Source organism: Eumetopias jubatus, unplaced genomic scaffold (genome assembly GCF_037043125.1).
Source record: "Eumetopias jubatus isolate StellerSeaLion01/CBP00866 unplaced genomic scaffold, mEumJub1_p1.0 scaffold_10, whole genome shotgun sequence".
In the NCBI taxonomy this organism is placed as follows: Eukaryota; Metazoa; Chordata; class Mammalia; order Carnivora; family Otariidae; genus Eumetopias; species Eumetopias jubatus.
In genome coordinates, this window is record NW_028274816.1 from 60353181 (window position 1) to 60465427 (window position 112247).

General features: G+C 40.9%; 2 protein-coding genes and 1 pseudogene across 2 annotated transcripts; 1 reads left to right on the forward strand and 2 right to left on the reverse strand.

Annotated features, from left to right (window-relative positions):
• Positions 1 to 18158: 18158 nt before the first annotated feature.
• LOC148163278 (KRAB domain-containing protein 5-like) lies at positions 18159 to 25462 on the reverse strand (annotated as a pseudogene).
• Positions 25463 to 44325: 18863 nt separating this feature from the next.
• On the reverse strand, positions 44326 to 78387 carry LOC114202951 (uncharacterized). Its single transcript, XM_028096344.2, has 4 exons — positions 78306 to 78387; positions 76043 to 76169; positions 75169 to 75264; positions 44326 to 50350 (listed from the first exon to the last, which is right to left on the reverse strand). The coding sequence occupies exons 1-4, from the start codon at positions 78333 to 78335 to the stop codon at positions 48456 to 48458; spliced, it is 2148 nt and encodes a 715-aa protein (XP_027952145.1). The 5' UTR covers positions 78336 to 78387; the 3' UTR covers positions 44326 to 48455.
• On the forward strand, positions 64654 to 65542 carry LOC114202952 (L-lactate dehydrogenase B chain-like). The gene has a single exon (XM_028096345.2). The coding sequence runs from the start codon at positions 64665 to 64667 to the stop codon at positions 65490 to 65492; it is 828 nt and encodes a 275-aa protein (XP_027952146.1). The 5' UTR covers positions 64654 to 64664; the 3' UTR covers positions 65493 to 65542.
• Positions 78388 to 112247: the final 33860 nt, after the last annotated feature.

Genomic DNA, 112247 nt, shown 5'->3' on the forward strand with positions numbered 1-112247 from the left:
TCCGAAGACCTCCTTTTTCCCCCAAACCCAGTCAGGCACTCCTGCTCTCTGGTCTACGTCACTGGAGGTCCCCTCCCTCTCCCCCTTCGTACACGGTGGACGAGCCCAAGGGCCTGGGGCCGGGCCTCGGCTCTCCTTTCTCTTCCCCGCGGCAGCGCCAGGCCCGGTGGGGCCGGGAAGGGGCTCCGCGATCTCCCCAGTCGGGTCCGAGTGGGAGGGGCAGATTCATTCTCCTGGGGAGAACAGGGGGCCCCGAGACCAGGCCCTTTTTGCTCTTTGTATTTCATTTTGAAACATTATGTAATGCTTTTATATGAAAGGGGGAGGGGCGGAGGAGGGCGGTCCTAGTCACCCTTATGTGCAAATGTCTTATTATACGCCTCTCAGAGATAAGCTGTGACGCCTCTCAGAGATAAGCTGTGACGTGGTGGAAGAAGGACCTAAAGGAGGAAGGAGTGAGGGCAGAGGTGGGGATGGGGGGGGCGCCTGGGTGGCTCGGTGGGCTAAGCGACTGCCTTCGGCTCAGGTCATGATCCTGGAGTCCCGGGATCGAGCCCCGCATCGGGCTCCAGCCCCGCATCGGGCCCCAGCCCCGCATCGGGCCCCAGCCCCGCATCGGGCTCCCTGCTCCGCGGGAAGCCTGCCTCTCCCTCTGACCCTCCCCCTGCTTGTGTTCTCTCTCTCTCTCGCCGTCTCTGTCAAATAAATAAATAAAATCTTAAAAAAAAAAAAAATTGGAAAAGCCTTGGAGATCCGCCAGTCCCTGCCCCCTTCACCCCTTCCACAGACAGGTCGTGAGGTTCAGAAACTGAAAAGATCACACACAGCCAAGAACAGTACTTGGCTAGAATAAAAAGCTCAACTTCCGATTCAGTGTTGTTTGCAGCCCAGGCCATGGCCTCCCAATTGCTGGTCAATTATTAAAATTTCTGTTCCCATGGGGCCTGCCGAAGGATGGCCCGGGCCGGGTGCCCAAGGCCATTAGAGCGCATGACGACCTCCGGGGGGATGGCGAAGGCCTGCACGCCTCCCTGGGATCAGTGCCGTCCTGGGCAGCTCTGGCCACCGCGGGCTTCAGGTCCAGCGTTCGGGCAGCAGCCTCCTCCCTCAGGAAGTCCACGAGCAGGGCTGACGGTGACCCGTCCTTCGGCCTCTGCAGGAGGCCAAGGGCTCTGGCGTTATGTTTTCTGCTGCAAGGGCCACCAGAGACTCAGGAAAAAACTGCATGAGCTGTCAGGTGACTGAGAAGTGAATTCCCAGTGTTTGAACCTCCCGGGGTTTTGAATCAGTATTAAAAGCTTGAGAACGGGGATTATGGATGGCACCGGGCTGGGGGCTGCTATGCTTTTATTTTCCTTCATGCATGTTGTTTTCCGATCCAGAATGTGTATTTTACCACTTTGGCTATTATTCTGCCTGGTCAAAAACAGGACCCCCACTGCCAAAGTTCAGGTAAGCCAGGACAGAGAGCTGGTTAGGAATGGCTTTTACTCTTGACAGGCAGGGACGGAGGCCTTAGGAAGACAGGAATGAAGGTCTTCATTGAGAGGCAGCCCCAAGCACGGGGTTGGCGGGAGGGGTCTCAAACTGTGACCTTTGAGCCAGCAGCATCATATTAGGAACCTACTAGAAACGCAGATCGTTGGTCCCCATCTCCACGAATCAAACCCGGGCAGCACCCAGCCTTTCTGATAAGCCCTCCAATGATCACAAAGCTGAAGATCTGAGCAGGAGTGGGGATTCCTACTTTGGCTGCCCCTACGGCCTCTTGGGTTGGGGGGAGCGCTCAGGGGGGTAAGGTGGTCCCCCCCTCTCTCTGTGCCTCCTGCTTGCCTCGGGAGTCTGACATGAACAGGGGAGGAAGTTTCTTCATGAATTTGTTACTGGGATGATTGCTATTATGGCCAATATGTAAATGTGACTGAATTCATATTTATAGGCCACGTTAGTGACATTACTCAAACATCTGTGTTTTTGTGAAGTTGTTTGCTTCAGTTATTTTTTTTGAAAAATTTCAGCCTAGGGACGCCTGGGTGGCTCAGTCGGTTAAGCGTCTGCCTTCGGCTCAGGTCGTGATCTCGCGGTCCTTGGATCGAGCCCCGCATCAGGCTCCGTGCTCAGCGAGGAACCTGCTTCTCCCTCTCCCTCTGCTCCACGCCCTGCTCGTGCGCTATCTCCCTTGCTTGCTTTCTCTCTCAAATAAAATAAAATAAAATAAAATTTCCGCCTAAGTTTTCTAAGAGGTGTGTTGAATAAATTCTTAAAATCCAGAAAACAAACAAAATGTGACAACTGTTGATGGCCTATTGGAAGCCAGGTTGGAGAGAAGGGAGAGAAGGCTCTGGGAGATAGGGGGGAAGTGTTCTAAGACCTGACCTTGAGTATCATTTCTGAAAAGGTGTAAAAATTACCTGAAAACATAAAGCAGGAAACAACCGAAGTAAAGGAACCAACATTTGCAATTTCCAAAAGCAATGAATTTTAGGAGAAAAAGGTGACACGGCCTCTGGCCTCAGACACAAGGCTTACCTGACACCCAGCCATTTCTTCTTTCTCCTCTAGATTTCTTCCTCATGAGGTATTTGTGGAAAACTCACACATCGGCAACAGGATCATTTGCCTTTAAAGCCCCCAGCAGAGCCTCTTCACCTGTAAACTGCTCGCCTACAGGCACGACTTTGAAATGCAAAAAAGGCCCAAATTCCTAGTCCTTTATGTCAGGAGCTATTCAGAAACAGCTCCCATGTGGAAACCAATCCCTGACTTTTCCTTCCTTGCTTCCAGGGGGCCTCCCCTCCCACAGACGCCCACAAATTCAGCTACAGCCTAGGAACCCTGTGCTGCCCGGACCTGACCCTCCCAGACTCGCATCACAGAGACCGTGTTACCTCTAACGGAGTCAAAGTCAGCTCTCAATTCTCCCTTTTCTTTTTAAGATTTTCTTTATTTATTCATGAGGAACAGGAGAGAGAGGCAGAGGGAGAAGCAGGCTCTCCGTGGAGCAGGGGGAGCCCGAGGTGGGACTGGATCCCAGGACCCTGGGATCATGACCAGAGCTGAAGGCAGACGCTTAACCGACTGAACCACCTGGGCACCCCTGCCCTCAACTCTCATAAAATAACCTGAAGCCCGCGTGCTTAACCCTGGCCTCACTTAGAATCACCTGGAGCCCTTAATGAACACAACACTGTCCTTTCCACTCACACCAATGCACAGAATCTGAGCGGGAGGGCGCTGGTGAGGATCCTTTCTGAAACTCCACACGTGATCCTATTGGGGAGCGTTTGGGGAGGTGACCAGGCAAAGCACAGTAACCAGGGCTGTGGTTGTGAGCAGATTTAGATCCATGCCTTCTCCACTGATCAGAGTTTCTGGGATGACACATTCTCCCTCTTTCTGCTACACAGAGGGAGACACCCTTACAAATGGAGCTTTCCCTTATAAATGCAAATGTCTCTTATAAAAGTAAACATACTGGGCGCCTGGGTGGCTCAGTTGGTTAAGCGACTGCTTCCCGCTCCTGTCATGATCCGGGGTCGTGGGATCAGTCCCGCATTGGGCTCCCGGCTCGGCGGGGAGCCTGCTTCTCCCTCTGACCTTCTCCCCTCTCATGCTGTTTCTCTCTCTCTCTCTCAAATAAATACATAAAATCTTAAAAAAATAAATAAATAAAGATTTTAATAAATAAATAAATAAATAAAAGTAAACATGCTGGGTTTCAGATTTTTTCCTTCCTCTATTGCTTCTTTCAAGTTACAGCCTAGGGGGGCTCCTGGGTGGCTCAGTCGGTTAGGCGTCTGCCTTCGGCTCAGGTCATGATCCCGGGGTCCTGGGATCGAGCCCCGCATCGGGCTCCCTGCTCCGCGGGAAGCCTGCTTCTCCCTCTGCTTGTGTTCCCTCTCTTGCTGTGTCTCTCTCTGTCAAATAAACAAATAAAATCTTTAAAAAATAAAGTTACAGCCTAAAATAATCCTTAAGCCAAAGAGACATATTTTGGGGTGGCAGATGCTTCCCTTCCGTAGGCAAATGTTTATTTTCATACGTAACCTCCAGTTTTCCAAAGTGAATGTCCTTTTTACACTCCCGTCAGCAATATATGTGAATTCTAATTCCTCGACATTTTCACTGAATTTTGGTGTTATCCTTTTCCTTTATTTAAGCCATTCTAGAAAATACTGAGTGTTTTTTCACTGTCAAATACGAAACGGTCTTATTATATTTGTCCTGGTGACGAAAACTGAAACTGATTAAAAGCATGAAGTTGAACAAAAACTGTGGGGGCTGGTGGCTTCGTTGGTTAAGCGTCTACCTTTGGCTCAGGTCGTGATCCCGGGGTCCTGGGATCGAGCCCCCATCGGGCTCCCTGCTCAGGGGGGAGTCTGCTTCTCCCTCTGCCCCACCCCCGCTCGTGCTCTCTCAAATAAATAAAATCTTTTTTAAAAGTTTAACAAAAATCAAAATTGCGGCACCCAAACATCAAGGGCCGTGAGAACTTTTTTCTCTCTTCGCAAACCTCCCCGCTGATCTTCTCAGCCTTTTGTTTCAGGAATCTGGTTCCACTCTGATAACATGATGAACACAGCTGGAAGCCCAAACAGAATTCCTGCTGAAACTGAAACCGGCTAGATCCTGCATTTCCCCACAAAACCCCAGCCCCTGACTCTGGGTGGGCTTGCAGTTCTGAAGGGCCTGACCTGCTGCAGCCTCCTTTCCAAAGCAATAAAGCTGTTCCTCTTTCTCCCCAACTCTCTTCACCTTCTATTTTGGGTCTGAAGCACGGAGGTCAGTTTTCAGCAACAGAATGAGTGTGTAGGAGAGGAAAACGTTTTTCTTTGTCTCTTCTCAATTCTGTAGCTCATCTAAAAATTAAGCTGTCATAACACAGATTCACAAAGGAAAAAATAAGTTTGGGAATCTCAAAGATAGGTGATTGATGCCACCAAACCACTGTGACTTAAAGATAAGGGCACAGAGATTTAGAATTTCAAAACCGGGCAAGTCCTTCACAGGAAAAAGGAAAAGAGCACATGCTGTTGATGAGGGAAGCTGACACCCACAACCCCCCCGCCATGGGACATATGTGACATTCCTCATGCATTCCTGGCTGTCCTAAAACTAAGGAAAGGAAAAACAAATAGCTAACTTTGATCACAATCCTGCAAGACAGGAGTCTCCCTCAGTTTACGAATGTCTTAGCAATCTACAAGAACAAAGCATCTCTATCAATAACCTAGTTTCCAGAAGGAAACGTAGATAAATTAAATGTCCTTATAACCTACCGCCCATTGACAGATATTTGAGGCAGGCAAAATGTAATGCTCCTCCAGGAATCTCCCAACTATCTTCATGTTAGTACCTTGTTAGAGGGAAAACAACCTTGACAATAGCAAGGCCTCCAATATCCCGTGAATCTTCTTTAACACATGAAAATCCTTTTGAAACCTCCCTTTTCCTTACCTCCCCCAACCCCATAGTATATAATCAGCCACCCCTCACAACCTCGGGGCAGCAACTCTTTCTGCCCATGGGCCCTGTCCCCATGCCTTAATAAACCACTATTTTGCACCAAAGACTTCTCAAGAATTCTTTCTTGGTCGTCGGCTCCGGACTCTACACCACTGAACCTCGCCTATATTCCAGAACCCCATCATTGTCAAACAACTTTTTGCCACAAAAGGCAGGCAACTCTTTATGATAAAAAAAGTTAATCTTCAGGGCGCCTGGGTGGCTCAGTCGTTAAGCGTCTGCCTTCGGCTCAGGTCATGATCCCAGGGTCCTGGGAACGAGTCCCACATCCGGCTCCCCGCTCGGCGGGAAGCCTGCTTCTCCCTCTCACACTCCCGCTGCTTGTGTTTCCTGCTCCCGCTGTCTCTCTCTCTCCGTCAAATAAATAAATAAAATCTTAAAAAAAAAAAAGTTAATCTTCAGTATTCTCTGTCTTCTCATCTAATATCAGCTTCAGAAAAGAGGAAAAGCCTTCCGTTTGCAGCAACAGAATAAAAGTGGACGACATTTTGTTGAGTTAAATAAGCCACACATAGAAAAAAAGATAACGTTGTATGAAATCACATATATGCAGAATCTGAAGAAAGGCAAAATAGAAAAGATTAGCATTTTTGTTGCCAGGTGCTGTGGATGTTGATCAAATGGTAAATATTGAGATGTTGATCAAATGGTAAAAAGGTTAATTATGCAGGATGCATGAGCACTGAATGCTTAATGTACGGCCTGGTGACTAGTTAATAGAAGTGTATCGTACGCTTGAAATTTGCTAGGAGAGAGCATGCTAAGTGTTCTCACTGATGTGGAGGACAAAGGCAAAAGAAAAAAATTTTCTTACAAATTACAACTCTCTGCCAGTTCCTTGAGACAGGCAGAGTGACCTCCCTCAAGGAACTCAACTGCCTCGATGTTTAATACTTTGCTACGGGCAGAAGGCAACCGGAGCTTGATATTAGCCCAACCTCCAGGATCCTGTAATTCTCCTTTAACATATAAAAATTACTTTGGAAATTTCATCTCCCTTGGCTCCAAATGCCATTTCCACATCACACATGCACACACACAACTATGGCACGTGAAGGAATGTGTTTATTTGTTTTTTTTTAATAATTTCTCATTCTAATATTTTTTTAAAGATTTTATTTATTTGAGAGAGAGAATGAGAGAGAGAGCATGAGACGGGGGAGGGTCAGAGGGAGAAGCCGACTCTCCGCTGGGCAGGGAGGGGGATGCGGGACTCGATCCCGGGACTCCAGGATCATGACCTGAGCCCAAGGCAGTCGCTTAACCAACTGAGCCACCCAGGCGCCCGAGGAATGTGTTTGTTATAATGTAGGAAAGAACATTAGGATTCAAAGCCAATGGCCAAGAAAGAATTCTTGACCCATCTTTGGTGCAAAAAGGTGGTTTTATTAAAGCACAGAGACAGGACCTGTGGGCAGAAAGTGCTGCACCGGGGTCATGAGGAGTGGCCCATTATATACTTTCAAGTTGGGAAGGGGCTGGGGATAGTGTAAGTCTCTAAGGAATTTTGGAAGCAAGATTTTCAGGACTTTCAGGGGGCTAGCTATTGTTGGGAAAAGGTCACTTATTACCATCTAATAAAACCTTATCAGGAGGGCGCCTGGGTGGCTCAGATGGTTGGGCGTCTGCCTTCGGCTCAGGTCATGATCCCAGGGTCCTGGGATTGAGTCCCGCATCGGGCTCCCTGCTCCTTGGGAGCCTGCTTCTCCCTCTGCTTCTCTCTCTCTCTCTCTCTCTCTCCCTCTGTCTCTCATGAATAAATAAATAAAATATTAAAAAAAAAAACCTTATCAGGAGACGCCTCAGTATATCGGTGGATTATATGCTTGGGGGATGACTGCCAACATGTGTCTTGGGGGTTTAGAGATAAAGGAAGTCTCCAAAAGAATTTTTATATGTTAAAGTAGACTGAACAGAATCTGGGGTGGGGTTGGGCAAAGATTGCCTTTTGCCCTCAGCAAAGTGTCAACGTTGAGGCAGTTGAGTCCCTAGGGAAATGTCACTCTATTTCGTGGACTCGTCAGTGGGCTGTAGGTAGTAAGGAAATTTAGTAATTTTTCTTCTGCCTTTGTTTCCCACATCATATTCCATTGACTGCGGTAATTATTTTGTAACCAGGACCCAAGGGTGCAAGAACACCTGGCCCCAGGGGGCCCAGACCTAGATCGGCCACTCACGGCTGACAAAATCCAAAGGCAAGAAAGACGACTTTGGCCGCCTCAGTTTTGACCTCAGACTTTCTCGCTGGCTTCCTTCCAGCTTGTCTCTTGGCTCAGCAGGAAGACCCTGAGGGCAAAGCATCCCCTGAAGGGAACCGAAGCTACCGGGGACTGCCCTGAGTCAGAAAGACCCCACCCCTGATGGGCTCCCAGACAAGGACACATTTAACCTTGGCTGCCTGCCTGCAGGTACCCCCTCACTTTTGCCCCCCCCCCATTTTTCTCATATAAACCTGGAAGTATTTCCAGCACTTTGGAGACAGTCTTTGAGACATTACTCAGCTGTCTTCCCAGCGTGGGCCTCCCTGAAAGATCTTCCTCTCGTCTCCCCCCGCCCATGTGTCTTTCTGCCTTGGATTTCGTCAGCAGTGAGTGGCCAAACCTGGTCCGTTTGGGACCCCAGGAGCCACGTGCTCTTGCACCCCTCCCTGCGCCCTGGCCAAGAGCAAACAGATGAGTGGTGGTCAGTGGAGTAACATCTCAAAGATGGTCTCCAAATTGCTGGGATAATATTCAGCTTTGAAAAAAGAAACAGATCTTGTCACATGATACAACATGGTTAAAATGTGATGATATAGAAATGTGGAGGTTCAGAGCCGATGGACAAGAAAGAATTCTTGAGATGTCTTTGGTGCAAAAAAGGTGGTTTTATTAAAGCGCTGGGGCCAGGACCCGTGGGCAGATAGAGCTGCGCTGGGGTTGTGACAGGTGACAGATTCTATGCTTTCAAGGCGGGATGGGGTTTGGGACAGCACCAGCCCCCAAGGTATTATGGAAACAAGGTTTCTGGGACCTTCAGCGGTCTAGCTGTCCTTAGGAAAAGGTCATTTGTTACTGTCTAATAAAACCTTAGTAATGCAGCGCCTGGGTGGCTCAGTCAGATAAGCATCACACTCTTGATTTCAGGGTCCAGAGATCAAGTTCCAAGTCAGGCTCCACGCTGATTGTGGAGTCGGCTTGAGATTCTCTCTCTTCCTCTCCCTCTGCCCCTCACCCCCCTCCGCACACTCTCTAAAAAAAATAAATAATAAATAAGGCCTTCGTTATGAGACCCTTCAGGTGTATACTGGTGGGCCATATTCTTGGAGGATAATTGCTAACATATTTGGGGGGTAAAGATGACGAAAGTTTCAAAAGGAATTTTTATATGGTATCGTAGACTCACAGGATCCTGGGAGGTTGGGATAATGTTATTGTAAGATTGTCTTTGGCCCTTAGCAAAGTATTAACATTGAAGCAGCTGAGCTCCCAGAAGAAAGTCATGCTACCTGATGAAGTTTTAGAATGTTAAGTGCTGTTCAGTGGGGTGGAGTCCAGAGCTGACGATTAAGAAAGAATTCTTGAGACGTCTTGGGTGCACAATGGTGGTTTATTAAAGCACAGGGACGACCTGTGGGCAAAACGTTGCTGCCCGGGGTTGTGAGGGGTGGCTGATTATATACTGTGGGGTTGGGGGAGGTAAGGAAAATGAAGATTTCAAAAGGATTTTTGTATGTTAAAGAAGACATACAGGCAAGGAGGCCTTGCCATTGTCAAGTTAAGGTTGTTTCCCCCTCTAATAAGGCGTTAACATTAAGATAGTCGGGAACTTCCCGGAAGAATATCACACAGGTCCCACCCAGGAGTGGGGTGTGGGGGGAGGTTGCAGGGTGTCCGCTGATGCTTTGTCTTCAGCCAGCCTTCTGTTCCTTCATCATACCTGTTTCAAGGATTTGTCAATGGGCCGTAGGCGGTAAGGAAATGTAAAATTTTTTCCTTTTGCTGTTGTTTCCTGTGTCTATGACATTATGCTAAGTGAAGTAAATGAGTCACAGAGAAAGAAACACTGATTTCACTTATGTGACTAACCTAATGTAGTGAAAGAGAAGGAAGGAAAGGAGAGAGCGAGGAAAGTAGGAAGAAAAAAAGGAGGAAAGTATAGTTGCTGGAGCTTAGAATAGAGAAACACGCGGCAGTGGCTGTTTAACAGGTACTGAGTTTCTGCTTTGCAAGATGAGAAATTCCAGAGGTTGGTTTTACAACGACATAAATGTACTTCACACCACAGATTAAAATGGTTAAAATGGGGGCACCTGGGTGGCTCAGTCGGTTAAGCGTCTGCTTTTGGCTCAGATCATGATCCCGGGGTCCTGGGATAGAGCCCCACATCGGGCTCCTTGCTCAGCAGGGAGCCTGCTTCTCCCTCCGCCCCTCCCCCCCACTCGTGCTCTCTCGCAAAAATAAAATCTTAAAAAATAAATAAATAAATAAAACGGTTAAAATGGAAAATTTTATGGCATATGTTTACAACCGCAATTAAGAGTAAACTATAAGACCTAAAATTGATACATTATGAGTTTTAAAACATGACCTTCAATTCAGAGAGGCATTTCTCTCACCAAGGGAATATAAATTCATCCTTAAATAGATGATGACCTTAATTCTAACAATTCACCAAGGAAGTGATAAAACAGCCACTGACAACTAAACCAAGAAAAGAAACAAGATAATTCATGAACCAACAATGTATGGGTAATATTTATACAAAACAAATAACCCACATAATTTTATTGGCAATTGACAGATGGCTGATTCCTATTTGAAGTAAACCCTGCACAGCCTTAAAATGTACTAAGTTGAAAACTGTTATCCACAAACAAAACAGAGATAAAAAATAAAAGCACGATTAATTAAGGTTGTGGAAACTGTCATACAAAAGGAAGCATTGTTATGGAATCGTAAAATAAGAATGAGAGAGGGGCGCCTGGGTGGATCAGTCGTTCAGCGTCTGCCTTCGGCCCAGGTCATGATCCCGGGGACCTGGGATCGAGCCCCGCATCGGGCTCCCTTCTCCGCGGGAAGCCTGCTTCTCCGTCTCCCACTCCCCCTGCTTGTGTTCCCTCTCTCCCTGTCTCTCTCTGTCAAATAAATAAATAAAATCTTAAAAAAAAAAATGAGAGAGGGCGCCTGGGTGGCTCAGTTGGTTAAGCGACTGCCTTCGGCTCAGGTCATGATCCTGGAGTCCCAGGATCGAGTCCCACATCGGGCTTCCTGCTCAGCGGAGAGTCTGCTTCTCCCTCTGACTCTCTTCCCTCTCGTGCTTTCTATCTCTCATTCTCTCTCTCTCAAATAAATAAATAAATAATCTTAAAAAAAAATCCATGTAAAAAAAAATGAGAGAAATTTTAAGCCCCCAATTTTCTGAATAAACTATAGATTTTTTTAAAAAAGGATCCGTGTATATAACTGTAGTTTTATTTTATTATTATTTTTTTAAGATTTTATTTATTTATTTGAGAGTGAGAGATTGAGAGAGAGCACAAACAGGGGGAGCAGCAAGCAGAGGGAGAAGCAGGCTCCCTGCGGAGCAGGAAGCCTAATGTGGGACTTGATCCCAGGACCCTGGAATCATGACCTGAGCAGAAGGTGGCTGCTTCACCAAATGAACTACCCAGGCACCCCAAGAAAAAGGAAATTTTGAAGTGAAATACAGGATTAGATGTTCTCATTTTAGGGAGGTTCCTTGTACTCGGATGAAATTACTGGCTGGGATTTTGTAAGATGATGTTTGAGGCCTCCATAAGATTGGAAATCATAAAGTAGAAGATATGTGATATCTGTCTCCAGTGTTTACAACTTTTCTGAAGGTAATGTTCTGACCACTCCCCTCACATATTTCTGTCATGAGGCAAAATGAATTTTAAAAATGACTTCACACCAATTCAGAAACATGCGCAGATTTCTCCAGGTCCCCGAAAGCAATGGAAACACAGATGCATCACGCAGGCCCTCACAGGCAATGGAAAGTTCTTTGGCCCTTACTGTGAAGATGATGGAGGACCAAGGGAGCGGAAAGAGAATCCTTAAAGGATGTAAGAGAATGGGGAGTGTTGGATGGGACTGTCGCCGCGTGGTAGCCAGGGAAATGAGCTTAATCTCACAGAAAATTATTTTCTTTTTTTTTTTTAACTTTTTTTTTTTTAAGATTTTATTTATTTATTTGAGAGAGAGAATGAGAGATAGAGAGCACGAGAGGGAAGAGGGTCAGAGGGAGAAGCAGGCTTCCCGCTGAGCAGGGAGCCCGATGTGGGACTCGATCCCGGGACTCCAGGATCATGACCTGAGCCGAAGGCAGTCGCTTCACCAACTGAGCCACCCAGGCGCCCCACAGAAAATTATTTTCATTCAACAAAGTTTCCCAAACCACATTTTAAGGTCTGGCTTCCTCCTTGGCTTTTGGACCTAAGCTGTGTCATCTGCTTCATTCATTCCCGCCTACCTGGGTGTAAGGCTACTATCTCCTCTCTCTTAATATCTCAGCCTCCTTCTTCGACTCCAAAAAGGCAACCAGGTCTGGCTTAGGTATAGCAAGACTTACTTACTCACTTATTTATAAAGATTTTATTTATTCATTTGAGAGAGAGAGAGAGATAATGAGAGAGCGCACGAACAGGGGGGAAAGGGAGAAGCAGGCTCTCCGCTGAGCAGGGAGCCCCATGTGGGGCTTGAACCCCAGACCCCAGGATCACGACCCAAGCCAAATGCAGATGCATAATGGACTGAGCCACCCAGGTACCCAAAGACCCATTTATTTAAAAAAAAATGAATATGAACTTTGCTGGAGAGTCTCTAATTTTCAATCCAGTATTCTCCTCAGTAGAGAAGACATTGTAGAATTCTAGAAAATTATTTCCCAAAATACTGTTCTCTGACAGCCCCTTTTAGAATACACAGGAGGGATTTCCAAAATTCAGATCTTGAGCTCCACTTCCAAGTATAATAGAAACAAAAACAAAGGGTGGGAAATGGAGTTTAAGTTGGGAGCAGTGTCATTTTATACAACTGCATTTTTTTAAAGATTTTATTTACTTATTTGAGAGAGAGAATGAGAGAGAGAGAGCACATGAGAGGGGGGAGGGTCAGAGGGAGAAGCAGACTCCCCGCTGAGCATGGAGCCCGACGCGGGACTCGATGCAGGACTCGATGCGGGACTCGATCCAGGGACTCGATCCTCGGACTCCAGGATCATGACCTGAGCCAGAGGCAGACGTCTAACTGACTGAGCCACCCAGGGACCCCTATACAACTGCATTTTTAGAATTACCACTAATCTACAGTAAATGATGGTGTTACCTTAAGGAAGGAAGGGGAAGCTAACGATGAAACACCGTGAAGATTTTTTTCTCTGCACTTATAAACCCTTACTTATTTCCCTTACTGCAGGGATCTGAATTCCAGTCACAAAGAAGAATCTTTGAAGACATACTCTTTAAAGGAAGGAACAAAACCCTGAGTGTGGTTTGGGAAATCTGGAAGGAAGATATCCTCACCCACGAAGAGAAGGTGTCCGTAGTTCTCTAACATCACATCCTTAAAGGTCAGCAGCCCCAGAAATAAGTAACACATTGACCAAGTGGTGATGGGTAGGATTCAAATTTACTGAAGATGAAGTTAGGAGAACTGTTTCTGGCTTAGGTGTTTTCCCTACTTTATCCAATAAGATCATTTTCAGCACAGTAATATGCTATAATGTATTCTCTAGCTCTGAAGAGGATGGCATATGACTCCCCAAAACAATATAAATACTGTATGTTTCTCCTACATGTATTATAAAATAATGGTATCAACCCAAGCACGTACATTTTAGAGTCCAGTATTTCTGTCATAGAGTAAAAGTTGTATATATTTATTAGAAGGAAATGTTGATAGTTTAGAAGTGAACTTATAAAATTCTAATGTGAAATCCAATTTCACAACAGGGAATTGGAGACCTTATTAAAAATGTCAACTCTGAAAAAACAATCAATTCTGATTCAGGAGTTCTGGAGTGGGATCTGAGTCTGCATTTCTTTTCTTTCTTTTTTAAGATTTTATTTATCTATTTGACAGAGAGACACAGCCAGAGAGGGAACACAAGCAGGGGGAGTGGGAGAGGGAGAAGCAGGCTTCCCGCCGAGCAGGGAGCCCCATGCGGGGCTCGATCCCAGGACCCCGGGATCATGACCTGAGCCGAAGGCAGACGCCTAACGACTGAGCCACCCAGGAGCCCATGAGTCTACATTTCTAACAAGCCATGAGCCTATGGGCTAATAAGGATCTCTTCTCCTTGCAATGGATCATCATGGGAAATGTTGGTTATACTACCAAGGCTTTGATAGGAATGTCATATTTGAGAGCGTTATAGACTCAGATATGAACAGATAGCTTTAAGGAACTAAGGTCAACTTTATGAAACCAATAAAGCCCCTTGAAATAATCTGCATGGTACCTTGCTTTCAGTGTTTTCAAGAGCCTTACCAGGTGAGTAAATAAGTTCACTTTCTGGCAGGCATAAGAACCTGAAGATATTCTGGGGACTCAAGAAGAGAAGAAGTAACCCACATCTATAGATATTGCAGGTGAGCTTGATGGCAAGTATTTGGCCTGGCTTCTTAAGCTCACAAGGCTTTAAAAATTCATTCTGAGGGGCACCTGGGTGGCTCAGTTGGAAGAGCATCCGACTCTCGACCTTGGGGTCATAAGTTTGAACCCACAATGGGTGTAAAGATTACAAAAAACAAAACAAACACACAAATCAACCAAAGAACACTTAAAAAAAATAAAAGTTTAATCTGAAATTCCTTATAAAGAGTTCCAGCAAAGCAGATTTCAAAGAACCCATATAGCCAGTTACTACTCTTGCTTCACTTATATAAATAATTAGACCAAGCTTGTTAAAACTCGGCTTATTTTACAAACAAATAGTCTCGATTCACTATGTTTGTTAAAGAGGAGGTTAATTTTAGAGAGGAAAATTCTATTTTCATAACAAACTTTTATGGATGTTAGATTCCAATTATGATGTTGTTTGCCTATAAAACTGGCTAGATCCTGAATTCTTCTGTTTTCCTCTAGTATCTGGCTATGACTCTGCAAACTAAGTTCTCCAGTTTTATCTCATTCCCTTGACTTGGAGTCACTGAGGACCAAAACTTCCCTTTGTTCCTGCAAACTGAAGCTAGATGACTCCACGTAAACTTCAGAGAAACTGCCCAAACGGCCCATGTTTACACAATCTTCTTGCCTCTTGCTCTACGGACCGCTCAGGAAGCTCACAGAGATATTCCAATGGCAGACCAGGAAAATCTGTCAGATTGCCACTGCCTGTGCTCCATCTGAAGAGGCTTGAAGCCTGACATCTAGAAATCTTCCCACTGGCAGAATTCAGGATCCCGACATTGAGTTTATCATTCTTTCAACCATTTACCTGTGTTTTAATCATGCAATTTCTTTGATACACTCAGAAATCCCACAAGTGAGAAAAGCTTTTTTTTTTTTTTTTTTTTACAAAATAAGACGGCTTGGGGCGCCTGGGTGGCTCAGTCGGTTAAGCATCTGTCTGCCTTCGGCTCAGGTCATGATCTCAGGGTCCTGGGATCGAGTTCTGCACCAGGCTCCTTGCTCAGTGGGGAGCCTGCTTCTCCCTCTGCCACTCCCCCTGCTTGTGCTCTCTCTCTCTCTTTCCCTGGCAAATAAATAAGATCTTTAAAAAAAAAAATTAAAAAGTTAGAAAAGAATTCAATTAATATTTGCACATTCATTTATTTTTTTTAATAGGGTTGTTGGAGCTTAGTTGTTTTTTTTTTTAAGACTTTGTTTATTTATTTGCCAGAGAGAGAGCTGAGAGAGAGAGAGAGAGAGCATAAGCAGGGGGAGCGGCAGGCAGAGGGAGAGGGAGAAGCAGGTTCCCCGCTCAGCAGGAAGCCCGATGTGGGACTCGATCCCAGGACCCTGGGATCATGACCTGAGCCCAAGGCAGTCGCTTAACCAACTGAGCCACCCAGGCGCCCCAATATTTGCACATTTATATCCATTTCAGCTTTACACACAAGAGCCCAAAACAGGTACAGTCAACTTAAATACCTATGCATAGTTAAAGGGATAAAGAAAACAGGTAGCATATACATATCATGAAACATTTTTGAGCCTTGAGAAAGATACAGATATTGTGACATAATACAACTTGGATAAACCTTGAGGACATTATGTCAAGTGAAACAAATGAGTCACAAAGAGACAGATTCTGTAGGAATCCACTTGTGTGAGTAATCTAAGGTGCTGAAACTCATAAAAAATTAAAATGGTACCTGCCAGGGACTCAGGGTAGAGGGAAATGAGAAAGTGGTTGTTTAACAGGTATTAAGTTTTACTTTTGCAAGAAGAAAGTAACAGAACTTGTTTGCCCAGTAATGTGAAAGGTGAAGTAAATACTGTTCACACAATAATTCGAAATGTTCAGTCCACAATACTTTGATGGTAAATTTTATGCCTTTTTTTTTTTAAAGATTTTATTTATTTATTTGACAGAGAGAGACACAGAGAGAGAGAGGGAACACAAGCAGGGGGAGTGGGAGAGAGAGAAGCAGACTTCCTGCGGAGCAGGGAGCCCGATGCGGGGCTCGATGCCAGGACCCTGGGATCATGACCTGAGCTGAAGGCAGACGCTTAATGCCTGAGCCACCCAAGCGCCCCTTTTATGCCATTTTTTAAACCACAATTAGAATTTTAAAAAATATGGAAAGAGAATAAATAGATGATGGAATAGATTTAATTTTCATGACTATTCAGGATAAAGCAACCATTGACCATTAACATTCTTAAGAATAGAAATAAAGAAGTTACGGGGCGCCTGGGTGGTTCAGTTGGCTAAGCGACTGCCTTTGGCTCAGGTCATGATCCTGGAGTCCCGGGATCGAGTCCCTGGATGGAGTCCTGCATCGGGCTCCCTGCTCGGCAGGGAGTCTGCTTCTCCCTCTGACCCTCCCCCCTCTCATGTGCTCTCTCTCTCAAATAAATAAATAAAATCTTTTAGAAATAAAGAAGTTATGAGCAGAGTCGGAGTGATATAATGACACAGAGAATTTTGTTTGCAATAGACACATGGCTGGGATATACACTTAAATTAAACCCTAGATCTCTTTAAAAATAGTGAGTTGAAAATTTTGATCCAAAATCATAATATATTTGTAAAAATCTAAAACACAGTTGACTAATATCATGGATCCTACCAAAAATTGGAAACACAGAGTTGGAAATGGAAAAACAAGAGAAAATTCATCATCTAAATTCTGAATACAACATAGATGTACTATTAAAAAAGATTTCTTCCATATAACTAGAAGTCTTAACCATGACTGTGAAATCATAGAGAGCAAACATTTCAAATCATGAGTCTGTATTGTAGGGCAGGAACATTTCACAGTAAAGGCAACAGTTTGAAATAACAATTTTTGACTAAGCATTTAAAAGACGCTGGAGAAATTTATTATGGTATTAAATTAGTGTTCCCATTCTTAACACAATAATAAGGGCTTTAAGCCATCCTGTAGAAGGATAAAAAAAAACAACAAACCCACAAACAAACAAATAAACCTCTTCATTTGTAAGTAAAGGAAGAAATGAAAGTTGTAAAAATGCTGAGCATTAAATAAAATAAATATTTGGGATTAAGTTATACCAAGACTCAGTTACATGTTGAGGGACATGAATGAAAAACCTAGTAACTTTTTTACTAAAATAAATTTAAATTTGTGAGCTAAATATTTTAATAAATAGATACCCTACTATTACCTTTTTTTTTTTTAAGATTTTATTTATTTGACAGAGAGGGACACAGCGAGAGAGGGAACACAAGCAGGGGGAGTGGGAGAGGGAGAAGCAGGCTTCCCGCGGAGCAGGGAGCCCGATGCGGGGCTCGATCCCAGGACCCTGGGATCATGACCTGAGCCGAAGGCAGACACTTAACTGACTGAGCCACCCAGGTGCTCCAATAAAAAGGACATCTGGAAATGAAATGAAGCATTCGAATTTCTCATTTTAGGGAGGTGGTTTGTTTTTGGATGAAAACAATGTGTCTCAATTTTGTATGATTAAGCTTTAAGTCTCCCAAAGATTGGAAATCAAAAAGAGAAAACATGTGATGTCTATATCCGGTGTTCCTGGCATTTCTGCAAAAAACCCCAATATGCCTAGCATTCCCCTCACACAGTTTGGACATGAGGCATAAATAGAAACAGCTTCTCATACAGATCCTCAGAAATATGCACAGATTTCCCTGGGGCCCCGAGAACAAGGGAAAAGCACTGAGATCTCTGTGGCCCTCACAGACCAAGGGGAGGCCCTGGGCCCTCCCCGTGGATGTGACGGACCATCACTGGAGCTGAAGGAGGATCCTTAGAGAATGTAAGAGCCTGATAATGTTGGATAGCAGGTGTCCCTCTGTGACAGCAAAAGAAATACACCTAGGCTGTCAACGGCTACTTGGTCACTGTGGTATTAACTGCAATAAACCTAGGCTTCTCAAACTTATTTCCATTGAAAGAGAGCAAATCACACTTAAAGGTCTGTCTGGCTTTCTCCTTGAATGTTGGACCTCACCTCCATTATCTGCTTCATTCATTCCCACCTACCTGGGTGTGTGGCTACTGTCTCCTTTCTCTTCACATCCCGGAGCTCCTTCTTTTGCTCCAAAAGTGACCAGGTCTGGCTTTGACACAACAAGACCTGTTTATTAAAAAAAAAAAAAAAAAAAAGAATATGAGTATTGCTGGAGATTCTAATTTTCAATCCAGTTTTGCACTCAGTAAAGAGGATATTATAGTATTCTAGAAAACGATTTCCCAAACACTGCTGCACAACAGCTCCTTCAGAACACAAAGGAGAGATTTCCAACTTTCAGACCTTAAGCCAAGTATTACTGATACAGTAACAAGGGATTGAAATTAGAATTCAAGATGTGGGCAATACCATTTAATGTCACTCAATGTTTAGAATTGTCACGCATCTACAGTAAATGATGATGGTACCTTAAGGAAGGGGTAGCTAAAACTGAAGATGAAGCGTCATGAAGAGTTTTACCTCAACACCCACAAATCCCTACTTCTTTCTCTTACTGCAGGGATCTGAATTCTACTCACGCAAAAAAGAATCTTCTAAGAGACATTCTTCAAGAAAGGAACAAAACCCTGAGTGTGGATTTGGAACCATGCCCCATGAAGTTAATGAGGCTAAAACTGTCACCAGTAAGACCCCCAATGACCCTCCCTCTTCTTCAAGGAATGCTAATCTTATCTTCAGCACACAACAAAAGCTCTGGCCAACGGAGAGCAGTTTGAGCTTCCAGGATAGATTGACACCTAAGAGGTGGACCATGAAATGTCAGACACTTACCTGTACTTCATTATAATAAAATTTCCACCCAAGAAGGAGCACGGGGTTTCATTAATACAACACAGGATACATGTTTAGGCTTGGTTCCTAAGTACATATGTGCTTGTGTGCCTACCTTATACCCATCACTACATATGATGATAAAACTCCCCTTTCAGATATTCATCCTAACCCTAAATAAAAGGAAGCTACTCACCCCTGCTCTTGGAGTCACAGCTTTGGAAGTTATTCCCTTGATATCCTTATATGCTGCGAATACAGTTTCCATTGAGTGAGACCTCCACATTGTGTAGCCTCTACCTGTAACTCACCATAGAGTGAACTCATGTTAGTTCAGTTACAGACCTTATCCTCACCCAGGAAGAGGAGGTGTCCGTAGTTCTCTAACATCACATCCCTGTACAGTTCCCACCGAGTGTGGTTCAGGCATCCCCACTCCTCCTGAGAGAACTCTATGGCCACATCCCTGAATGTCAGCAGTGCCTGCAATAAATACCACAGTCACCAAGTAGCCATTGACTGGAGTTCATAATTTTACCTAAGGTGAAAAGAAGGAGTTAGGACAAATGGTTCTGGCTGAGTTTCCTGCTTTATCCAGTAAGATAATTTTTAACACAGTAATATACTTCTATTTATTCTCTAAATTTTAGGTAACAAGGTGGCATATGATCCACAGAACCACTATAAATCCTCTGTATTTCTCCAAGATAAATTGAAACTGAAGGTTTCAATAGAGGCATACACATGTTTGAGTACTGTATTTATATCATACAGTATAAGTTGTGTATATTTCTTAAGTGAAAAGTTTGAGTGGGTTGAAAATATATCTTATTCACATTAGAATTTCACAGCAGTGATTTGGAGACCTTGTTAAAATGCAGGCTCTGATTCAGGAGTTAGGATGGGAACTGAGTCTCATTTATAACAAGGTATTTGCCTAAGGATGAAAGGATACAGTTTTGAATAACGAAGAGGTAGGACTCCAAGGGAAAGAATTTTCAGAGTATGGGAAATCAATGGGTTTATTACAGCTTCTACTATAAAAGCAAGAAAGGCAACAATACTTTCTGATCATTAGTAGTTACTAGATTCTAACAGTTTTTACAGATTAACACACACACATAAAATAGAAAACAACACAGAAAATTAATCTAGAAAACCAAACATATTATTCTTCCACTTTTTTGAAAATATTTTGGGGTGCCTGGGTGGCTCAGATGGTTAAGCGTCTGCCTTTGGCTCAGGTCATGATCCCAAGGTCCTAGGATCGAGTCCTGCACTGGGCTCCCTGCTCGGCAGGAAGCCTGCTTCTCCCTCTCCCGCTCCCCCTGCTTGTGTTCCCTCTCTCACCGTGTCTCTCTCTGTCAAATAAATAAAAAATAAAAATCTTAAAAAAAAGAGAGAGAAAAGAAAAGATTTTGTTACACTTTCCAGTAAATGTAAGAAACTAGATTTTAACCGAGGATCTCCGACCTAGACTCATGTAGGGGAGACCCTGTTAGCTCCCCTTGGGCCACAGCCAGCACTCAACTCTAATAAGTTACTGAGGGGCCTTCATGCTTAACCATGGCCTCACTTAGAATCACCTGGAACACATAATTAAAAGAACACTGTTGTTCTCACTGAGAACAATTGACAAAATCTGTGGTGGAGGGCACCAGTATAATATTTGAAACTTCAGGGGCGCCTGGGTGGCTCAGGTGGTTAAGCGACTGCCTTCGGCTCAGGTCATGATCCTGGAGTCCCGGGATCGAGTCCCACATCGGGCTCCAGTCTCACATCGGGCTCCCTGCTCGGCGGTGAGTCTGCTTCTCCCTCTGACCCTCTTCCTTCTCGTGCTGTCTCTCACTCTCTCAAATAAATAAATAAAATCTTAAAAAAAAAATATTTGAAACTTCACATATTATTCTAATGGACAGCCTGGGCTTAGAGCCACTTAACCAAGGCTTCTCGAGCTTTAATGTGCTTGGAAATTATTATTACGTGTTCCAGACCCCCCCTGAAGAAGTTGTGATGCTTCAGGTTTGGAGTGGGACTTATGAATTGGCATCATTGAAGTTCCCAGCTAATCCTGATTTAGTACCACATGGACCCAGAATCAGTATCACTAAACTAGCAAAAACTGACACAGCCCACCTAAACTGTATATACCCACCATCTTGTCCCAACATAAATTCTCTTGGTTCCCAGTGAAGACCACCAATCGCCACTTGTGAAACATCACATTCTTTGCTGCTCCTTTGAAGTTTACAGAAGGGTAGAGAAGGTAGCAACGTCTTGTTACTCAAAGCCAAGTTCAGCTTCTCCACGCTTAAAAGCCAATACTTGAGAGACAAGTGTTGGTAATGCTAAGCTTAAAAATAGTGCTGGGGTGCCTGGGTGGCTCAGTCGTTAAGCGTCTGCCTTCGGCTCAGGTCCCTGGGTCCTGGGATCGAGCCCCACATTGGGCTCCCTGCTCCGCGGGAAGCCTGCTTCTCCCTCTCCCACTCCCCCTGCTTGTGTTCCCTCTCTCGCTGTGTCTCTCTCTGTCAAATACATAGATAGAATCTTAAAGAAAAAATAGAATCTTAAAGAAAAAAAGATTTTATTTTAAGCAATCTCTTCACCAAATGTGGAGTTCAAACCTACAACCCTGAGATGAAGAGTCACATGCCACACTGCCTGAGCCAGCCAGGAGCCCCAAGTCCATCTTTCATTAATGGGTCTGCAACAGACACTGACTGGGAGGGCATCAAAACCTCCTGACCCCATTTCAGGGAGGTTTCCCATTACTAAGTTTCACATCCCACCCTTTTGATCAAGATCTTTTGTCGAGAGCATCACTGATCAACACTCAAGTTCTTTATATTTAGTTTAGTGGTTTTGTCTTTCAATGCCAGGAGGGACCGTGCATGTTTGTCATGCCTCATGTCAGAGGGAAAGTGCATAGCAGTTCAGAGCCACCTAAGCTACATTTGAGTGACAGGGAGGGTTAGAAGGGAAAAACTCTCAGGTACTTCCTATCTGAAGTTTGTATCTTCTCAAGGTTGTGAATTTTGAGCCAGCCATCACCTTATTGGACACATCCTTCCTGCAAAAGATTGATAGAAAACAAGTACAAATGAAAAGTAACATGAGAACTCCAAACCGTATGTTGGTTCTAAACCAAGACCCTAAGTCTGAAAGTAGCTAACTGAAAATACTCACTGTCACTTATCTGGACTTAGGGAAGAAATGTTTCTCTCTGTGAAAACCAATATGCCTCCTGGAATTCACCTCTTAAATTGACTAGGAGGCAAACTTGTGTAATACTATGGGAGGGCACTGAATGAAGTAACCTAGCATATTTTGGAACATAGCATGCATGTGTAACATGAAGCAATAGTTAATGAAATTTTGCAGGAAGAGCACAATTTCAAAGATATTAAAAAATGTGATCTCAAAATAACCATTGAGAACCATGTGTGTTATCCATAATACTCTAAAAAGTATTAAATTCAGAAACCATGCATTTGGATAAAAACCCAGGGTTGGTAAGAGTTTGGTAAAGAAAAACTGTGTGAAGTCTGCAACTTCTAAACCTTCAGAAATGTGGACAGGATTTTAATGTGACTGTTTCTGAAAAGGTCATAACGAAAAGAGGTTTCAAGAGATTTTGCAAGAGATCGGGAAGGGCAGATAAAAGGCATTTTCTTTCCACAAAAGAGATAAAAGAAGCAACAGTGAGAAAAGGTATCCAGGCCTGGTCTGGAAATCTTGGGGAAGCTGTGTCCCCAGATGTTATCTGTTTCAATTCTGGGAAATCTTTGCCTTCACATCACCAGATGGTGTGCAGGTCCAGTCAAGATTTGGCCCATTTTTACATGTGTCACATAATCCGAGAGTCTATTTCCTGGAGTTTGACAGCATGACATTGTTAAAGGGGACCCCATGACTATTTCTTCAGTGGTCTTAACTAACGGGCAGTGGCAGGAATGGCCCTGAAGCCAGGGGAACATTGCCAAGCCACAGGGTCCAGTTGATGGCTATCACACCCTATGGGGAAATGGTCCCCATGTTTTTGGGTGAGCGCTCCAAGGGTATTCCTTTCCTTATCACATACAAAGAGGAAGAAGGGAAGTTGATTATTAGAGTGTCCGAGGGTAGGGGAATTTTTTAGACTTTTCTTTAAAGTCTCAAAGACTATGTCAACCTCTCCTTTTGAAACCCAGCCACGTGCCTCAGATAAAACACAGGAGTACCGCTCCATGCTGCCCTGCAGGCAGACAGCATGAACAGAGATGGGGTGAAGGCAGGGATCTGATGGAAGCCTTGGACACAGAGGGGAGACTGTTTGCTCCTTTATGTGGGCTTCCTAAACAGTGGCACATGCAAACTCCCCTCCTGGGGAAGAGAGTGGGCCAATGCCATTTTTCATTCCGCCCGTCAGCAGGGACAGACTTCAACAAGGGGCACGGTGCACACAGTGCAGTGCCCTCTGCAGGTACCTTTTTAAAATAGGGCCAGTGTGGGCGCCTGGGTGGCTCAGATGGTTAAGCGTCTGCCTTCAGCTCAGGTCATGATCCCAGACTCCTGGGATCGGGTCCCGCATCGGGCTCCCTGCTCCGCGGGAAGCCTGCTTCTCCCTCTGCCTCTCTCTCTGTCTCTCATGAATAAATAAATAAAATCTTTAAAATAAAATAAAATAAAATAAAATAGGGCCAGTGTGATAGGCCACCAGAGCAGCAACAGACCCCTCCCCTAGAATACCAGCACAAACCCCCACAAGCACCAGGTCTCCCGATCATGGAGTGCTGCAAAGCTTCAACTTCAGTGGAAATAGGACCAGGCACAGGCTTCTCTAACACACAAAAGACAGACCTAGACAAAATGCCAAGACAGAGGAATTCATCCCAAAAGAAACAACAAGAAGAGGTCACGGCCAGGTCGCTAATCAAAGTAGATATAAGTAATATGCCTGAACCAGATTATAAAACAACAACTGTGAAGATACTAGCTGGGCTTGAGAAAAGCACAGAAGAAACCAGAGAGACCCTTACGGCAGAGATAAACTACCTAGAAACTAGTCAGGCTGAAATAAAAAATACTATAACCAAGATGTAAAACCAAATGGATGTAATGCCCACAGGATGGAAGAAGCAGAGGAATGAATAAATGATATAGAAGATACAATTATGGAAATAATGAGGCTGAAAAGACAGGGAATGAAAAATATTAGATCATGAATATAGATTTAGGGAACTCAGCAACTCTATAAATCATAATAACATTTGTTCCAGAGTTCCAGGAATTCCAGAAGAGGAAGAGAGGGAAAAAGGGTCTGTCTTCAAAACCGCACAGTCAGGTAATAATAGGCAAATATAATTTCTCATATTGGAAGCTACACATTCAAAGATATTTTGAGTATCTCTGCATTCTTTCAGGAGAAACTGTTTTATTACTGATTGGATTTTGACCTTATCTACTGGGACCATTAATACAACATCATTTTATGGATAATTATATAATAATTATAAAAGTACTCATTGTATGGCTATAATTTATTATTTATTACTAGAATAGATTACCTAATTCACAATTTCACCTGCAATGTGATTGGCTTATAAATGTACATATCACCCTGTGAGGCATGAATATACAAATGACTGACATGAAGAAAAACAGACTACATTTTTCTCATAAGATGAGGAAGGTCTGTGATTCCTCCAGGATACAGAGAAGGACCTGGATACACAGTGGTCATCACTCAAGAGAATGAAGGGACTGGAAGTTGGAAAACATGCACTGATTAAGGCTGAGTTGTTCACTTCCCTCCCCATAGTCTAATGAAAAAGAAAAAAATTACTATGATGGCAGAGAATGTATAAAAAGATACAAGGGTGCTCTTGAGGACAAGAATGCTTGGGCTCGTAGCTGTTATCTCAGGGGAGGTTCTAGGTGTGATATTGTTCCTATGAAGGTGTTGGCTCCTAGGCTTGTGCTCGCACAGAATGACAACCATAATGAGTCCTAAACACACAACATCTGGGATACATCTGAATGCTGCTTAGAGTAAGTCTGTGTGTGCCTCACAAGGTATAGCAGAACAGGATCCAAAGCCTATGTTTGTGATGTATTTGTCATTTTTCTTGTCATACATACATACGAAGTGTAATATTTACAAGCTCACATAGGATCCAGCAGAGGACACTGGAGGGGCCAATGGAATGTGGGACTGTAACTTAACGCTTTGCCCACCTGGAGATCCTGGGACTGATGGTGATGGCCTGGAAGACAGTCAAGGGGCAAGAGTTGCCAATGGACACATCTCTGGACAATCTGTGAACCTAGAAAATAAGTCTCTATCCGAAATCATGGAGAGAATGTTTCAAACCAAAGGCTGCCAAGGTGTCTGAGATTCCACTAGAAGAAATGACCAATACTTGGCTACATTCAGATGACTGAGTAAAACCTCTCAAACTCACCCTGATTCCCCTGTAGAACAGGAAATGATGACATAAGAGGTAGAACTCCCGCAGGTTTCCAGGGAAAATCTGGACCAGGAAGATCATTCCCAGTGTCAAATTCTCAGCTACCTCTTTCCAGGGTTCAATATTTATGTTCAAAAAAGAGAAATCACACATTCTGCGTGGAGCACTGGGTGTTATGCACAAACAATGAATCATGGAACACTACATCAAAAACTAATAATGCATGGTGATTAACATAATAATAAAAAATGGAAAAAAAAAGAGAAATCAGCATGGAAACATGAGTTTTCGGCTACCTTTTCTACCAAAAATGAAATCTACAGTACTCACCAAAGTCTAAAGTCATTAAATAGTCTTTACAATGTATGGTCCACAGTTACTAATGCTTTATTCTAATGATTGTAACAGTCATGATTTTATGTTTTTGGACAAATACTCATTTTTTACTGATGTCAGATAATAGAATATATATATATATATATATATATTTGTTTCTGCCTCTGGTTTTGGCACAAAGCTCCTAAAACTATTGTAAGTTCCTAAGTGATAAGAGCACAAGGAACATCTCTTTTTCTAAGTGACTCTGAAGGGACTCTGGGATGGAGGCCGGCCACCAGAAAGCCCAAACCATGATCAGCAGCTTGGAATATTCAGCTTCATCTCCCCACCCTCCTTACTCCAGAGCAGGGAGAAGGGCTGTAAATGGACTTAATGACTGATTATGCCTACATGAAGAAGGCTTCATTAAATCCCAATGGTATGGAGTCTGGAGAGCTTCCAGGCTGGTGAAAACATCCACACAGAAAAGGTGACACACCATAATACCATGGGGACAAAAGCTCCTGAGTGTGGAATCCTCCCAGAACTCACTATGTACCTCTTCATCTGGCTGTTCATCTATATCCTTTATAAACTGGCAAACATAAGTGTTTTCCTGAGTTTTCTGAGATGGTCTATCATATTAATTGAACCCGAGGAGGAGATTATTGGAACCTCCAATCTATACCCTAAAAGTATGTGGGTGTGTGTTGTTTGTGTATGTGTGTGTGTGTGTGTGTGTGTGTGTGTGGGTGGGTGGGTGTGTGGTGGGGGGTAGTCTTGTGGGACTGAGCCCTTATCTGTGGGACCTGATAATACCTCTGGGTAGATAGTGTTCAAATTGAGTAAAACTGCAGGACATGATGGTGGTGTTGGAGACTTGCTAGTTGTTGTGGAAAAAGAACCCTCCCCCCCTTTTTGTGACCACAAGTGTGTTTTTTTTTTTTTTTTTTTTTGTGACCACAAGTGTAAGAAGTAAACTGCTTTGTGTATTTAGTAAGACGGACAAAGAGGGCATAAACACAGTAGGGAAGAATTGGGTTTTTCCCTTCATAGAAAAGAAATAATAGGTTTTTTTTCTTTATAACTGACCAAAATAGTTTAGTTAAAAAAAGGTTTAGGGACATCTGGGTGGCTCAGTTGGTTAAGCGTCTGCCTTCGGCTCAGGTCCTGATCTTGGGCTGCTGGGATCGAGCCCCATGTTGGGCTCCCTGCCCTGTGGGGAGTCTGGTTCTCCTTCTGCCCCTCACCCCACTCATTCTCTCTCTCTCAAATAAATAAATAAAATCTTAAAAAAAAAAACAGGTTTAGTGATCATCTAAATATCAGTTGAGTCACCATTTGAACCTGGGTACCTATAGCAACAGGAGGCATTCAAATGCCCTTCCAGAAAAAGACCTGTTCTCGGATTATCTCCTCTGACAATCAATGCTTCACCCAGAAATCATCACACAGAACAGCCTCCATGGTCTGAGACTTGAGAGTGTAAGTTCCAGCCCTGGACACATGCATATAGCCCAAATGGGTTTTTAACTGATCACTGAAGACCAGGTGCAGAGGTCCAGCTTCCAGGGTTTAAACACAGAAGTCCAGCCTACACATGACCCACTTTCACATCTGGAGAACCAAGACCATAGTCTACCTAAAACAATTCATGTTCATCTGTGTATCTGACTGCATTCTTCATGGGCTAATATTTTCATTGAAGATGACAACCATAAGCATACCCAGAGACATTCATTCTCAAAGCATTTTCCCAAGACAGGCCCCATTGACATCCCCTGAGAACTTGTGAGAACAGAAAACTGGGGGACTACAACCCAGAACTATTAAAAATGGGAAAAGGCCTGGAAGTCTGAGATTTTTTACAAGTGCATCAGGTGACTGATGCAAGATAAACGTGACAGCCTCTGCAATAACTAAGTCACAGATCATCCTTGAGTTATGCACAGATAGTCACTCTTAGATACTTTGTGGTGATGTTAGTGGTGTGATACACACACAAAACGTACACATTGTCTTTATTCATAAATAAATCTTACTGTAACATGATCTTTCTTTGGCTTTCTCGACTTCCATAGCCCACTTCCCTCAATGCCCTCCTCCAGCTTCCTGGGATCACCCACAAATATACTTGTCTTCACGTTCTTTCATCCAAATAATCTATCCTAGATTTATTCCTAGGTATTTTATGGTTTGGGGTGCAATTGCAAATGGGATCGACTCCTTGATTTCTCTTTCTTCTGTCTTGTTGTTGCTGTATAGAAATACAACTGATTTCTGTGTATTGATTTTATATCGAAATAATCCATCCTAAATGCATTGGAATTTATTTAAGTATTGCATGAAGTAAGATATGAAACACATATAGCCAAACATTAATAGATGTTATAATTTATAATGGATTTGAATATAGAATTCTCACAATGAATCTGCATTTGATGATTTTTACTATGAGATCATAAATAATTGCAGGTTTAAAGAGCTCTTCATGCTCACCTCTGAAGAATTAGCACTTTATTTCCATACATGATAACATGCTCGTGAATCTGAGTAGGCACACTCTAAATTTCAGGGCTTTTTCATAACATCTAATTCTAGTGCAAGGCATGATGTCCTCTGTGTCAGATGTCTTGAAACATTTCAGGTAATGTTGGCTATTCCCAACAAGCTCACATGTTCAGCGGCCTCATGACAGCGTTCTGGTCAGTGAGATGAAGAGAGAAGCACCTGAAAGAGGTTGGCCTGCTCTGAGTGAAAAAGGAGTGGTTCTAAAATAAATTCCCTGAGTCCTATCAGATTTACATTGCCTCCTTGATGCATGGAACATGGTTTGATGCCTGAAGGTGGGGCAAGCATCTTTGGCCATGAGAGCAAGTATTAGCACGATGTCTGCTGCTAGACAATACCAGAGAGAAGAAATGGAACTAGAGTGTACCATCGCGTGTATGAGCCATTTTATCAGACATGAGCATCTACCTACTCATTATATACATCAAACACAGTATCCATCTTCTTTTCTATCAGGACACATCTGCCTTTTCATGATATAGCTGAACACAAAATAACAGCTACCCAAAAAAGCATCATTATACTTCACTTGTACCAATGTCAAACATGAGCACAACCTACTACCCAACTTCATGGTATCAGTTTCCACAACCGTCAGAAATCCCTTCATGCTCCCCACAGGATGATGGGTAAAAATGCAGCATGGGGTGTGAATGAACATAGAAACATCTATCTTAAAAAGTAGGTATACTGTTTGAGGCAGAAACGCTCACTGCCTCTGACTGGTGAACTGCCCCTCAACGAATCAGTGCCTCACACAGAGCTCAAAGAATAACACTCACTATGGGGCTCAAGCAGAACCGAGTTTCCTACCAGCTGTGGATCAGCTTCACTGGAATATTATCTAATGTTGGGGTTATATACCTAAGATTCTAGTGCTTTGTGGATGCACAGCACACACTTTGCTGATCCTGCCAGTGTCCAGAAGGCTTCTTCATTTCTTACATCTACTCTGCCATGTGACATTTGAAAGCTATGTGCACAAAGTTTGCATCTTCCAGAAAACCCTCTCCATCCCTGCCATGGATCTTGGACTGAAAAGTACAGTAATCTTGGTCATCCAACAGGATCTGACCTCAGTACCACACAGGAATATGAAATCATGAAGATAGGATCTTACTTCTCTGAAACCCACCACATTTCCCAAGTATCCATCTCTGTCATATTTGTTCATCACAAGTAGCTTCTGAAGCCCTTGCAGTAACTAAAAGACACTCCCCGCCATTTCTTTCCCCACATTTCAAGAGTTTTTTGTATTTGCTTTCAGTAGGTCTTATCTTCCTCTCTAAGGATACCATAATCATTTTTTATCTGCCTTCATAACTCTCTCATTGTCAAGTACCTGAATTAAACCTGTGGTCCAGGGGCGCCAGGGTGGCTCAGTCGTTAAGTGTCTGCCTTCGACTCAGGTCATGATCCCAGGGTCCTGGGATCGAGCCCCGCATCGGGCTCCCTGCTCTGCGGGAAGCCTGCTTCTCCCTCTCCCACTCCCCCTGCTTGTGTTCCCTCTCTCGCTGTGTCTCTCTCTGTCAAATAAATAAATAAATAAATAAAAATCTTAAAAAAAAAATAAAAGAAATAAGCCTGTGGTCCATTGGCCCCTCATTCCTCTTATCTCAATGAAGTGATGACAATGTTGTATTTAAATCTTGAATATGGCCTCCAATGATCTGCTTAAAGATCATTTCTCATTGCTGAAAAGAATTCCAAATTTCCCATCATAACTACAAGGACCCAAGTGACTGATGTGTGAGTGGGGCAGCTCTGATACATATGTTACTGGCAATGCAAATGAGGAGACATACAAAAACCAGAGATAATTTGGAATGAAAACAAAGAGAATTTACCTTCCCAAGTTCAGACTCAGTAGTATAGCCTGGGACAGGTGTCCTGTCTCCACATGCAGAATTCATGCCAACACTTCAGTCTTGATTTCTTTCATCTCTTACTTGGGGCAGTAATTTTACTACTAATGGAATAGTATTATCTTCCTAAGTATAGAAAAGCTACTACACACCCATCATTGTCCCATGTTTGTTCACTTCAAAGAAATATCAAAACAACCCATGACTCATGAAGTCTCCACGCTTCCACCTAATTAAATTGTTACAGTAATGTGAACTTAGATGATATCATTTATCAAAAGTGAAGGAAAGAATAACTAAAGGAAGCAGACTTAATGTTCTTGTCAAACTGAGAAGGAAGAAATGAAATATATCAATTACACAACATGCAACTCAATATGCTCACAGAGGAATTACTCCCATTTGAATGAATTTCTGAATATCAACTAATTCAATGCAAACCATTCTTAAAATCCCTGAGCAAGTCATATAAGCAATGGTCCATGAACATTGGAACAAGGAAGAAAGAGTATATCCCCCACAAATAATAGACAGGTAGACAAGACAGGATTTGCATGAGCAGATTCTTACACCAAAGAGTCATGAGATTTGAAAGAAGTAAGTTCAATGCAATGTAGAGAAATTATTATGATTCTATAACATTTATGTTTGCTAGGAAATCATCAATTTTGAAATTTGGTATTACCTATATTGATCCAATTCCCTTTTCTTCTGAAGATATAGGTACACATAAACACAAAAACATTTCCTTCATTAGTTCTGTTACCCCTAAATTGAATCTTAAACTTAGTATATTTACATTTGTGTTCCATGCATATAGAAACCATGGAATCTTTTATGTTCAATACATTCAGAAAAAGGATATGAGCAAAGAATATTATAGAATAAGATTTTATAAATACTGATTTAGAATTCTGCAGGTATGGCTTATAATTATATTTGCATTGACTTCTTTAAATTAGCATTTGTTAAGTAGAGGCCCTGGGCATTGGATGGTGAGCCATCATTCAATAAAGAACACAGAAGAAATTTAAAAAGATAAGTCTATTACTCATAGATCCTAGAGGATGTATATAATATGCTTGGAAGGGCTACATGAGGGGGTCAATGAGGAGTGTAGGTAGAGAAAGTGGCAGGAATTGGGGCAGATGCCTTTATTAGGGTCCATGGTTGGACTGCCTTATAGTTCCAGGACAAAGTCTAGAAGGCACATTTCAAACCCAAATGAGTGGAATATGATATACTCTGTCGGAGTGCACAAGGGAAATATACTGGGAGTGGAGAGTGTTATTCACAAGGGCTGCTGGGGTTGTCGTATCAGGAACTTACACTAGCTTGTGAGTTTGAGGGCTGTTATCTAATTTTTTTTGCTACTAGGAGGAGCAAGTATCAGCTCACACCTCCTGCAGGCAGCCTGGAGTCTAAGGCAGCAATACCAAGAAGCAATTCTCTCAATTCTACTGCTATATCATCTATATTAGAACCATCATAATGTCTTAGTAGTTACAAAAAGGAGGAAAAGATACAGTACATAAATGTGGGAGAAGTAATTTCAAATTACTTGAGGTTTAAGGCTACTGGAAAAAGGGAATCCTTGTGATGTGTTCCCACTGCATTAACCGACTCTGGAACAATGCAGGGGCTGGGTTCTCAATGCCCCAGCTGCTGGAAATCCATGTATAACTTTTCACCCCCCCAAACATAGCTTCTAATAGCCTGTTGACCAGAAACCTCACTCAAAACATAAACAGTCAATTAACACATTATTTCCTATGTTATATGTATTATATGTGATCTTAAAATAAAATAAGGTAAAGGAAAGAAAATGTTATTAAGAAAGTCAGAGGGAAGAGGAAATACACTTACAGTAATGTATTGTAAAAAAATATGCATGTAAGTGGATATGCAGAGTCGAAAGCCATGTGTTAGAGGTTCAACAATACTTGGTTGTTACAGTCAGTTTACCTACAGCCTCGTTTAATGTGGAGCAGGTTAAGGTTGGTGCAAGGATAACACTTCCTTCATTACACATCGGTGTTAACACATGAAAAAACATTCAGCTCCATTAATTAAAATATATTAACTTCAAACACAGTCTAAAGAAACCACTGCGAAATCACTATATGATCTTGGTTAAAAGACAGATCACAAGCATTCAACACCCAGTCTTGTTTCTCTGATATAATGATCTGAGTTGTAGTTTTGATGGTTTTACTCATAACATTCAAAATATGGGTTGATCAAACTTTTTATGTTCTCAGTAAGATTTCTGGTCAACAGTAGTCTACGAATAGTTAAACTTGGGGGGAATCAAAAGTGATACCCTTATTTCAACTGCGCAGAGGTCAGAGCCCCTAACCCCGCATTTTGAAGACTCTACTCTAAATGAGCTGAGTGTTTTAACTTTGGCTTATTCTCCATAATAAATAATGTGATTTAGATTAAAGTCTGAAAGGTGCTATAGTCTTCATGATTTTTGCTGTGAATTCTCAGATGTTTATTTAGATTTGCTTTTTCAATACATACATTTGACCCTTGTTAATATTCTTACCAGATTCACTGCATTCATAAGTTTGTCTCCATTATAAATACCTTGGTAATTACTGAAGATCAAGTCCTCACAAAAGGCCAATTACATATAATGGACATACACAGAACACTACACCAAGCAAGAGCAGAATATACAATCTTCTCAATCACACATGGAACATTCTCTAGTGTAGGCAAACTGTCTACAAAAAAAGTCTTGAAAATTTAAGAAGATTAATATCAACAGTATCTTTTCTGACCACCATGGAATGAAACTAAGAATGAACAGCAGATGGGAAATTGGAAATGCCACAAATAGTTGGAAATTTAACAACACACTTTAGAACAATCAATGGGTTAAAATGAAATTAAAGAAAACAACCATTAAATACTTTGAGACTAATGAAAGAAACAGAATATATTCAAACATATGGGAATCAGAAAAAGTCATCTATTTTTTAAGATTTTATTTATTTATTTGAGAGAGGAGAGAGTGCACAAGCACATGAGCAGGGAAGGGGCAGAGGGAGAGGGAGAAGAGAGAGCAGAATCCCCGCTAAGGGCAGAGCTGGACTCCAGGCTCCATCCCAGGAGCCTGAGATCATGACCTGAGCCTAAATCAGACACTTAACTCACTGGGTCACCCAGGTGCCCCACCCCCAGAGAAAGTAATTCTAAGGAAACATTCAGTGGAATGAAAAGGCAACCTGAAAAATGCAGGGAAATTTTTTGCTGAGCTTCTCGAGCATAAGGATTTAACATCTAGAATAGAGAAAGAACTTTTGCAATGACAACCAAACAGCAACCAGCATGATTAAGAACTGGACAAAGTTTTTAATGGTCAGAATCCAAGAAAGATATAGAAATGGACAAGGCATACGAAAGATGTTCAAAACCACTATTCACTAGAGAAACACATATCAATGGTGAGCCATCACCTCACACCTGTTCAGATCCCACTATTAAAAAAACAAAAAACCTACATGTGTTGGAAAGGATGAAGAGAGATTGAAACCCTTATGCACTGCTAGAGGAAATGCAAATGGAGCAATGACAATGGAAAACGGAATGGACATTCCTCAAAACTTTTGAAATCATATTATTATATGATCAGCCATCCCACTTGACAGTATATAACCAAAAGAATTCAAAGCAGGATTTGCAAGAGGTATTTGCACAAGCAGATTCACAGCAGCATCATTCAGAAAAGCCAATAATAAATGAAAGCAACATAAATGTTCATGAATGGATAAAGAAAATGTAGCATAGGGTGCCTGGGTGGCTCAGTTGTTAAGCGTCTGCCTTTTTATTTAAAAAGAAAAAAAAAAAGAAATTTAAAAAAAGAAAATGTAGCATATACATTCACTAGAATAATATTCAGCTTTGAAAAAAGAAACACAACTTGTCATATTGTTTTTTATTTTATCTTTTATTATTTTATCTATTTATTTAAAACACTTTATTTATTTATTTGACAGAGAGTGACAGTGAGAGAGGGAACACAAGCAGGGGGAGTGGGAGAGGGAGAGGCAGGCTTCCCACCGAGCAGGGAGCCTGATGTGGGGCTCGATCCCGGGACCCTGGGATCATGACCTAAGCCCAAGGCAGATGCTTAACGACTGAGCCACCCAGGCGCCCCTTCTTGTCACATTATATAACATGGTTAAAACGTGATGGTGTTAAGTGAAATAAATGAGTCACAGAGAGAGATACACTATGATTTCACCTAAGTGACTCACCTAATGTCATGAACTGCACTAAGAAGGGAAGGAAGAAAGGAAGGGAGGGAAGGAGGGAGGAAAGAAAGAGAGAATGAGTGCCAGGGGCATAGAATAGAGACAAATGTAGAAGTGGCTGCTTAACAGGCATGAGTTACAGTTTTACAAGGTGAGAAAAACCCAAAGATTGGGGCACCTGGGTGGCTCAGTTGGTTAAGCATCTGCCTCCCAGGGTCCTGGGATCGAGCCCTGCATTGGGCTCCCTGCTCAGTGGGGACTCCGCTTCTCCCTCTCCCCCTTCCTGCCACTCCCCCTGCTTGTGCTCTCTTTCTGTCAAATAAATAAAATCTTAAAAAAAAAGAAAATCCCGGGGCGCCTGGGTGGCTCAGTTGGTTGGGTGACTGCCTTCGGCTCAGGTCATGATCCTGGAGTCCCGGGATCGAGTCCCGCATCGGGCTCCCTGCTCAGCAGGGAGTCTGCTTCTCCCTCTGACCCTCTTCCCTCTCGTACTCTCTATCTCTCATTCTCTCTCTCTCAAATAAATAAATAAAATCTTAAAAAAAAAAAAATCCCAAAGATTAGTTTTCCAATAATGTAAATGCACCTAACACTTTAGTTAAAAATACTGAATATAGTAAATTTCATGGCATATACTTTTGACCACAATTAAGAATAAATTATGACACATAAAAATGATAGATATATGAGTTTTTAAAAATTACATTCAATTCGAAAAGGCATTTCATTCTCAAAGGGAATATGAATTAATCCACAAATAGCTGATGACATTAATTCCATATCACAACTCACCCAGGATAAACACACAATATAAAACCACCACTGACAACTGACCAAGAAAAAAAACAAACAAGGTAAGTCAGGAACCAACAATGTACGGGTAACATTTATACAAACAAATACACACACAATTTTATTGGCTATTGACATATGGCTGATTTGTATTTCAATTAAGCCCTACACTGTCTTCTAAGTCCTGAGTTAAACATTGTTATTCAAAACTATAAAACAGGGGCGCCTGGGTGGCTCAGTCGTTGAGCGTCTGCCTTCGGCTCAGGTCATGATCCCAGGGTCCTGGGATCGAGCCCCACATCGGGCTCCCTGCTCCGCGGGAAGCCTGCTTCTCCCTCTCCCGCTCCCCCTGCTTGTGTTCCCTCTCTCGCTGTGTCTCTGTCAAGTAAATAAATAAAACCTTTAAAAAAAAAACAACTATAAAATATAGATTAAAAAAGAAAAGCACAATTCATTAATGCTGTAGAAGCTACTATTAAAAATGAAGCTTTCTTATTGAATTGCAAAAGAATAAGAGAAATTTCAACCACAATAATTCTGAATAAAACAAATATGCTGTTATAATAGGATCCTTCCATATAACAATAATTATAAACTGAGACCGTGCACTCAAGAAAAGCAAGCATTTGAAGCACTAGAATGTGTTATGTGTTACAAATAGCTCAGAAGATTCATTATAGTCAATCATAAAATGCTCCAATAAAAATTTCATGGGGGAGCATTTCAATGACCTCAGAGAATTTGTTATTAAGAGATATTCCAACTCTGACACAGAATGCCAGGGCTGTAATTCATCATTTAGAAGCAACAACCACAACAAACATTTCTGAATAAAGAAAGACCATGATTGTTTTAAAATTTGCTGAGTACTGCTATATAAAACATTTGAGTATTGGTCATACCACAATTCAGATACATTTTGAGAAAATTATTTTAAGTAGTGCTTCCCGAATCATATTTGAAGCTGTGGTCTCTTGCTCGACCTTTGCGATTCACCGGTGTCATCTGCTTTACTCATTCCCACCTACCTGAAGGTAAGGCTCCTTTCTCTTCACATCCTAGGGTTCCTTCTTGACTCCAAAGAGGTGAACAGGTCTGGCTTAGATTTTTTTAATTTTTATTTTATTATTTTCTAAAGATTTTATTTATTTATTTGACAGAGAGAGAGAGAGCACAAGAGTGGGAGAGGGAGAAGCGGGCTTCCCGCGGAGCAGGGAGCCGGATGCGGGGCTCGATCCCAGGACCCTGGGACCATGACCTGAGCCGAAGTCAGATGCTTAACCAACTGAGCCACCCTGGTGCCCCAAAACTCATTTATTTTAAAAATAGGAATATGAATTTTGTTGAATTCTTTAAATTTCAATCTAGTATCGTCCTCAGTAGAGAAGAGAGTACATCGTGGAATTCTAGAAAAATGGTTTCCCCAAATACCGTTATTGAGGAGTTCGAATGGAATGATTTTTTATTTATTTATTTACTTATTTACTTATTTATTTATTTATTTGACAGAGAGAGACACAGTGAGAGTAGGAACACAAGCAGGGGGAGTGGGAGAGGGAGAAGCAGGCTTCCCGCGGAGCAGGGAGCCCGATGTGGGACTCGATCATGACCTGAGCCGAAGGCAGACGCTTAACGACTGAGCCACCCAGGCGCCCTCGAATGGAATGATTTTATAGCAATTATAGGTTCTGCTAGACTATGAAGAATGGCAACAACAATCCTTTTCATTTATTTTTTCTTTAAAGATTTTATTTTTTTATTTGACAGAGAGAGAGAGAGAAAGCGCACAAGCAGGGGGAGTGGGAGAGGGAGAAGCAGGCTCCCAGGACCCTGGGACCATGACCTGAGCCTAAGGCAGACACTTAATGACTGAGCCACCCAGGCGCCCCAATAACAATCCTTTTTAAACATTTACTAGTCACTAGATAGCATCATAACAATTTGTACAAGTTAATTCAAACAAACAACAAAGAAAACACCAAGATAATTTATAAGACCAATTTGTTTCTCTTTTATGAGAGTATTTTGACAAACATAAATGGAAGAAACTAGGTTTCAACCAGGGTTATCTGACCGAGAGTTTATGTAATATAACACAGTCGTCTACATACAGAGACCACATTAAAGCAAAGTTTTGTAGGGACCAAGGGTACACTGCCCCAAGATAGGATACCTTGGCATGAACATTCTTTTGCAATAAAGGCAATTGATATCCTGGAGGCCCAAGAGAAATATACTCCCCTCTGTAACTATGTAGAGGAATCTAAATTGGGGGTCTTTCAAAGAATATGGGGTATTACCAGAGATAAATTTTATCTGGGTGACAGGGCAAGTATTTAATTAACAAACATCTTTTTTTTTTTAAGTGTTTGTTTGTTTATTTATTTATAGTGTGCACAAGCAGGGGGAAAGGGCAGGAGAGAGAGAGAGAAAATCCCAAGCAGACTCCTGCTGAGTGTGGAGCTGGACACGGGGCTCTATCTTACCACCCGAGATCATGACCTGAACCAAAATCAAGGGTCAGACACTCAAATGACTGAGACACCCAGGTACCCCTGCTCTTATTTCTCTGTGAAGTGCATTTCTCCACTTGAAAGTCCCAGACTCACCTCCATACTTCAGGATGTCATAAACACCTCATTTTGCCTGAATGTCTTTGGGATTTCCATGTCTATGAGGGTTCCTCATACTTAGGAAATTTAATATGATCTCCTGTTAATTGTCTCATTTCAACTGGATTCTTCGTTCATCTAGAAGGGCCTTGAAGGGGATGGAAATTAATGCTCCCTGATAGGATCAACACAAAAATGAAGCCAGCATGGATCTTGTCAATTCAGATGAAAGAATCCAAACTACAGGTCATATGGCTCCAGGCACAGCTGTACCAGCCAAGGAATATGTTGCCTACGCTCAAGACATAGGAATGTAAATCCGCTAACTTGTAAGTACTTAATCAGCACTACTCTACAGATATAACTACCAGATGCAACTAATAAAACCTCTAACATAAAGAAGAAAGGTATTTTTTCTCATTTGAAATCTTTTGAGATGGGATACAACTCTGGTGTATCAGGTGAAGGGGCACCAGAAGGTATCAACTAACATCTGCTAACATGACCTCGTGGGTTTACATACATTTTCATTTCTGTTTTTTCCAGTTTCACCTTAGACCACAAAATCACACCATTTCTATTCTGTGTGATGAGTTTATGACAATAGAATTGTTCAAATTCACTTTATTCTAACAATAAGGCAATGAAGGGCAATGGAAGGCTGAATCCTACCTGTAAATGTTTTTTTTTTTTGTAAAATAACATTTTTCTTTTTTTAAAAACATTTTTAATTTAAATTCAATTAATTAACATATAATATATTATTGGTTTCAGAGGTACAGGCCTATGATTTGTCAGTCTTGTATAATATTCAGTGCTCATCACATCACATGCCCTCCTTGAATCATACCCCATTCCCCTCCCCTCCAGCAATCCTGTTTAACATAACATTTTCAAATCTGCTTAAATCTAGAGAGATTTTTATGACACAATTTGATTTTCACATCAATAAAATATTAGATATATAACAATACAAATCAAGGAACAAGAATTTAATCTATAGTGAAACAAATATGACATGTACAAAGCACATATAGTGAAAACACGTCACAATAAATTGCAGACATCATTTTGCTCAGTCACTAAAGAAACCCCTTGACACTTCTAATTTCACACCATCAAATCTATTATTCTTACTGATTTAAGAACACAAAACAAATATGGATCCCAGGGCTTACTTTCAGAGATACCAGCATAGATAACTTACTACAGTGATCCAATTTGGAAGTCAGTAGGGGCCAGTAAATCACAGCATGAAAGAGTGAATGAGGTACTTTTTCCTTAGTGATAGCAGGCTAGGATTATTATGTTTCTTAGATTTTCTCAAAAGGTCTTCACATTTTCTCAAATACTCAGGAGAAACATATTTCCCTTCTGAGCCCTACACTAGCACTGATGTGCTTTGGGCTTGAATATAGAAGAACACTGAGGTTTAAAATTTACTTTATAAGTTTATCCAATCTGGACTGTATTGGTCTGAAGAGTATAATTGCCCAACCTGTACAATATTCGTTGTTAAAAATGGATTCAAGAGAAGTTCCTAGGAAATGTGGACATACTATATATACAAGTTGTTAGTTTAATATATCTCATTATATAGAGCACCAGAAGGAAAGCATTTATAAAGCAAAGAGCTTTTCAGGACTGTAATATTTGTGACCCCTTTACATTTATTCTGATACATCACAAATGTCGCCGGCCCAAGGCTTGGCCCATTTGGTCTCAACCTACAAATATATATGTAATCAAAAATTCGTGTCAAAAACCATTATTGTATTGTAACTTTTATTTTTTCTTAAAGTTATTTTTATTTATTTGAGGGAGAGAGAGAGCACAAGCTGGGGAGAGAAGCAGAGGGAGAGGGAGAAGCAGACTCCCCCACTGAGCAGGGAGCCCAACATGGGGCTCAATCCCAGGACCCTGGGATCACGACCTGAGCCGAAGGCAGACGCCCAACTGACCAAACCACCCAGGCATCCCAATTGCTCTATTTTAAATGAACAAAATAAAATTTAGAGTTAAACTGTTATGAAAAACAACAAAAAAGTTTAGTTTAAAAGGACTGTGCATATCAAAACTTTAGCTTTAAAAAGATTATGAAGGAGGGGTGCCTGGGTGGCTCAGTCGTTAAGTGTCTGCCTTTGGCTCAGGTCATGATCCCAGGGTCCTGGGATCGAGCCCCGCATCAGGCTCCCTGCTCAGCTGGAAGCCGGTTTCTCCCTCTCCCACTCCCCCTGCTTGGGCTCCCTCTCTCGCTGTGTCTCCCTCTGTCAAATAAGTGAATAAAATCTAAAAAAAAAAAAAAAAAAAAAGATTATGAAGGAAAAAGTGAAATGAGTCTTGACTACAGCACTTTGATTTTGCAATGAGAGAAACAAGGCATCTGGCTGGGAAGACCTCTCTTGGTAGAGGATCAGCAATAACAAATTTCTTATTACTTGGTTGGAGTTTCATGATAAACTGAATCCAGTGAGGACTAGTCCTCTATTGGTTATAATAGGTTACAGAATCTGAGAATTTTGTGGTTCTGGTTGTGTGCTTGTGTAGTTGAAGTTGTTTTTTGGCCAGCAATGGGAATCAGTGTGTCTGATCTAGCTCTCCACTTGCAGCCCATTAGGCTGCATGTTACAAAATAGGCTGTTCAGTTATGACTTCACTAAAAGGAAGATGACTTTCTTTTCTAATACTGCATGGCCCACCATATAGTTTTGTGTCAGGAGAAGCAGACTGCAGGTCTGTGGCACAGAAGCATCTCCTTAGAATTTTAAAGTTCTTCACAATGTGGCCAATCTAAATGCTTGTTGCATTCTGTAGATGAGTTTCTGAATGAATCCAAAGACAAAGGACATTAGCTTCTCTCAGTATGACAAGGTCAGCTTCAGCACCCAGCAGCCATCTCACAGGGATTCCCGTTCACAGTACAAATGATTTAGTTGCTCCATCGGGGGAAGCATAGAAGAATCAGCCACTTAGCATGCTGAGCACTTAAAATTTAGCCAGGCTAACTCCAGAAAAAACCAAGACACAAAATACAATCAATCATCTCTAGGGTGACACTGAGGGACCAATCACTCTAATTAGCACATTCATTCACAGCGAAATCCCCTTAGGAAGTGCTGAGCATTTCAGCCCGCTAGGATGGAAGAGAAACCATCACAATGGGAAAAAAGTGATGGAGAACCACCTTCCAGCAATCTGGTAGGATTCATGTTTTACACACAAGGATTAGATATTTGCAAGTATCTAAATAAATAGAAAACTATACTAATGATTAAATTAATGCTGAAGTGGCCTAAATGAAGACCCCCTTGAAATACTTAATTTGTGTACTTATGCATCCTCCTTGAGAGAGTGATCTACTAAACTATACAAGTTGAGTGGAATACCTATTTTGATTGCTACTAAGAAGATTTTAAAGGAAACACTGACAAGATAGTATCCATGAAGGAAACAAAAAAGGGACCTACTGAAACGGTGACAAAAATTGACCTCGAAAATGTCAACTCCTATAAAAGTACTTCATATTGCTCCACCATATTTTTATTTCATTAAGATGCCAGGAAGGGTGGGGTGGGGGGATGGGTTAGCCTGGTGATGGGTATTAAAGAGGGCACGTTCTGCGTGGAGCACTGGTGTTATGCACAAACAATGAATCATGGAACACTACATCAAAAGCTACTGATGTAATGTATGGTGATTAACATAACAATAAAAAACAAAAACAAAAGATGCCAGGAAGGGCGCCTGATTGGCTCAGCCAGTTAAGCATCTGCCTTAAGCTCAGGTCATGACCCTGGGGTCCTGGGATGGAGCACCTTACTCCTCATCCCTCTGCTCCTCCCCCCAGCTTGCGCGCTCTCTCTCTCAAATAAAGAAATAAATAGGATGCCAGGAAATGAGGAACTAAAATTAAATACTCTGTCAGAGAATAAGAATTCATGTCCCTTCAAACACCCTTCTACCTGGACGAAGAATCAAATTGACAGGAGACATTAACAGGAAACTACCAAATTAAATATGTGAAAACACAGGGAGTCCACAGAGACATGGAAATTCAAAAGACTGTCAGGGAAGATGAGGTAAAAATGTCATCTTGAACTAAGGAAAAGAGGGTCGGGACTTGGAGATTCACAGGAAAGACAAACCCTTCACAGGGCGGTAAGAAGAGCAACTGTTTGGTAATTAGATGTTTGTCCTACCTTATAGTTGGGTAACTAAGATAAACTTTGTCACTGAAAGACCCTCCCCCCCATTTAGATTCTTCTATGGGGTTAAGGCGGGAGCGGGGGATGTTCTCTGGAGTCTGCAGGTTCTCGGGTACCTTCGACTCAAAAGTCATCCACAGGCCAAAATGACACATTCTGGGGGTTGGGAGTTTCACATATTAAAAGTTGACCTGATCGATTATTTCATGTCACTGATCCAACATTTTACTCCTGACAATAGGTCAGTTCAGTTAACTTCATTTTAGGAGCCAGTGATAAAGATGTACTTTTCAAAGTTAGCCCTGTGACACAAGTAATGTGATTAAATGAGGCATTTATATGAAAACAAATGAACTATGCTTCATGATTAGATAGAATATTAAGCCAGGTTCTGACTTCTAAAGGTAGCCAGTTGAGCACACTTCTGGATGTCAGATTTGAAGCATCTTCAGACAGAGTGAGGGCAGGTAGGGGCAACCTGACAGATCTTCCTGGTTTATAGTTTGTTTTTTTTTTAAAAGATTTTATTTATTTATTTGAGAGAAAGAATGAGAGAGAGAAAGCACATGAGAGGGGGGAGGGTCAGAGGGAGAGGCAGACTCCCCGCTGAGCAGGGAGCCTGATGCGGGACTCGATCCCGGGACTCCAGGATCATGACCTGAGCCGAAGGCAGTGGCTTAACCAACTGAGCCACCCAGGCGCCCCCTGGTTTATAGTTTAAATACTACCTTGGTAGTATTTCAGTGGCCCATAGAGGGACAGCCTTTTTTTTTTTAGATTTTTTATTTATTTATTTGAGAGAGAGAGAGAGAATGAGAGACAGAGAGCATGAGAGGGAAGAGGGTCAGAAGGAGAAGCAGACTCCCCGCCGAGCAGGGAGCCCCATGCGGGACTTGATCCCGCGACTCCAGGATCATGACCTGAGCCGAAGGCAGTCGCTTAACCAACTGAGCCACCCAGGCGCCCGAGCGACAGCCTTAAGACTGTCTATACATGAGCTATTATGACAATTTCTTTCTATCAAGTCATTCATATTTTTTTAAAAGATTTTATTTATTTATTTGACAGAGACACAGCGAGAGAGGGAACACAAGCAGGGGTATTGGGAGAGGGAGAAGCAGGCTTCCTGCCGAGCAGGGAGCCCGATGGACTCGATCCCAGGACCCTGGGATCACGACCTGAGCCAAAGGCAGACGCTTAACAACTGAGCTACCCAGTTGCCCCTATCAAGTCATTCATATTAAATTTGCAGAGATTCAGGAAAAAAGGCAATTTTAGTTCTCAAATGATTCCAAGTCAGAAAGGTGGGAGAAAAATAAAAATGTTTAGGGACTTGTAGCCAGGCACCGGAGGACACTAGAAGTCAGGATGTAGTTTAGCTGATGAAGAATAGTATTAAAATCTAGTATCTATAAAGATGTGTTATTGAAATATAGTTTTTCTCTATACTGACCTGCATTTTTACCAAAGATAACCAAATTGACAGTAATTTGATTGCAAAACAAGTCTAAGTAAAAAAAAAAAAAAAATTGGCTTGATTATTCACATAAGTGCAGGAAGAATAGAGGTTGACCTATAGACTCCTTAAAAACAGCTTTCAGGGCTGTTTTCAGTCTGTTGGGCATCTGAGTCTTGGTTTCGGCTCAGGTCATGATCTCAGGGTCCTGGGACCAAGTCCCGCCTTGGGCTCCCTGCTCAGCGGGAGTCTGCTTGTCCCCCTCTCCCTCTCCCCTGATCCTCTCTCTTAAATGAATACATAAATGCTAAAAAACAAAACAAAACAAAACAGCTTTGTTGGAACTTTGCATAAGCAATCTCTAGATTGAACTTTCAATAGCTTCTCTAGGCCATAAGCCAAGCAAAATACTTGCCACCAGACTTTGCCTACAATAACTACAGATTTGAGTGAATTTCTGTCTTCATGAAGTCCCCTAAATATCCTGAGGTTCCTGCAGCTGTTGGGAAGTGATCTTCCTTGCTCACCTGGTAAACTGTGGGGAATTCTGTAAGCAAAGTATCAGGCTGATATTTCCAAGGAGGCTTTATTGACTCGATATAGTTCAATCTTAGTTCCTCACAGCTGTCTCATCATATCTGAGTCTATGCAGCTCTTTCTTAGCAAGAACATTCTAGTCAAAGCCTTGGCTATATAACCAGTGTTTCTGACTGTGTCTTACCACAATGAGAACAGATTTTTACTGAAATTATGCAAATACACATATTGGCATAAAAATAGAAGAGTTACTGAGATTTTTTTTAAAAGATTTTATTTGAGAGAGAGAGAATGAGAGAGAGAGAGCATGAGAGGGAAGAGGGTCAGAGGGAGAAGCAGACTCCCTGCTGAGCAGGGAGCCTGATGCGGGACTCGATCCCGGGACTCCAGGATCATGACCTGAGCCGAAGGTAGTGGCTTAACCAACTGAGCCACCCAGGCGCCCAAGAGTTACTGAGATTTTCTGAATTCTGGAGGAATCAGGAATGGAGGAAAGATAAATCTTTCATTTTTTTACAAAGGTATATTTTCTGCCAATGCTGCATGTCAGTTAACTTAAAAGTTTTCTTATATTTGTAAAAAGCAAAACATTTTTTAAAAGCTTTTATTTAAATTCCAGTTAGTTAACATACAATGTAATATTAGTTCCACATGTACAATAGTGATTGTACAATTCCATACAATACCCAGTTCTCAACAACAAAATGCATACCTTCATTCCCATCACTTATTTAACCCATTCTCCAATCCAGCTCCACACTGGTATCCATCAGTTTCTTCTCTATAGTTGAAAGAGTCTCTCATGATTTGCCGGTCTTCTTTTTTCCCCTTTGCTCGTTTGTTTCTTATATGCCACATGAGTGAAATCCTATGGTATCTGTCTTTCTCTGATTTCATTCACTTAGCATAATACACTCTAGCTCCCTCCATGTCATTGCAAATAGAAAGATTGAATTTCTTTTTATGGCCATGTAATATTTCATTATATATATCTCATATCTTCTTTAATCATTTCTCAGTCAATGAACACTTGGGCTAGACTGCTTGAAGTAGAAATGTCCACTGCCACCGACTATTGAACTGCTCCTTTAACAAATCCATGCAACAGCCAGAGCCAGAGCACGGGACTATACTCATCATGGCACTGACTAAAGGGAAGAAGGTCCCGCACAGCAGTACATCACCTTCCCTGAAATATCATCCACCTACAGTGGATCTAACCTGTGTTGGGGTTATATACCTGGGATACTAGCGCTTTCTGCAAACACAGCACACACCTTGCTGATCCCGTTTATTACAGTGTCCAGAAGTCTTCATCTTCGACAGCCACGCGCCATGTGACATTATTAAGCTATACCCGCAATGTCTGCATCATCCAACTGCCCCTATTCCCATCCTATGCCACTAATCTAGGCCTGAGCAATCAGTCATCATCGTTATCTAACAGCATCTGGTCCTCATTCACACAAAGGAATTCAATTAAATCATGAACACAAAGTAGAACTTCCCTAATCCTCAGGAACCCACATTTGCCAATTCCTTATGTCCATTATATTTATTCATTAGAAGACACCACCAAGAGCTGCCTGTGCCTTTGGAGTGGCTGGAGGGAACCACCTCTGCTTCCCTCCCCACATTAGAAGGAGTTCTTCACATTTTAATAGGTCTTGCTTTTCTAAGTTTGGTGCCATCATCATGTATTACTTATATTCACATCCCCCAACCCAGTGCTAAATGTCTCAATTTATACCCATTGGCCTTATGTCTTTCTCATCTCAATGAAGCATTTACTGAAGATACTCTAGCCACAACAGAGGCAAAGAAGAATGTCTGTGATGCCTATGTAGCTGGAAATAAAAATCAGGATAAATAGAACTGGAGATCTGGAGATAACTAGGAAATAAACAAGCAGATGTTATTTTTTCTAAATCCAGGGAGTCAGGTGTGCAACCTGGGACAGGTGTCCTCCTCCACGTGCAGAATTTATGCCAATTCTTCATCCTCTGTATTTTCTATCCCTTACTTGGGGCTACAGCATCACTCCTATTGGAATAGGTTTCTCCTACTTATGGGTATCTATTATACACCAAGCACTGTTGTAAGTGCGTCTTTACTTCATAGAAACATCAAAACAACACCCCCATGTCTGAAGTGGGGCACATACCTTTATTAGGGGCCATGGTGCAGTGCTTTAGAGTCCCAGGGCTATATCCAGATTGGGCCATTAAAACTAAAACAGGTTTAGGTAAGCTCTGTGAGAGTCTTCTCTAAGGGACACACGAGGGGAAAGTCATGGTAGATAGGGGACATGGTTGCTCACAAGGGTGGATTGGGAATGTCATGTCAGAGGTTACATTAACTGGCGACTCTGCAGGGTATTGTCTAGGGAATGCACTAGTGAGAGAGGCTGCTGTCAATTCAAGTCCCCTGCGAAAGTACTGTCAACACAAAATGGATGCCAAGTAGCAGTATCATGGAGTACTTGAGCTAATCACTCAGTAAGACCCCCACATAATCTGTAATATGTCTGTTATAATATCCTACTAGTCCCAAAGAGGAGAAAATGATACAGTAGATAAACAAGAGGGAAAGTAATCAGACATCATTTAAACTTTAAGGCCACCGAGGAAATGGACTACTAGGTATGTTATTCCACACGATTACTAAATAAGTGATAGATTTCATCAGTTGCCTACAACCTTATATAAAATGAGATAGGTTAACATTGATGGTGGGATAACACTTCATTTACTACTCATCCATGATAACATGTTAAAAATCATTATGTTTTATTAATTAAAATATATTACGTTCACACACAGACTAAGTTATACATTTCAAATCCACTGTATAATCCTTTTTGGAAATACGGAATACAAGCATTAAAAAGCATTTGTGTGCTGATATCATGATGTGGGAGTAGTGATTTCCATTGTTTTCAGGCATGAGATCATTCTTAAAAATTTTATATGTGTAATCCTATGCCGTTTTAGGAAAGAGTTCCCCTCTTTTGGTATCTTTGAGGATTTCTTCATTTCAAGCACATCACCTGACATCCTCTACTTCTAACTATAGCTAATTATGAAGATACATCAGTATTTTACTGGACTGGCACCTCTTTTTTCTCAAAGACCAGATGAGAAAATATTTTATTTATAATATCCAGGAAGTTCTTTAGTTTTAATAAATGGAGAATAATGATGTTCTGAACACTTCTTCCATCATAACTGACATTAATGTTATAGCCACAAACAGCATCTCCATTTAGATTTTCTTCATATATTATATATTATATTGTCTCTCTTCTTCCATGGACACTTAGATATGCATGAGTCCCACCTAACGAAGAAGGGCATCTCATATCTTTGATGCAACAACAATCAGCCACATACTTTCACAAACCCACTAGGAGTAAATGAATTTTCTGAAGTGATTTGAGAGTACAAATATGTTAATATTTGCTAGTCACAAATCCCAGATAGGGTCGATGAACCAAAACAAAAACAAAATAAAAAAAAACCCAAAAAACAACAACACAATCAAAAACAAAAACAAGGACATACTGAAATCAATGATATCTACGCAAAAATCCATCCACTTGTTCTTTTGAAGCATAATAGCATATACATTTTCTAAGTGTTTAACTTTGTATTAGTCCTTATAATGAGTATTTTGATGTAATGTCTGAGTAGACTGACTCATGTACTGCTTTCTACTTGATTTCTGTGATATTTATTGACATTTGATGTTTACTTACATACATTTCTAAATATTTACATCTTTCAAGTAACTTACCTTTATGCACTCTCTGGTGTTTGCTACAGTGAATATTTAAAATGAAGGTCTTTCCTCCTTGATTATGTTTATGTTTCTAGGGTTTGAATCTAGTGTGCATTTTGGGATACTGAGTATAGACTGAATTCCAGTTAAAGGCACTGCAACTTTCTCTACATTTTACATTTATCTATGCTGTATGATTGCTATGATGTTAAGTTGTGAGTTCCAGATAGAGGCTTGTGACACCCTTTAACTTTGTAACGTTTCTCCTCAGTATAAACTCTGAGATGCTGAAAAGGGTTGAGCAGTTCTAAAAGCTTTCCCATGTTCTTTACATTTATAAGTTCTTCCCCAGTATGAATTCTGTGATGTTGAATGAAACGTGACCTCTGAGTAAAGGGCTTGCAAAATTCTTCATATTTCAAAATCTTCTCCAATACACTTTCTCTGATCAGGAATTACCATTGCTTAAAAGCTTTTCCACATTCTTTACAATTTTATGGTTACTCTCCACTGTGAATTCTCTAATGTGGAGTACGGGGTGAGTAGTCCTTAAAAGTTTTCTCACACTCTTTAAAATTGTAAGGTTTGCTCCACTATGAATTCTGTGATAATGAGTAAAGGTTGAACAGTGATTAAAGGCCTTCCCACATTCTTTACTTTGGTAAGCTTTCCCTCAGGTATGAATTCTGTGATGCTGACTCAGGTGTGAGTGCTGGATAAAGGCATGGCCACATTCCTTACATATGTAAGGTTTCTGTCCAAAATGAATTCTGTGATGTCGAGTCAGGTGTGAGTGTCGGTTAAACGCCTTGCCACATTCTTTGCATATGTAAGGTTTTTCTCCAGTATGAATTCTGTGATGTTCAGTAAGCTTTGAGTGCTGGTTAAAGGCCTTGCCACATTCTTTACATTGGTAAGGTTTCTCTCCAGTATGAATTCTGTGATGTCGAGTCAGGTGTGAGTGCCGGTTAAAGGCTTGACCACATTCTGTACAAATGAACGGTTTCTCTCCAGTATGAATTCTGTGATGTTCGGTAAGCTTTGAGTGCTGGTTAAAGGCCTTGCCACATTCTTTACATTGGTAAGGTTTCTCTCCAGTATGAATTCTGTGATGTCGGGTAAGGTTTGAGTGCTGGTTAAAGGCTTGGCCACATTCTTTACATTGATAAGGTTTTTCTCCACTATGAATTCTGTGATGTTGAGTAAGGCTTGAGTGATGGTTAAAGACCTGGCCACATTCTTTACATTGATAAGGTTTCTCTCTAGTATGAATTCTGTGATGTTGAGTAAGGTTTGAGTGCTGGTTGAAGGCCTTGCCACATTCTTTACATTGGTAAGGTTTCTCTCCAGTATGAATTCTGTGATGTCGAGTAAGCACTGAGTGCTGGTTAAAGGCCATGCCACATTCTTTACATTGGTAAGGTTTCTCTCCAGTATGAATTCTGTAATGGCGACTAAGATTTGAATGATGGTTAAAGCACTTGCCACATTCTTTACATTGGTAGATTTTCTCTCCAGTACGAATTCTGTCATGTTGTGTAAAGTGTGAGTGGTGGATAAAAACCTTGCCACATTCCTCATATTTGTAAGGTTTTCCTCCAATATACATTGGCTGATGTTGACACAGCGTTGAGTGCCAGTCAAAGGCTTTGCCACATTCCTTACAAATGTAACTTTTTTGTTCAGTACCAATTGTGTTATGTATATTTAGTCTTGATGACTGACTGAACATATTCCCAGGTTTATAACATCTGTATGAGTCTTTTCCCACATGAATACTCTGATAATCACCAACACTGGAAGACTGGTTAAGAGCTTTCTCACATTCATTATATTCATAATGATTCTCTTCCATAGGGATGCTATTATGTATAATAAGGTTGGAGCTTTGATAAAAGACTTCCACACATTTATCATATTCATAATGGTTTTCTGGAAAATGAGTCCTCAGACATGTATTAACATTTGAACCTGGGTTAAATTTTTCCTCAGATTCACTGCATTGAGGAATTCTGTTTTCATTGAAAATGCCCTGGTAATTTTGTAGGGTTAACTCCTCGGTGAAGGACCTCTCAAATGAATCCCACTCAGCACTTTGTTCTTCATTTTTAAATCTCTGATTTTCAGAAATATTTGACTCAAAGGTCAATCCAATCCTACTTTCAAAATGGTTGAAATAATTATTTTCAGCATGAACTAGGCAACTTTCCAGATTTTCCAACTTTTCGTTCTGCAAATATGTATGTTTAATCATTTGATTTGAGCCCTTGTATATAGAAACACACTGCTTTGCAGAAGTAGCAGACTTAAGAAGGGATGTTTTCCAAAATGTTTTATATCCTTCACCATTTTGGGCAGTGAGATTCATATTATGCGCAGTTGTCTCAGTTTGGATATGTCCTTCATGATATATTTGATGCTCTTCACTCTCCCCATCATTGTTACAGTCTACCATGAAGTGTAAATTCTCAAGGGCACTATGTTTATATCTATGTACTGCCACATTTTGGAAAGAAGCTTCTATGCACAATGTTGGCAGGAAACTCTGGGTGCCATTTGAAGATACAGCTGAAAGATATTGAATAAGAGAAAAGTAAGATCATTCCACTTACTATTTTCAGATGAATATAATGCAAATGTCTAATATGCAAAAATAAAATCAATCAGAGAACTTCAGTAAGATGGCTGATGGAATCATTGGGGCTTTATTCCTCCAGGGAGACATAAACTTGCAGACAACATACTGACCACATAGCCTAACATATAGTTCTGAAGTCTTGTCATGCTGGAGCACCCATCACTTTCCTATACCTCAAAAAATCAGGAAAAGTACTATCTCAGCTCAAAACTAGAAGAAAGGAAGGAAACTTAAAAGAGAAATCAACAAAATAGGATATAGCAAAAACAGAAAAATATCTACAATAGGGAGAGGTGGTTTTCAGAAGAGATCCACAAAATTGACATACTTTTAAGTAAATCATGGAAGAATGACAGAGAGAAGACCAGTAAAATCAAAAGTGAAGAAGTGAAAGCAGAGTAACCGATAGCATGGAAATAAAGCCAATTAAAAGAAGCAGTGATGGATAATTATATGCCCACAAAGAGAGATAAAAAAAAAAGTGTAAATTTCCAAAAAGGTATAACCTACCTGACTCAATCACAGAGGGGGAAAAAAAAGTCTCCACTGATCTACCACTACTAAGTAGATTGAAAAAGTAATAAAAAAAAAAGCTCCTAACAAAGGAAAGTCCTATGCCAGATGAATAGTCTCGATTATTCAAACAAACAATGAGAAAGTACTTTAAATCTCCTATAACATTTCCAAGGAGTGAAGAGAAAGGAAATTGTAAAACACTCTCTGTGACACAATAATAAAGCCAAGAAAGACACTATAAGCAAAGAAGACTAAAAATTACTACTGAGACGAATAGTCATGTAAACTCCCCAATAAAAGGAAACAACATGAATCAAGAGCAAATTTTACAACATAATTAAGTGGGAACTCTTCCTGGAATTCAGGGTGTTTCAACAAAAAGAAATCTATAAATTTAGGACAGCACATGAAAACAATGAAGATCAAACATGACATGATCACATTTATTCATGCAGAAGGAGAAAGTGAGCATACTGGACACTGTTTCATGATTTAAAACACTCAGTAGTAGGAATAAAAGGAAATCAGCTCAGCCTAATAAAGGCCATGTATGTACTAAAAGCTGAAATCTAACATATCCAATAGTAAAAGAATGAAGCCTTCTGTATGATCAGAAACAAGGTACTGAAGTGACTTCACCACTTCGATTCAGCATAGTAGTGGATTTTATAGTCAGAACAATTAGGCAAGAAAAAAATATATAAAAGTAATCCAACTGAAAAAGGAAAAGAGAAACTACTTCTGTTCACAGACGACATGATGTATAGAAAACACTAAAGGATCCGTATTTTAATTTTTATGCTATTTTATTTATTGGACATCACTTTTATTGTTTATTTCTGTGAATTTTCCCTCCTAGACTTTCAATTTTCCATTATTTTATGATATAATGCTTGAGTTAAGAAAAAATTCAGGGGCGCCGGGGTGGCTCAGTAGGTCGGGCCCCTGCCTTTGGCTCAGGTCATGATCCCAGCGTCCTGGGTGAAGCTCTACATCAGGCTCCCTGATCAGCGGGGAGTCTGCTGCTCCCTTTCCCTCTGCCCCCTCCCTGCTCATTCTCTCTCTCAAATAAATAAATAAAATCTTTTTAAAAAAAGAGAAATTTGAAATAAAGTAAAACTAACATTACACTACAAGGAACTAGAAAAAGAAGAAACATAGCTGAAATTTAGTAAAGGAAGGAATTAAAAAAGAAAAAACAGAAATGAATAAAATGGAGATCAAACAATAACATAACCTTTAAAATAATCTTATCAAAATCCCAGTGCCAATTTTGGCAGAAAGATCAAAACCACCCTAACATTCATATGGATGTCACAGGATAACACGTGCCCAGAACAATCTTGAAACTGAATAGTGTGTTGGTGGTACCACACTTACTGATTTAAAGAATACTATAAAGCTACTGTTACCAAAATAATGTACTACAAACATAAAGACAGGGATAGAATAATGGAAAAGTAACGGTGAGCTAGAGGTCTACTTCTCCAGTGTTAATGTGTATGACAATGAAGTGAACCTCTTATTAAAATTCATATTCTGATTGGAATTTCTATGTGGGGTCTGAGTTTCTACATTTCTCATGAGCTTGCAAGTGATGCCAACATCTCAGTTCAAGAGCCACACTATTAAATTCCAAAAATTAAAAAAAAAAGAGGAAATCATGGATGACTTTGAAATTAAAGAATATTGTAGAAATTACAACTTCTAACACCATGAACAGAAACAATAATTCTTTTTGAACATTTACTACCCACTACATGCCATTCTAACTCTTTTTCATAAATTTATCCATGAATCCACAGTAAACTATGAAAACAGAATTGTTCTTCATCTTTCAATAAATATCTTGCCAAAACTTCAGTGATAGTGGAGCCTGAGTTTTACCCCAGATTGTGTGACATTGAATAGGTCTAAGAGGAACACACAGACCAGTAAACAGAGGCAACTATAAAAGAAGATTCACAGCAGGTTTCAAAGTGACAATGGGAATGCAAACGTGATTAAATCACAGAACATATCTAAAAGAGGTGAGTGAGGATAAAACATAACACAGAAAAAAATTACAAATTAAATTAAAAAGAATAAAAATGACAGACCAAAAATTCCTTACTGTCCTTGAATCTAAGAAATGTCTTCAGGGGCATAAAACATAAATCTATTTGTGGATGAAGGGTTTTGTGTCTTGCAAACAAAACACAGAGACAAACACACAATGATAAAAATGAAATACGTAGAGCCATGCAGGCCCCAGACGACGGCACGGGCAGTGCAGAGGGTGGTGCTGGAGCGCCCACTGGCCCTGGAAGCCCCGGAGAACCTGGAGGCTGGGGCAGCACCGCAGCCGAGCCCACAGTGGCTGGAAGAGCTCCCCAGGTCGAGGGGGCATCGTTTTCCCCAAGGCAGGGTGAAGAGGCTTCAGCCTTGGCTTTGGCCTCAGGCAAAGCCTCAGGAAACCAAGTGTTGGAGTTCACCCTTACAGTGCCTTTCCTGTGCTACATGGATGCGGAGGTGGCCTGCCAGTACCTGACCTCAGGTGCCGAACCCTTCCACGGGGCCGTTCAGACGGAGCTCACAGTGACTGGCAGTGACCTGCTGATCAAAGTAACTGCCGAAGACTCTGTCCTGCAAATTTCCACTGCCTCCTTGCTTAACCAGCTTTCCATGGTAGTGCAGACCATGCAGCACTTTGTGCCAGGGGCTGAGTCCAAAAGAGAGTCCCATTTTAGGCAGTGTGTCCTTCCCTAGGGGCATGATTTGGGCAGTAGTGGCTACTTTGTTTGGGGGGCATAATTGTTTGCCTGTACTGGCCCCGGGGTACTCGCTGCTCACCTGTTTTCATTGGTGCTTAAATACTGGTTACCACCGATAATAAAACTGAGCCAGTGTTAAAAAAAAAAAAAATGAGATACGTATTGTTTAAGTTTTTGCTCATTTACCTCTGTACTAAGTTATATTTTACAATTTTAGGGCAATGGGACATATATGATGCATACTTTCCTTCCACAGAGCAACAGAGAAATGCTAAGGAAGAGTTGGTCTGTGACATGAGTGTGTAATAGAATGGAAACTTGGAGGACCTATGCTGACTGACTTACAATCTCTGCTATTGCCAGTAAACACAGGCGAGAGCCTTCATTTTCAAAGCTGACTACAAAGTGAAACAGAGAAGGGAGTTTCCAGATTAAATGAGATGATTAATGCACATCTTTCAGTAAATCCTCCCAAGGTACATGATAATAAATGAGAAAAATTATTCATCTTTTTTAAAAAGATTTTATTTATTTGACAGAGAGAGACAAAGCGAGAGAGGGAACACAAGCAGGGGGAGTGGGAGAGGGAGAAGCAGGCTTCCCGCGGAGCAGGGAGCCTGATGTGGGGCTCGATCCCAGGACCCTGGGATCATGACCTGAGCCGAAGGCAGACTCTTAACGACTGAGCCACCCAGGCGCCCCGAGAAAAATTATTAATCTTGTAGTGGAGGAATCTGACATACAGGACAGAGGAAATGAAGTACATGAACCTGTAATGGGTCACATTGGTGTCAGGTACGAAACGTTCCCCAAAGGAAGCATAATAAGTGCTGTAAAATAAATGTCCAGAACAACAGCTAAGTAAATCATAATCTAAATGTAAACATGAAAACATCCATTTTATTCAAATATCAAGCCACATATTGGACCCATACACTGTAATTTATAGTAGAGTATTAAGTATTTAAGCTTTGTTTTGTGGGTAATCACAGGCTTTCACAGGGTCCTCTTTGCATTCTGATCAGCTCAAACACACAGGCTTGGTCCAGAGACCCTAACATGGGAGGTTAACTGATGTATAAGACTTGTGGAATGAGGGCGCCTGGGTGGCAGAGTTGGTTGAGTGTCTAACTCTTGGGTTTGGCTCAGGTTGTGATCTCGGGGTCATGAGACTGAGCCCTAAATGGGGCTCTGCACTCATTGCGGAGTCTGCTTGAGATTATATATCCACCCCCCCATCCTGCCCCACCACTGCTTATGCTATCTCTCTCTCTCCCAAATAAATCTTAAAAAAAAAAATAAAAGAATTCTGGAACTCTCATCTCCTGCAGGTACCCTGCCCTCACTTAGTAACATCCTCCAGGGTTCCTGAAACACTGTGGGATTTCTCCACTGCGACAGTGACGGACTGGGAGTTGTCACAGAAGTCCTAGTCATTACACTGACCTATGTCATTTTTTTTCTCTCAAGGATGATGTTCTATTCTTTCCTGAGAGTGCCCATAGCAAAGAAACTCTCTGTACAAAGGTACTGATCTAGTCAAGTGGAGGAAGAATAGGCAAAGTTCATTTAACACCAGAGCTGAATCCATGGCTCCCTTACCTCATTTATCTCTCAGGTTTAACCAAAGAATGATAAAAATGATTCCTTTCTAGGTGGTGGAGAAAAACAAGGAGGCGGCACACCTCACATGGGAACCAAGAGACTGAATCAAGGCTGCATGGAATCCAGCTTCAGTTCAATGAAGAGCACTAAGTATACTTAAAACAAAAACAAAAAATACTTCTGTAATCTGAAGCACACTACCAGTTCCGGGCAGTCAAACCTTGAGAATGTACGCTCCACACAAAATTCCAGGTCTGCATCAGAGAAGATGAACAGTTTCAAAGAGTCTCTCAACTTAGGGAAGAGGACCAAACAGGTGGGCCTGGAGTCCTTCCCTCCCTTCACTTTTCATTCAACCTAATGTCACTCCTGCAGGGTGAACAGGATCCGCCACTCCTCTCTGGGGCTCCTTTTATTTCTCCTTCTTCCTGTCACCATGCCAAACATATTCTCGGAAACAGTCCCCACTTTGACAAGTAATGCAGGAACAGTATGGTCCTGGTTCATTGCTGGATTTCTTAGCTTGGACCTCACAGATTACACAGCTTTGTAAAAATACCAAGTTTTCCCTATACTTTTACTAATGCCCACTTCTTCAGGGTACAGGATCTCTTCAGTTTGCATCTCTGGCTTCCTTCTAAAAACCGACCTTGCCTAAAATGAACATGGGCAGAAAAATCAGTTGCATTTTCCAGTGTCCCCACAAGACAGCACTTAAACAGAGAAGGCTTCATGAGATATGTGGCCATTATAATATACACTTTAATGGTGAGAGATAAGAGAGAGCACATTGCAGGGAAAACAACTGAAGAAACTCTCATAGAAATTACTGTTCTTGGGCGCCTGGGTGGCTCAGTCATTAGGCGTCTGCCTTCGGCTCAGGTCATGATCCCAGGGTCCTGGGATCAAGCCCCAGGTCGGGCTCCCTGATCGGCGGGAAGCCTGCTTCTCCCTGCCCCACTCCCCCTGCTTGTGTTCCCTTTCTTGCTGTCTCTGTCAAATAAATATATAAAATCTTAAAAAAAAAAAAATTATTGCTCTTCCTTTTATCTCCTTGGGCTGCTCAGCCTTTGAGGACTCCAGGCTCTTCTATGTCCTATTCACTTCTGCACCCTGCTGGCCACATTCTCTTCTCTCCTGTATACTCTCGTTTCTCCATAATTTACGTTTTCTCCATTGTGGCACCTAGAAATTTGCCATCCTAACTCTATATCCTACTATGAATACCTAGGATTCGCTGCATTTGGAGAGTAGGTTAGCTTTCTTTACATGCAACTTTTTTTTCTTTTTAAAGATTTTATTTATTTATTTGACAGAGAGAGAGAGAGCGAGAGCACAAGCAGGGGGAGTGGCAGACAGAGGCAGAGGGAGAAGCAGGCTCCCCTCAGAGCAGGGGGAGCCTGATGTGGGACTCGATCCCAGGACCCTGGGATCACGACCTGAGAGGAAGGCAGATGCTTAACCAACTGAGCCACCCAGGCGCCCTACATGCAACTTCTTAACAAAGTAGCTCAACCTATCTGTGTCTATTTTCTTTTCTTTTTTTATTTATTTGTCAGAGAGACAGAGAGAGCAAGTGAGCACACAAGCAGGGGGGAGCGGCAGGCAGAGGGAGAAGCAGCCTCCCTGTGGAGCAGGGAGCCCGATGTGGGACTCAATCCCAGGACCCTGGGATCATGACCTGAGCTGAAGGCAGACGCTTAACGACTGAGCCACCCAGGCGTCCCTCTGTTTTGTTTTCTATTAAGGTATAACTGACAAAAAAAATCATAACTGACATACAATATTACATCAGTTGAGGTGTACAACAGTGATTTCACAACTCTATAGGTTCTATAATGCTCACAACAAGTAAGCTACTGTCTGTCACTACACAATGTTATTATAATAGCATTGAATGTATTCCCTATGCTATATCTTTTATCCCCATGACTCATTAATTCCATGACTAAAACTCTGTACTTCCCATTACCCTTTACCTATTTTGCTCATCCTACCACTGGGGTATACTCTGGTAACCAGCAGGTTGTTCATTGTATTTATGGGTCTGTTTCTGCTTTTTTTGTTGTTTCTAGCTATTTGTTACAACCTGGACAGACCTAGAAGGTATCATGCTACATGAAATACGTCAGAGACAAATACCATAGGATTTCACTAATATGTACAACGAAAAACAAAACAAATGAACAAACAAAAGCAACAACACACCCATGAATGTCTATTTTGTTTTGAATAAAGTCCATGGATAATCTTAAGACCTATAAAAAGTCCAAGATTACACACATTCTATAAATGTAATAAGTTGGCCTCTAACAATTTTCCACTGCTGGCAGAAGACAGAAGACTCCTAGACTGAAGACCAAAGGCCATTGCTCATGACACAGCAAACATCATCAACATCTTGATCACGCTAATTTCACTTGCCAGCCTCCCACCCACAATTCCTACAGGTAGCTGCTGGACATGGAGTGGGTTTGTGCCACATCTGTGAGACTCTGAGCACAGGAAACCACAATATCTTAACGGAACATCTAGCCTATCTGCCCAGACTTTTGTCATGGAAGGAGACATACATTTTCCTGTACAATAAACACACCTGTCTTCTACCCAAGGGCAAGATACTATCACTATATCCCCAAGTGTTTTAATACACAAACATAAATGGAAAGACAATTAGAATAAAAACGTTCAAATCATCTATCCATAACACATGGAGAAAATGTAACTCATAGAGAGTCATCTCCCAACAATATCCACCAGTCAGTATGATACCAGCTGGGCTCCAGTCTAATTTTTCCATATGTACACCACCCCATTAAACATTCATAACCTGACACGGGATCTGGGATAAAATCTATTCAATTTACTTCAGGAAATATTTTGCAAGGTTGTGAAAGGCAGGATACAATACAGAAGAATTGAGTGAGCTGTAACTTTCACTTCTGTAATGTCTCCGTGGGTCTTGCATTCAACTAGGTAAAAAAAAAATCCCAATACCCATGAGGGTTTACTTTAAATTTATATAGTGAGCTTTCTAAAGGACATGGTAAAAAACAAAAAACAAAAAACTAAACTGTGCAAAAGCATAGAATTTACATGTTATCTGAAAAGATGAGAGTATTTTGTACTCCTTATCTGGGCAAAGCGCATCCTGGATATAGTGGAATCATGGCTCATTACAAAAAAAGGGCAGAGAATTGGGAAACACATAGGAATTAGGGCAGAGGTATTCACCAACCATCAATGGAAAATATTAAAAAGAGCAACACAGACTTAAAAGCTGGACAAGACTGTGTAAAATGAAACAGTGTTGGTCACAAGGATAAAAATACTTTGGATTGTGCTGAATTTAGGTGAAGATCTGGAGGAAATGTTGAGCCTAGGAATGCACACGACTTACTCTGTGTGCCTGTACCTGAGGAAAATCAAGGAAACACTGCTCCAAGTCATGAGTTCACAGCATGATTTCAAGGAATAATAACAATGCTGTACACAGCAAATGTATGATTTTCTTCTGATATTCATGACAGTATCCAAAATTCATTTTCCTTTTTGCTGCTCTGCTGCTCATTTGGCAGTGATATACAGAGGAAAATTAAAAACTCAATGTACCAGGGCGCCTGGGTGGCTCAGTTGGTTGAGCGACTGCCTTCGGCTCAGGTCATGATCCTGGAGCCCCGGGATCGAGTCCCACATCGGGCTCCCTGCTCGGCGGGGAGTCTGCTTCTCCCTCTGACCTTCTTCCCTCTCGTGCTCTCTCTACCATTCTTTCTCTCTCTCTCTCAATAAATGAATAAAAATCTTAAAAAAAAAACAAAAAACTCAACGTACCTGGAAGCTTTGACTTTAAGCTCCTTCCAACCAGTGGTCCATACAGCTAATCTGAATGGTCTGCAAGACACCAAAGACCCACAGTGTACCACAGTGGACACACCCCTGGCTACTCTGTAAACATATGAAAGAGGTGTGCATCCAGAATCACGGCAGAAATCTTTTCACCCAAAAGCTGTCACTATGGGTGGGACTTATTTAGAGACAATGACCAGTGAGTTGACTATACTCATATTTGGTGATAAAACTGATAGAACTTATCTCCAGTGACCTAAAGAGAGCGATAATGATAAAACAGCTACCAGACTGCCACAATTCCAGCTACAGTGTATAACAAGAAGAAGACTTCTATTGCCAAGCCCCTGAAAGCCATTCTGCTATGGGAATATTGAAATGATCATTCACCAGAGCAAAGATGCCCATGGAAGGTCTTTGACATCAAAACTGACATTGAGTGTGTGGTCCTGTGAGATGGCTAAACATCACTAGAGGCAGGAAAAGATGGAGAGAAATCACAGGAGAAGCCTGATCCAAGATTGTGATGGTGTTAATGCATATGAAGACTTGTACAAACAAATGAAAAGAGCACAATACAATATTTTCAGAATACATTTCAATTTGTTAGCTAATCTGATAGGAAAAAAAGAAAAACAGAAAGCCTCCGTCAATACACAAAACACGCAACACACTGATTTTTAATAGGTTTCAGAACAGAATTGTAAACGTAATGATGTCTTTAGAAAAACACAAAGGATTCTGTCTCTGAGGTCTTGGTATAAGGGAAGATTTCTACAAATGATAAAAACAGAACCATAAAGGGTGAACTGACAAACTGGATTACACTGCAGTTAAGAACTACTCTGCATTACAAGCTCAAGACATAGAAATAGAGGTAGGGTGAGAGAGGAGACAAAGGACTCGTTCTTAGGATATAGACAAAACTACAAAGCCAGAAGAGAAAGCTATCACAACAGAAAAAAAATGGGCACAATAACCCACTAGACACTTTGAAAAAGAGATTATCCAAAGGTTAACCAAACTCCATACGAACAGGAAGTAACAAACAACAAAAAAGCAAATAAAACCACGACTTGGTAACATCACACACCAACCAGAAGACTACCGTAAAAGAACTGCATAAAAAACCAAGTTTTGGTAAAGTATGTGGACAAGTCAGAAATCCGGTACACTGCTGGTGGTGGGAAAACTGGTACAAAGATTTTGGCAAAGTGTTTGCTAGTATCTATTAAAGCTGAAAATATCTAAACATATTTACCAACAATTCAGTCCCACATAAATTGCCAGCACACATTTGTGCATATCACTAAAAGACAAATTATACATTTTACATGCCAGGACTATTCATGACAGTTCCATACTGAGAACCATCCACCTACTCAGTAACAGTAGAATGATGCAGTCGGGTGATATTCACAATGGAATTGGACCCATCCATTCTAATGAATGAGGCATAATAACCTGTGGTAAATACAGATAAATTCACAAATGATGGAAAGAAAAGAAGCCAAATACAAAAGAGCTCCCACTGCCTGATTACTTTTACATAAAGTTCAAAAGTGAGGACAGCAATCTCTTGCCTTATATATTAAAGGACTGCCTAGCTTTGGGGAAAGTTACTGAGGAGCTCAACACGACAAACAACATCCTGTTTCGTGATCTCAGTGGCTTAGAGATGGGATCAGTTTGTGAAATTCTCTTGAGCTCCTTACTTATGATTTCAACATATTACATTATTTTTTTAAAAAATCCTTATCATTAAAAATAGATGTAAATAAATATCATAATGTGCATATATCGACAACTTGAAATTAAGGCAGGACGTAATTTCACACTGTGACTAGGTTTAAAAAGCATGTTTCTTTTTAAAAAAAACTTTAATTTTTCGCTAAAGCAATATGATACTGAGTATACAAAATTTACAGAAAAAGAATGAAATGTAGAATTATTTTCTTAAAATGTAAACAGGAAGACATAAGAAACAAGTAATAAAAAAAATGATTGGGTGTAAGGAAAAGCATAAAAGTTGGTAAATTCAAATACCAATATCACCATTAGAATATTAAATATAAATAAACCAAATATTCCTAGTAACACTAACTGTTGCTTGAATATATTGCACTGGAGTTTTTGTAGAGCTATAACTAAAACAGAAGGAAATAACTGGAAGAAAAAAAAGAAAACACCCCATGTAGTGATGACCAATCAAACAACCAGCATGGCAATATAAACATTATATAGAAAAATCTTTAACACTAGAGGAGTTTGGGGGACTGAGTCCAAGATGGTGGAAGAGTAAGAGACCTTAGTTTTGTCTGGTCCTGGGAATTCAGCTAGAAAGCTATCAAATCATTCTGAACACCTGTGAACTCAACCAGAGATCTAAGAAAAGAATAGCTGCAACTATACAAATAGAAAAGCGACCACTTTCTGCAAGAATGACAAGGCAGAAAAATTCACTGCAAAAAAGAGAATAAAAGGCAGTACTGACTGCCAGGGACCTAATCAGTATGAACATAAGTAAGATGCCAGAACTAGAGTTCAGAATAACGATTATAAAGATACTAGCTGGGCTTGAAAAGAGCATAGAAAACACTAGAGAATGCCTTTCTGGAGAAATAAAAGAATTAAAATATAAACAAGTAGAAATTAGTTTTTTTTTTTTTTAAGATTTTTATTTCATTCTCAATGGGGAAAAACTGAGAGCTTTTCCTCTAAGATCAGGAACACGGCAGGGATGTCCACTCTCACCACTGATGTTCAACATATTACTAAAAGTCTTAGCCTCAGCAACCAGACAACAAAAAGAAATAAAAGGCATCAGAATTGGCAAAAAAGAATTCAAACTCTCACTCTTTGCAGATGACATTTATACTCTGTGCGGAAAACCCAAGACACCACGGCAAAATTGCTGGAACTCATACAGGAATTCACCAAAGTGGCAGGATATAAAATCAATGTATAGAAATCCGTTGCATTTCTATACAGTAACAATGAGACAGAAGAAAGACAAATTAAGTTGTCTTTGAGTTGATCCCATTTACAACTGCACCCAAAACTGTAAGATACTGAGGAATAAATCCAACCAAAGAGGCAAAGGATCTGGAACACTACATCAAAAACTAAGGATGTAATGTATGGTGATTAACATAACAATAAAAAATTTTAAAGAAAAAAAAAAGAGGCAAAGGATCTGTACTTAGAAAACTATAGAACACTCATGAAAGAAATTGAGGAAGACACAAAGAAATGGAAAAATGTTCTATGCTCATGTTTTGGAAGAACAAATTTTGTTAAAATATCTTTTTTTTTTTGATTATTTTATTTATTTATCTGAGAGAGTGAGAATGAGAGAGAGAGAGAGCACATGAGAGGGGGGAGGGCCAGAGGGAGAAGCAGACTCCCTGCTGAGCAGCAGGGAGCCTGATGCGGGACTCGATCCCGGGACTCCAGGATCATGACCTGAGCCACCCAGGCGCCCCAAATTTTGTTAAAATATCTATGCTACTTAGAGCAATCTACATATTCAATGCAATCCCTATCAAAATACCATCCACTTTTTTCAGAGTTGGAGCAAATAATCCTAAAAAGACCCCGAATAGCCAAAGGAATGTTGAAAAAGAAAACAAAAACTGGCGGCATCACAATTCCAGATTTCAAGCTTTATTACAAAGCTGTCATCATCAAGACAGTATGGTACTGGCACAAAAACAGACACACAGATCAATGGAACAGAATAGAGAACTCAGAAATGGACTCTCGACTCTATGGTCAACTAATCTTCGACAAAGCAGGAAAGAATTATCCGATGGAAAAAAGACAGTCTCGTCAACAAATGGTGTTGGGAAAATTAGACAGTCACATGCAGAAGAATGAAACTGGACCATTTCCTTACACTGTACACAAAAGTAGACTCAAAAAGGGTGAAAGACCTAAATGTAAGTCATGAATCCACCAAAATCATAGAACACAGGCAGCAACCTTTATGTCCTCGGCCACAGCAACTTCTTGCTAGACACGTCTCCAAAGGCAAGGGAAACAAAGTAAAAAATGAACTATTGGGTTTTCATCAAGATAAAAAGCTTTTGCACAGCAGAGGAAACAGTTGACAAAACCAAGACAACCAACATAATACTAGAAGATATTTGCAAATGATGTATCAGATAAAGGGTTAGTATCCAAAATCTATAAAGAACTTACCAAACTCAACACCCAAAGAACAAATAATCCGATCAAGAAATGAGTAGAAGACATGAACAGACATTTCTCCAAAGAAGACATACAAATGGCCAACACAGACATGAAAAAGTGCTCAACATCACTCAGCATCAGGGAAATGCAAATCAAAACCCCAATGAGATACCACCTCACACCAGTCAGAATTCCTAAAATTAACAAGTCAGGAAACGACAGATGTTGGCAAGGATGCAGAGAAAGAGGAACCCTCCTACACTGTTGGTGAGAATGCAAGGTGATGTAGCCACTTTAGAAAACAGTATGGAATTTCCTCAAAAAGTTGAAAATAGAGCTACCCTACAATCCAACAGTTGCACATTTGCACTCTAAAGGTACAAATGTAGTGATCCAAAGGGGCATGTGCACCCCATTGTTTATAGCAGCACTGTCCACAATAGCCAAACTATGGAAAGAGCCCAGACGTCCATTCACAGATGAATGGATAAAGATGTGACACACACACACACGCGCGCGCGCATGCGCGCGCGCGCACACACACAATGGAATATTACTCAGCCATCAAAAAATGAAATCTTGCTATTTGCATTGATGTGGATGGAACTAGAAGGTATTATCCTAAGAGAAATCAATCAATCAGAGAAAGACAATTATCATAGGATCCCACTGATGTGTGGAATTTAAGAAACAAAACAGAGGATCATATGGGAAGAGAGGAAAAAATAAGTCAAGACAAAACCAGAGAGGGAGACAAACCATAAGAGACTCTTAATCAAACGAAACAAACTGAGGGTTGCTGGAGGGGAGTGGGGTGGAGAATGGGGTAACTGGGGGTGATGGACATAAAGGAGGCCATGTGATGTAATGCGCACCGGGTATTATATAAGACCCATGAATCACTGACCTCTACCTCGGAAACCAATATTACATTTTATGTTAATTAATTGAATTTAAATTTAAAAAATTAAAAAATTAAATTATCTATGGAAGAATAAAAAACAAAACAAAAAACAATAAGTTTGTCAAACTCCTCAATATCATAAAAACGTAAAGTTGTTTTTGTTACTCATAGTATTATACTTCAATATCTAAATGTACACTATTTCAATATTCTAATTGGAGAATGACAAGCATAATCTATGTATATGTGTGTGCATATTTATACACACACATATAAATACATGTATATAGGGAAACATTTACTTTTTGCTCATGAGTCATTAAAACCATCACAGAGGGTTGACATCATTAAGATGGTAAAAAGGGGGACACGCAGCTAACATTGTCTTCTTTGCGCAACTCTCCCCGCGGGTTCTCTCTGGGCACAATGGCAACTCTTAAGGAAAAACTGATTGCACCAGTTGCAGAAGAGACAACCATCCCAAACGATAAGATCACTGTAGTTGGTGTTGGACAAGTTGGTATGGCGTGTGCCATCAGCATTCTGGGAAAGTCTCTGGCTGGTGAACTTGCCCTTGTGGATGTTTTACAAGATAAACTCAAAGGAGAAATGATGGATCTACAACATGGGAGCTTATTTCTTCAGACACCTAAAATTGTGGCAGATAAAGTGGATATTCTCACATATGTTACCTGGAAACTAAGTGGACTACCCAAGCACCGTGTAATTGGAAGTGGGTGTAATCTGGATTCTGCTAGATTTCGCTATCTTATGGCTGAAAAACTTGGCATTCATCCTAGCAGCTGCCATGGATGGATTTTGGGAGAACATGGCAATTCAAGTGTGGCTGTGTGGAGTGGAGTGAATGTGGCAGGCGCTTCTCTTCAGGAACTGAATCCAGAAATGGGAACAGACAACGACAGTGAAAATTGGAAGGAAGTGTGTAAGATAGTAGTGGAAAGTGCCTACGAAGTCATCAAGCTAAAAGGATATACCAGCTGGGCTATTGGATTAAGTGTGGCTGATCTCATTGAATCCATGTTGAAAAATCTATCCAGGATTCATCCAGTGTCAACAATGGTGAAGGGGATGTATGGCATTGAGAACAAAGTCTTCCTGAGCCTTCCGTGTATCCTGAACGCTCGGGGCTTAACCAGTGTGATCAACCAGAAGCTGAAGGATGATGGGGTTGCCCAGCTCAAGAAAAGTGCAGATACCTTGTGGGACATCCAGAAAGACCTAAAAGATCTGTGACTTCTGGCTTCTAGGCTGTAGAAATTTAAAACTATGATGTGATTAACTGTGAGCCTTTAGTTTCATCCATATACATGGATCACAGTTTGCTTTTATCTTCCTAAATATGTGAATCTGGGCTCACAAAATCAAAGCCCATGCTTGGTTTAATGCTTGCAATATGAGCCCTTGAACAAATAAAATTAACTATTGCAGTGTGAAAAAAAAAAGATGGTAAAAGGGGGGGTATTGGGTGACTTAGTTAAGTGTCCCACTCTAGATTTAGGCTCAGGTCATAATCTCTGGATTGTGGGATCAATCCCCACATCAGGCTCACACATCCTCCTCCATGCTGGGCATCTAACCTGCCCCACCTTTCTCTCCCTCCCTCTAAAAAAACCAAAGATGGTGAAATACGTAGTTCACACTTTAGTAATTCTCATAAGCTCAATTAGCAACTTTCACATAAGACATCAGTGGGCAAATCGCAGTACTCAAGGGTGAGGCTGAAACACCCCTTGGACCACAGAGATCAAGAAGGACAACATTAAAAGGGTTAAGAACAATTTCATGTTGACCACAATGCACCTCCCCCAGGCAGGATCTAGAGCAGATGTCTTTCTTAGGGTCCATGGCTGGTGTGCTTTGGAGTTCCTGGGGCCAAGTCTAGAATGCACAATTCAAACCAAAATGAGTAGAGTATGGTAAACTGTGTGGGGTCTTCTTTAAGGGATGCTTATGGTAAATATACTGGGAGTGGACACTTTTTCACAAAGACTACTGGGAAGTCATACCGGAACTTACTTTTGCCTATGATTGTGGGGGCTTTTATCTAATGTATTTGCTGTTGGGTGGATCTACATTCAGTTCAAATCCCCTGCAGGCAGTCTGGTTACACGAACTGGAATCCAAATCAGCAGCATCAAGAAATTGTTTAGCTACACTCTCAATAATACTTCCACATCATCCTTATCAAAAACAACATAATGCCGTAGCAGTTCAAAAAGAAAGAAAAGATAGAATCCATAAACCGTGGAGAAAATTAATCTCAAATAATTTGAGATTTAGGGTCACTGGGAAAAAACATTATTAATGACACCATCCCACGGCTTTAACAAGTGCCCCTTGAATAATGCAGGGGTACAGTGTATCCAACCCCATGCAGTTGAAAATGTTTGTAACTTTGACTCCCCAACACTTGATAGCTTACTGTTCAAAAGAAACCTTAGCAAAAACAGTCAATTAATATATACTTATATAGGGGTGCCTGGGTGGCTCAGTCGTTAAGTGCCTTCGGCTCAGGTCATGATCCCAGGGTCCTGGGATCGGGCCCCTCATCGGGCTCCCGGCTCAGCAGGGAAGCCTGCTTCTCCCTCTCCCACTCCCCCTGCTTGTGTTCCCTCCCTTGCTGTGTCTCTCTCTGTCAAATAAATAAATAAGTCTTTAAAAAAATATATGTGTATATATATATATACTTATATAAGTGTTATATTTGGTATTCCTACAAAAAAGGAAGCTCAATTAAAGACAATGTTAAGAAAATAAGGGGGAGATAATACATAGTACTGTACTATAAGTAAATCTGACTATAAGTGGACCCATACAGTCCGAACCCATGCTGTTCAAGGATCAAGTGTACTTTATCTGTCTGTTTACCGGCAACCTTGATGATGTTGGGGCAGGAAAAGGTGGTGCAGGATAACACTTCATGTAATATACATCAGTGTTAACACATTAAATCCATTTTGTGTTTTTAGTGAAAATATATTGACTTCAAACACATTGTAAGCAAACTATTGCAAAATCATTGTATGATCATTGGTCAAAATACCCGTCACAAGCACTCAAGAACCATTCTTGCTCCTCTAATATGATCTCTGAGTTGTGCTTTCGATGCTTTTCAAACTGAGGCTAATTATTGAGTAAATGTGGATTTATAATAATTTTACACTCTTATAGAAGAGTTAGCTATACATTCCTCAGTTATCTGTGAAAATTTCGTTATTTCAACTGAATAACTAATGTTCTTGACTTGCAGAAATTCCTATAATGAAGATACATTCAGCTTTAAACAAACTATCACCGTATTTGTCTTAAACAGCAACTAGCAAAAACATTTAAAATTTAGAGTGTTTGGGGCGCCTGGGTGGCTCAGTCGTTAGGCGTCTGCCTTCGGCTCGGGTCATGGTCCCAGGGTCCTGGGATCGAGCCCCGCATCGGGCTCCCTGCTCCGCGGGAAGCCTGCTTCTCCCTCTCCCACTCCCCCTGCTTGTGTTCCCTCTCTCGCTGTGTCTCTGTCAAATACATAAATAAAATCTTTAAAAAATAAAAGTAAATAAAATTTAGAGTGTTTGTTTCACTTTAATATGCAAATAATAATGCCCTGTATACTTAATTCATCATGACTTATTTTACTCTTATATGTCAACCACAAACAACATCTCCACGTGGACGTTTTTCGTACATTTGACATTACAGTGTCCTTAATCTCCCGTGGGAAAGTAGGTGTGAATGAATTCCCATCATACGATAACCCCTCATGTCTGTGAGACAGCAACAATCAAATCATTTTGCATGCCCACGAGCACCGAAGGCTTAGCATGAGATGATTTAAGAGTAAAATTACTAATAGTTGCCTCCAAAATATCTCAAATATGGTCAAAAGAAAAAAAGAGACACAGTGAAACTAATTATCCCTCTCCAGACATCCACCCACCTTGATCCTTTCAGGAATATTAACAAATACATTTGACTATTGTATAACATGGGTTTGAACAGTTGTGGGTCTACTTATACACAGATTTTTTTTTTTTTATAAATATAGTGCAGCAGTGTAAACATGTTCTTTTTGTTATGATTTCCTTAATATTTTCTTTTCTCCACCTTACTTTATTATAAAAATACTGTAGAGAATATGTACAATATACAAAGAATGGGATGATTAACAGTTACTGTTTTAGGTAAGGTTTCGGGTCAACAATACTGTACTTGCATGACAAAGAAGGAATGGTTTTAAGTTTGGGTACTATAAATTACACACAGATTTTTAGTTCTGGAGGGGGTTGGTGGCCCTCAGACTGCACTGTCCAAGGCTACAATGTAATTGATTTAGGTCATTTAAATTTGGATTTTTCTCAATAATAAATACTCCGATTTGGAATCATGTCTGAAAAGTGGTACTGATTTACTACTTTCCGCTGTGAATTCCCCGATCTTTCTTTATTTATTAAAGCTTTATTTATTTATTTTGTAGCGAGAGAGAGAGAGAGAGAGAGAGAGAGAGAGAGAGAGAACAGGGTGAGGGACTGAGGGAGAGGCAGAGAGAATACCAAGCATTTAGCACCAAGTCCAAACTGGAGCTCGATCCCAAGACCCTGATATCATGAGCTGAGCGGAAGTCAAGAGCTGGACGCTTAACAAAGCTAGCCACCCGGGCACCCCTTCACTGATTTTAGATTTGCCTTTCCATTGTACACTTTGCCAATTATTTGCATCTTTAACATTTTTATCCCTTATAAAAGTTTTTTTCTGAACCCTATATTAAAAACAGAGGCTGTTTATCAATCGTTACATTTCTATCCAGCATGCTTGCTCTGATGTTGAGTAAGGGTTCAGTTCCAGGTAAAGACTTTACCACCATTCTTGACATTTGTAAGGTATCTCCCCAGTATATATAATTTCATGTTGAATACTTCTGATTAATTAAATTTGCCACATTCTTTACATTATAATGTTCAGAAAGTTTATAGTTCTGCTTAAACACTTTGCCACATTTTTTAAAAATTTGTCTGTGTTCTCCCTACTATGTATTACCATATACTGATAATATTTGAGGGGTAAAGACTTTGCCAGTTGTTTACATTTGTGAGATTTCTTCCCATTATGAAATACCTGCTATTGAGTGAGTTTTGAAGACTAGTTAAGAGGCTTGCCACACTTACTACCTTTTTAAGTTTTCACTTGATTAAGGATATAATGAGGTACAATAAGATTTGAGCTTTCTGAAAAGATTTTCCTACTGGGGTTCTCTGGAAACTTGAGTTCTCTGATGTTTATTAGGATTTGACACTTGATTGACATTTCCCCCAGATTCATTACATTCGTAAGTTTTGTCTCCTTTATAAATACCTTGGGAATTATGGACAATAGAGTACTCACTAAAGGCCTTCCTAAGTTCGCAACACATGAAAACTTGCTCCAAATTAAGTATTCTGTGGTATTCCACAGTGATGTTTGGATAAAGACCCTCTTGAGTTAATCAAATTTAGAGAGTGTGCAACAAGGAGGGATTATGTGTCGGCGGGAGAATAATGAACGCTCTGAAAAGGACTTCTCAAATCAATCACATTAGGGATTTTTATCTTTATTTTTAAATGTCTAACATTCAGAAATGTATCAGTGAATGACTAAACCAATGTTATATTTGAGGGTTTTTTTTTTTTTAAGATTTTATTTATTTATTTGACAGAGAGAGAGAGACAGCGAGAGAGGGAACACAAGCAGGGGGAGTGGGAGAGGGAGAAGCAGGCTCTCCGTGGAGCAGGGAGCCCGACGCAGGGCTCGATCCCAGGACCCTGGGATCACGACCCGAGCCGAAGGCAGACGCTTAACGACTGAGCCACCCAGGCGCCCCACCAATATTATATTTGAAACGGTTTGAATGAAACTTTCAGCACAGACTAGGTGACTCTCCAGAATTTTCATATTCCAGAGAATATGTATGTTGAAAAAATGCATTATATTCCCTGGGTTCAAAGACATTTTTCTGCAAATGACTTAAGGTGGGTTTTTTCCCCTGAATGTTTTCCATCCTTGATCTGGTCTGTCAGTAAGGATTTCATTATGGTAACTGTCCCACTTGGGTTATACCCATCATAACATCCTTCCTGCCTGCCCTTCACTACCCCCATCACCTTCCCAGTCATTCATTAAGTATAAATACTCAGGGCCAGTGCTTCCACATCTTTCTGTATCACTCCAGAAAATAAATATTCCGTGCCTGTCTTTCCCAACAGGCCTATGATGTTGCGGAAAGACACAACTAAAAGATACAAAATAAGTTATACCACTTACTGTACTCATATACATATACGTTAAAATTCTAATGTGAAAAATCAATAAACATTATAGTACATCATCAATGGAGAAAAAGGAAGTACCAGGGTTTATTCCATCATGGAGACAAAAACGGACCAAATTACCTTTTAGAGTGCCCCAGAAGGCATTTAGAACACAGCACACCCAAGTAAGTACAAATGAAGAGACACATGGAAAAGACAAGGAAAGTTTGTGACACTTGACCACAAAAGCTGCTCACCCTCCCTGACACTCCACGGCAACACTGTGAGAAAACTCTTAACTCCCCTCAGGAGACAAACAAATGAGTGACCTGTATGTTCAAGGCTTCATTGGTCTGGCTTCTTTCCTGCTACCTGCTGGAATAGTTTTTGTCATGCATGACATGGAAGGCAGAAGCAAAGAGAGCACCCTCTGAATGTCCTGTAATGGTTGCTCAGAGAAAAGGTGAGCAATTTGTTCAAACAATGGAGAGACTGCATAGCTGAGGACAGAGAGAGGAAGCTACCATGGGGTCTAATGTGAACCACAAATTTTTTTTTTTAAGATTTTATTTATTTATTTGACAGAGAGAGAGAGAGAGAGACAGCGAGAGAGGGAACACAAGCAGGGGGAGAGGGAGAGGGAGAGGCAGGCTTCCCGCTGAGCAGGGAACCTGACGTGGGGCTCGATCCCAGGACCCTGGGATCATGACCTGAGCCGAAGGCAGACGCTTAACGACTGAACCACCCAGGTGCCCCATGAACTACAATTTTTTAAACTGGGGAATTACAAAAATTGAGACAAGACAAATGGACAGAATATAGAATGTGTCTGACAGGCCCCTGAAATTACTAAAATATCTGTTCTCCGGTAGAAACCAAGTTCAGAATACATGGCTAGGAGGCTTTTTTAAAAAATTATCTAATTTCAACAAAAGATCACAAGCCATACAAAGAAATAGAAAAATATGTTCCAATCAGAGAAACAAAATTACGGGCCCTAAATTGACAAAGAACTCTTAATAACCTGACACAGAAATCAAATAACCATCACAAAGATGCTAATGGAGAAAGAAGAGAAAATGGATAGTGTAACTAAATGTTATCAGGAAAACTATGCATGACCAAAATAAAAATCCAAAGAGACAGGAAATATAACAATAATCAACCAGAAATTGGGAGCTGAAGAATATAATCACTGAATTCAAAAACACAACAAGGGGTCAGTCACAGACTTGATCAAGCAGAAGAAGAATCAGACAACTTAAAGACGCTTTGTTGTAAATTTTCTACTGAGAGGGCCAAAGACAATGTGGAAAAGGAGAGAGCCTAAGTGACTCGAGAAAAACATCAACACATGGGCCAATATGTACATTAAGGGGACCCCAAAAGGAGAGAAGAGTGAAAGTGACCAGGGGTTTACACAAAGAACTAAAGACTTGTACTTCCCACATATGTTGGAAAAAAGGGACAAATGCAACTAGTTCAGTCAATTTAAAGTAGGATACATGTTAAGACATGAATACAAGTGACACTGATAACTAACCTACAGAAAATCGCAAGTGAAAACAGAATTTTGGAACAGCATGACAGAAGCAACTCATCTTGTACAAGAGGCGCTCCTGTGTGAGGTTAGTAGTGGGATTCACAGTAGACCTTATAGGAAAAAGTGCAAGGGACAATATATCCAAGTACTGAAAGATCAAAACATCACCACCAAGAACACTTTTATCTGGCAAAACTGATTTCCATGAATGTAGAAATGAAGACTTTCTTAATTAAAAAAAACCCCTGAAGTTTACCAGAAGACTTGTCCTACAAGAAACATTAAAGGAGGTCTTTCTAGGTGAAATAAAAGGATTCTAAACAGTACCTGAAACCACATGACAACATAAAGCTCTCTGCTAAACATAAATATTTACCCAATTACAGTAATCTATAGTATTGTAATGAAGTAGCACAAATCATTTTATTTCTGCTACAGAATTTTTTAAAAAATAAAAGCATAAAAATAATAAATCTGGGTAAATAAGTACACAACATAAGAGAATTTGTGATACCAGTAAAATAAAGTGGGTGCAGGGGTGGAGATGATAAGTAGAAGAGTTGTCTATGCAATTGACAATATCAGTTTAAAACTGTTTGTTATGCCTTTGACATATTTTAAGCAATTTCCAAGGTAACCACAATGAAAATATGTACAGAAGACACAAAAGTGAATGAGAATGGAGTCAAAGAATATCATGGGTGTAACATCACAATTAAGGATAAAACTTAATATGTAAACACGATAGAGGTATAAACTGTTTAAAAATTGCTATCAATTCATAGAAAGTGTTTCTCTCACGCAAAGAGAATATACATTCAGAAGGGGTGATGAAATTAATGATATTATTATGACAATTCACCTACACGATACAATATTCACTGAACACTAACCAATGAAAGAAATACACAAGATGAGTCACAATCAAATATGTATGGCTGGTATGTGTACAAATACATACATAATTAGTAAAGGGCATAAAGCTGATTCATATTTAAGTTAAACTCACACTGTCTTGAATTGTACGAAGTTGACAATTGTCATGTTATAATAAGATACACAGATAAAAATGATACCTCGACTAAATGTTGTGGAAGATCCCATACAAAAAGAAGCATATTATTATGGAATTGTGGAACCAGAATAAGGCAAAATGTAACCAAAAAATTTGAAATTTTTAAAAAATTTTATTATGTTAATCACCATACATTACATCATTAGTTTTTGATGTAGTGTTCCATGATTCATTGTTTGCATATAACACCCAGTGCTCCATGCAGAACGTGCCCTCCTTAACACCCATCACCAGGCTAACCCATCCCCCCACCCCCCTCCCCTCTAGAACCCTCAGTTTGTTTCTCAGAGTCCATTGTCTCTCATGGTTCGTCTCCCCCTCCGATTTACCCCCCTTCATTTTTCCCTTCCTGCTATCTGAAAAATAGGTAAATTTTTATTTTATTTTATTTTATTTTTATTTATTTTAAAGATTTTATTTATTTATTTGACAGAGAGAGAGAGAGAGAGAGAGCGAGAGAAGGAACACAAGCAGGGCGAGTGGGAGAGGGAGAAGCAGGCCTCCCGCCGAGCAGGGAGCCCGATGCGGGGCTCGATCCCAGGACCCCGGGATCATGACCTGAGCCGAAGGCAGACGCTTAACGACTGAGCCACCCAGGCGCCCCGAAAAATAGGTAAATTTTTAAAAGGAAACCTTCTATGTAACTATAATTTCAAACTGTGACTGTGTACTGATGAAAAACAAGCATTTTGAATTATTAACATGCTTTCATTGGCAGTAGGCTTGTAAAGAATATTCATTAATACAAACATAAAGAACTCTAATGGAAAATTTTATGACTACGTACTTAAAAGACATTAAAAAATGTATTATGTTATTAACATGTCCCTCCTCTTACACAGAATGCAAGGCTATAAGCCATTCTTTAGAACCAAGCACCCAAACAAAAACCTTTCATTGTGAAATGGAAAACAACATGAAAATTGTAAAATGTGCCAGCAATCACTTTATAAAAAATAAATATTTGGGATTAAATTCAGATATAGTCTCAGGAAAGCAGAAGAAAAGACTAATGGTTAATTTTTCCTATAAATATAAAATTGAATTTATAAACAAGATTTTTTTTAAATATGGGAATTTTGCTAGTTATCCACCACACTTCTTCTAAGCAAATGCCCATGTCACATCACAAATTTTCATGTAAAAAATTCAGAGATGAATCTGATATATAACTAATAAAGTGAAAACACACTTCACAAAGTCAAAGAACTTCATATCATACAAAATTATAAAATGATGTGATTATAAATAAATAAGGTAACAATTCAGACTTTATTATAGCCTGCAAGTTCTGAATTCTAAATGTTCTAGCTCCCCAATGGCATTAATTTACATAGAAATTTTCGGATTCAAATAGATACATTAAATTATTTCACCACTGAGAAATGGAATACATAGTGGAAATTTCTAATTTTAGGTGATATAAAGAAAAATGAACTTTTATAGTGAAATAAAGGAGTAGACTTTCCATTTTAGGAAGGTGTTTTGTTATCTGATGAACTTACTGAATGTCCATTATGTACGATTAAGATTAAAGCCTCCACAAGACTGAAAAGCATAAACCAAAAAACATCTGATATCTGTCTCTCGTGTTCTGGGATTCCTACACCAAACCACAATATGCCCACCGCTACCCTGACACACTTCTCACAAGAGGCAAAACAGAAGCTAAAGGGCTTAGCATAGAGATACTCAGAAATAGTGAGATTTCCCCCAGGCCCTCCCAGCAATGGAGAAGCAATCAGATTGTGGAGGCCCCCCCACTCCAAGGAGAGTGCCCTGGCCCTCCCTGCGGATGTGACGGACCATCACTGGAGCTGAAGGAGAATCCCTAGAGAATGTAAGAGCTTGATAATGTTGGATAGCGGATATCCCTCTGTGAGAGGGAGAGAAATAACTCTAGGCTTCTCAAACAAATTTCCACTCAAGGAGAGCTACTTGAAACACATTTTAAGGTCTGTCTTCCTCCTTCACATTTGGACCTCACCTCTGTCATCTGCTACATTCATTCCCACCTACCTGGATGGAAGGCTACTGTCTCCTTTCTCTTCACATCCCAGAGCTGCTTCTCTTGCTCCAAAAAGAGGACCAGGTCTGGCTTCCACACAACAAGACCTGTTTAATAGAAAAAATGAATAGGAGTATTACTGGAGAGTCTAACTTTCAATCCACTACTGTGCTCAGTGGAGAAGAGAGGACATTGTAGAATTCTAGAAAATGATTTCCCAAACACTGTTGACCAACAGCCCCCACTAAACATGTAGGAGAAAAAAAAAAAAAAAACATGTAGGAGAAGTTTCAAATTCTCACATCATGACCTCCACTTTCAAGTACTACCAATACAATAATAAGGACTTAAAATTTCAGTTTAAGATGTGGGCAGTACCATTTTTTTTAAATGTTAATTCTTTTGGAACAGCCACACATCTTTTGTTTTTTTTTTAAGCATTTTGTTTTTATTTTTTTAAAGATTTTATTTATTTATTTGACAGAGACAACAGCGAGAGAGGGATCAGGGGGAGTGGGTGAGGGAGAAGCAGGCTTCCCTGGGAGCAGGGAGCCCGATGTGGGGCTCGATCCCAGGACCCTGGGATCATGACCTGAGCCGAAGGCAGACGCTTAACGACTGAGCCACCCAGGTGCCCCTGGGTAGTACCATTTTTTGCCACTCACTGTTTACAACTGGCACATCTACAGAAGTGATGATGTTCTCTTAAGGAACAGGAAGCTAAACCATGAAGATTTTTCTCTACATCTACAAACCCCTACTTATTTCCCTTACTGCCTGGATCTGAATTCCCAACATTCAAAGAGGAATCTTCTAATACAGTCTTCACAGGAAGGAACAAAACCCTGAGTGTGGTTTGGGAAGTCTGGAAGGAGTTATTCTCACCCAGGAAGAGGAGGTGTCCGTAGTTCTCTAACATCACATCCCTGTACAATTCCCGCTGAGTGTGGTTCAGGCATCCCCACTCCTCCTGAGAGAATTCTATGGCCACATCCCTGAATGTCAGCAGTCCCTGCAATAAATACCACAGTTACCGAGTGGCCACTGGCAGAGTTCACAATGGTCCCTAAGATGGAAGAGGGTGTTAATGTCACCAGCTAGACCCCAAGACCTGACCTTCACTGCTCACCTGTTTATAACCACCAACTTTTATCCCACATTTTACTTAACCTCCTCTTTCCACCTTATCTTTTACTTCAGTCAAAGGACTCCATGGGCAGAGTCTCCTGTGTTGGAAACAGAAACTATCCAACAAAAAGTTATGACGGTCATGAGGAAGCACTTGGGCCCGACCAGTTTGAACTTAACCCCTGACCCATACCTGTGTAGATGGAGCAAGGAGTAACCCATGGAGCGACCAACAGTTCCTTTACCTCATTACAATATGAAAATCTCCACGGAAGGAGCAGCACAAACACCATTTTCATAACATACAAAGTATGTATAGAAATGTTGTCTTCATGTGCACGTGTGACCATATGCCCAGCTCTACATAAGATGATGAAGCCCCTCTTGCTGAATTTCCATCTGAACCCTAAGTAAAAGGAATCTGTCCCCACTGGCTCTGGGAGTCTCTGTTTGGAAGTTATTCCTTGTGATCTCCTTATTGGCTGCAAATCAAGTTTCCTTTGTGTCACAAGCCCATCTAGTGTAGTTTCTATCTGTGACTCTATTATACTTCAGGATTTTAATACAAGCAAACATGTTAAGTGATTCTTGTATTTTTTTTTTTTGCCTGAAAATACAAAGAAATAAATAGAAGGTAACTCTGTTAACCTAAGTGTGGAGTAAAATAAAAACTTAGAAGATGGAGGTCTTAGAACCTCCAGTCCTAGAAATCATTATCTCTGCTACACAAAGGTGAGAGCCTTCATTGTCCAGTGGAAAGTGATGTGAAGGGTCAAGAAAGTATTCTTGAGACGTTTTTGGTGCAAAAAGCTGTTTTTATTAAAGTCCAGGGACAGGACCCCTGGGCAGAAGGACCTACACTGTCCTTGCGAGAAGCCATTGATAAAATAGTTTTAAGTTGGGGGGTAGAAATAAAGGAAGTTTCTGCAGGGATTTTCATATGTTAAAGAGGACTTACAGGATCCTGGAGGTCTGGCTATTGTCAAGCTGGTTGCTTTCTGCTTCTAGCAAAGCATTAAGGCAGTCATGAATTCCTGATGGAATGTCATACTCTGCCTGTCGCAAGTATATATCAAGCGTCTGGAAAGTGAATTTCAGTTTATCTACATTTCTTTTACCTTTCTTCTCAACAGAAACTAGAAGCAAGAGAAATTCAGAAGGAAGAAGTTTCTACTTTAAATGTGATGGTTTCTGCATATGGCTCAGTAAATCCATCTAAGATCCTTAAGAATGATAATGGGGGAGAATACAAACTTCATAGGGGAGAAATCTGTCAGAGAGCATCAACCCAAGTAAAAGAAGGTAACATGAGCTGCAAGGAAACAAACTGATATTAGTGCCTTAGGCACACTTAAGGACCTATTATTAATGGTGTGTTCTTGTGCCCCGGGAACAGTAAATCAGAATATGAATTGTATTATGAGAATACAGTGGACTTACACAAAGTTCAATCACACAAGGTTTCCATGTTCTGTAATAGCTAGTACATTTAAATAGAGTATCTTTTTCACATTCTAAAGGGCAAGGCTCCCCTTTTTTTTCTAAAACTTTCTGAGTTATTCTGGATCTCATATCCATTGTGTTTATTTATGCAGTTTCTTACTCCTGGTCTACACAGAGCTCATAAAGCATCCAGATGGAACCTAATAAGAAATGTTTTCCTTGACTGATATCCAAGGCCAGAGCCCATCAGCAATAGGAATCTTGGACTCAACGCCATCCTCTGTGGGTCTGTCACCACGGGAATATTTATGATATTTGCAGGGCTTTAATTCAAAGGGACAGTTGTTGATAGACTATTGAAAGACAGGTTGGAGAGAAGGGAAGGAAGGCTCTGGAACATAGGGGGGAAGTGTCTAAAGACTTAATCTTGAGTCATTTTTTGAAAATGTTTTAAAGTTAGGGGAAAACCTGAAGCAGAAACATCATAACTAGAGGAATCAATATTTGCAATTTTTAAATGAATGGAATTTCAGGAGAAAAACATGACGCGCCACCTGACTTGGAACGCAAGGCTTACCTGAGAACTGGCCATTTCTTCTTCTTTCATGTTGTCCTCTAGATTTCTTTCTCAGAAGAGATTCGTAGAGAAATCACAGCTGCATCAGGAGAAAATGCCTTTAAAGCCACCAACAGAGCCTCTGCACCTCTAAACTGCTCGGCCTGACAGCAGGACTTTGAAATGCAGAAAAGGCCCAAATTCCTAGTCCTTTGTGTCAGGAGCCTTTCAGAAACTCTGAGCTCCTACTTGGAGACCAATCCCTGACTTTTCGTTCTCTGCTTCCAGGGGGCCTCCCCTCCCACTGACGCCCACAAATTCAGCTACAGCCTAGGAATTGTGTGCTGCACGGATCTGACCCTCCCGGACTCATGTAGCAGAGACCCTGTTGCCTCTCCTTGCACCAAAAACTATACTCAACTCTCATAAATTAATGGGGCAGCCCTCGTGCTTAATCCTGGCCTCATTTAGAATCACCTGGAGCCCTTAATTAAAACGACACTGTCCTTTCCACCCACACCGATAGACAGAATCTGAGGAGGAGGGCACCAGCAATGATCGGTTTTGAAATTCCACACGTGATCCTATTGGGAAGCATTTGGGGGAGGTGACCAGGCAAAGGACAGCAACCAAGGCTGTGATTGTTATCCAGATTTAAATCCATGCCTTTTCCACTGATCAGAGTTTCTGGAGATTTATACATTCTCCCTTTTTCTGCTAAGCAGAGGGAGACACCCTTACAAATGGAGCTTTCTCTTATAAATGCAAATATCTCTTACAAAAGTAAACATACTGGGTTTCAGAGCTTTTCCTTTGTCTGCCGTTTCTTTAAAATAACAGCCTAGTGGCGCCTGGGTGGCTCAGTTGGATGAGAGTCAGACTTGATTTCGGCTCAGGTCATGATCTCAGGGTCATGAGGTCGGGCTCTGCTGAGCAAGGAGCCTGCTTAAGATTCTCTCCCTCTCCTCTCTTCCCCCCTCCCCCCCCCTCCAGCTCACTCACAATTTCTCCCTCAAAACACAAAAAGAACAAAAACAAACAAACAAAAAAAACCAACATAGAATAATCCTTATGGCAAAGACACATATTTTGGGATGGTAAAATGCTCCTCTTAAATAGGCAAACGTTTATTTTCCTAAGGAACTGCCAGTTTCCCAAAGTGAATGTACTTTTTACACTCCCATCAACAATATGAGAGAATTCCAATTCCTCAATACTTTCACAGAAATGTGGCGTTATCCTTTTCCTTTATTTAAGCCATTCTAGAACATATTGAGTGATTGCTCATTATAAAATATGAAGTGGTCTTAATACAGTTATTCTGGTGACTCAAAGTGAAACCACTTAAAAGTGTAATGTTGAGCAAAAATCAAAATGGCTGCATTAAAATGTCAGCAAGGCTTGATACTAAACTAAATACCCTTTTTCCTCTCTTCAGCAACCTTCCCCTCCCCCTTTCTTCGTCTTCTCTGCCCCCCCCCACCCCAGGAATCCAGTACCACTCTGAAAACCTGGTGAATAAGGCTGGAAGCACAAACACAGTTCCTGTCGAAACCGGCTAGATCCTGTATTTCCCTACGAAACCCCCAGCCCCTTCCTCTGGGTGGGCTTGCAGTTTTGAAGGCCCCGAACTGCGGCAGCCTCGTCCGCCTAACAAAGCAATAAAGCTGTTGTTCCTTTTTATCCCCAACTCTGTCTTCACATTATATTTTGGGTCTGAAGCACGAAGGTCAGTTTTCAACAACAGAATGAATGTTAGGAGAGGAATCCATTTTTCTTCATCTGTTCTCAATTCTTTGGCCGGTCTAATAATTAAACTGATGTAAGACAGATTCACAAGAGAAAAAAAAAATTCTTAATTATGGGAACCTCAAAGATATGAAGCTCAACCACAGGAAATTGATGCTTACATGCCACGGTGACTTAAGAAGAGTATAAGGATTTAGAATTTCAAAAGGGGGTAAGCATATTCACAGGAAAAAGGAAAGAGCAAATTTTGTCAAACGATAGTTTGCAACACCAGGCAGGCAACTCTTCATAATATAAAAAGTTAATGTCTGATACTACTGATAGAGTTCTGCCATCTAATTCATTCTTGGTATATAATCAACCTCACAAAAGAAGGAAATCCTTCCATTTGCAGCAGCAGAATAAACCTAGGGGACCTTTTTTAAAGTTACATAGAAGCCCTGCCCGTGCCCCTTTGCCCAACTTAGTAGTTTTTAAATTTTAGCGCGCACCTTTCGCGTGTGTGATTGATAAACCAAACCTCTTTGTGTATCTATAGGTCATGCTTTGTTTCCTAGAAAGACTTGGATCGAAATCCTCTTGCATAACCTCCCCTGGGGCACCAATGCATCCCCTCCAAGAACCACAATAACGCCTGTAGCTGACACCACTGAGTCTGCAGAGGCACCAAGAAGTGTTAGAGACTATACCATTCTCCTCTTTTACCAATTACTGGCCTCCAGTTCCCTTAAAAATCTTTGGATGAGAAATCTGTATGTGGGATCTGTGCTTGGGTCAGAAATGCGAATAAAACTCATTTGCAAGAAAAAAAAATCTTTGGGACAGGCTGAAACTCTGGAGTTGGTTTTTGCACAAGACTCTACCTTCTTCCTCTACCTAATTCCAGTTAGTTAACATAAAGTGCTACCTTAGTTTCAGCTGTGCCATACAGGGATCAAACGATTCCGTATCTTACCCAGTGGTTATCACAAGTGCAGTCATTGATTCCCACCATGTGTTTAACCCTTCACCCAACCCACCTTCCCTCTGGTAACCATCAGTTTTTTCTCTATCCTTAAGAGTCTGTTTTGTGATTTGTCTCTCTCTCTTTCCATTGTTCTTTCTCTGTTCCATTGTTCTTCTGATTTTTCATTATAATTTTGATGTGTTTTCTCTTTTGCTATTTTCTCTCCTCTTGTTGAGATGTGTACAAGCAGTTCCTGACTCCTTCACCCAGCCAACAGATCACACTGACTACTCAAAACAGATTCACCGCGGTGTCCCCTCTGGACTCTACAACAATGGCCTTCTGTAATAGCTACACGTAGGGACAGATAGAGACCAATTTCAGTGCACGGGTAGGGACACCTCTACAACCCCTGTCACCTTGAAGAAGTTACAGAATATGAGCCCTTCACCCTTCAACAACCTTAAATATTTGAGGACAGAAAATTGGTTAGGGGTGAAATGATGAGGAACAGAAACAGTAAAATGTTCACCTTTAGCCCAAAGAGCTGGCCTATAGCCTGCATAGTTTTGATAAGAATCAAATGTAGTTGATTGCTACATTCTTAAAGGGTCTCATGACTGCCTGTACATCTCACCTATAATTAATACCGAACTGAATGATAAGCAACAGAGAAATTTTGCAAAACTAGTTTTACAAGTAGAAATTTGAAGAAACATTTATGATCTAATACTTCCTGCATGACCCCACCCCCTGAGCACTTTATGTTAATTAACTGGAATTAAAATAAAATCTTAAAAAGTCAAAAACAAAGAAAAAGTGGTGGCAATCCATTAAAATACTGATATATCTTTACAATAGCAATAGACAGACGTACAGAATTTTAGTTGATATGGCTGAAATATATCAGTAGAGGATAGCTAACTTCTCCCTAACGGGGCATAGGATTGTACATCGATACTTCTTAATAATTACTTGAGGCCTGAAAATTATTGAAATTATGACTCCTAGGTCATTATATCAGAACAAGAATCCTTCTTGAATGCTTGTAATCTGTATTTTCAACGAGGATCACACAGTGGATTTGAAATGCATAAGTCTTTGTTTAATCCTAAGATGTTTTAATGATAGAATATATTGGTTTTTAATGTGTTAACACCAATAGCTAATGGATGAGGCGTTATCCCGCCACCAATATTAACCTATCTCACCTTAATTAAGAATGTAGACAACAGATGGTATCTACCACACATTTGATAATGGTGATATAACTAGTAATCCATTTTCTCAGTGGCCTCAGACTTTAAATAATGTGTGGTTCCATTTCCAACAGTTTATCTATTGCACTGGTTTCTCCTCCTTGTAACTTCTGGGACATCAACATGGATACATGATAGATTATATAGAGGGACTGTTGACAGTTTAGGTAAACTCCTCCATGATGGTGCTACTTGGCATCCATTTTGTGTAGTCAGTTGGATTACAGGGGACTTCAACTGACACCAGGCTCTCTCACCAGTGCATTTCCTAAATAACACCCTGCAGAGTCACATGTTAATATAACTTCTGATAGGACACTTCAGCCACTGCCCTTGTGAACAACCATCTCCACTGGAACCCTAGACATACCCCTTGTGTACCCCGTAGAGAAGATCCCCACAGAGTTTACCTAAATCTGTTCTAGTTTCAATAGGTCAACCTGGACTTACCCAGGAACTCCAAAGCACTCCACCCACGGATCCGAATAAAGAATTTAGCCCCATGTCAAAACTCCAATTTGTCTTTAAAGATGGATTCTGTCAAGAACCTGAATGGTCCTGGAAGTAGATTCCCCCTAGAGGCTGCAGAGAAAATCCAATGCCTCATGAAACCTTGATTTTGACCTTACCGGACGCTAAACAGAAACTCAGCAAATCCGCTGAAAGTCAGACACATAAATAGCAGAGTATTCTTTTTTAGCTCCCAAATATGTGGAAATTAGTTACAGTAAAGTTGGAAAACATCTACACATAGGCATAAATTTTAATTGTAAAATAGAAATTATTTATTCACTTTTAATTTAAATAAATTAAAGTAAAAGTTTGCCCCCAGTAATAGTTTGATATTCAGATATAACAGCTCATCAGTTTGAGCTGTATCTTCCTTCTTGTGCAATTTCAGAGGGTATGTGAAGTTCCATTTGAAATTGTATAACACGCACACAAACTAAAATATTTTGCACTTCCTTTAATGTTTACATAAATATTGTCACATCAAACTTACTGTCCATCAAATTGCTTTCCTTAACCAATGCTATCTAAAGGCGGTGTTGTCATACCAGTAGAAATGGATTTACTGCATTCCTAAAATACCATATCTGGTGGTAATTGTCATTATAGCACCCTTGTTGAAACACCATCTTTTTTTTTAATACATTTATGTACTTAAATGTATCTGTCTCCTGCTATCACACACATCATGAAATGTGGATCTCTGATTTATATACAAGTGACTTAACTGGGTGGTTCCTGGACATGAGATTGTTGCACCGTCATGACTGCATTTTTATAATGAGCGAACAACTGCTGAACTACCCTTGGAAATGGATAAAAAAAGAAAGCAGAAAAGTCAGTAATATCCTACCAACTGTGTTTTCACTGTTAAAGAAATTAAACAGGGAAGCCTTTGACGCAGGTGGCTCTAATGCCTCGGTAGCCTCTATAACCAAATCACAACTTAATTCACAGTCACTGCATTGGAAAGAAAGAAAATGAACTTGAGAACAAAGAATTACAGTCAACTAGGCTTTCCAAGAATAAGGCAACTACTTAAGGTACACCCAATCAAGCACTGTCCTTGATTTGCTTCCATATCCTCTCAATAAAAACCTTACTAGTAGCTCCTACAGCTGGGACATCACTAATTATTTTGTTAAAGATAGATTGATTTTTACTTATTTATATTTTTATATTCATATTTTTATTTATATTTTATTCATTAATTACTTAATTAAGAGGGGGAGGGGAAGAGGGCAGAGAGAGGGAATCTCGAGCAGACTACCTACAGAGCTCTGCCAGAAGCCCGATGCCAGCCTTGATCTCACCACCCTGAGATCATGACCTGGGCCAAAACCGAGTCAGAGACCTAACCAACTCAGACACCCAGGTTCTCCATGCCTAACAAATTGAGTAGGCAAATCAAATGGTCAAATTAACACTTGAAAATCTCAATGTATATCACTTCATCTTTAAGATCACAGTACCACCTTTCATTTTGACCAGTTTCTCAAGTGGCCTAAACTCCTTACCCACATTGCAAGTTGGCTAATGACAGTGCGACAGGTTTCCCCACCCCGCTCCGCTCACTTTTGCACATGCGCACAACACACCAGCGCGATTCTGCTCTCACTTCCGGGACTTCACCCTTGGCAACGGCTCACCACAGCGCCTGGGCAGATAGAGTTGCCCAACAAATGCTGCACATGCGCACAGAGGGCTTGCGGCACACAGCCTCTTCGGGCCAAAACCTGCAGTCATCTCCTCCTTCCTTCACCAGCCCAGGTCTTCAGAGCACCAAACAAACCTAAGTCCCATCTCAACCAAGCCCACACACCTCAGTTCACAGTTCAGGCAACCTTGGACCAGAGTCTATGGACAGACCAGTCCTCCCTCTGACTGTTATTACACCGAGAATATTTGACGGCTTCTCCCTTCCCTAGTACCAAAATTTCACACATGCGCACACAGAGAATGCAGGTGAACCCCCTCAAGATCCTGAGTACCGCACCTGCCACAGTGCAGAGGGACCCAGAGCAGGTGGGGATAAGGGATTGGGCATCAAGGATCACACTGTGCAAAAGTCATACCGTTCACTTTCAAGTTGGCTGTCCCCCTCCCCCATATGTACAGACAATAACAGGGTGTGGAATTTCGTCAGTGGCAAACATTTCAGATTTTTATTTTGTTTCTGTCCTCAACATTTTTGACACTGTGCTAATAGTTATATTCAGTATATGAAAAGATACTACTGTGTTGGAAGCTTTTTAGGAAATTTTGACAGTATTTTTATACAAAACATTTTTCTGAAAAAATACTTGTTAATTTATTCTATTTTAATTTGCCAATGTCAATAAAAAGTTAAAAAAAAAAGGGATCACCCTGTGCAATATGAACGCATAAGGTGCCCATCAATCCCACCTCTCCAGCAGACCTTCTGACATCCTAGTTCCGGATTCATTTTTTGGGGCTAACATTATGAGCATAAACCTCAGCCGCCCCAGAATTCACATCAGAAATAGTACTTTTGCCTAAATGGGGTTTGCAGAGTCTAACATAGAACTGTCATTTCAGATTCTGCAGAAAACGACCTCAGACCACGAAACTGCTCTCCATGGCTCCACTTTCAGTCCCTGTGCCTCCCTTCTCAGAACAGCTCAGAGAACAGAGTTCCTGGCAGCTCCACCTGGGTGGCCCAAACTAGCACTCACACTTTCCTGAGGCTCAGCCGCAGATAAAGCAGAGTAAAGGACTAAAAATTCAGGAAGTCAGTTTCACATGTCTGGCTGAAACAGTGCTTCCAAGGTAACACATAACATCTCACCTTCCATTCCTGAGATGTCCATTCATAGTCCACACATTAAAATTAACCAAATACATAAATGCAAATGATTGATGAATCAAATTTCACTCAGAGCCTCGAATCCACCCTTCCTTTCTATGTCTGCTCTCTATATTTGTGTTATCATGACATTATTTTTAAGGTTAATGATGATGAAAAAGAAGAGAAGCAATCTCTACAATCCCAGGGAGGCATACCCAGCATCCAAATCCTCCTAGGAAAAATGAACATATAGTACCCAATTCCCAGGGCTTTAGTAAGATTAACATGCATAATGTATGCAAGATTCCCAGCACAGTATCCTGGACACGGTGCATCCTCATATACCTGGAGTATGTAGTAGATGCTCAAGAAACATTCCGTTCATGAATGAGCACATACTATTTACCCAAAACAGCCTTGCTCAGACACCACAGCCTTATCTAGTCCCTTCCCAGCTTGCAACGGAGGAGCAGAGAGTCTTCTTTCCGGGAGATGTCAGTCTTCACTGGGAATGGCAGTATTTGTGTTGATATAGGATGATTGGGTATGGGGCGCCTGGGTGGCTCAGTCGTTAAGCGTCTGCCTTCGGCTCAGGTCATGATCCCGGGGTCCTGGGATCGAGCCCCGCATCGGGCTTCCTGCTCAGCGGGGAGCCTGCTTCTCCCTCTCCCACTCCCCCTGCTTGTGTTCCTCCTCTTGCTCTCTCTCTCTCTGTCAAATAAATAAATAAAATCTTAAAAAGAAAAAAAGGATGACTGGGTATAAGGGACTCAGGCTTGATCTTTTGCTTTCTCAGTGCTACTGGAAATGATGTCTGGGGACAGCAACTTCAATGGCTGTTAAAAACACAAATTAATAGGCTTCATGAAGACCTAGGGAGCAGTGCTATCTGAGTGTGAGGGCCAGAGAATCTGTTTTTAATGGGAACCTCAAATGGTTTGTATATATATGAAATTTTTTTAAGTTTATTTATCTAAGCAATCTCAATACCCAACAAGGGACCTGAACTCATGACCCCACAATCAAGAGTTGCATGCGCTACAAACTGAGCCAGCCAGGCGCCCATATATATACATGAAATTTTGAAAAGCAATATTTAGAAAATTTGTTCTCAGCTTTGGCATCACGTCAGGATCCCCTGTGTAGATTTTAGAACCACAATCTCCAGGATCCCAACCCCAAAGCTTCTGTCACTTAGTCCTCAATAATGCCTAGCATCAATTAAGTCTTAATGACATGGCCCAACTTAACTCCACTGTGAGGCCAATGTAAACACTGAGGCTCCCCGAAGGGGTACGTGCACCCCAATGTTTATAGCAGCAATGTCCACAATAGCCAAACTGTGGAAAGAACCAAGATGTCCATCGACAGATGAATGGATAAAGAAGATGTGGTATATATACACAATGGAATATTATGCAGCCATCAAAAGGAATGAGATCTTGCCATTTGCAACGACGTGGATGCAACTGGAGGGTGTTATGCTGAGTCAAATAAGTCAATCAGAGAAAGACATGTATCATATGACCTTACTGATATGAGGAATTCTTAATCTCAGGAAACACACTGAGGGTTGCTGGAGTGGTGGGGGGGTGGGAGGGATGGGGTGGCTGGGTGATAGACATTGGGGAGGCTTTGTGCTATGGTGAGCGCTGTGAATTGTGCAAGACTGTTGAATCACAGTTCTGTACCTCTGAAACAAATAATGCAATATATGTTAAGAAAAAAAAAGAAGAAGATAGCAGGAGGGGAAGAATGAAGGGGGCGGAAATCGGCGGGGGAGACCAACCATGAGAGACGATGGACTCTGAAAAACAAATTGAGGGTTCTAGAGGGGAGGGGGGTGGGGGGATGGGTTAGCCTGGTGACCGGTATTAAAGAGGGCACGTTCTGCGTGGAGCACTGGGTGTTATGCACAATGAATCATGGAACACTACATCCAAAACTAATGATGTAATGTATGGTAATTAACATAACAATAAAAAGAATATTAAAAAAAACCACTGAGGCTCCCAGGTACATTTCTGAGGACAGAGCACAGGGTCTCATCAATGGGGAAGCCTCCATGGGGAGAGCTGCTCTATGTAAGTTTGGATAGGGGAGGGTCAGTCTACCCCACATTCCTTATGTTGTGCCAGAATTTGTGTGTGTCTACAGGAGACAAGTGCACCAAGAGAGAGGAGTAAAAGACACTGGGGCCTCCACTTGGAAACTCCTAATTGTGCAGATTTTCACATGCCTCCACCGTCAATGGAATAGCAAGCAGATCACATATTTCTTCACTGGCATGCGGAGGGTTTTGGATTTCACTGTGAATGCCATGGAAGACACTAGAACAGAAGGTAAGTCCTTAGAGGATGTAGGAGCACGTGGAGAATGAGACAGGAGCTATCCCTTGTGACCACCAGAGAAATAAACCTTGGCTTCCAGGATCATCCCATTCAAGCAGAGCTTCCCCAAACACATTTTATTTTTCTAAAAGGTTTATTTATTTCAGAGCGAGAGAGAGAGAGAGCATGTGAGAGCGGGAGGAGACGCAGAGGGAGAGAGAGACTCCTCAAGCAGTGGGGCTGGATCCTAGGGCCCTGGGATCGTGACCTGAGCCCACATGAAGAGTTCGACACCCAACCAAGCCACCCAGTGCCCCCCGGACCACATTTTAAGGCTGTTTACTCCTTTGACCCTCGCCTGTGTCACCTGCTTCATTCATTCCCACCTACGTGGGTGTGTGGCTACTGTCTCCTTTCCCTTCATGTGCCCGGGCTCTTTCCTTTTGTAAAGAAGAAGAACAAAAAAAGCCTAGAGACAGCAAGACCTACTTATAAGAAAAGGAAGCATGACTCTTGCTGGAGAATCTTCAATTTGAAATCCAGCACAATGCTTGGTAGAGAAGAGAGCACATTACAGAAGGATGTAGAAAATTATTTCTCCAAACGCTCTGACTGATGGCCACTTTAGAACACTTAGGAAGGATTTTCAATGTTCAGCTCCTTAACTCCGCTTCCAAGTACTGCTGAATGAGAAATAAGGAATAGATGTCTAATTTTAAGATTCTATGCCAGTTAGTTTCTAGAATTATCACTAATCTAGAGCGAAGATTACGGATAACCTCAGCAGATGGGAACGTTAAAGTCAAGATAAAACATGAATACTTCCTTCCTTACACCAACAAAGCCTGATTATTTCCTTGAAATGATGACATTTGTAATTTATGATGAATTATAATACAGATTTTTAAGACACTTGAACATAGAGTAATTATACTATACTTCTTTCCTCTTCCTGAAAATAGAAAAGTAATAAAGGAGAGAATTTCTGTAATGCTATGCAGGATGAAATGGAAAATTATGAGACCAAGGAATAATTTACAACCTTTACTTGCAAAGACTTAGATCTCCAGTAAACAAAGGTGAGAGCCTTCATTTTTTTTTTTTTTTTAGATTTTTATTTATTTGACAGAGAGAGAGAGAGAACACAAGCTGGGGGAGAGGGAGAAGCAGGCTTCCCGCTGAGCAGGGAGCCCGACGCGAGGCTCAATCCCAGGACCCTGGGATCATGACCTGAGCCGAAGGCAGACACTTAACGACTGAGTCACCCAGGCGCCCTGAGAGCCTTCATTTTCTAAGGGAATCTGGCAGAGAGACCCTGAACCAAGTGAACAAAATTAACATCAGCTGTAATAAGACAAATTGATTTCAGTGGCCTGAAGCACAAAGGACTCACCACTGTGAGAGTGCTTACAAAAATAAAAAAAGCAAATCTTTCTGATTCCAATCATGAAAATATAGCATTTTTCTGAAATTTCAAGCCACAGATTGCTCCCATGTCCTGTAATCTTTAATATATTTTGAATAGTAAGTCTTTTCGTTGAAGCAATCTAGACAGCAAGGCTCTCTTTTTCAGAACGTTGACTTATTCTGGGCCTGATAAGTGGTTTATTTGTTCATGTTCATCTAGTTTCCATAGACTCAGGCCTCACCCAGACAGAATCTCAATATTATATAGTCTCCTCCTTTACTGGGATCCCAAAATCTAACCCATCTCCAGTGAGAATCTTGTGTATCAACACATCCCCATAATTGATCTGTCACAGAGGGAATATTTTCAATAGTTGCAGGTCATGAATTCATGATAGGATTTCGTCATCCTGCGTAGAAAACCCGGTTGGAGAGAATGGAGAGACAGCCCGGGGATACTAGAGGAATATCCTAAAGGGCTGACTTGACTATCATTAAAAGAATAAATAGTAGTCCGAAACATATTCACTAGGCAGGACCACCAGAAGTAGGGACGTGACTGTTTGCAAGTTCTAATACATGGCCTTTCAGTAAGAAATGAAGACACTGCCCTAAGCTAAGTCAAGACAAGATACACCCCAGAAGCAGTCCTTTCTGCCTCTCCCTTCTGTTCTAGGTTTCTTTCTCGATTGATATTAGGGAGAGAAATCACACCTGTATGCCTTTAAAGGCCACAGCCTCTTCACCTGCTATCAACACCTCAGAGACAGAAGGATCTTGAAATGCACAAACGGCTGACCTCTCCTTTGTCAAAGGAAAGATTCAGAAAAAAGGAGCTCCTATGTGGACACTTGTGTGTGTTTCTCCTTCCCGGTTTCAGATGTCCTCCCCTCCCACAGAAAACCACAAGTCCTGCCACAGCATGGGGAACGTGGGCTGCACTAACCTGCCCCTTCCAATCGCAGACCAAACAGTCTGTTATCTTCTCTTCACCAGAAAGCCGGACTCAGCTCTCACGAGTGTGTCTGCGAATCCTTGGGCTTCACCCTGGTCTACCCGAGAAGCACCTGAAGCACACGGTTAAAGCAGCACTGATGTCCTCACCCTGACCAATAGACAGACTCTGGCAGAGGGCCCAGGTGATGGTGGTTCTTAAAACTCGCCATGGGATCTTTACTGTAAACCCAGGCTGGTAAGTAATGATGTGCTTTCAAGTTTTAATGTGCATAGAAATCATTTGGTGTTCCAGGTTCCATAGAAGAAATGGTGATTCTGCAGGTTTGGAATGGGGTCCGAGAATTGGCATCTATCACAAGTTCCTTGTTAGTGCTGAGGCTGCTCCTGGAGACCCTCGTTTAGTGGCTACACTAGAGAATGCAGGCACAGCACACCTGAGCCCCCCACACCCACCATCTTACGTCAACACAAACACGTCCTGATGAGTTCCCAGTAGAGTTTACTATTCACTTTTCACTGTTGTGAGTTTATTGTTGGTCCCAGGAAAGACCATCATCACCACCCTGAAGGACCACATCTTACATAGCACTTTAAAGTTCACAGAAAGCAGCTCGTGAATGCGCTAATGTCTGAGCAAGTCTCTTTTTGGAAAACAACGTGTATATATTGATTACTGCAATGTTGATTGAGCACTAATTCTGTGTTCACAAGGAAGTTATGGTGCACTGTGTTGGCACATATGATGTGATTTCATCCCCATAATACCCTGCGAGCTGGGCACTAGGTGTTCTATAATAACCATGAAGATGCACACACTGGGCCCTACTTATGTGCTTCATCTTTTTCCCTATCGATTAAAAAAATAAAAGTTTGGCGGGCGCCCGGGTGGCTCAGTTGGTTAAGCATCTGCCTTCGGCTCAGGTGATGATCCCAGGGTCCTGGAATTGAGTCCCACATCGGGCTCCCTGCTCAGCAGGGAGTCTGCTTCTCCCTCTCCCTCTGCCTGCTGCTCTGCCTACTTGTGCTCTCTCTATCTCTGTGTCCAAATAAATAAATACAATCTTTAAATTTAAAAAAATAAATAAAGGTTTGTATATTACAGGAGCGAAATATGGATGAATGGAAAAATAGAGAAAGGAAGGGTAGATTAGTAGGTCTAAGAGTTTTCTTTGTTGGGTTTACATGTTTTTAACAGGATAGAAAAATGTTTGAGTTTATAAGTAAATGCCAGTTTTCCTCTACTTTGTATACTCTCATTAGCAATATAGGATCATTTTAATTCCTTCACATTGGTGTTACCAAGTTTGTCTTTCCCTCAAATTTAGTTATTCTAGCAAATAGGAGGAGTCATTTTTCTGTATGTTTCCTAGAAAACATCCCCCTGTTTTCTAGGCATGGTTAAAGAAAATGTGCTAATATATTATTTAACATTATTTATGATATAAAATATGTATTATAGAATATATATATTTTTAAAGATTTTATTTATTTGACAGAGAGAGAGACAGTGAGAGCAGGAACACAAGCAGAGGGAGCGGGAGAGGGAGAAGCAGGCCTCCCACCGAGCAGGGAGCCCGATGCGGGGCTCGATCCCAGGACCCTGGGACCAAGACCTGAGCCCAAGGCAGATGCTTAACGACTGAGCCACCCAGGTGCCTCTGTTATAGAATATATTATGTATCATAAACAATTTATTAAATATACTATAATATCTATCTATACAAAATTCAGCCTTAAAAAATGAAGAAAAACATCCTTCCATTTGGTCAATGTGGGTGAGCACAAAGGATGTTATGTTAAGTGGAATAAGCCACACAAAATGGCAAATACTGTATTATCTCAATTATATCTTAAATCTAATAATCTAATCTAAATCTAATAATGTTGAACTCCTAAAAGCAGAGTAGATGCTAGGACATGGCTGAGGGCAAAGTGGGAGATGTCGGTCAAATGGTACAAAATTTCAGTTATGCAGGATGACTAAATCCTGGAGATCTAAAGTACAGCATGGTGACTACACATAATTCTATGTCTGTTATACCTGACATTTGCTAAAAGAGTATATCTTCAATGTTCTCAACAAAAATTAATCTTAAAAATCAGAAATAAAAAATCCTAACACTATGAGATTAATTAGCTAGATTGTTTTAATCATGTCATAATGTATATATAGATTTATGTTTTGTTACTTGAGCAACTACTGAATCTGCAGGAATGGAAAACAGGATTCTGAGTAAAAGGTTGGTGAAGCACGATTCAATGATAAAAAGAGAAAAGAAGGCACTAAAATATACAGTCGTTTCCTTCCACGTATCAGCTTCTAGGTTTTGGGAATTGTGAGCACCAGCCCTGGAGAGATGAAAGGAACAGCCACTCCACTCAGAATCTGATCTCCTCCAATCTGTCCTGGGAAGGGAGGAGCTCCAGAGCCAGGCCAGACCTGCACACAGCCTCAGAAGGGGGTGGATCTGGTTTGGGCTTGGGAGGGAGCTGGCTGTAGGCTCTGATCTCCCTGCTTCTGGGGTATGTCTGGGCCTGTCATTCCTAAGCCTTCCCAAAGAAATTCAACACCCAGACTTCATATTGTTTTAATCTATTTAGTCTCATTCCTATTTCAGAAAATAAAATAAAAAGCAACTTAACATAAACACTTAGCATTTTCAGGGGCAATTATATTAGAAAGCTTTTATTCTTACAAGAATGCAAAATAAATGTTACTGCTACTAAAACTTCTTTGGTCCATGGATGACCCATCAAAGGTGACACCAGAACTCACACCACAACACAGACAGGGAACTGGCCCAGCTGAAGCCAAGTCCCCTGTATACCACCTCTTCTTCACATTGACTCTACAATCCTGAATTCAACAATTTGCTCTAACCTAAAAGTTCCTGGATGGTAGGCATCGTGACTCTTCATCTGTTTTTCTAATGACCAAACGCCATGGAAATAATCAGGTTCTATCTGTTTGCATCTATACACTTGCTCAGTCAGTGTTCTTTACCAGAGTATGAGGAACCTGCAGTACCTCCCACCAGGGTACCATAAAGGAGATTCCTTCTATGGAGGGAGGAGAGGACCCTGGATGACTCATTCTTCCTTCTCTGAGATGGAAGCAGATTCAGATTGTGATGCCAGTCTAACCCCAGGCTACACAGGATATTCCTAAATATTCCAAAGAGTTCCTCGTTCTGAAAAGTGTCCCCAGTGAGACTGAACTGTTGATACCCCCCCCAAAGGGATTCAGGGAGCAGAAACCTTAGGCCATCAGGCAGGGCACAGACCCGTCCTGGTGGAGCAGCATCCTCTGATGCAGGTGTGATGTACCCTGTCCGTGAGCAGGGCTCTCTGGAGTAAGAAGCCTCTACTTCAGTTAACATGGGTTACAAGGAGCTGTAGGTGTGGTCATGATTCCAGATATTTTGTGGGTCTTAACCTTGCAGTGTTAAAGGATTTTCTCCCCTCTGGAGTTTGCATTAAGGCAGGACCTAGTGTGGTAGGTTTTAATGCCTATGCTTGTTGCCACATAGAGATTCCACACTGATCATTAGGCACGCCAGTTTTTTGAAGGACCATCAAACTTGTTAACCACCTTTGCGGAACTGCCTTCACAAGACCACAGCCATGAAAATGTTAGGCAAATATAACATCTCATATTGAAAGATACCCATTCAGAGATATTTTGGGTATCTCGGCATTCTTTCAGGAGACACTGTGACATTACCAACTGGACTCTGATCTTACCTCCTGGCCATTAATATATCATAATTGTATGGATAATTAAAATAATTTCAGGGCGCCTGGGTGGCTCAGTTGGTTAAGCAACTGCCTTCGGCTCAGGTCATGATCCTGGAGTCCCGGGATCGAGTCCCGCATCGGGCTCCCTGCTCGGCAGGGAGTCTGCTTCTCCCTCTGACCCTCTTCCCTCTCGTGCTCTCTATCTCTCACTCTCTCTCTCTCAAATAAATAAATAAAATCTTAAAAAAATTTTTTTAAATAATTTCAAAGGATTCATTGTATAGCTATAATTATCTATTACTAGAATAGATTCTCTATATTATTCTCAATTTTACCTATAATGTCACTAGCTTGTAAGTGCACATAACACTCCGTGAGGCATGAATATATAAATGACTGACATGGAGGAAAACAGACTACATTTATCTCCTGCGATGAGGAATTTTTCTAATTCATCCAGGGTACAGAGGAAGACCTGGATATAGAGTGGTCATCACTAAGGATAATAAAGGGGCTGAGAGTCTACACATTCAATGCAATCCCTATCAAAATAACACCAGTATTTTTCACAGAGCTAGAGTAAACAATTCTAAAATTTGTATGGAACCAGAGAAGACCCCAAATACCCAAAGTAATGTTGAAAAAGAAAACCAAAGCTGGAGGCATCACAGTTCCAGACTTCAAGCTATATTACAAAGCTGTAGTCATCAAGACAGTATGGTACTGGCACAAAAATAGACACAGGGGCACCTGGATGGCTCAGGGGGTTAAGCATCTGCCTTCGGCTCGGGTCATGATCCCGGGGTCCTAGGATCAAGCCCTGCGTTGGGCTCCTTGCTCAGCAGGGGGGCTGCTGCTCCCTCTCCCTCTGCCTGCCACTCCCCCTGTTTGTGCTGTCAAGTAAATAAACAAAATCTTTAAAAAAAAAAATAGACACAGAGACCAATGGAAAAGAAAAGACAACCCAGAAATGGACCTTCAACTATATGGTCAACTAATCTTCAACAAAGCAGGAAAGAATATCCAGTGGAAACAAGACAATTTCTTCGACAAATGGTGTTGGGAAAATTGGAAAGCAATATGCAGAAGGATGAAACTGGACCACTCTTTCACACCATATACACAAATAAATTCAAAATGGATAAAACACCTAAATGTCAGATAGGAATCCATCAAAATCCTAGAGGAGAACACAGGCAACCACCTCTTTGATTTCAGCCACAGCAAGTTCTTACTTACTAGATATGTCTCCAGAGATGACAGAAAAAAAAGCATAAATGAACTATTGGGACTTCATCAAGATAAAAACCTTCCGCACAGCAAAGGAAAGAATCAACAAAACTAATAGGGAACCTACAGAATGGGAGAAGATATTTGCAAATGACATATCAGATAAAGGGCTAGCATCCAAAATCTATGAAGAACTTATCAAACTGATTAATCAAAAAACAAAGAATCCAGTCAAGAAAAGGGCAGAAGAGCAGACATTTCTCCAAAGAAGACATACAAATGGCTAACAGACACATGAAAAAAATGCTCAACATTACTCATCATCAGGGAAAAACAAATCAAAACCACAATGAGATACCACCTCACACTTGTCAGAATGGATAAAATTGACAACTCCGGAAACAACACGTGTTGGCGAGGATGCAGAGGAAGGGGGATCCTCCTACACTGTTGGTGGGAATGCAAACTGCTGCAGCCACTTTGGAAAACTATGGAGTTTCCTTAAAAAGTTAAAAATAGAACTACCCTATGATTCAGCAATTACACTACAGGGTATTTATCTAAAGGATATGAAATAGTGATTTGAAGGGGCATATGTACCCCGATGTTTATAGACGCAATGTCCACAATAGCCAAACTATGGAGAGAGCCCAGATGTCCATCTATGAATGTTGGTTAAAGATGTGGTATATATCTACAATTGAATATTACTCAGCCATTAAAAAGAATGAAATCTTGCTATTCGCAACGATGTGGATAGAACATGAGTGTATTACCCTAAGTGAAATCAGCCAGTCAGAGAAAGAAAAACACCATGAGTTCACTCATATGTGGAATTTAAGAAACAAAACAGAGGAACATAGAGGAAGGGGAGCAAAAACGAAGATTAAAAACAGAGAGGGAGGCAACCATGAGAGACTTTTTTTTAAAGATTTTATTTTTATTTAACAGAGAGAGACACAGTGAGAGAGGGAACACAAACAGGGGGAGTGGGAGAGGGAGAAGCAGGCTTCCCGCTGAGCAGAGAGAGCCTGATGCAGGGGCTCGATCCCAGGACCCTGGGATCACAAACCGAGCCGAAGGCAGATGCTTAACGACTGAGCCACCCAGGCACCCAAGAGACTCTTAACTATAGGGAACAAACCGAAGGTTGCTGGAGGCGAGGTCGGTGGGGGATAGGGTAATTGGGTGATGGGCACTTGATGTAATGAGGGCTAGATGTTATATGCAACTGGCCAACCACTAAATTCTACCCCTGAGTCTAATAACACACTATCTATTAACTAACTTGAATTTAAATAAAATCTTTAAAAAAAACAGCCATTCTAAGAAAAATGAGTAAAGGCGATGGCAATTTGGAAACGTTGAGCAAGAACAAGTTGTTCGCTTCCCTCCACATAGTCTAGTGAAAAAGAGAAAAATTACAATGATGGAAAAAGGGAGGATATAAAAAATTACAACAGTGCTTTCCAGGACAAAAATGCTCGGGGTAGTTATTTTCTCAGGAGAGGTTCTTGGTGTGGTATTGGTCTGATGAAAGTGTTAGCCCCCCGAATGTGCATGCACAAAAGAAAATCAGAATGAGTCCCAAACAGAAAACATAGGAGGTACATCTGAATGCTGCATAGAGTAAATCTATGTGTTCCTCACAAGGTATAGAAGAACAGGATCCAAAGCCTATAATGTTTGTGCATATTTGTTATACTTCTTATCCCATACATACATAGGAACTGTGGTATTGGCCAGCTCAGGGAGGATCCAGCGCAAGATATTGGAGGGGCCACTTGAATGTGGAACTGTTCCTTAATGCTTTGCCCACCTGGAGTTTCTGGGACTGATGGTGATGGCTTGGAAGACACTCAAGGGGCCAGAGTTATCAATGGACACATCTCTGGACTCTCTGTGCAACTAGAAAGTGAGTCTGTGTCCAAAATCATGGAGAAAATGTTTGAAATCAAAAGCTGCCAATGTGTCTGAGATTCCTCTTGAAGAATGACCAACACTTGGCTACATTCAGATGACTGAGGAAAACCTCTCAAACTCGCCCTGGTTCCCCTCTAGTATGGGAAATGATGACATAAGAGGTAGAACTCCTGCAGTTTTCCAGGGAAAATCTGGACCAGGAAGATCATTCCCAATGTCAAATACTCAAATGCTAATTTTCAGGGTTCAATATTCACATTCACATGCAGAACAATCAACAGGGAAACATGAGTTGTGGGCCATGTTTTTTATGAAAAATGAAATCTACATGGTTGACCAAAGTCTAAGGTCATTCTATAGTGTTTACAAGATACGGGCCGCTGTTACTAATGTTTTATTCTAATGATTTTAATGTTCATGATTTTATGCTTTTGGACTACTATTATTCCTTTTTTACTGTGTCAGATAAGAGAATACATATATATCTGGACTGCCCGTGATTTTGGCACAAAGTTCCTAACATTCTTGTAAATTCCCAAGTGATAAGAGCACTAGGAGTATCCATGTTCTAATATTTGTCTTTGAACCTTCCCTGACTCAGGGCTGCTAAAACTCTTTTAATTCCTAAGTGATAACAGCACTAGGAGTATCTCTTATTCTAGGGAAGTGGCTCTGGGTGGGATTCTGGATGCGAGCTGGCCACCAGAAAGACCAAGCTGTGATCAGCAGCTTGGAACACTCAGTTTCATCTCCCCAACCCCTTACTTCGGAGAAGGGCTGCAAATGGAGGTATGACTGCTCGTGTGTACATGAAGAAGGCTCCATAAAATCCCAACAGTATGGATTTGGGAGAGATTGCAGGCTGGTGAACACATCCACACAGGGAAGGTTACACACCTAATTTCACAGAGACAAAAGCTCATGACTGTGGGACTCTCCCAGACTTCACATTATGTATCTCTTTATCTGGCTATTCATCTGTATCCTTTATCGTATCCTTTAATAAGCTGGTAAACATAAGTGTTTCCCTGAGGTTTGTGAGATGCTCTAGCAAATCAATTGAACCCAAGAAGATTATCGGAAGTTCCAATGTATACCTGGTCATTCATGTGTATAGGTAACAGTGTGAGCTTGTGAATAGGGTGTGAAAATATTTTGGGGGTGGGGGCAGTTTGTGATACTGAGCTCTTATCCGTGGGAACTGAGAATATCTCTGGGTAAATAGTGTCCACATTGAATTAAATTGCACAACATCCAGTTGGTGTTGGAGACTTGCTTGTTGTGTGGGGAAAGCAACTCCAACCCATATTTGTGACCAGAAGTGTCAGAAGTAAAATGCTCTGTATGTAGTAAGAGGGACACAGAAGACATATATATAAAGGAAAGAACTGCGTTTACCCCTTCACAGAAAAGAAACAATAGGGTTTTTTTTCTTTACAACTGACCAAAATAGTTTAGTTAAAAAAGGTTTAGTGATCATCTAAATATTGGTAGAGTCAGCACTTGAACCTGGGTACCTACAGCAACAAGAGGCATTCAAATGCCCGTCCAGAAGACCTGTTCTTGGATTCTCTCCCCTTAGACAATCAATCCTTCATCCAGAAGGCTTCATCCAGAACAGCTTCCATGGTCTTAGACATGAGAGTGTAAGTTCCAGCTCTGCACACACACACATATAGCCTGAATATGTATTTAATTGACCACTAAAAACCAGATACACAGGTCCGGCTTCCAGAATTAAAACACAGAAGCCTAGTCTACACATCACCCACTTTCACATCTGCAGAACTAAGACCAGAGTCCACTTAAAACAATTCATGCTCATCTGTACATCTGACTGTGTTCTTCATGTGCAAATATCTTCATTGAAGATGACAACCATAAGGATGCCTCCAGAGTGTCATTCTCAAAGCAGGTTCCCAAAACAGGCCCCACTGGCATCACTTGAGTACTTGCAAGAATGGAAAATTTGGGGGTGTTACAGCCCAGCCCAGAACTACTGAAATGATAACATGGGAGGAGGCCTAGAAATCTGAGATTTTTACAAGTGCATCAGGTGATTCTGATGCAAGACATGACAGCCTCTGCAGTAACTAAGTCACAGGTCATCCCTGAATTATGTACAGATAAGTCCTCTTACAAATCTTCTATATTTGTGGTGATGTTAGCGGTGTGACACACACACAAATACACACAAAACACATTTTTCTTACCCATAAATGAATCTGACTCTAACATAGTCTGTTAGGGCTTCCTGGTCTTCCAGGTCTCACTTCCCTCAGTGCCCTCCTCCAGCTTCCTGGGATCACCCATAAATACAGATCTCATCACATTCTTTCATCAAAATAATCCAACTTAGAATGAATTGGAATTTATTCAAATATTTCAGCAAATAAGATAAGAAACACATAGAGCCAAATGGTAATCAATGTTATAATTTATAATGGACTTGAATATAGAATTCTCACTATGAATCGGCATTTGATGATTTTTACTCTAAGAGCATAAATAATGGGATGCCTGGGTGGCTCACTCCATTAAGCACCTGACTCTTGATTTCAGCTCAGGTCATTGATCTCAGGGTTGTGAGATCCAGCCCTGTGTTGAGCTCTGCGCTGGGTGTGGACCCTGCTAAAATTCTCTCTGCCCCTCCCCCTACCCAGGCACAAGCTCTCTCTCTCCCTCTCTTAAAAAAAAAAAAAAGAAAAAGAAAAGCATAAAAATGATATATGTAAATTATAGAGTACACAACATAAAAGATAGGATTTGAGTTATTGGTGACATAAAGATGGTGAGGGGGAGGCCGAAAAAGTAGTAGAATTTTGTATGTTACTGACAATATCAAGTTAAAATGGTTTGTTACAGCTTTGAGAGGTTTTAAGTAATCTCCAAGGTAACAGGAAAAAAAACTATAAAAGACATAAAATGGAAATGAAAATGGTATCAAAGCTGTCATTACAAACATCGAACAAACATAATGGAACACAGTAAGAGAGGGAAAGAGGGATAAAATCCACATGAAGTATAGAAAACCAAAAACACAACAGCAATAGTCTTTCCCTTTCAGTAATTATGTTCTCAGTAAGTACATTAAACTCCGCCCATTAAAGGCATAAAATAAGGACACCTGGGTGGTGCAGGTGGTTAAGCATCCAATTCCTGGTTTCAGCTCAGGTGTGATCTCAGGGTTATGGGATCGAGTCCAAGTCAGCTCCACACACAGTGTGGAGTCTGCTTTGGACCCTCTTCCCTCTCCCTGTGCCCCCCTCCCCCTCCCTGGAATAAATAAATAAATCTTAATAAAAAAAGTGCCATAAAGTTGCTGAGTGAGTAAAACACAACATCCGACAACCTCCCATCTACAAGAGTCACATTAAATCTAAGGACACACATAAGATACAAGTCAAAGTATGTAAAAGTACATTTCATGCAAATGGGAAGCAAAAGAGGTCACGGGTAGCCATATTACTATCAGACAAACACACATTAGGTTCATAGAGTGTCAGTACAGAGAAACGACCATATATGTAAAGAAATGAAATTACCTGGATAACAATTATAATTACGTGTGCACATAACATCAGAGATCCCGTGTATGTGAAGCATCCAAGACAGAACTGAAGCAAGAAATCAACAGCATCATGACAGCAGCAGAAGTTAATACGTCAATTTAACTGGATAGAAAGATCACACTCAAGCCCAGTAGGGAGAGCACTCGAATAAAAGACCAATTACATATAATGGCATTTACAGACAACTCCACCAAGCAAGAGCAAAATATACAATCTTCTCAATCACACATGGAACATTCTCTAGTATAGACAACCTGTTTGCCTACAAAACAAGCATTAACAAATTTAAGATTAATATCATACCAGTATCTTTTCTGACCACCGTGGAATGAAACTAAGAATGAATAGCAGATGGGAAATTGGAAACGCCACAAATGTTTGGAAATTGAACAACATGCTCTCGAAAAATCAATGGGTTAAAACGAAATTAAAAAAATAACCAGTAAATATCTTGAGACTAATGAAATGAATCACAATATATTCAAACACATGGAAATCAGATAAAATAATTATAAGGAAACACTCAGTGGAGTTTAAAGGCAACCTGAGAAATGGAAGGTGATTCGTTACAGAGTCTCTAGAGCTTAAGGATTTAATATCAAGAATATAGAAAGAACTTTTGCAACAACAACCAAACAGCAACTAGCATTATTAAGAACTGGACACAGTTTTCAATGGGGACAATCGAAGGAAGATATACAAATGGACAAGGATATGAAAGATGCTCAAAATCACTATTAAAGAAATACAAATCAAACAGTGAGCCATCACCTCACACCTGTTCAGATCCCACTATTAAAAAAACAAAAAACCTACATGTTTGGAAAGGATGAAGAGAGATTGAAACCCTTATGCACTGTTAGAGGAAATGCAAATGGTGCAATCACTATGGAAAACGGAATAGAGATTCCTCAAAACTTTCAATTCATATTATCATACGACTCAGCCATCCCACTTGACAGTATATAACCAAAAGAATTCAAAGTAGGATCTGCAAGAGATATTTGCATAAGCAGATCCAAAGCAGCATTATGCAGAAAAGCCACTAATAAATGAAAGCGGCAGAAATGGTCGAGAATGCATAAAGAAAATGTACATATACATGCACTAGAATAATATTCAGCTTTGAAAAAGGAGACACATCTTGTCACTGTGTACAACATGGTTAAAATGTGATGATGTTAAGTGAAATAAATGAGTCACAGGAACAGATACACTGTGATTTCACTCAAGTGACTGACCTCCTGTCATGAACAGCATGAAGGGAGGGAGGGAGGGAGGGAGGGAGGAAAGGAAAGGAAAGAGAGAAAAAGAGAATGAGTGCCAGAGTCTTAGAATAGAGACAAATGTGGAAGTGACAGCTTAACAGGTATTATGTTTCAACTCGGCAAGATGAGAAAATTCCAGAAATTGCTTTTCCAATAATGTAAATACACTTAACACTTTAGTTATTACCAGAGACCAATTTTATCTGAGTGACCCATCTGCATGACAGGGCAAACATCTAATTACCAAACATCTGTCATTCGTCTTATTGCTCCGTGAAGTGCATTTCTCCACTTCAAAGTGCCAGACCCTCCTCCATTTATTTTTATTTTTTTTAATATTTTATTTATTTATTTTGACAGAGAGAGAGACAGCGAGAGAGAGACAGTGAGCGAGGGAACACAAGCAGGGGGAGTGGGAGAGGGAGAAGCAGGCTTCCCGCGGAGCAGGGAGCCCGATGTGGGGCTCGATCCCAGGACCCTGGGATCATGACCTGAGCCGAAGGCAGAGGCTTAACGACTGAGCCACCCAGGCGCCTCAGACCCTCCTCCATTTAAGGATGACACATATATACCTCCTTTTACCCAACTGTCTTTGAGATTTCCATGTCTGTGAAGGTTCCTTCTACTTATGAAATTTAATTTGATCTATCCTGTTAATCTGTCACATTTCAATTAGATTCTTAGTCCAGGTAGAAGGACCTTGAAGGCAACAGAAATTCATGCTCCCTGGCAGGATCAACACCAAATTGATCTAATGAAGCCAGCATTGATCTTGTCAGTTCAGATGTAAGAAAGCGAACTACAGGTCATATATTCCCAGGCACAGCTGTACCAGACAAGGGACAGGTAGCCTAGGCTCAAGACAGGCATGTGACCTCACTAGCTTACAAGTAATCAGCACTACCCTACAGATATAACTACCAGATGCAATTAATAAAACCTTTAACATTAAGAAGAAACATTTTTTCTGATTTAAAGCCTTTTAAATCAGAAAAATACACCTCTGGGGTATAAGGTAAAGTGGCAGCAGAGGTATCAATTAACATCTGCTAACATGGCCTCATGGGTCTATAATTTGTTTTTTCTGTTTTTTTTTCCAATTTCACCTTAGGCCACAAAATTACACCACTTGTATTATTTGTGAGGAGTTTATGACAATAGAATTGTTCACATTCACCTCATTCTAACAATAAGGCAATGAAGTGCAATGGAAGGCTGAATTCTAGCTGTAATGTTTTGTAAAATAACATTTTCAAATATACTTATAGAGAGGTTTTTATGACACAATTTGATTTTCACATCAATGAAATATTAATATAAAATACAGAGGAAGAATAATTCAATTTGTACTGAAATAAATATTACATGTACAAAGCACATATAGTGAAAATGGGTCACAATAAATGAAAGTGCAGACATCATTTTGCTCAGTCACTAAAGAAAGCCGCTGACACTTCCAATCCTACATCATCAAATTTAATTATTCTTGCTGATTTAGAACACAAAACAAATATAGATCCCAGGACTTAACTTTCAGAGGTACCCGCATACATAAATCACTACAGTGATCCACTTTAAGGTCAGTAGGGACCAGTAAATCATGGCATGAATGTGAATGAGTTCCTTTTTCCATTAGCGCTGTCAGGCTAGGATTATTATGTTATTAGATTTTCTCAAAAGGACTTCACATTTTCTCAAATATTCAGGAGAAATATATTTTCCCCCTGAGCCCTACATTAACACTGAGGTGCTTTGGTCTTGAATATAGAAGAATGATGAGTTTTAAAATTTCTTTTATAAATTTTTTTTTTTTTTACAGACTTTATTTATTTATTTGACAGAGAAAGACAGCGAGAGAGGGAACACAAGCAGGGGGAGTGGGAGAGGGAGAAGCAGGCTTCCTGCTGAGCAGGGAACCTGATGCCGGGCTCAATCCCAGGACCCTGGGATCATGACCTGAGCCAAAGGCAGACACTTAACGACTGAGCCACCCAGGTGCCCCTCTTTTATAAATTTATACAATCTGGATTGTATTGGCCTGAAGAGTGTAACTGCCAAACTTGTACAATTGTTATTAAAAATGGATGCAAGAGAAGTTATTAGGAAATGCGGACATACTACACATACAAATTGTTAGTTTAATATATCCCATTATATAGAGCACCAGAAGTATGCAGTTATAAAGCAAAGAGTTTGTTAGGACTCTAATATTAGTCACCCTCTTACATTTCTTCTGATTAGACACATCACAAATATCAGTTGTCTAAGACTTGGCCCATTTGGTCTCAACCTACGAATATATACGTGAGCAAAAGTTTATATCAAAAGCAATTGCTCTATTTTAAATGTACAAAATAAAATTTCAAATTAAACCGTCATGAGCCAAAAAATAAAAAAAAGGAGTTTAGTTTAAAAGGACTGTGCATATCAAAAAGTTACCTTTAAGACTATGATGGAAAATGTGAAATGACTCGAGTATGGCATTTTCATTTTGCAATGAGAGAAATAAGGCATTTGATTGGGAAGACCTCTCTTGGTAAGTAACTTAGCATGTGACAGTTTCATCATAACCTCATTTTACTGAGGACTAGTCCTCTTCTGCTTATAATACTTTACAGAATCTGAGAGGCTTTGTGGTTCTGATTCTGTGCTTGTGTTGTTGAAGTTGTTTTTTTGGATAGCAATGGGAAACGGTGTGTCTGATAGATCTCCCCACTTGCCGCCCCTTAGGGTGCCTGTTCAAAGCTGCTTGGTGTTCAGTTACTACTCTATTAAAAGGAAGCTGATTTTCAATTGTAATACTTCATGGCCACAATATACTTTAGAGTCAGGAGAAGCACAGATTGCAGATGTGTGGCACAGATGCATCTGCCTCTTATAATTTTAAAATTTTTCACAATGTGGCCAATTTAAATGCTTAATACATTCTGTAGATGAGATTCTGGGAGCTCCTGGGTGCTTCAGCGAGTTAAGCGGGGATCAAGGGTCCTGGGACGGAGTCCCACTTTGGGCTCCTTGCTCAACAGTGAGCCTACTTCTCCCTCTCCTGCTCCCCCTGTCTGTGCTGTCTGTCTGTCAAATAAATAAATAAAATCTTAAAAAAAAAAAGAGATTCTGAATGAATCCAAAGACAAAGGACATTAGCTCCTCTCAGTTGACTGGCAGCGTCAACTTCAGCACCCAGCAGCCATCCACAGGGAATACCACTCATGATACAAATCATTTAGGTGCTACTCCATCGGGGGAAACAGAAGAATCAGCCACTTAGCATGTGAGCATTGAATTTGGGCAAATTGACTCCAGAGAAAACCAAGACACAAAATACAATCCACCATCTCCAGGGTGACACCTGAAGGAGCAAGACCACTCCAATTAGCACATTCATACACAAATAAAACCCCATAGGTAGTGCCGGGCATCTCAACCCACTAGGATGGAAAATAAACCATCACAATGGGGAAAAAAGTGATGGAGAAAGACCTTCCAACAATCTGGTGAGACTGATGTTTAACACACATACATTACATAGTTTCAAGTCTCTAATAGAAAATTATACTAATGATCTTAATGCTGAGGTGGCTTAAATTATACTAAATGATCTTAATGCTGAGGTGGCCTTGAAATAATTAATTTGTGTACTTATGCCTCATCATCCAGAGAGCCAACTATTAAACTAAACAAATCCAATGTGATACCTATTTTGACTACTACTTAGAACCTTTTAAAGGAGACACGGAGAGAATAGTAACCACGCAGGAAACAAATAATGGACTTTCTGAAATAGTGACAAAAACAGAGCTAAGACATGTCAAGTAAGGTACAAGTACTTCGCACTGCTGCACCTTCTTTTTATACTTTAAATAGGATGCCAGGAAATGAGGCATTGAAATTAAATCCTCTGCCAGGGAACAAGAATACTTGTCCCCTTAAAGGTCCTTCTAGTTGGACTAAGAATCAAATTAACATGAGACAGATTACCAGGAGAAAATCAAATTAAATATGTGTAAATACAGGGAATCCATATAGACGTAGAAATTCAAAAGACTGTCAGGCAAGATGAGGTACAAATGTCAACCTGAACTAAGGAAAAGAGAGTAGGGGCCTGGAGCTTCACAGGAAGGGAAAACACAGGGCAGTAAGAAGAGCAGATATTTGTGCTCACAGATGAGTCACTGAGGTAAACTTTCTCAGTGTTAATAACTTTTTTTTTTTAAAGATTTTATTTATTTATTTGACACAGACAGAGAGACAGCCAGAGAGGGAACACAAGCAGGGGGAATGGGAGAGGGAGAAGCAGGCTTCCCGCGGAGCAGGGAGCCCAATGTGGGGCTTGAACCCAGGACCCTGGGATCATGACCTGAGCCGAAGGCAGACGATTAACGACTGAGCCACCCAGGCGCCCCTCTCAGTGTTAATAACTCCTATTCTCGGAAGGACCCCCCATTTTAGATTCTTCTGTGTGGTTAAGCGGGGGAGGGAATGTTTTCCTGAGTATGCAGGTTTTTAAGTGCCTTCAACTCAAATTATCCAAAGGCCAAACTGGCACATTGGGTTGGGGGTGAAGAAGCAGCGAAGAGGCTGTCCTTAACCCCTTCAGTTCCCCCATATGAAACTTCCTTGGGACTTTCACATATTAAAAGTTGACCTGGTAGATTGCTTCATGTCACTGATCCAGGACTTTCCTCCAGACAATAGGTCAGTAAAAGTCAAAATCATTTCAGGAGGCAATGATGCAGATCTATGCTTCAAAGTTAGCCCAGGGGTTCAAGTAAGGTTATTAAATGAGACACTGATATGAAAACAAATGAACTCTACTTGATGATTAGATCAAATGTTAAGCCAGGTTCTGATTTCTTTTTATTTTATTTTATTTCTTTATTAGAGAGAGAGAGCATGAGCAGGGGGAGGGGCAGAGAGAGAGAGGGAAGGGCAGAAGGAGAAGCAGACTCCCTCCTGAGCAGGGAGCCTAGTGCGGTGCCAGGCTCAATCCCAGGGCCCTGAGATCATGACCTGTGCTAAAGGCAGACGCTTAACCAACTGAGTCACCCAAGCACCCTGCCAGGTTCTGATTTCTAAGGGTAGCCAGTTGAACAGACTTCTAGATGAAACACTGGAAGTATCATTGCATAGAGTGAGGATAAGTAGGGGCAAATTGACAGATGTTCCTTGTTTATTTTTCAAATGCATCTGGTGATACTTAAATGGACCACAGAGCCACAATACTAACACCGTCTATACATGACCTATTATGACGATTTCTTTACGTTAAGATATTTATATTAAGTTTGCAGAGCTACAGGAAAAGAGGCAATTTTAGTTCTAAAATGATTCCAAGGAAGAAAGGTAGGAGAAATACCAAAATGTTAGGGGCACCTGGGTGGCACAGTCCATTAAGCATCAGACTCTTGGTTTTAGCTCAGGTCATGATCCCAGGGTTGTGAGCTCGAGCCCCACATCAGGCTCCACGCTCACCACGGAGTCCGCTTGGGATTCTCTCTCCCCCTCTCCCTTTGTCCCTTGCCCCACCCAACCCTAAAATAAATAAATCTTTAAAAAAAAAATCAAAATGTTAGTTTGGGGACTTAAATCCTGGCATTGGAGGACTCTAGAAGAAATCAGGATGTAGGCCAGTTGATGAATAGTATTAAAATCTAATAACTATAAACGTGTTACTGAGACATACTTTTCTCTATAGTCATCTCCATTTTTACCAAAGATAGCCAAACTAACACTGATTTGATTGCAAAAGCCTAACAAAAACACTTGTCCTGGGGGGCACCTGGGTGGCTCAGTGGGTTAAGCGGTTGCTTTTGGCTCAGGCCATGATCTGATAGTCCTGGGTTAGAGCCCTGCATCAGGGTCCCTGTAGGGTGGAAAGCCTGCTTCTCCCTCTGCCCCTCACCCCTCTCCTGTGCTCATTCTCTCTCTCTGTCTCTCTCGCTCTCCCTCTCAAATAAATAAAACCATTCAAAAAAAAAAACCCTTGTCCTGATTATTTACATAAATGCAGGAAGAATAGAGTTTGACCTATCAAATCTTTAAAAATGGCTTTTCTGGAACTTTTTTTTTTTTAAAGATTTATTTATTTATTTATTTGAGAGAGAGAATGAGATAGAGAGAACATGAGAGGGGGAGGGTCAGAGGGAGCAGCAGACTCCCTGCTGAGCAGGGAGCCCGATGCGGGACTCGATCCCAGGACTCCAGGATCATGACCTGAGCCGAAGGCAGTCGCTTAACCAACTGAGCCACCCAGGCGCCCTGTAAATTTTCATAAGGAATCTCAAGATTGAACATTCAATAGCTTCTCCACACCAGGAGCCATGCCATGAACTTGCTACCAGACTTTGTCTACAATAACAACAGATCTGGGTAAATTCCTCTCTTCATGAAGACCCCTAACTATACCTGGGTTCCTGCACCTCTTAGGAAATTACCTTCCTTGCTCTCCTGGTAAGGCTGCTGGGAACTCCGTAAACAAGGTGTCAGGTTGGTATTTCCAAGGGGGCTTTATTGGCTCCATAAAGTCAATCTTAGTTCCTTATAGCTGTCATCATATCTGAATCTATGCAGCTCTTCCTCAGCGATGACATTCTAGTCAAAGCCTTGGTTATATAACCAGTGTTTTCAATTGTGTATCCTACCAATGAAAACAGATTCTTATTGAAATTGCAATTGCAAATACATATATTGGCTAAAATATAATAGTTACTCCGACTTTCTGGGTTCTGGAATAATCAGATAGGGAGAAAAGATAAATATTTCAATTTGTTTACAAAGGTATATTTTATGCCCTGGTGCAAGTCAGTTAGGAGAAAAGTTTACTTGGGGTGCCTGGGTGGCTTGGATGGTTGAGCATCTGCCTTTGGCTCAGGTCACAATCTAGGGGTCCTGGGATCGAGTCTGGCATCGGGCTCCCTGCTCAATGGGGAGCCTGCTTCTCCCTCTCCCTCTGCTTCTCCCCCTGCTTGTGCTTTTTCTCTCTCAAATGAATAAATAAAATCTTAAAAAAAAAAGTTTTCTTAAACCTGTAAAAAACAAAACATTTAAAAGGACTTTTTCCAATTCCAGTTAGTTAATATACATTGTAACATTAGTTCCAGGTGTAGAATAGTGGCTCAACAATTGCCCGCAACACCCAGTGCTCAAAACAAATGCACTCCTTGATTCCCGTCATTTATTTCACCCATCCCCCAACCGAACTCCACTCTGGTAACCATCAGTTTCTTCTCTATACTTAAGGGTGTGTTTCATGATTTGCCTATCTTCTATTTTTCTCTTGGCTTCCTTCTTATAGTCCACATATGAGTGAAAATATATGGTATTTCTCTTTGCACCATCCATGTCATTGCAAACGGCAAGATTAAATTCCTTTTTATGGCGGAGTAATATTCCATTACCTCACCACCCACCCACACATACACACAATGTCTTCTTCCTTAACCAGTCAGTGAATACTTGGGCCCGAATGTTTGAACAGAAATGCTCACTGCCACTGACTGTTGAACCGCTCCTCCAACAAATGCATGGCACAGAGCCAGAGAATGGGACCATACCCATAATGGGGCTGACTGAAGGGAAGAAAGTCCTGCCGAGCAGTGCATCAACTTTCATGAAATGTCACCCAGCTACAGTGGATCTAAACTTGATTGGGGTTATACACCTGGGATACTAGTGCTTGGGTGCAACCACAGCACATGCCTTGCTGATCCTGCCTATGCCACCGTCTAAAAGGCTTCTTCATCTCTAAAACCTACTTTGCCACGGGATATTTGTTTTTTAAGGATTCTATTTATTTGAGAGAGTGAGAGCATGAGAGGGGGGAGGGTCAGAGGGAGAAGCAGACTCCCCGCCGAGCAGGGAGCCTGATGTGGGGCTCGATCCTGGGACCCCAGGATCATGACCTGAGTCGAAGGCAGTCGTTTAACAGACTGAGCCACCCTGGCACCCCTACCATGGGATATTTTTTTAAAAGACTTTTAATTAATCAGAGAGAGAGAGAGAGAGAGAGAGAGCACAAGCAGGGGAAGCGGGAGGCCGACCAGGCAGAGGGAGAAGCAGGCTCTGCGCTGAGAAGAGCTCAATGCCAGACTCGATCCCAGGACCTTGGGATCATGACCTGAGCTGAAGGCAGATGCTTAACTGACTGAGCCACCCTGGCGCCCCTACCATGGGATATTTCAAAGCTACGCCCAAATGATTATAGCATCCAATATCCCTCCTCCATCAATTACCACTGATCTAGACCTGGGCAAACACGGTCATCGTTATCCAAAAGAATAGGGTCCTCAGTAACACATAGAAATTCAATTTAATCATGAAAACACAGTAGGAGTCCCCTACCCTTCAGAAACCCACATTTGCCAATTCCTTATCCCCATGACATGTATTCATCAGATGACACCACCCAAAGCTGTGTGTGCCTTTGGAGTGGCTAGAGGGAGCCACCTCTGTCTGGTTCCCTCCCCACACTGGAAAGAGTTCTTCACATTTTTTTTTTCTAAGATTTTATTTGAGAGAAAGAGAGTGCATATGTAGGGGGACACAGGCCAAGAAAGAGAGAGAAGCAGACTCCTTGCCGAGCAGGGAGTCCGACGAGGGGCTCAATCCAAGGACCCTGGGATCATGACCTGAGCCGAAAGCAGACACTTAACCAACTGAGCCACCCAGGTGCCCCTCACATTTTCTTTTAATAGATCATATGTTTCTAAGGATGGTGCCTTCATTGTGTTTTACAACCCTGTGTTAAAGGTCTGAATACCCATTGGCCTTCCATTTCTCTAATCTCAATTCAGTGTTTACTTAGGAAACTCTAGCCACAGCACAAGCAAAGAAGAATGTTTGTGATGCCTAAATAGCTGGAAACAAAACTGAGGATTAGAACTGGAGATCTGGAGATAAATAGGAAAATCAGTAGAAGTTATTTTTCTAAATCCAAGGAGTCAGTTGTGCAACCCAAGAAAGGTATCCTCTCTCCACATGCAGAATTCATGCCAATTATTCATCTTCTGTATTTTCTACCTCTTACTTGAGGCTACAGTATCACTCCTATTGGAATGTTTCTCCTACTTATAGGGTACCTATGACACACCAAGCATTAATAAGAGTGTATGCTTACTTCATAGAAAAATTAAAACAACACCCCCATGTATGAACTGGGGCACATACCTTTATTTGGGGCCATGGTACAGTGCTTTAACAGCCCAAGACTAAGTCCAGATTGAGTCATTCAAACTAAAACAGGTTTAGGTAAGCTCTGTGGGAGTCTTCTCTAAAGGACACATGAGGGAAAGTCATGGCAGTCAGGGGACACGTTTGCTCATAAGGGTGGACTGGGGATGTGAACAGAAGTTACAGTAACTTGTGACTCTGCAGAGTGTTGTCTAGGGAACACAACAGTGAGAAGGGCAGGTGTCAGTTCAAGGCCCCGGCAAAAGTACTGCCTACATAAAATGTATCCCAAGTAGATTATGGAGTACTTGTCAATAAGACGCCCATATAATCTGTAATATGTCCATGATAATATCCCACTAATTCCTAAGAGGAGAAAATGATACAATAGATGAACTAGGGTAAAAATAATCACACATTATTTAAACTTCAAGGACAATGGAAAAAATGGATGACCAGGTATATTATTCAACTCCATTACCAAATATGTGATAGATTCCATCAGTTACCTACATCCTTTAGATAGGTTAACATTGGTGGTGGGATAACACTTCATTACTCATCCATGGTAATACATTAAAAATCAATTATTGTTTTATTAATTAAGCTCACACATGAACTAAGTTATGAATTTCAAATGCACTCTATGATCCTTATTCAAAATACAGAATCCAAATGTTAAAAAGCACTCGTATGCGGATATAATGATGTGGAAGTAGTGACTTCCATAATTTTCAGGCATGAGGTCATTGTTAAAAAATTGGTATATAATTTGTGTATATATAATTATATACCATTTTAGAGAAGAATTAGCTATCCACTTTCTGACATCTGTGAAGATTTCTTCATTTCAACCACATCAACTGACATTCTCTACTTGTAACAATAGCTATTATGAGGATACATCAGTATTTTACTGGACTGCCACCTTTTTCCTCAAAAAACCAGATGGTAAAATATTTTATTTATAATATCCAGGAAGTTCTTTAGCTTTATTAAAAGAATGCTTTTCTGAACACCTCTTTCATGATAATTGACATTAATGTTATAACCGCAAACATCATCTCCATTTAGATTTTCTTCATATATTGTATATT

Coding starts and splice junctions, on each gene's coding strand:
- LOC114202951 (XM_028096344.2), bottom strand. CDS start 78,335: ATGAAAGAAGAAGAAATGGCCAGTTCTCAG. Junction 76,170..78,305: donor AAGAAATGGCCAGTTCTCAG/GTAAGCCTTGCG, acceptor TATTTATTGCAG/GGACTGCTGACATTCAGGGA. Junction 75,265..76,042: donor CGGACACCTCCTCTTCCTGG/GTGAGAATAACT, acceptor TCTATTAAACAG/GTCTTGTTGTGTGGAAGCCA.
- LOC114202952 (XM_028096345.2), top strand. CDS start 64,665: ATGGCAACTCTTAAGGAAAAACTGATTGCACCAGTTGCAGAAGAGACA.